Source organism: Pristis pectinata, chromosome 15 (assembly GCF_009764475.1).
Source record: "Pristis pectinata isolate sPriPec2 chromosome 15, sPriPec2.1.pri, whole genome shotgun sequence".
Taxonomy (NCBI): Eukaryota; Metazoa; Chordata; class Chondrichthyes; order Rhinopristiformes; family Pristidae; genus Pristis; species Pristis pectinata.
Window position 1 is genome coordinate 47,929,825 of NC_067419.1, and position 130,088 is coordinate 48,059,912.

Consider the following 130,088-nt stretch of genomic DNA (forward strand, 5'->3'; position numbering starts at 1 on the left):
TTATCCTTCAGTATATGTCACTAAAGATCACCTGGTCATTTTGAAAGTGCTGTTTGTGAAATCTTCCTCTGCACAAAATGGTCACCATATTCCCCAGAGTAAGAAAAGACTTCACTAGTCCCGAAGCTCTTTGGGGAGATTCAAGCTGTTGTAGGAACATGAAGCATTTTTCTTTAGGGCTGCAAGACTTCACAGAGTCAGTTTTTTGGAGACACAAGAGACGGCAGACGCTGGAATCTGGAACAACAAACAATCTGCTGAAGGAACTCAGTGGGTCAAGCAGCATCTGTGGAGGGAGAGGAATTATCTATGTTTCAAGTTGGAAGTCCTGATGCAGGGTTTCTACCTGAAACGTTGACAATTCCTTACCTCCCACAGATGCTGTTCAACCCGCTGAGTTCCTCCAACAAATCGTCAGTCTTTTGGATCTGTCCTCCCAAGTGTGAAACTGGGGTGCTGACAGAGCACCAGGATCCTGTGATTACTTGTAATTCTACAGTGATTGCTTTATAACAGAGTGGCTTGCTGGGCGTTAAACGGTCACATGTAGGACAGACTGGTTAGTGGTAGTAAATTCCCCACAAGAAAGCTCACCAGCACCTCTGCTTCCTGAGGAAGCTAAAGAAATTTGGCATGTCCCCTTTGACCCGCACCAACGTATCAATAGAAAACATCCTATCTGGATGCATCACAAACGTTGGATGAAGTGAAACCTCCTGTCGCTATTTGAACTTCAGTCCCCAATTCACAGCCACATGGTCAATGCTTAACTGCATCTCTGACACTGCAGTGCTCCCTCAGTACTGCACCAGAGTGACAGCCAAGAACTTTGTACTCAATTCAGAGGTGCAGCTAGTGGAGTCACTGTCTCACAGCTCCAGTGGCCCGGGTTCGATCCTGACCTCCGGTGCTGTCTGTGTGCAGTTTGCATGTTCTCCCTGTGACCGCGTGGGTGCCCCCGGAATGCTTCGGTTTCATCCCGCATCCCAAGGCAAACAGGTTGGGAGGTTAATTGGTCCTAGTGTGTAGGTGAAGGTAGAGTCCGGGGGGGGGGGGGGAGGGGGCAGGTTAATGGGAATGTGGGGGGAATAATGCTTGATGATCCCAATCCCGTCCACTGCGCCACAGCTGGCAACATTAATCATTATTGACTCTGTTACATCTGAAGACTACCATGCCAATTGCCATTTTGATTATTTAACACTTTTTTGCTCAAGATTTTATTATCTGTGTATATGGATGCTGATTGGCTCACGGACTTCCAGGTGCACCCAACTTCTCTCAATGCTTATATCTAAACCCTCTGAGTCTGAAGCCTCTCATCTATCTACAATGTTTCAGAATCTGGGCACCATCAACAAAGTCAGCATTTATTGCTCATCCCTAATTAGATAAGATAAGATATCTTTATTAGTCACATGTACATCGAAACACACAGTGAAATGCATCTTTTTTGTGTAGTGATTTGGGGGGCAGCCCGCAAGTGTCGCTACGCTTCCGGTGCCAACATAACATGCCCAAAACTTCCTAACCCGTACATCTTTGGAACGTAGGAGGAAACCGAGCACCCAGAGGAAACCCACGCAGACACGGGGAGAACGTACAAACTCCTTACAGACAGCGGCTGGGATTGAACCCAGGTCGCTGGCACTGTAAAGCGTTATGCTAACCACTACACTACCGAGCCTGTTGGAGCAGCCTAGGTGAATAACTGCAGTGCATTTGTAGATCAGAATCAAAATCAGGTTTATTATCACTGTCTTATATGATGTGAAATTTGTTGTTTTGCGGCAGCAATACAGTGCAAAGACATAAAAATTACTATAAATTACAAAACTAAATAGTGCCGGAGAAAAGGAATAATGAGGTGGTGTTCATGGGTTCCTGAAACCTGATGGCGGAGGGGAAAAATCTGTTCCTGAATCGTTGAGTGTGGGTCTTCAGGCTCCTGTACCACCTCCTCGATGGTATAATGAGAAGAGGGCATGTCCCGGATGGTGATGGTACTGCAGCAACTGTTACCTAATCTTCAATAGCTCCGTAATTTTAGATTTCCACTCACACTGTTTGCAATACCCCTATCTCTCTGCAACAGCAAATATACATAAGTGCACATGTAGACAAATTGTGATAAAGGTGGTGATGACTCAATTATAACCATGTGACTGATTTAGCCCTGCACATTATGCTTTTGTCAGTGAGTCAAGGGATTCCTGCCAACATCACAGAAACTTAGCAAAGTTGCTGTTTGTACAGGTAATCTGCTTCATACTTTGTGCCAACTGTAAATTGTTACATCTAAAGTTGTTTTAATTACAAATTTATGCCAGTATGTCTGGGAGAGAGTAGTAAGTTTTCCAAAACTTTTCACACTGAGAAACTTTTTGTTCGGCGTGGAGTGTAAGTTCTACTGAGAGATCTGATGTGTTCAAACTGTGGTGAAAGCACATTGTCTTGTACTGGGGTGACTTGAATTGTTTCGGTTTCCTTTTAATAATAAATCTGCTGAGGTTTGTGACAAAGAGAAATCGACTTATGTTTAAAGTAAAATAACTACATAAAACCCAATAATTTTAAAAACTTGTTTGCTGTTTCACAGGGACACACCCAAGAACTTTCTGGAACCATGAAATAAATTACTCATATGACCTCTTTGACTGCAGCAAATGTATTTAATTAGGGAGGCTGCAGATTTCATTACGTTTCAAACATGTCAAAAAAATTGTTATTGTTAAAATGAAACACACAATCACATCAGACCCCATGAATTGGCAATAGTCCTTCAATTTTCTTGCCAGTGGACTGTTACTTCTTTTTACAGCTGCACCATAGAAAGCATCCTATCCGAATGCATCACAGCTCGGTATGGCAACTGCTCTGACCAAGACTGATAGAAAATGAGGATTTGTGAACACAGCCCCAGTCCATCACGGAAACCAGCCTCCCTTCCATTGACTCTTGTCTACACTTCCTGCTGCCTCGGTAAAGCAGCCAACATAATCAAGGACCCCCCCCCCCCCCGCCCCTCCACCCTGGACATTCTCTATCCTCCCTCCTTCTATTGGGCAGATTGTACGAAAGCTTCAAAGCACATGCCACCAGGCTTATGGACAACTTCTATCACACTGCTATAAGGCTCTTGAATGGACCCCTTATACGATAAGGATGGACTCTTGATCTCTCAATACACCTTGTCGTGGCCCTTGCATTTTACTTGTCTCGCTGCACTGCACTTTCCCTGTAACTGTAACACTATGTTCTGCATTCTGCTTTTGCATTTCCCTTTGTACTACCTTGATATACTTGATGTATGGAATGATCTGTCTGGATGGCACGCAAACAAAATCTTTTCATTGTACCTCAGTACATGTGACAATAATGTACCAATTACTTCCTGGTCTATGCACCTCACCCATGGGATGTGTTTCTATTTATTTATTTAGTCTGTATGGGCCCCATCTCAGACACTACCCACCTGCCCATCCCCTCAGACACCTCCTGTCCCATCTGTGGATGAGCCACAAGTTGCACCTTGGCCTCATCAATCACTTCATTTGTAACAGAGCCAGAGAGATAGCGAGTCATCCCTGGTTCTGAAGCAGGATGTTGAAGCTTGCAGTATATGGAGTTGGGGATATTATATGATGGTAGATTGGGAATTGGTTAACAGACGGAGTACAAAACTGGGAATAAACAGCAACTTGTCCCAATGCAGGGTCACAACCTAAACATTGACCATCCCTTTGCCTCCACAGATGCTCCCTGACACGCCGAGTTTCTCCAGATTCCAGCATCTGCAGTCTCAGTGTCAAGTTCAAATTCATTTTCATAGCCATATATACGCAGGGTGTAAATGCCATGTAAATTAACTTTTTGCAGTAGCAGTACACTACAAGCATGACATACATAAGTTAACATAAATCTCAATAAACATAAATTATAAGTAATTTATACGACAAAAATAAGCAAAATATAACATAAAGTCTTCTGGAACTTGTCAGGTTGTCAGATTGTGACTAGTGGGATCGGAATCAGATTTATTATCACTGACGTATGTCGTGAAGTTTCCTGTTTTGCGGCAGCAGTACAGTGCAAGACATAAAGACATAAAAATTACTGTAAGATACAAAAATAAATAAACAAAAGAGGAATAACGAGGGAGTGTTCATGGGTTCATGGACTGTTCAGAAATCTGATGGCAGAGGGGAAGAAGCTGTTCCTGAATCACAGAGTGTGGGTCTTCAGGCTCCTGTACCTCCTCCCCGATGGTAGTAACGAGAAGAGGGCACGTCCCAGATGGTGAGGGTCCTTAGTGATGGATGCCGCCTTCTTGAGGCACTTCCTCTTGAAGATGTCCTCGATGGTGGGGAGGGTTGTGCCTGTGATAGATCTGGCTGAGTCTACAACCCTCTGCAGCCTCTTGCGATCCTGCGCATTGGAGCCTCCATACCAGGCGGTGATGTAACCAGTCAGAATGCTCTCCACCATACATCTGTAGAAATTTGCAAGAGTCTTTGGTGACTGATCCAAGATCAGTGCATGGACCCTCACTATTCACAATCTATATTAACAATTTGGTATTGGTTTATTATTGTCACTTATACCGAGGTAGAGTGAAGAACTTGTCTTGTATACCATTCATACAGATCAATTCATTACACAGTGCATTGAGGTAGTACAGGGTAAAAACAATAACAGAATACAGAGTAAAGTGTCACAGCTACAGAGGAAGTGCTGTGCAAGCAGACAACAAAGTAGGTTGTGAGGTCAAGAGTCCATCTTATCATTTAAGGGAACCATTCAATAGTCTTATAACAGTGGGATAGAAGCTGTCCTTGAGCCTGGTGGCACGTGCCCTCAGGCTCCTGTATCTTCTGCCTGATGGGAGGGGGGAGAAGAGAGAATGTTCCAGGTGGGTGGGGTCTTTGATTATGCTGGCTGCTTTACCAAGGCAGCGAGAAGTATAGACAAGAGTCCATGGAGGGGAGGCTGGTTTCCGTGATGTGCTGGACTGTGTCCACAACCCTCTGCAGTTTCTTGTGGTCCTGGGCAGAGCAGTTGCCGTACCAAGCCGTGATGCATCCAGATATGATGCTTTCTATGGTGCATCAATAAAAGTTGGTGAGTGTCAAAGGGGACATGCCAAATTTCTTTAGCCTCCTGAGGAAGTAGGGGAGCTAGTGAGCTTTCTTGGCCGTGGTATCTACGTGGTTGGACCAAGATAGGCTATTGGTGATGTTCACTCCTAGGAACTTGAAGGTCTCAACCCTCTTGATCTCAGCACCATTGATGTAGAGAGGTACATGTGCACCGCCCCCTTTCCTGAAGTCAATGACCAGCTCTTTTGTTTTGCTGACATTGAGGGAAAGGTTGTTGTCATGACACCATGTCACTAAGCTCTCTATCTCCTTCCTGTACTCTGACTCATTGTTATTTGAGATACAGCCCACTACAGTGGCATCATCTGCAAAATTGTAGAAGGAGTTAGAGAAGAATCTGGCCATGCAGTCATGAGTATATAGGGAGTAGAGTAGAGGGCTGAGGATGCAGCCTTGTGGAGCACCAGTGTTGAGAATAACAGTGCCAGAGGTATTGCTGCCTATCCTCACTGATTGCGGTCTGTTGGTCAGGAAGTCAAGGATCCAGTTACAGAGGGAGGTGTTGAGTCCCGGGTCTCGGAGTGTGGTGATGAATCTGTTCGAAACTATAGTATTGAAGGCAGAGCTGTAGTCAATAAACAATCGTCTAACATAGGTGCCTTTACCATCCAAATGCTCCAGAAATGAGTGTAGGGCCAGGGAGATGGCATCCACTGTAGACCTGTTTCGGCGGTAGGCGAATTGCAGTGGATCAAGGTTTTCCAAGAGGCTGGAGTTAATGCATGCCGTGACCAGTCTCATGAAGCACTTCATGATGGTGGATGTCAGGGCCACCGGTTGGTAGGCATGTTACCTTGTTTTTCTTAGGTACCGGGATGATAGTGGTCTTCTTAAAACAGGATGGGAACTCAGATTGAAGCAGGGAGAGGTTAAATATGTCTGCAAATACCTCCACCAGCTGATCAGCACAAGATCTGTGGACAAGGCCAGGTGCTTTCCACGGATTCACTCTCCAGAGACTGATCTTACGTCCTCGATGGTGACCATGGGTTCAGGTTCATTGGAGGCTGTCAGGGTGGGTGGTGATAAACCAATCCCCTTCTGTTCAAAACGTGCATAGAATGCATTAAGCTCATTGGGAAGGGATGTGCTGTTGTCGGCGATGCTGCCCAACTTTGTTTTGTGGCCCATAATAGCGTGTAACCCCTGCCACAACTGACGGCTGGTCACATCTGAGCACCACGAGTTATTGATTAAGAAGTAGATCCCTCCGCCTCTAACTTTGCCTGAGGACACTGTACGGTCCATTCAATGGATTGAGAAGCCCTCAAGTTGAATGGCAGAGCCAGGTGAGGCAGGTGTAAGCCACATTTCAGTGAGACATAGTACACAGCAGTCCCTCAGTTCTCTTTGGTAGGTCAATCTCGCCTTAGTTCATCAACTTTGTTCTCAATGGCCTGGACATTAGCTGGTAGTATGCTGGGGAAGGGGGTTCTGTACCCACACTGTTTCAGCCTCACCTGCAGCCCAGCCCTCTTACCCGGCTCCCGAGGTGAGCGGCTGCGACTCGTCGGTCCTGGAGTGGAACCACCTGCTTAAGGACAGACCTGGAAGACCTGGAGCAGATCTGCCTGGACTGGAAGGTAAGTGACTGCTTGAGAACAGACCTGGAAGACCTGGGATGGATTCAACTGACCTGTGAGATAAATTGTTGTTCCCTTTGAGGTCTGAAGGTCCTGAAGAGGAGTGGTCTGTCCCAGCAGGTAAGTGGGGGCATCTAGGGGGCCTCAGCATCGGGACTTGGCCCCGGGTGCTCCATCGGGTCGGGCTTCCGATCCGGAGGGGCCCTAGTGTCCGGCCCCGGCATCAGGCATCCCCACGGGTCGGACCAAAAATAATCGCCAGGGATTATTTGGGACGTCTTCTGGAGTTAAGGGATAGGAGGAGCAGCTAGTTAATTCAAACAAGAACCACTGCTGGAAGGTCATCAACTCGGTAAAGGACGCCCTTTGGTTGGCCTGAAACTTGTTGGTCTTCCAGCACAGTGAGATGTGCGTAAGGGCATAATGCCGACTAACACTGAGATGCACTGGAACTCGGTGCAGACAATGCTAAGTCTCTGTGGGGAAGGACCACAGTATAGGCTTCTCCCACTACTGTACATGGAGAGGGAGAGTTGGGTGGGGAAGCCCCTTGAATAATGAAAAGGATGTATCATCCCTGGGGGCTACATAAATGGCATGGTGCTATGTTTGTTTGTTTTTCCTTAAAAAAAAGTTTACACTACTGAATGTAATGACCATGAATGTAAATGTTTTTGGGATTGTTTCTCCCTTTATATATAATTTTTATTATCAATAAAGTCTATTTTTGAAATATAAAAGAACAATTTAATTTTCACCAATACCTTAAGGCCATTGAAACCAGTAACTGGATGTGGGACATTCTGATTCTGTACCATTGTAACTACGCAGGGAAGACAATAAATGAATGCTCATGTTAATCAGCCCTCATTGTAACCCTCATGATGAGATCGGGGAAGGCATTAAGTGGTCATCTTCTGTATTAACACATTGTTAAAGACAGATCCCTGCCACTTAATACACACTTCAGGACATGTCTATTTTGTCACTTAATGTCCTGGCTGTTGTGTATCCAGGGGGTCATCCTTCAACACTGTAACAAAAGAGGTATATTTTGGGTGTCCAGTGTTTTGTGCTCAGAACCCCTTGGACCAGCAACCAATATTGCAATGTTCCCAGGGGTTCTGTCACTTGGGATGTGCTCCCATTGTAAATATGTAATTCTGCAAAGTTACCTGTCTATATTCAAAATATTAAAATTAAGTAGGTAATTATAGCCATTGTAACTGTAGTTAATTGTTTGTTATCCTTGTGTTTAAAAAGTAGAAAGCATCACTGTATTGTTGATTGCTAAATTGGTTTATTATTGTCGCATGTACCAAGCTACAGTGAAAAACTTGTCTTGCACACTGTCCATACAGATCAATTCATTACAACATTACATTGAGGTAGTACAAGAGAAAACAATAACAGAATGCAGAATAAAGTGTTACAATTACAGAGCAAGTGCAGTGCAGGCAGACAATAAGGTGAAATGTTATAAAGAGGTAAATTGTGAGGTCAAGAGTCCATCTTATCGTACTAGGCCATCGTTGAATAGTCAGGAGAGGAGTCAGGAATGTCAGGAGAGAAGAAATAGCTTCCACAGACCAGCTTGTGTTGAATAAAGACCTTTTGCATCTATCAGCTTCAGCCTCTGGTGGCTTGCTCACAGTCACAACAGTAACATTTGCTCATTTGTCGATTGGGAACGTGAGTAGTGATGAAGATGCAAAGAAGCCTCAAGGCGAATCAAACAAAGTAAGTCAGCGGGCAACGACATGGCAAATGGTGTCCAAGGCAAAAAATTATGGTATTATCTATTTCGGTAGAAAACAGAAAGACTTCACCTATTTTAACCGGTGAGAGATTGTGATGCTCAAAGAGTTGTGGGTGTCCTTTAACACTGAAAGCCAACTGTATTACCTACTTAACTTTAACAGTGTGAATGTGGACAGGTAATTTTGCAGAATTACATATCTACAGTGGGAGTATAGAACCTCTTTGAGTTGTACTGTGCTGCTGCTGCTGCAAAAAGTGAATTTTCATGGCATTTAAACCCTGTGTATATATGTCTATGACAATAAACTTGAACTTGAACTTGAACCAACATCAGGTGTAGCAGGCAGTGAGGAAGGCAAATGGTTTCTTGGTCTTTATTGCAAGAGGGTTTGACTACAAGAGTAAAGACATTTTCCTTCAATCACATGGCTTCATGGTGAGACCACAACTAGAGTATTGTGTACCATTTTAATCTGATTATCTAAAGATGTACATGTAGGTCTCATTACATCCTTATCCTCAAAACAAATTTAATTGTTTAATTGAAACAAGCATACAATCAGATTAAGCTGTATAGAAGGACATAGTGTTGGACGGAAACAGGCCCTTCAGCCCAACTGGTCCATGCCAACCAAGGTTCCCTTCTAAGCCAGTCCCATTTGCCCATGTTTGGCCCATATCTCTCTAAATCTTTCCTATCCATGTACCTGCCCAAGTACCTTTTGAATGTTGTTAATGTACCTGCCTCAACCACTTCCTCTGGCAATCCTTCAACTGTTTTACCAGTTGACTCTCCCTGCCTGTTCAATGTCTTGTCTCTCCTGGCCTAGCCTTCCTATCCCCTTCCCCACCAGGTTTCATCTGCCCATCCCCCACCTCACCTGGATGGCCTATCACCTGCTGCCCCTGTCTCACCCTTCTCTTCTTTATACCAGCTATCTTTCCTCTACACTTCCAGTCCTGACAGAGGGTCATGACCCAAAATGTTGACCATCCCTCTGCCTTCACAGATGCTGCATTACCAACTGAGTTCCTCCAGTAGTTTGTTTTTTGCTCCAGATTCCAGCATCCGCAGCCTCTTGTCTTCTACTTATCCTATCTAAACCAATAACGGTCTTGTACGTCTTTATCTAATCTACTATCAGTTCTGTCCAAGGAGAGCAATACAGGTTACTCCAGTCTAAGCTTTCAGCTGCAATCTGCGTGGAATGATTCATGAAATCTTTCCTGCACCCGTTCTACAACCTCAGCGTCAGCAAGACCAAGGATCTGATTGTGGACTTCAGGAAGGGAAAGTCGGGAGATCACGCCCCAGTCCTCATTGAGGGGTCAGCGGTGGAAAGGGTGAGCAGCTTCAAGTTCCTGGGCGTCAACATCTCCGAGGATCAATCCTGGGCCCAACACATTGATGCAATATGAAGAAGGCATGCCAGCGGCTCTACTTCATTAGGAGTTTGAGGAGATTTGGAATGTCACCAAAGACCTGAAAATTTCTATAGATGTATGGTGGAGAGCATTCTGACTGGTTGCAACACAGCCTGCTATGGAGGCTCCAATGTACAGGATCGCAAGAGGCTGCAGAGGGTTGTAGACTCAGTCAGCTCCATCACGGGCAGAATGCTCCCAACCATCAGGGCCACCTTCAAGAAGCAGTGCCTCAAGACCCTCACCATCTGGGACATGCCCTCTTCTTGTCACTACCATCGGAGGAAAGGAAGCTTCTTCCCCTCTATGGAACACTACCTCATTATTCCTTTATTTGCGCTATTTATTTTGTAATTATTAGTAATTTGATGTCTTTGTACTGCTGCCACAAAACAACAAATTTCACGGCATATAAATCAGTGATATTAAACCAGATTCTGAACATCCCACCACAATCCAGTAGTGTCAGTGTTAATGAAACTGGCTTTCGATTTAATAAAGTGAAATTAAATTCAGCAGGCGCCAGAATGGTTTAGAATTTATGAACTGACATCATTCAGCAACCTCTGGGTAACTTATGAACTTCGTGGTAAGTTCAGTAAACTTTAACCCAGCCTAACAGCGCAACGCAACTTGCCCATAAGCTCCGCCCATCTGTCCTCTCACGCCATTGCCACACCCAAGATGGCGGCTCTAATCGCACCACTGCTGATAGAGAACAATGGCTACGCGGAACCGTGCAAAACTGCGCATGCGCACAGGGTGGTAGCGGCGAGGGTGTGCGAAAGACACATGCGCGAGTTTGGGACCGGCCGTGGCCTGTGACGTAGCGCGTGGATGGGGTAGCTATTGGGGGGCTGGTCACGTGCGGCGCGGCGCGGCGGTGGCGGCTCGAGCCGGGCGGCGGGCGGCGCCGTTTGAATGCGGCGCGCGGGCGGCGGTTGGCGGGAGCGGACGGTCAGCGGGAGCGGACGGTCAGCGCGTCGGCGAAAGCCGGGCCCCCGGCAGAGCGGGCCGGAGGTGGAGGGAGGGAACCTGAGGGGAGGGGGAGGGAACCGGAGGGGAGGAGGGAGGAGGGAACCGGAGGGGGGAGGGAGGAGGGAGGAGGAGGGAACCGGAGGAGGGAACCGGAGGGGAGGAGGGAGGAGGGAGGAGGGAGGAGGGGGGAAGGGAACCGGAGGGGAGGGGGAGGGAAGGGAACCGGAGGGGAGGGGGGGGGGAGGGAACCGGAGGGGAGGAGGGAGGGGAGGGGAGGGAACCGGAGGGGAGGAGGGAGGGAACCGGAGGGGAGGAGGGAGGGAGGGAGGGAGGGAGGGAACCGGAGGGGAGGAGGGGGGAGGGAACCGGAGGGGGGAGGAGGAGGAGGAGGGAACCGGAGGGGAGGAGGAGGAGGGAACCGGAGGGGGGGAGGAGGAGGAGGAGGAGGGAACCGGAGGGGGGGAGGAGGAGGAGGAGGAGGGGGAGGGAACCTGAGGGGGGGGAGGAGGAGGGGGGAGGGAACCTGAGGGGGGGGAGGAGGGAACCTGAGGGGAGGGGGAGGAGGGGGAACCGGAGGGGGAGGGAACCTGTGGGAGGGAACCAGATCGGGAGAGAACCTGATGGGAGGAGGGGGGAAGGAACCGGAGGAGGAGGAGGGAACTTGAGGGGAGGGGAAGGGGGTGGGAACCTGAGGGAAGGGGAGGGAAGAAGAGGGGAGGACGGGACCAGAGGGATGAGGGGAAGAAATTGGTTTATTATTATCACATATACCGAGCTACAGTGAAAAACTTGTCTTGCACACCGATCGTACAGGTCAATTCATTACACGGTACATTGAGGTAGTACAGAGTAAGACAATAACAGAATGCAGAATAAAGTGTCACAGAGAAAGTGCAGCGCAGAGAATAAGGTGCAAGGTCATAATGAGGTAGATTGTGAGGTCAAGAATCCATCTTATCGTACTAGGGGACCGTTCAATAGTCTTGTAACAGTGGGATAGAAGCTGTCCTTGAGCCTGGTAGTACGTGCTTTCAGGATCCCGCCCAATGGGAGGGGGGAGAAGAGAGAATGTCCGGGGTGGGTGGGGTCTTTGATTATGTTGGCTGCTTTACTGAGGCAGCGGGAAGAGGGAGGGGACCGGAGGGGAGGGATGTGGGGGACCAGAGTGGGAGGGAGGGAATGGGGTAAGAGAGGAGGGATGAGGGGTGGGAACCTGAACAGAGGACAGGGAATCTGTGATGGGGAGGGGATGAGGGAACCTGAGGAGGGATGAGGGGAGACGAGTGGAGAGAACCTGAGCAAGGGAACTCGGGGGGTGGGGGGGTGGTGGGAATGAGTGGACCTGGGGAGTGTGGTCAAGAGGGTTAGGAGATGTAGGACTGGGAACAGTGTGGAGGGAGGGTAAGGGAAAGGAATGAGGGACGGACAGAGGTGTGTGAGGAGTGGTGTAGATTCATACAGCACAGAAACATTCCATCTGACCAAGTACTCATCGGTACTAATTTTTGCTTACCAGCCCTTAGTCTGTAGCTTACTGTGCCTTGGTGATTCAGTGCTTGTCCACATACTACTTAAATGCTGTGAAATTCTCTGCCTCCACCACCCTCAGGTAGTGTGTTCCAGATTCCAACCACCCTTTGGGTGAAAGCATTTCTCTTCATGTCCCCTCTGAACTACCTACCCTTTGCCTTGAAACAACTCTCTCTGGCCATGGACACCTTGATTATGGGGAAGAGTTTCCTTCTATCTACCCAGCTTACGCTCCTTGTAATTTTGTATACTTCAGTAAGGCTCTTCTTCCCCTCTCCCCTGCCCCCCCTTCAGGAAGATCAAATCCAGCCTCTCCGGTTTCTTCATAATTGAAACACTCCATCCCAGGTAACACCCTGGTGAATCTCTGCACCCTCTCCAGTGCAATCATGTCCTTGCTGTAGTGTGGTGACCAAAATTGTTCACAATACTCCAGCTGTAGCCTACCCAATGTTCTGTATAGTTGTACCATAACTTCCCTGTTCTGATATTATGCCCTAGCTAATAAAGTCAAGTATCCCATGTGGCTTCTTCCTTGCATTGCCACCTTTCGGGATCGTTGGACTTGTACACTGTAGTCCCTCTGTTGCTTGGTATTCACTTGGGCTCGACTATGGGGAAGGACAGGAGGAATAGGAGAGGTTATGGGGAGGGTCGAGGTAGGTATGGGGAGAATTCCAGTGAGAGAGAACAGAAGACGGTCGGGTGGGGGGGGGGGTAGGCGAACAGGGTGGAGATTAGTTTGGCTGGTGGGGGAGGGAAAATTGGGATTCACCTTGCAGCTTCAGTTTGAGGTTTTATTTGGAAGGATGTCTTTGGTCTGAAGACCTGATTCTGGTTCTGCTGGGACCCTTGCTGAGGTTGATTAGGCTGCTTAATTACTTATTGAAATATTAGTATAAAATAGAGTTAAGAAGATTGGCACAGCAATCGGGATGAGTTCCAAAAAAAATATTCTCATGCTGCATGAAAACATGATCTGACTGAAAGAAATTTCAGGGCTGTGAAGAAAATGGTCAGGAATGGGACTGAGTGGATTGGTTTTCTGGAGAGCTGACGAAGGGCTGGGATTCTGTGCTGTGATGATTCTATGTTTCTCTGTCCTTGGGTCCATTTGCATAACTTTTTGCCGTTTTCAAATAGTAAGGGAGGCTGAAAGAATGCCGTAATGATGAAATTGATATTGGAAATGCTTTCATTTTGCAGCAATTTTGTTCTCTGATGTTTTACTACTGTTGAATGAACTGCCCAAAACGTTAATTTATCATCTCCATCAAATGTCATTTGCATCTTATTTAAAAAGTTAAATTAACTGCATAAGAGTTTGGACCATCAAGAATCGTGAAGGGACTTGCTCCCCAGGCACTTTTTTCGTTCATTCAGCATTTGATTAAATTAAAACTTGAAACACTGCTGGGTGTTGGATCGTACCTTCCCTGGGAGCTTGCTTTCCAAAGACTGAAACTTGATCAAACTGTCTATTTAGGTTTTGTGTCTGAACAAACCAAAATCACCATTGATCAGGGTTAATGTTTTAACTTAATACTGGTGCATTAACTGCCTTCTAGAAGTACTCAAGGTTTTTCCTTTGTGTGCTTGATAGTTATGTGCTCTGGAGGTTCAAGGTATTCAGGGTTTAAACCAAGATTCTGAAATGTTTGCATGATCTCAAATTGTGAATCATGTAACAGAGGTAGCAGTATTAAGATCAGACTTGCCCTGAACTCCAGGTCTACTAGAGTTAAATAGGTCAAAACAATAAATAACTGTTGGAATAGCCAAGCTGTGTGAGCTTGTGAAGCAAGACTGTGTAAACTGTTCTTGTCCTCCATGTGAAGCAATAGAGATATTTGGTCATGAGAGTACAAAACTCCACCCATGTAGTGACTGGTAAAACTAAACTGGAAGTCTGATTAAGGGTCCCTGTATGCATCACTTTGCAATTCAACCATATTTTGTGATGTGGTTTGTCCATTCTGGTAAAGTTGCAGTATAAATCTAAAACTGGGCCTTCAGTTTCTAAGAGAGTAGTAATATGAGATTTCTTTCACAACAGTCTTTCCCTGTGTCAGTTTAACTCTACACAATGTCAGAATGCAGTGTCAAAACTATAACAAGTGCTCTTGTGTTTGAGTTAACTGCATAGGGTACATACAGTGACAAAAGTTATTTTAATATACATAATATATTTCATATCTTTAGACGTTTTAGTGTGTTTGACATCCCTTAAGTTTGGTAATTGTAGTTATTGTCAGCAATCTTTCATACAGCAAGTTCCCATTTTTAAAAAAAAGACCAGATGACCTGAATTTTTGTGATATTAATTGCAGAATAGATATTGGTCAGCATATTGGAGATAATTCTTCTATTCTTTGAAGTAGAGCCTTGAGAATCTTTACATTCACGTAAGTGGAAAGTCTAGGTTTAATGCTTTATCCTAAGATGACAACTCTGACAGTGTACTACTTCATCACTACTGCACTGCAGACTTGGTGTTGAAGTCTCTGGAGAGGGGTATCCAAGTCAGAAGACAGCTCTGGAGTGACACATGGTTGACATCTACAGTTTCCAAATGATTGAAACTTTAGAGCTGGACTGACAGTTTTGCATACTTAAAGAGAGGGCATAAATTATAATGTTGATAATCTATAGTTGTTGATTAAACCAAACTTGGATTTTCATTAAAAGAGCTTGCAAAATTGAAATTAAGAGTTTCTTTTTTTTGGGGTGGCATTCAGAAATTTCATCATTACTTTTACACATTTATTGTACCCTCTGTTTTGATTCCCTTGCAGGTTCATGGGAATAACAGTATGTTCCCTCCAAGTGACTTGCACATATATCTTCATTCCTTCACTGTCACCCAGTGACATTTTGAAAGATTGAAAGGTTTTGTGCTCAGAGATACCTGGGTGTCCCAATGCAAGAGTCACTGAAAATTAATAAGATGGTTCAACAGCATTTAGGAAGGCAAATGGTTGTGCAGCCTTTATTGCAAAAGGATTTGACTTCCTAGAATAGAAATATCTTGCTCCGATTGTATAGAGCCCTGGTGAGATTGCGTCTGGACTTCCTACCTTAGGAACAATATACGTAGAGAGAATGAAGCAAAGGGTCACTAGATTGATTCCCAGGACAGGGATTTTTCACAGGATAGGTAAAGGTTAGCTAGGATAGGGCTGTAGCCTCCTGAATTTAGAAAGATGAGAAATGTACAGAATTAAGGAGTTTGACAGGGTAGATGTTTCTTTTGGCTGAGGAGTACAGAATCATGGTCACAATCTCAAAGTAAGTGGTTGGGCCATTCAGCACAAAGATATTACTTCACACAGCATAATGAATCTTTGGGAATACACTAGACGAGAAAAGTAGAAACTGAGTTGCTGTAATATTCAAGACAAATCAACAAATTTTTAAGATACTAAGGGATTTATGGTTTATGGGATTAGTGCAGAAAAGTGGCACTGAGGTAAAAGATCAAACTTGATCTCAGAGCATGAAGCAGGCCTGAGTGGTCAAATGACCTACTCCTGCTCTTATGTTATTTGGGGCAAAATCCTGGAATTCTCCATTAGCACTGTACATGGACAGCAGCAGTTCATGAAGGTAGCTCAGCAGCCTTTTTCAAAGAAACTTGGGGATGAACAGTAAATACTGGCACCCTCAGTGGAGTCCACAACTCATAAATAATAATATCGATCTTTTTCTTGGGATTTAATATGCAGCTTTCTTAATAAAGAAGAAATGGGAGTTTTTCATCTGTTACATTGCAAATGATAAATGAAGGCATGCACTGGCTTGGGAGATATCTTTGGATGTGTGGTTGTCAATCAGACTTAGAACAAAAGGACACAAGAAAGTAGGAATAGGCCACTTGGCCCCTCAGGCCTGCCCAACCAATCAATATGATCATGGCTGACTGCAGGCCTCAACTCCTCTTCTGTGCCATTCCCCCTTAACCCTCAATTCCTTGGTAGAGTCATAGAGTAATATAGCACAAAAACACCGCCTTTAGCCTGACTCATTCATGCCAACCAAACTGCCCACCTAAGCTAGTCCCATTTGCCTGTGTTTGGCCCACATCCCTCTAAACCTTTCCTATCCATGTACTTATCCAAATTGGATAATCAGAATCAGATTTATTATCACTGACTTGCGTGTCGCAAAATGTGTTGGTTTGCAGCAGCAGTACAGTGCAAAGATATAAAACTACTATAAATTACAAAGTTAAATAGTGGAAAGCATCTCCTCACTGACAATCAACACAGGCTCACCTCAAGAACATGTGCTTAGCCTACTGCTCTACTCTCTCTCTATACTCATGACTGTGGGGCTAGGCACAGCTGAAATGCCATCTATAAACTTGCTGATGACACCACTGTTGTTGGCAGAATTTCTACAAAATCTTTATAGATGTACGAGCACTCTGGTTGCATCACCGCCTGCTATGGAGGCTCTAATACGCAGGATCGAAAGAGGCTGCAGAGGGCTGTAGACTCAGCCAGCTCTATCATGGACACAACCCTCTCTGCCATTGAGGACATCTTCAAGAGGTGGTGTCTCAAGAAGGTGGCATCCATCATTAAGGACCCTCACAACCTGGGGCATACCCTCTTCATGTTACTACCATCGGGGAGGAGGTACAGGAGCCTGAAGACCCACACTCTTATGTTTCAGCAACAGCTTACCCTCTGCCATCAGATTTCTGAACGGTCCATGAACACTACCTCATTATTCCTCTTTTGCACAATTTATTTTTGTAACTTACGGTAATTTTTATGTCTGTCTTGCACTGTACTGCTGCTAAAACACATTTCATGATATATGTCAGTGATAACCTGATTCTGAAAAAAAAAGGAATAATGAGGTAGTGTTCATGAACAATTCAGAAATCTGATGGCAGAGGGGAAGAAGCTGTTCCTGAATCGTTGAGTCTTCAGGCTCCTGTACCTCCTTCCCGATGGTAGTAACAAGAAGAGGGCACGTCCTGGATGGTGAGAGTCCTTAGTGATGGATGCTGGCTTCTTGAGGTACCGCCTTTCGATGGTGGGGAGGGTTATGTCTGTGATGAAACTGGCTCAGTCTACAACCCTCTGCAGGCTCTTGTGATCCTGTGCGTTGGAACCTCCATACCAGGCTGTGATGCAACCAGTCAGAATGCTCTCCTCTGTACATCTGAAGAAATTTGTAGGAGTCTTTGGTGACATACCAAGTCTCCTCAAACTCCTAATGAAGCAGAGCCGCTGGCGTGCCTTCTTCATAATTGCATCAATGTGTTGGGCCCAGGATAGATCCTCTGAGATGTTGATGCCCAGGAACTTGAAGCTATTCACTCGTTCCACCACTGACCCTCAATGAGAACTTGTGTGTGTTCTCCTGACTTCCCCTTGAAGTCCACAATCAATTCCTTGGTCTTGCTGATGTTGAGTGCGAGGTAATTGTTGTGACACCACTCAACCAGCCCACCTTTCTCACTCCTGTATGCCTCCTCGTCTATATTTATCTACTCTCAAATATTTATCTATCTCCACCTTAAATATATCTAATGATCTGGCCTCCACCACCCTCTGGGGCAGAGAATTCAAAGATTCAAAGATTTGAGAGAAGTAATTTCACCGTACCTCAGTTTTAAATGACCAGCCCCTTATTTTGTAATTGTGCTCCCTTGTTCATGACTCTCCCAATAGTGAAAACATATAGACTTATGCTATATTGTAGAGGGTGTGTCATCATTGTGTTGTAACTGTATAAAATCTTTTGGTGTGGTTAGCATCTTGAAGCATTTTATTTTCATTCTGCAGTAAGCAGCCTCTGCTCTCCCTGCATTTCCGACTGTTGGACTTCTGGTTATTTGTAATAAGGAGTATGCTGGATTGGTCATGGTCCTCAATTCAATGCTGAAGTTGGTTCAGAGGCAGACTTACACCTGCCTGTCACACCGATATGGCCTTTACCTTTGCTTTGGAGGATTAGTGCTCATGATTGTGTCTGCCTTTCAGTTTGGAGAGGTGAGTAACTTAATGTAATAAACCTAAACTGCTGTGTGGGAGATTGGCTATTCTGAAGGTGCTACATAGATAACTGGTTATATCACGAGTTGAAAGATGATGTGCATTGCGCCAATCTGCTCACTCTTTCATATCCACCCTTGTTTATTATAACATTATGATAAGCAAGAGTAAATATTAGTGAGAAAATCAATTGTATGAAGAAAATTCATACCCAAATAACAAATTTGACCGTTTTTTGTGGTACATTTTCGTTGCTGTATTTCTACCTGAATAATTCATTAATCTTACAATCATAAACATAATGCAGTAATACAGTGCAGAGCATGGATGTTAAAATATTTATATGTTTCTCATGTAGCCCCAGGCAAAATGCTGTACTTGATTATTGTGAATGTAAAGGGATCTGGGTTAGATTTGAAGTAATACCAGAAAATATTTGAAATATGCCCCTGGTCAGTCAGCATCAGTGGAGCACTTATCAGAGGCGCAGTGTTCGACACTAACTTCAAAGTGAGAAAACCACACTAGTGATCTGGAGACATGAGACTGCAGACACTGGAATCTGGAGCAAATCAACTGCTGGAGGAACTCAGTGGGTCAAGCAGTATCTGTGGGGGGAGGGCGGGTGGGGAAGGAATTATCAATGTTTCGGGTTGAGACCCTGCAGCAGGACTGAGAGTGTAGAGGGAAGATAGCCAATATAAAGAGGAGAGGGGTAAGGGTGAGACAGGGCTGGTAGGTGATCGGTGGATTGGGGATGTGTGAGGGATGATGGGCAGAAGGAGCGGGGAGGGGAAATAGGCAGTTGGGTGATGGTGGAAGCAGACGGGCAAAAAAGGGCAGTTGGAGCTTGGGAGGGGAGGGTGAAGCTGGAGACGGTGGTGATAAATGGGGACACAAAGGCTATTGGTGCTGGAATCTGATAAGGAAGGTGATAATGGGAACCATTGGGGGAGTGATAAAGGGCAGAAGGAACCAAATGGGGGAGGGGATCCTGTGGGTGAAGTTAGGTAGTAGCTGGATGAAACCATGAGAGGGAGGGGGACAAAAATGGGTGATGGGCGGCTGGAGGGGGGTGTATGGGAAGGGAACAAAAATGGCTCAGAAGGCAAGAGAGAGGGAACCCTGGAGGTAAGGATTACCTGAAATTAGAAAAACACCGTTCACACCATGGGGTTGCAGATATCCCTTTCAACGCCTTTGCTGCTCCTGATGTGGCCTCTTCTGCATCGGCAAGATTAAGCACCGACTAGGCAAAATTCAAACTGCTTCACAAATAGTTCCAACAAAGACTTTGTGTTCTCTATACACTGATAACCAAATTGACCAATTACAAGTCAAGAAATATTTAATTAGTTTCCCTAAGTGCCAAGTAAAGTTGAGTTTTGGTACTGTAAGACTATTATTGAGATGGTATTGAACTGCACTGGGAAGTCTAATAAATGAACAATTTTAATTTATTTTTGAATGCAATTCCTTTTTCTCTAGGTGGTCTTGGAATGGAGTCGGGATCAATATCATGTCATGTTTGATTCATATCGTGACAATGTAGCTGGAAAGTCATTTCAAAATAGGTAAAAAAAGAAATCACCCTCCTTGAGTACAGATGGCTCGTGTGGGGCTGACCCTAATGTAGCAAAACTCTGATAATCCTATACCCTTGAGACTTTGGTGCCAGATTTGCCGATTTTCTGGTCCACTAGATAGTATTCCTATTAATATCTCACACACTTTTAATTCACTTTTTTTCTATGTTTCATAGTGGTATAATAAACTTACTAGTGAACCCAGTGTGTTTAAAAGGAGCATTTTAAATGGAGCCCAGGTTAGTTTAAAGCAAAGGTGGGAAACAGTGAGTCAGATGCAGAACCATTGGGAATACTGAACAATGGGACAACAGATTATCAGAAATTTATTGTACCATCTGCTTGAGTACTGACAATTGTGAACATGTTCCATATCTCTTGTTCATTTTAACCAATGGGTTTGTCAAGAGTTTGGTTACTTGTTTGGACACTTGAGGTAACTTGTCAGTTTATTCTTCTGCTACTAAAAAATGTACTCTTTCAGAAATCATGTTGTCCAGGTAAGAACTCAACATATTGTGGGATGTACAGAAGAGAGAACATGAACACGCGTTAATGGAATATGAATCGAACCTTTAAAATAAATGCTTGCACTTGTGTAAGAAACATTCTGCTGGAGCAACAGCGGGTTGAGCAGCATCTATGGGTGGGGCAGGGGAGAGGTTAAAGGAATTGTCGATGTTTCAGATCGAGACCCTGTATCAGGACTGAGAGCGGAGAGGAAAGACAGCCAGCATAAAGAGGAGGGGGGGATGGGTTTCACTTGGTCCAGTAGGTGAGAAGAGGACCAAGGAGGGGTGAAGGATGATGGGCAGATGGAGCCAGGTGGGAGACGGGAGGAACAAGAAACTGCAGATCCTGCAATCTGGAGCAACAGTCAATCTGCTGGAGGAACTCAGGTCGAACAGCATCGGTGTGATGGGATGGGTGGGGGGAAGTGGGGAGGAATCGTTGATCCTGCATCAGGACTGAGAGGGGAGACAGCCAGTATAAAGAGGAGAGGGGGTGTAAGTGAGACAGGAGCCTGAGGTGATTGGTGGACTGAGGAGGGGTGAAGGATGATGGGCTGGTTGAGCAAGGTAGGGGAGGGGTAGGAGACAGAGGCAGGTGGATGAATGGTGGAAGCTCATGTAGTTGCACATACATAGTATCTTGCATACCTCCAAACCTCCCAAACTGGTTTGCACTCAGTCCTCATTATCCACTGATTTGTTATCCACCAATTAGCATACAAGCAAAGGTCCCATCTCGTATAGAGATATATTTGTTTGAAAAAAATTTGTATATTCATTGAGGAGCTCCATTTGTTTGTATGAATATGGTGATCAGTTTCCAGACTTGTATCAAGACCACTTGCGGTTTTTCTCTACATAACTGTACAATGTGATTTCGAAACCAATCCTGCTTGTAAGTTTCAGTGGAAGTTGTTTGTTAGCCATCATCATTTCCTTTTAGGTGTTTAAGCATTTTAATGTGTTTATTAATGTGTGTTGATCCTATTGGAAAATCTTAGGGTGTAGCGGCTGCTACCGTGATGTGAAAGCAAGACGCTAGTCGGTGGGCTGCAGAACAAAAACTGATTTATTTTCCTGCCTTGCACGGGCCTTTTAAGAGGAACGGTTCCCGCCCACTGAAAACAGAAATGACGTATGTGCTACGTCATCAAACTTTTCCCGCGCACGGGTTCTCCCTGTTGCTCGGGGAAGACGAAGGCCCAATGCCATCTTGGGCTCGCCACTCTGACGACGCGTGACTCAACTGCCGAGCCGGTTCGCTCGCTCGGACGGTGAGTCGCTACACAACACCCCGCCCCCCAGAACCGGCGATACGGTCCCCAAGGTTCGCGGGCTGTGCCAGCCGTTGCTTAGGAGGTCGGCCTCTGCGTCGCAGTGTTGAGACCTTGACCGGTTGTTGTAGATCTAAATAGGCTGGTTTGAGGCGGTCCGTCGTGAAGACCTCTTCCTTGCCCCCAATGTCCAAAATAAAGGTGGACTCATTATTCCTGATGACCCAGAATGGCCCCTCATATGGTCGTTGCAACGGTGCCCGGGGTGTGCCCCTGCGAACGAAAATGAACTTACAGTCTCGTAGTTCCTTGGGCTCACAGGATGGGGCTTGACCATGCCACGAAGTGGGAATCAGTGCCAAGCTGCCGAGCCTCTCGCGCAGCCTTTCCAGGACTGCCGTGGGTTGGCCCCGAAGGGCGGGTATGAAATCCCCTGGGACGACCAGGGGCGCACTGTACACGAGTTCAGCTGATGAAGCGTGGAGATCTTCCTTGGGGGCAGTGCGTATGCCGAGCAGGACCCAAGGCAGTTCGTCGACCCAGTTAGGACCTTTCAGGCAGTCCATCAGGGCTGATTTTAGATGGCGGTGGAAACGTTCCACCAACCCGTTTGATTGAGGGTGGTAGGCCGTGGTGGTGTGCAGCTGCATCCCTAGCATGTTCGTTAATGCAGACCAGAGGCTGGAGGTAAACTGGGTGCCCCTGTCTGAAGTGATGTGGGCCGGAACACCAAAACATGAGATCCAAGTTGTGAGCAGCGCCTGGGCACGGGAATCAGTCATGACGTCGGATAGAGTGGTTGCCTCTGGCCACCTCGTGAATAGTTCCATGATGGTAAGGAGGTACTGGGCTCCTCGTGAAACTGGCAGAGGACCAATGAGGTTGACGTGGATGTGGTGGAACCTTCTACGGGTAGGCTCGAACTGCTGTGGCGGGGCCTTGGTATGTCGTTGGATTTTTGATGTCTGGCAGTGCGGACAAGTCCTGGCCCACTCACTGACCTGTTTGCGCAGGCCATGCCAGACGAACTTGCTGGTGACCAGTCGAACAGTTGATCTGATGGACGGGTGCGCCAACCCGTGTACTGAGTCGAAAACGCGTTTCTGCCAGGCTGCAGGAACTACAGGGCGGGGTTGACCTGTTGCGATGTTGCAAAGGAGGATCTGCTGACCTGGACCGACTAAGAAATCTTGGAGCTTCAGGCCCGAGACTGTGGTTCTGTAGCTGGGCAGCTCGTCGTCAGCTTGCTGTGTGTCAGCCAGGGCCGTGTAGTCAACACCCAGGGACAGGCTGTGGATGGTCGGTCTGGAAAACGCGTCAGCAATGACATTGTCCTTTCTGGAGACATGTTGGATATCCGTTGTGAATTCGGAAATGTAGGACAAATGTCACTGCTGATGAGCTGATCAGGGATCAGAGAGACCTTGGAGAAGGCGAAGGACAAAGGCTTATGGTCAGTGAAAGCGGTGAAAGGCCTGCCTTCTAAAAAGTACCGGAAATGCCGGGCCGCCAGGTACAGCGCTAGAAGTTCCCGATCGAAAGCACTGTATTTCAGTTTGGGTGGTCTAAGGTGCCTGCTGAAAAATGCCAAGGGTTGCCAACGGCCTTCGATTAGTTGTTCCAGTACTTCACCAACTGCGGTGTTGGATGCGTCCACCGTGAGGGCGGTTGGGACGTCTGTCCTAGGGTGTACCAGCATTGTGGCGTCCTTGGCCTTAATGAAGGCAGCCACAGCCTCGTCGTTCCAGGCGATGTCCTTGCCCTTGCCAGACATCAGTGAGAACAAAGGGTGCATGATACGGGCTGCTGCAGGGATGAACCGATGGTAAAAGTTGACCATCCCCAGGAATTCCTGCAGGCCTTTGACCGTATTGGGACGGGCAAAATGGCTGATAGCATCTACCTTGGCGGGTAGAGGGTGTTGCTCCACTGGTGACTCTGCCGCCGAGGATAATCGATAGAGTCAAGTCCGAATTGGCACTTGGCCGGGTTGATAGTGAGGCTGAAATCATGGAGAGGGAGTACAGTTGGCGGATGTGGGAAAGGTGTTCTTGGTGGTCACGGCTGGCGATTAGTATTGTCATCTAAGTAAGTGAACACGAAGTCCAGGTCTCGGCCTACTGCGTCCATCAGCCGCTGGAAAGTCTGCGTAGTGTTCTTAAGGCCAAACAGCATTTGAAGGAATTCAAAGAGGCCGAATGGAGTGATAAGCGCAGTTTTGGGAACATTGTCAGGGTGGACTGGGATTTGGTGGTATCCCGGACAAGGTCCACCTTGGAGAAAATGTGGGCCTCGTGTAGGTTTGCCGCGAAGTCCTGGATGTGAGATTTGGGGTAGCGGTCCTGGGTGGTGGTGCCATTCAGCCTGCGGTAGTCACTGCAGGGCCTCCACCCGCCGGTGGCTTTGGGGACCATGTGTGGGGGGTGGGGGGGGAGGCCCAGGGGCTGTCTGACCTGCGAACGATCCCCAGCTCCTCCATGCGGCGGAACTCTTCCTTTGCCAGGCAGAGCTTGTCTGGAGGTAGCCGTCGTGCTCGGGCATGAAGGGGTGGCCCTGTGGTAATGATGTGGTGCTGCACCCTGTGTTTGGGCATCGAATTTGTAAACTGAGGTGCCAAAACCGATGGGAACTCAGCTAGGAGCTTGGTGAACTCGTTGTCAGACAGGGAAACGGAGTCCAGGCATGGGGCTGGTAGTCTGGCTTCTCCCAGGGGGTAGGTTTGGAAAGTTCTGGAGTGCACTGGCCACTTCCCTCACAGGTTGACTAACAGGCTGTGGGCCCGAAGGAAATTGGCTCCCAGGAGTGGCTGGGTGACGTCGGCAAGGGTAAAGTTCCAGGTAAAACGGCTGTCGCCGAATTGTAATTGAAGTGTACCGGTACCGAAAGTCCATATGGTTGTGCCGTTTGCGACATTGAGTACAGGACCTTGTTGCCCGTTAAGAGTGTCGCGGCTGGTCAGGGGCAAAATACTGACCTCTGCTCCAGTATCGACAAGGAAACGACGCCCGGACTGCTTGTCCCAAACAAATAGGAGGCTGTATTGGCGGCCAGCCGTCGTAGCCATCAGCGGTGGTTGGCCCTGGCATTTCCCTGAAACTTGCAGGGTGGGCGGCATCGACGGGCCTCCGTGCCCCACGTCCGATGGTAGAAACACAGCTGGTCGCCAGTGTCATCATCTGTGTTTCTGGGGTGTGGTCGCTCAGTTGCTGGGACTGGTTTAGGTAGGCGTTGGGCTCGCGGCCTGGCAATTTGGCCGACGGACGACCCGCTCTCGCATTTGGCCTTCCACAGGATATCTGCCTGGCCAGCTACCTCACGTGGGTTGCTGAAATCACCGTCGGCCAACAGCAGGTGAATATCATCGGGTAGTTGTTCGAGGAAGGCCTGTTCAAACATTAGGCAAGGCTTGTGTCCCTCAGCCAAGGCCAGCATCTCGTTCATTAGGGCCGATGAGGATCTCTCCCAGGCCGTCGAGATGAAGCAGGCGGGCGGCGAGCTCGTGACGGGAGAGGCCGAAGGTCTGAATAAGAAGGTCTTTGAAAGCTGGGTGCTTATCCTGCTCCGAAGGAGACTGGGATGAAGTCTCCAACCTGGGCAGCTGTACTCATGGTCCAGAGAGCTGACCACATGGTAGTACTTTGTGAGTCGGAGGTGATCTGCCGAAGGTGGAATTGTGCTTAGCCTGGTTGAACCAGACGCTGGGCTGAAAGTGTCCAAAAGGTGGGCAGACTTGAGTGCCACTGCATTGGCTGCTGTGTTGTCCGTCCATTGTGCGGGTCCAAAATCTGTTTGGACCGTTGGGGTCACCAATGTAGCGGCTGCTACCGCGATGTGAAAGCAAGACGCTAGTTGTGGGCTGCAGAACAAAACTGATTTATTTCCTGTCTTGCATGGACCTTCTAAGAGGAACGGTTCCCCCCACCGAAAATGGAAATGACTTATTCGCTACGTCATCAACTTTTTCCCGCGCGTGGGTTCTCCCCGTCACTCGGGGAAGACGAAGGCCAATGCCATCTTGGGCTTCACTGCTCTGACGATGCCCGACCCGACCGCCGAGCTGGTTCACTTGCTCGGACGGTGAGTTGCTACAGGGTATATTTATGTTTATTTGAAGGTTAGGTTGGATACAAAAGAGAAGGCCTTGTAATATTGTGTATTTTGTTATCTGTGGGAGGTCCATTCTCTTGTCCGTCACGGATAACAAGGACTTAGTATAGAGCCAATTAAGTAATTTTGAAGTGCAGGCAGTACTTTAAGAAAAACAACCGTCTATTAGTATGTGGAATCTCCATGAAAAAGCAAATGTGGTTATAACATCACTAAAATAGATTGTGGTCATTTGAAGGATAAATATTGACCAGGATTTCTGGGAGATCCACTTGCTCTACACAAAATGCCATTGGCTCTTCTAATGGAGAAGGAAAACGGGGCCTATATTTCGTTATATTGAAGGACAACACCTTTGACTGTGGAAGACTTTTTAAGTGCTATGTTAAAGTGCCAGTTTAAAGTTTGTTCTCTGCCTCTGGGTGGGACTCAACCTTTCAGCCTCAAGCTAAGGTTGGTTTGCTACTACTGAGCCATGATTGGCACCTATTTCAATTTGTGGTAGCTTGACTCTGCATCAATATTTCCAAAGTAAATGGTAGGCTTGAGGTTATATGAGTGGGTGGTACTAAAAATATATTTCACACAAGTGCATTGAGGGTGTGGTTAAGAAACATGGAGCCTTGCTCAACAGAACATAGAACATACAGCACAGTACAGGGCCCTTTGGCCACGACGTTGTGCCGACATTTTATCCTGCTCTAAGATCTATCTAACCCTTCTCTCCCACATAGCCCCCCATTTCCCTATATTCATGTGTATCATGAATGTTAACATTTGGCATAATATCTGGTTTAGTAAGGAATAACTATTAATCCAAATTGTGAAATAATGCTTCAAATAGGGCATTGGGGTTATTAATGCTGAGCTTAGCAAAGTCAGTTTTACTGTATGTGTAGCGACTTTACAGCTGCTTTAGGGAGAGGAAGGCTTGAGGTTGTACTGCAAGCCAAGACCTCTGAACTTCTGTAAACCCGCACTAACTGAAATATCATGCTTAAAACGGTTGACATGGCACTGCCTTTTAATCAGTTGAAGAGATGGAAATCAATTGAATGGGAGGCAATTGTTTAAAGTTTATTACAGTGTCTACAATAAATGTAATATGCATGTCTGTATATACTATACATTGAACAAATCTTTAATATTAATATATTTGTTCTTCTCCTGTAAGTTGTGGTTAATTTGAATATCGCACATATAAATGTAGATGGTGGATTGGAATAGGAATTAACAGTTTACTATTATTTATTACCACTTTATATGTTAGGTTATGTCTACCTATGCCAATTGATGTGGTATATACTTGGGTGAATGGTACAGATCCAGGTTTACTAAGGAACTACAAGAATTAAGGGAGCAGATGAAGAAAGACCAGCATAAACTAAGGTGTATTTTTCCTTCAACTTTTTAAACATTCCTTTTGACATTGGCTTGCAATTTTTATTACTCACTGTTCTCACTGTCCATGTTTCTGCATAGATCTGGGATTGTATGGCAGTCCAGTGGTGATCTAAATTTAATAGTTCCTACTTTTGTTTATCCATTACACCATTTCTTTCTTTTAGGGAAAGTCTTGGGAAATGCCACAGAGGCCACTAAGAAAGGTAACTTGCATGTGAAACTGATTTACTTTACAATTACCTTTTTAAAAAGTTGAATTTTGTTGTCTTTGCTTAAGCATTATTTTAGATAATACAGTAAGTAACTGACTTGTATGACACTTGCTGTTTCCTAGTTTTGACAGATCTTGATGTTGGCCAAAAAATTAATAGGATGTTGGAGATGGGTATCATAGCTATTTCTGTCCTGTGACACATTGATCTACAAATAAGCAAACATTTTCTGATAAGCTACTAAATTGCATGGAAGCATTTTTTTATACCTTGTTGTGAATATTTTTTCCACAATAGGACTAAGCAGTAAAATCATTTGTAAATTGTTATATATTATAAAATGTTTTCCTTATTTTCAAACTACAAGAATGATGTGAAGTGATTTATTTTGCCCTTTTCAATCTTGCCATTTTCCAAATGGTTAGTTCAGCAGATATCAGGAATGAGGAGCAGTTGTGTGACTAGCTGCTTCCGCCCTTCAAAATGACCTGAACATGACCTAAAGGCAATTGGTTTCGGACAGTCAGGCTTTACTCCTAGTTTAGCTGAAAGCTAGAAAAATTTGGATTTTCTGGTTTGATTGAAAAATTTAAACTGTGGGTATTTTTAAGGTACTTCATATAAATCAGTGAATATGTGTTTGAAGTGGGGATTTCTCTCTTGGAGTGGAGAATGCTGTAGTTTAATAAAGAATATCTTGACTTGGAGCTTTGTGATTTTCCAAGTTATTTGAAAGGGAAGCAATGTGAGTCTCATTGTTAATTGGAGAATGGGTTGGATAGAAGTTGTCTGCTCCAAAACTGATCATGGCTACAAACATTTTTATTATGACTGAAGAGACTAAGCAGTGAGTCTAGTAAATGTTATCTAATACTGCCCAGATGCTTTTATAGTTAACAACTGTTAATAAATGTAGATTTGTGTATTACAGTGAGAAGCAACCAGAATGCTTGTTATCGCAGTGTGTAAAGGGGCCCATGATCGTTTTGGATCCAAGTTTACCAGCAAACGTACAGTCAAGGAACTGCCTTCACTCTTCCCTCACTTTCGTGCTGCAAAACATCTCTTCAAATACCAAAGCTGAAAACCCCATCATCCAATATTACTGTAATTATGTTTGATAATCAAAAAGAAGGTAAATATAAAGTGACTTTAAACTATATATTTGCTACAGTAGAAAGTTGATTAAAATTGATAGCATGTTCATTTAATAAAAAATTATAAATCATAGAGAAAATAGATGTAAAGTTAAATGTTAGAGATATTGGACAGTGTGTGTGGGAGAAGTTTTTTCCAGGTTCTAAATTGTAGAATGCACTGTGGTTGCAGCAGAGGAGCATTTGAATGAGATGGTATTTTTGCCTGTTGCATTAGATCTCATGGAACTGTTCAAAGGAGAGTTCTGCTGGAGATTGGTCATTTGGTTTATTGCTTATGTGGGATCTTGCTTTGAATGATTATCTACATAGACTAAATTTCTACACAATTTATGTGAATTGTTTTTTTTGTTTACACAGTATTTAGTTGCTGTTTTCTAAATTAATCTGTGAAACTCGTATTAGGTAATCAAGCTCCTCATTTAGGACATCTACTGCAGCCAGTCCAGTTTATAATTCATGTAGTTTGTCTATATACAGAATGGAATGCTTGTATTATCATGAAGTTGAATAAAACTTGATGCAGTTCAAATGTATTATCAGTAAATCTGCTGCAGTATAATTTTATTTTCTTTCAGTGGATGATGCACTTTCAACAATACAACCCAAAATGATAAACGATTGGCATGGAGAGGCTATCTGGTATGTGTTTATCTTCCCTGTGTATTGCTTAGAACAATCAGACATTGTCATTTCATATATTTAAATAGGTTAATGCTAAAATAGTGAGTTCCAGCTTCACCAAGTGCCTATATATAGTGCTTGCTTATAAATTTAAGTCTGTGCTCTCTTGTGTGATGGAACAATAGCCAACCACCTACAATAAGTTTGGGATGAGTCCATTGACCAATGCCAACTCTGCTCCTTTGCTGGGGTTCATGCAGCATCCAGTGGTGGAGCATTAGACTGAGGAATCTGCCTCTTCACTTCTGGTGTAGGACTCTAATCCCCATTCGCTTGAGTAGGGGGTTTGCTGAAAATTAGGAACAGAGGTTTTTTTACATTTTACTTTAATTTTATTGTGTATCTATTTTAAACTTCTAACTTTTAAAATATTTTAAGCACTTAAAAGAATGTCTCTGATTCTCAAAAACATTTAAATATTGTTTCAAAGCCTTTACATTTTTGACAGGAGAAGTGTGTACATTAATCTCTTGCTATAAAATAGTTGAATTTCTGCCCACTACTGTTTTACTTAGTTGTGTATTTTGGTCAGCTGAAAGTTTCTGTTTCAGCTGATATCCTAGTGCAGTATGCTCTCAGCCATCCGGCATCCATGGGACAACAAACAACTTGCTGGAGGAAACGGCATCTGTGAGAACAAAGGAGTGCTGATGCAGGGGTTTCGACCTAAAACATCGACATTTCTTACTGTTCTACTCCCTGCCTTGCCTCTTGTCTAAGGCTGTCATTGTATTCTAGGAGCACGGGTCTCAGCAGTGTGCCATCTGAAACCACTAGTGTTTTGTTATTGCCTCTCCACCCAGTTTTTCTCAGGGTGGAGAGATAGGTCATTCAGCCCGGGTAAGTGTAAGCAGATGAGACCCAAATTGGTGAGTCCAGGCAAACGATTAGGTGATAGATGAATACAGAAAAATATCCAAAAGCGAGCCTATTTTGTTTTTACTTGGCTCAGTAGTCTTGGGAAGAATGGTGTTCATTTTGATGTATGGTTCTAATCTTTTTGAAATTTTACTAAATATTGGTCAACTGATTGCATTGAAACTAAATATGATGTTAATGAGTTGTGATTGAGATCCTATTATCTTTTGCAACAGTCAATATACTGGAGGAACTCAGCAGGTTGAGCAGCATCTGTGGGAGGAAAGAATTGTGGAAGTTGACTGACAATTCCTTCCCTCCCATAGACGCTGCCTGACCTGCTGAGTTCCTCCAGCACTTTATGTGTGTGCTCCAGATTCCAGCATCTGCAGAATCTCTTGTGTCTAAGTTTGCAATATAGTATTTGTGCTAGTATTTCCAACTTTCAGTTCCATTGGCGTGTACGTTAATCTCTTGCTATTGTTACGGACTCAGTGAAAGTCCCTTTAAGATAGAGAGTGTGTGTATGTGTGTGTGGGGCGTGCTTACGTCAATAGAAGATAAAGGACGTAATGACGTTGTTGAAGAAGTTAGAAGAAGAAGAAGGAGAGAGAGAGAGAAGGGAGAGAGACACCAGCCTGCTTGTTTTCTCTATCGATGGATGAGAAACAATAACTGTGTTTGCCACTGAAATCCATGTATGGAAGTTGGAAGTAATCCGGTGGAGTTCACTTTGTTGCTGACCTGTAGAAGGAAACAGGTATTTGTGTGTGGACGACCACGGTTCGGATGCTTTCGGGGTGAGGAAGTCACTACCGAGTAAACACTGAAGTGTCGTTTGGGTTCCATCGTGGAACATTTGGATTTCGTATGTACTCTCTCTATGTTTTTCTACATCTACATCTTATCTTCAGACAACGGTGGTTGTTGAAGAAGCCCTTGCTCATGTTTCACCTTATGGCTTGCGGAACTGAACTTTAAGAACCATTCCGGAACTGGGAGTTTTGGACTTTGTCACACACACACACGAAGAGTTTAGTTTTGGGGTTAACGTTCGAGGTTTAACATTTTTGAATTCTAACATACTAACATTTTTACTTTTATTTTACGTATTATCATAAGTAGTGATTAATAAAATAGTTTTTAACACTGAATCATGCTCAGTGTGTTTCTTTTGTTGCTGGTTCGTGACACTATAAAATAGCTGAATTTCTGCCCACTACTGTTTTATTTAGTGGTTGTATTTTGCTTAGCTGAAAGTTTCTGCTTCAGCTGAAATCCTAGCGCAGTATGCTGTCAGCCATCTGGCATCCATGGGACAACAAACAATTTTCTGGTAGGAACTCAGATGGTCGAACAGCATCTGTGGGATGTGGGAACAAAGGAGTCCTGATGCAGGGTTCTGACCTGAAACATCGACAATTCCTCTGGCCCCTCCCACGCCCCCCCCCCCCCACCCCCCCCCCCCCCCCCCCCCCCCCCCCCCCCCCCCCCCCCCCCCCCCCCCCCCCCCCCCCCCCCCCCCCCCCCCCCCCCCCCCCACTGCCTGGACAGATGCTGCTCGACCCGCGAGTTCCTCCAGCAGATGTTCCTCCAGTATCTACAGTCTCTTGTATCTCGGCATCCATGGAAATGGGCTGCTGGTTGCATGAAAATTGCTGTACATCACACTCTAGTATTCTACGCATAAGTCTTTAAATAAATTGCCAACCTTATGTCATCTCCCTACCCTTTTAAATACAATGTTTACACTGCTTTATTTATTTTTTATTTTCAGGCTAAATCTTATTAATGTAAAATACAGCAAAAATAAACTCAAAAGAATGGCTGAATTCATCACATGAAGTGTTAAATCTTCAAAGAGTATGTTACTGCAAATCAGCCTATAACTGCACTGCTCTTATGTATATACTGTACATAACCTGGAACAAAAAGTTTAAATAATGTTACACTTAATGTATTTGGGTGTATTAATGCTGAACTTGGCTCATCAGTTTCACTGTATCTGCAACTACTTGAGAGAGACGAAAGTTTGAGGGAAGTTTTTTACACTTATTTTGCATAACACAAAATAAAATTCACTGAGCTTATTGTTCATTATAAACAAATTTTGCTGGTTGCATGAGAATTCCAGATGCATGATTACCAGATGGTGTTTTACGTAACTGTAGAGGATTAACAGGAAGTAACTTGTTTGTTTAGACCACAGATAAAGAATCTCCTGGATCCGTCCTAATGCAGAATCTTGCTTTTTTGAGTGATTTTTCCAGCATCCTACAAAGAGGAGGAACAAATTCGAGCCAAACTGCCGCCATTTATTACTGGCAAAATGAAACAGGTAAGATCTTGTCCTTGCAACTGTTTTTAATTTTAAGGAAACTGGCATTTATAAACAAGATATATATGTTATTTCATTGACTACAATCAGAAATCAAACTGCTGCTAGCTCAGTAATTTCATGAGAACATAAGAAATAGAAGCAGGAGTCGGCCACCTGGCCCTCAAGTCACTCCAATAAGTTCATGACTGATCTGGTTTTGGCCACAATTCTACAATTCCTGCCTGTTTCTCATAATGCTCCATTTCTGTCTGTTCCAAACTTAGTTGATCTCAGCTTTGAATGTATTTAGTGATTCAACCTCCACAGCTCTCTCTGGTAGAAAAAGATTCACAACCCTCTTTGTAAAGAAATTCCTTCTTGTTTTCATTGGTGATTCTTGCTCTGTAAACTCTTTCTCTTGGGCTCAACTTCCCCCATGAAGCATCTACCCTGTCAGACTCGCTCAGAATCTCGTGCGTTTCAATAAGATCATCCGTCCTTCTAAACTACAATGAGTAGCCCAACACGTTCAACCTTGCCTCGTAAGGCAACCCCTTCATCTCAGGAATCAACCCATCAAACCTCCTCTGAATGGCCTCTGAATCAAGTATATAGCTCTCATTTAAATAAGAAGATCAAAACTGTACTCAAGTGCTCCAAGTGTCGTATTACCAACCACCCTGCCACAGTTATAACAAGACTTCTCTACTATTATACTCCATTCGCCTTGTAATAAATGATAGTGCTCCCATTGCCTTTCCCAATTATTTGCAGCACTTGCATGCTAACTTTGTGTTTCATGGATACCAAATCTAGCTGTTTAACAGCATTCTGTAGTCCCTCTCCATTTAAACAATATTTTACTTTTTATATTCTTCGCACAGAAGTGGATAATCTTTCATTTCTTCATATTATACTTTGTCATATTCTTGCCCATTGACTTAAACTTTTTTTTTTACAAACTCTTGTATTCTCTTCACAACTTGTTTTCAACCTGTCCCAGTGCCATCAACAATTTAGCTGCAAAACACTCACTCCTTCAGCTAGGTCATTAATATAGATTGCAGGTAGTTGGAGTCCTGTGACAACCCACCAAACTGCCAGCCTGAAAATGGCCTCATATTCATTGCAACTTTTTTTCTGTTAGTTGCCAGTACTCTATTTGTGATGGTAGTTCTTGTGCAGTAGCCTTTTACCTGTAGCTTATTGAATGCCTTTTTGGAAATCCAAATACACTACATTTATTGGTTCTTTTTTTATCCACCCTGTTCTCTTTTATCCTTAAAGAACTCCAGTAAATTTGTCAAATATTAATTTCCTTTCCATAAGGCCATATTAATCCTAGTTAATAGCATGATGTCTTATAACTATTTCCTTCATACATTCCATCATTTTCCAATAAGATGTCAGGCTAACTGGCCTATAGTTACCAGTTTTTCTACCTCCTTTTTTCAATGGTTGTGGTTTTCTATTCTGCTTGACTTTTTGAAAACCAAGGGAATTTTGAAGTGAACAACCAATGTACCAATTCTGGTTAAGTATAGTTACAAATAAGACTTAATATATTTAATATATTATTATATATTAACGTAATATAATTATATTTATGTATATAATGTATAATTATATGTATAATTATAATGTATAATGGAAAGATATGAATGATACACAGGAGGAGGACATTTAGTATAAAATGGCATCAAGATCGGCACAACATTATGGGCTGAATGCCCTATCCAGTGCTGTAATGTTCTGTGTTCTGGTTTCAGCAAACAATGACTTCTGCATTGTTGTATAAGATGAAGCTGATATGTATTATAATGTTCACTCAAGGAAAGTTGGTTCTGTTTTGGCAAACCAGTATGCATCTGGGTGAAGTTTAGCATACCTACAGCTAGTAGTAGCTAGATACTGAGCTATGAGTTTATATTGGTATTCTGTTGATATACCAAATGCTTATTTGTTCAAATAATTAAAACCTAGTTAAAGTGACTAGAATTTGTTCCTACTTGGCAGTGGACCAGGTTGACTGTTTTAATGCTTGCTTTCACCAACCCTGAACTCCACTAACCGTACAATTACTACATCTTCTCAGTTGCTAAAGGACTTCCAAATTTATTCCCTTTCCCTGAATTCCTTGCTGATACCCTCAAATTATGTTTTAGGGACCTGCCAACAATATAAAGTCATTTGTGACATTGTGTCAAAGTTAGTCTATCCTTGACTGGATTCATCATATTGTCCTCTTGACCTCCTCCACCATTGCCAGCTGAGTGGAACCGGACCAGTTAGCTAGAAAATCACTTGCATAAGCTTCCCTTTCCATGCCTATGTTCTCCAAGGACAATCTGTGGTCCTCTTACTTAACTACATGTCGCCCCTTGGCAACATCATTAGAAAACACATCGTTATTTCCCACATGGATGCTGACAGTAGCTAGTCCCTTCCCTCCAGTTATCTTTCTTGTCTCTACAGTACTTCACCAGTACTCCTTGTTTTGGAGATGATTGATTAATTTCAGCCACTAGATGGTACTCTTTACATTTTCAAATGATCTAAAGTAGTAGTTGTGCTTGGGTGTAATATTGTGATATGTGGGATTTACTGTTGTGGAATTTAACCTTGGTCACAAGTTAATTTTGGGAAAAATAGTTTATTAAGTGTGTGTAGCAGTGCAAATTGGGATTTAACTTGGTCATTAATTTATAAAATAATCAGCAATGAGGTTCAAAATTGGATAAATCTTTCCTGCACAGAACTTGGCATGTGCAAATGGTGCAACAGTTTACATGTAACATAGAATGTAGAACAATACAGCACAAAAACAGGCCTTCAGCCCATGATGTCTGCGCCGAACATGATGCCAATCCAACTAATTAATCTGCATGCAAGAATGACTACTACTTTCCTACATTAAATTATGAAGGTATGAGGGATAAATTGGCTGTGGTAGAAATTAAAAGTAGTATTAAATCTAATGGAGACACAAGAAATTCTGCAGATGCTGGAATCTGGAGCAAATACCCAAAAAGTGCTGGAGGAACTCAGCAGGTCAGGCAGCATCCATGGAGGGAAATGAAGGGTCTAGGTCTGAAACGTCAACTGTTTATTTCCCTCCATGGATGCTGCCTGACCTGCTGAATTCCTCCAGCACTTCTGGGGTATTGCATTAAATCTAATGATATGGTTTATAAAGTTGCCAGAATAAGCAGATTGGGGATATTTTAAAATTCAACAAAATATGATCAAGAAATTGATAAAGGGAAAATACACTAATGAGAGTAAACTAATAAGATACAAACCAACCAGTAAGAGCTTCTATACTGTAGGTTGGTATTTTTAAAAAAAAGGCTAATGAGGGCAAATTTGGGGGGGGGAGGACAGGAGACTTTGTAAAGGGGAATAAGGAAATGGAAGAGGAATTAAACCAATGTTTTGTCAGTTTTACAACAACATGTAAGAAGAGGAGGAGGCGAATCAGCCTCTCAACGTCTACTCCACCATTCAAAAAATCATGGATGATCCAATATTTGCCTCAACACCACTTTCCCACTCTGTCTGCATACTCATGACTTTCTTGTAACTGAAAGGTCTGTCCCTCTCCACCATGAATGTATTCAATGACTGCCTCCACAACTCCATGGAGATAGAACATTCCAGTGATTCACACCCCCACCGAGATGAAATTCCTCCTCATCTCCATCTAAAATGCGTGACTCCTTATTCTGAATCTATCCCCACCTATCCAGATAGCCATACTAAGAAAATATTCTCTCAGTATCCACCCTATCAGTCCTCTCCAGAATCTCGTATGTTTGAATAGATACAGTATATGGAATTAATAAGGCACTTGTGTAAGTAAATGAGTAATATTGCTGTTATTATACAAAAGGTATAGTGGACATATCATAATAATGGATGCCTTTACTTCATGCCTCCCACCTTTCTTCTTGTACCTTGTGTCCATCTCCCCATCAACCTCTCACAACAGCAGTCCTGTCTCTGAATCTCCTCACCTAGGGTTTCCATATGCAGCAAAACTCTGATAAATAGGTTAGAAATGTGCACAGAGTTGGCAGATTGGATATAATATGAGGTTATATGCTTTAGAAGGAAGAATGAAACAGCAAATTATTATTTAAACTGAGACTATAAAATGTTGTAGTACAAGCAGATTTAGGGATCAGTGGCAAGAAGCACAAAAATTAGTATTGCAGGTTCAGCAGATAATTAAGACGTCTAATGGACTATTGGCCTTCATTGCAAGGGGGTGTGGTATGAAACAGGAAAATTTTGATGTGTTATTGGTGCAGGTAAGACCACACCTAGTGTATTGTGTACAAAGTTGGAGGCAGCACGATAGGTTGATTCCTGGGTTGAAAGGTTTTATGAATGATGGAAGGAGTATGGAAATGAGAAGTGATCTTATTGATAAATGTAAGATTCTGAGGGGAAGTGGCAGGTTAAATGTGCTGAGAGGATATTTTCCTTAGTGGAGGTATCCAAGAACTAGGGGTCATTCATTTCAGATGGAAATGAGGTGTTCAAACTCTGGGGGATGTGAATCTTTATAATTCTCTACCCCGGAAAGCTGTGGAGGTGGCCATTGAATATATTTGAGGCAGAGACTGATAGACATTTAAACAACAAAGGAGCCGAGGGTGAAGGGGGAGTGGGGAAGTGGTGCAGAGGCCAAGGTGGGATCAGCCACAATCTGATTGAATGGTGGAGCAGGCTTGAGGAGCCAAATATCCCACTGCTCCTGATTCTTTGTTCTTATGAGAGATCACTGGGGGAATAGAATGGAGAATAAAAATGACAGGCCTGTCCCATGTACAAATATAAATGAAAAAATCGCTTCCCTCCTTGTATATAGTGAAAAGGCTTTGTTTGAAGCTGAGCTATTTGCTATGGAATATCTAGCCTTTGTACGTACTGTTCATTTGCTTCTGCACTGCCATGTAGCCAGTGTTTTTGTGACTGGTCCAGTTAAATTTTATGGTCAATGCTATATGTCATCCTACCCACCCTCTCTTGCCTCCTACCTCAACACTGCCTTTCCTTAACATGATCTGATTTTGTCGGGTTTAGTGAAAGTGATGCATTACATGCCAAGCAGATTTTGGTCTCTCTTGTCGGTGAAGGTCATTGCCTGGCATTTGTGCAGGGACAAGTGTTATTGCCACTTTCTAGCTCACTGCCTGTGTTACTACCTGCAGTTATGGACGACTTCATGATTTGAGGAGTTGGTGTAATCGTCAGTAAGCATTCCCACTTCACATCTTATTGGGAAGGAACTATGCTGATGAAACATTTGAAGATGATTGAGCAAACGAGACTGCACAGAGAAACTCCTGTGGCATGTTCTTTTACAGACAATTTTCAGCAGGATCTTGGAGGTCAACAAATGTTATGGTTTTTTTTGGATGAAGCAGTGTAAAAGATTGTCCTGCTCTGAAACTGGATGTCACAACAGGCTCTTTCAACAAGAATATGGTGTCTTTAGCTGGACCCTTGCAACCACTTTGCTGATCATCTTTGAGCAGAGGTGTCCTTGTAGCTGTTGTTGGCTTTGTCCTCTTTATTTTTGTACAAAATAATTATCTTTTCCTCTGTCATATACAGAAGTGGCTCTTTTCCCAACAGGCACAGAGAAGTGCATGGGATGTCACTCCTCTGCCTTTGTCATCCTCCTCCTCTACTACCACCATGTGAAATGAGGACCGTTATGGTAGCTTTCTGCATTGGCATCTTCTGCATTCTAGAGTATGCATCCATCTAACCTGGAATTGGTTTATTATTGTCACGTACCAAAGTGCAGTGAAAACTTGTCCTGTATACTGTTCATACAGATCAATTCATTACACAGTGCAATCGAGGTAGTACAAGGTAAAACTAACAATGCAGAATAAAGTGTAACAGCTACAGAGAAAGTGCCGTGCAGGTAGACAAAGGCACAAGGCCATAACGAGGTAGATTGTGAGGTCAAGAGTCCACTTTACTAGGGAACCATTTAGCAGTCTTGTACCAGTGGGATAGAAGCTGTCCTTGAGCCTTGGTAGTACATGCTTTCAGGCTTTTGTATCTTCTGCCCAATGGGAGGGAGGAGAAGAGAGAATGTCTGGGATGGGTGGGGTCTTTGATTGTTGGCTGCTTTACTGAGTCAGTGAGAAGTATAAACAGAATCAATGGAGGGGAGGCTGGTTTTCGTGATGCACTGGGCTGCGTCCACAACTCTGCAATTTCTTGCAGTCTCAGGCAGAGCAGTTGCCACACCAAGCGGTGATGCATCTGGATAGGATGCTTTCTATGGTGTATCGATTTAAAAATTGGTGAGGGTCAATGGGACATGCCAAATTTCTTTAACCTCCTGAGCAAGTAGAGGTGCTGGTGAGCTTTCTGGCTGTGGCATCTATGTGGTTGGACCAGGACAGTCTATTCATGATGTACACTCCTAGGAACTTGAAGCTCTCAACCCCCTCATCCTCAGCACCGTTGATGTAGACAGGAGCGTGTGCACCGCCCCCCTTCCTGAAGTCAATGATCAGCTCTTTTGTTTTGCTGACATTGAGGGAAAGGCTGTTGTCATGACACCATGTCATTAAGCTCTCTATCTCCTTCTTGTACTTCCGATTCATCATTATTGAGATATGGCCCACCTTCAGTGGTATCATCTGCAAACTTGTAGATGGAATTAGAGCAAAATCTGGCCACATGGTCATGAGTATATAGGGAGTGGAGTAGGGGGCTGAGGGACACAGCCTTGTGGGTAACCGGTTATGAGAATAATTGTGGCGGAGGTGTTGCTGTCTATCCTTACTGATTGCAGTCTGTTGGTCAAGAAGTCAAGGATCCAGTTGCAAAGGGAGGTGTTGAGTCCCAGGTCCCAGAGTTTGGTGATGAGTTTGCTTGGAATTATAGTATTGAAGGTGGATTGGCCTGCCTCATGAGAGTGGACTAGATGGCTGGTTTCTTAGTGTTTTAGGATGCACTCTGACCATATAAGCTAGGTAACTTAGAATAGACCACGTAAATGGAATTGACTCACTTATAAAACAAAAACGACCCTGAAAAATGCCTGGTTGATTGTAATAAAATGATCATTAGATTGTTTCAGTGTAGGAAATCTGGGTGTGAATCTCATTTTCAGCTGAAACTGGTTATGCAGAGCAAGCAAGAGAGGTAGTGGCTCAGTAGCCTAACACTGATGAAGCAATTTTCCTGTTTTGTTGTTTGATGGCGTAGATCCTAACATTAAAATCTGATCTTAAATTAATTTGGATACTAAATTAGTTTGGCAATTCTCAGAAATAAAAGGTACACCAGTAAAGAATGCATGCTATTTTTGCTCACTGGTATTTGTAGATAATAGCCCGTTGATTTGTTTTATCAGCATCTTCCACTTTTGTTTCTCATTTCCACCAGGTTAAAGTACAATCATTCCACACAGTGCTTTTCAATTCTCCGCAGAAAAATATAATGAGGCAGTGGCTTGAGTCTTCCATTGCACTGCACCATGCAATATGCAGGGAATGGAGGGATATGGATCATATGCAGCAGAAGATGTTTAATTAATTTGGCATGATGCTTGGCACTGACATCTTGGCTGAAGGGCCTATTCCTGTGCTGTATTCTATGTTCCACGTAAGGCAAGCACTGCAGTGCAATATTTTGTAGCATCTCCATTACAACTAGTTTCAGTTGAGCAGTAACACATTTGACTTTGTAATAGTTATTTAATTCTAATGTAAAAGGGTGACGCAGAGGGTAATTGGAAATTGTTTGATTCACTGCTCAGGATTTTAGAAATTAGACACGGGATCTGTATATTCTCCTAAATGGTTCTGTTTATTTTAACAACATAGTTGAATGACATATTGGAAATTCAAATCAGGGCTTGGCAGAATATCAGTCAGGCAATGCTGGGGTCATCTTTCAATTGTCCTGGCTATTCTTGACCTCTTTCCTCGAAAAGCCTCAACAGACATGGTAGATCTTTAGGTCTTAGCTAAAGGAATATTTTTAGACTATCATGTAAAAGTCATATGAAAGTAGGATGGCAATAAATTACTCTGCTTGTGGCTTACCACTGAACTTGAGCTTGATGCAGTGAATGTTTCCAAACTCGTTTAAGTAGGTTTCTATTTACATTGCTTAGTTTTGTGAATAATTGCTGAATTTTTCATTGTGCTGTTCTTCCATGTGTAATGCAAGTTTTGCTTAAGTGATATCTCATCTGTAATAATGCAAGGCTGATTGTAAACCGTCAGGCTGGTTTATTTTACCTGGTATATAAATGCCCTTACTAAGGTGAATTATACCATATAAACATAAAGTGACTGCTGTTCTGTGGACAGAACTCACTGAAGCTAGTTCAATGTCTCCAGTGATAAGCTGCACGGATATTTTTGTTGACCTTCATTTAGTCACACTTGTGCCTGTACTTGTCCCTCCAGGGAAAAACACTGTTGACTCCAACCTTCACCTTTGTTGAGGATTGGTCTATCAAACTTTGTAGCAATATCATTATATCTTGACTGTAAACCTATTCCATTTTAATAGTATGAAGTACCTAAAAACCAAGCATTAATGTGACACGAAAGCTTAAAACAGGATGCAAAAGTAAACAGCTTACGCCGTTGCTAATGGCCAGGTCATCAGAATTTCTTCCCTGAGAATACCCTATTCTAAATGGCTTGTGCACCTCAGGCACTTAAAGATTTTTTAAATGGACTCTGACCCTTTGTACAATACTGTAAAAATAAAACAAGTTGTCTTGGACTGAAGAACAATTTTTCTGGCAATTATGTACTTCAAATTCAGGGCTCTTATAATGGAGGGAATTGCGGCAGGAGATTTGCATCGGAAAAGTATCATTTCTAATGATGCAGGACTGATTCATTACTGCACTAGATTGATGATCTCAGTTATGAGTATTTTTCATCAAGTGATATCTGATTGACGATAGGATAGGTTATCCACCTATCTCCAAGTGGATAGGTAAATATTTTATTTATAATGCAAGCCCTTTACTTAAGGAAAGAATGTAGGCTGCTGATTTGGAAAGTTTTTTCTTACTAGAGTTCCAAAATTAATAGCTTAACCCTAAGAAAATTCCGACAGAAGGTGTAATATGGTGAAGAACACATTGACCACATCACATGACCGTCGGCACTGGTGACGTAAAGAAGAACCTTTGGTAACGGTTCAGCATCTAGTCTTGATCATGAACCTACCACATTACTGTAAAATTCGACTTATTTTTGTCATAGAATCACACAGTAATACAGCATGGAAACGGGCCCTTTGGCCCAACTGGTCCATGCTGACCACAGCATCCTCCCTGCTAGTCCCAGTTGCCCGCGTTCAGCGCATGACCCTCCAAGCCCCTTCACATTCCTATCCAAATGCCTCTAATGTTGCAATTTGTACCCACCTTGACAACTACCTCTGGTAGCTCATTCCAAGCACTCACTACCCTCTGTGTAAAAAAAAAAGTTACCTCTCAAGTCTCTCTTAAATCTCTCCCCTCTTACTTTGTATCTGTGCCCTCTAGTTATGGACTCCCCAGCCCCTGCGGTAAAGACTATGGACCGTTCGCCTTATCCATACCCCTCATGGTTTTATAAACTTCTAGGTGGTCACCCCTCATTCTTCCAAGCTCCAAGGAATAAAGATCCAGTGTGGCCAACCTCTCCCTATAACTCCGGCCTTCTAGTCCAAGTAGCATTCTCATAAATCTCTTCTGCACCCTTTCTAGCTTGAATAATGTCTTTCTTATAACAGGGTGACCAAAACTGTACACAATACTCCAAATGTGGCCTCACTGCAACATAATGACCCTACTCCTAAACTCAGTGTCCTGACTAATGAAGGCACTTGTGGAATAGAGGGACCTGGGAGTACAGCACCCGTCAGTGCCCTGCCATTCACTGTGTAGGTCCTACCCTGGTGTGAATGTCCAAGATGCATCATCTCACACTTATCTAAGTTGAAATCCATTTGCCATTCCTCAGCCCATCTCCCTAACTGATCAAGATCTCTTTGCAATTCATTGTAACCTGCTTCACTATCAACAAGACCCCCTAATTTAGTATCATCAGCAAACTTGCTAATTGCGTCATATACATTCATATCCAAATAATTTACATAATGAATAACAGAGGTCCCAACACTGACCCCTGGGGCATCCCACTAGTCACAGGCCTCCAGTGGGAGAATCAACTTTCAACCGTATCCCTCTGCTTCCTATCATTGAACCAATTCTGAATCCACCTCGCTAGCTCCCCACGAATCCCATGCAATCTAACCTTCCCGATCAGCTTGCCTGGTGGGACCTAGTCTTACTAAAGTCCATATAGACAATATCCACTGCCCTACCTTCATCTATCCCCTTAGTTACCTCTTCAAAAGATTCATCAGACATGATCTCCCACTCGCAAAACCATGCTCACTATTCCTGATCAGGCCTTGACTATCCAAGTGATGGCAGATCTTGTCCCTCAGAATTCCCTCCAGTAATTTCCCTACAACTGAAGTCATGTTCACTGGCCTGTCCTTGCTACCCTTCTTGAACAATGGAACAACATTAGCCACCCTTCAGTCTTCTGGAACTTTGCCAGTGGCTAACAATGAAGCAAATATGTCTACAAGGGCCTCTTTTTTTCTTCCCTGGCCTCCCGTAAGGTCCAAGGGTGCACTTGGTCAGGCCCTGGGGATTTGCCCACCTTAATGCACTTCAAATCTGCAAATACCTCCTTCCTCGTAATAAGCACATGATCCAAGACGTCACTACTTATTACCCTCATTTCTTGGGATCCATGATATTCTCCTTAGTAAACACCAAAGAGAAATAGACATTAAAAATCTCTGCCATCTCCTGTGGCTCCACACATAGGCGGTCCTGATGGTCTTTAAGAGGACTTAGTCTCTCCCTAGTCACACTTTCACTGTTAATATAACTGAATAACCTCTTGGAATTTAATCCTGCCTGCCAAATCCATCTCATACCCTCATTTTGCCCTCCTGATTTCCCTCTTAAGCTTGGTCTTAAACTTTCTATATTCATCGAGGGATTTATTCATACCCAGCTGTCTAACCGTGATGTATGCTTCCTTTTTCCTGACCAGAGCCTTGATCTCTGTCAGCCAGCATTCCCTGAATTTGGTATGTCTACCCTTCACCCTAACAGGAACATGCTGCCCCTGGACTCTTGATATGACCCTTTTAAAAGCCTCCCACCTGCCAACTGTTCCTTTGCTTTTAAATAGAGTCACCCAGTGGACCCCAGCTAGATCCTGCCTAATGCCCTCAAAGTTGACCCTGCTCCAGTTCAGGAGTTTAATCTTGTGGACCTATTCTATCTTTTTCCATAACTATTTTAAAACTAATAGAATTCTGGTCACTGGACCCAAAGTGCTCCCTAACTGCCACTTCAGTTACTTGGCCCACCTCGTTCCCTAAGAGGATGTCCAGTATTGCTCCTTCTCGAGTAGGTTTCCTCTATATGTTGCATGAGGAAACTGTCTTGGATGAACCTCACAAATTCTGCCCCATCCAGGCCCTTTGCAATCTGGGTGACCCAGTTGATACCTGAAAAATTGAAACCTCCCACTAGCACTACCCTACTATTCTCAAAACTATGTGCAATTTCTCAACACATCTGCTCCTCAAGTTCCCATTGACTACTTGGGGGGGGGGGGGTTCTATAGTGTAGCCCTACCAAGGTGACCATTCCCTTCTTATTTCTAGGTTCTACCCAAGTAGCCTCGTTAGATGATCCGTCAAGAATATCCTCTCTAAGCACTGCTGTTATGTTCTCCCTTATCAAAAAGGCAACACCCCTTCCACTCTTACCTGTTCCTCTGTCATGCCTAAAGCATCGATATCTCGGAACATTGAGTGCCTTTCCCTCGGCCACGCTTCTTTTATGGCCACAGTATCCCAGTCCCTAGAGGCAATTCATGCCCTCAGTTTGTCCGCCTTACCTGTTAAACTACGTGCATTGACTAGATGCAATTTAAAGTAGTGCTCCTATTTGCCCTTTTACTGTAAACATAGCTATCCTGATTGCTAGGCTTACAGTCTACACTCTTTGGTTGCTTCACTTACCCCTCTCTTCTCACTGACTTAGCTCTCTGGAGTCCCACCCCCCTGCCAATCTAATTTAAACCCTCCCTGGTGGCAAAAGCAAATTTCCCCGCTAAGACATTGGTCTCCTCTGGTTCAAGTGCAACCTGTCCCTCTTGTACAGGTCACCTGTACCCCAGAAGAGATCCCAATGATCCAAGAACCTTAATCCCTGTCCCTGACCAGCTCTTCAGCCATGCATTCATCTGGCCTATCTTTCTATTGCTGGACTCACTAGCATGTGGAGTAATCGGAGATCATTACCCTCGAGGTCCTGCATTTTAATTTCTTATCTAACTCCCTATACTCATTCTGCAGGGCCTCATCCCTTGTTCTGCCTATGTAATTTGTACTGATGTGTACAACGACCTCTGGTTGTTCGCTCTCCCCCCTCGAAAATTTTCTGCAGCTGCTCAGAGACATCCTTGACCCTGGCACTCGGGAGGCAACACACCATCCTGGCATCTCTTCTGCGGCCACAGAATCTCATGTCTGTCCCCCTCACTATGATTCCTATCACTATCACCCTTTCCCTCCGTGCCTCAAGAGCCAGCCACAGTGCCAGAGACCTGACTACTGCTGCTAGCCCCTGAAAGAACATCCCTCTAAACAGTATCCAAAGAGATGTACCTGTTAGTGAGGGGAATGGCCACAGGGTAACCCTGCACTGACTGCCTGCTGCCCTTGCTTCTCCTGGTGGTCACTCATCTATTTGAAGTCTGTACCTTGGGTTTGACCACCTCACTGAAACATTCATCTGAGAAGCCCTCAGCCTCTCGGATGATCCTGAGTACATCCAACTGCGCCTTCAGTTCCTTGATCTGGTCTGTCAGGAACTGCAGCTGGGTGCACTTCCCACAGATGTAGTCATTAGGGAGACCGTGAGGTTCACTGACTCTCCACGTCTTGCAGGAGGAGCATTCCACTGCCCTAACCACCATCATGCCTATACTTCGGGGAAGAAATTTGCTGTCCTTACTAGGTCCGGCCTGTATATGATGCAAAATCAGCAGCAATATTTTGGTGAAGGGTCATCAACCTGAAACATTTCCACAGATGCTGCCTGACCTGCTGTTTTCCTAGCATTTTATGTTTTTGTTTTGCGTTTCCAGCACCTGCAGTTTTTTTTATTCAGCAGCAGTTTGTTGACTCTTAGCTGCCCTCTGAAATGGCCCAGTCAGTTGTGTAGTTATAGCTGCATTAAAGTAGAAAAGCAATAAAAGTGGATTGCTAACCCAGTTCCAGTAGGCATCAAATTGAGAATTCGCTTCCAGCCAGTTAATCTTGCAAAATCCTCCTCTCGACATTCCCACAGAATCATACCTTGCAGATAATGTGCCAGACTCCTTCACCATAATCCCTGGTACACTCTGCTTACTGGCAGGGCAGACCCACCTTAGGGGTGGCACTTGTGATATAACAGCAGGCTGGTAAAGATGGAAGTAATCGACTCTAATCCTCAGGAGGTCTTATAGTATCGGGTCAAACATGGATAAGGCAACTACCTCCTTATCTATTTTCCCTCAGCTGATAAATCAGTGCTCTTCCACATTGAACAACACCTGGAAGAATTTCTGAAATCAATGAGGGTGCAGAATGTATTCTGGCTGGGGTCTTCAATGTCCAAGACCAAGATGTAGCTTGGTAGTGCCACTACTGTAATATTAGTCAAGTCCAAAGTACATAACTGCCAGACTGGGTCTGCAGCAAATAGAGAGTGATTGCAAACCTACTTGACCTCCTTGCCAGCCCACCAATGGCAGATGGATTCACAATGGGGATACCATTGTATCGTGTGGCACTTCAATCATGGTAAATGGGATGACGTCAGAACAAATGTTGCCACTGAAAATTGAGCATCCATGAATGTTGTGGACCCTATCAACAGCAGCAGAATTGCATGTCACCACTATCTATAACATTTCCAATTTGATTCTTTCTCTCTAGCTGATGTTATATTCTGAAGCTGGTGTTGCGCTATTGTTACTCAAAGATCCTAGAGATTTTGTGGAATTAACCAAGCAGCCCAAGAATAACATGACTATAGAAGGAAAAGAGATAACAATCAACCCAGTCTATATATTGTGGGACCTCAGCACCATCAGCCAGGTAGGTCCTTCGAGTGCTTACAGGATAGCAATTGTACATGTGGGCTTTTAAATTGTACTTTGTGTTAAGATTTTTTTAAAGTATTTTAATACATCAAATTATCTAATATTATAGCGGTTTTACAGTTTTCTGTCTGCGACCTATGTTTTATATCGTGAAACAGAAGTTTCATACTGTATATTTCATTTGAAAGATTTCTTTCCCCTAAGCGCCACAATAATGTGGGGAACCAAACAAAAGTAAAGTGCTGTAGATCTAAAATAAAAGTAAACAATGGGAACCATCAACTAGTCAGGCAGTATTTATGCAGAATGTGCACAAGGCATTCTATACATTCATCAAGAGCAGGAGGATAACTAGGGAGAGGGTAGGACCACTCAAGGGTAAAGGAACATATGCTTGGAGGCGGACTATATGGGCAATGTCCTAAATGAATATTTTATGTTGGTATTCATCAAGGAGAAGGATATGGAGGATAGTGAGATCAGTGTGGAGCATACTAATATGTGTGGGCATTTTGAGATAGAGGTGGTGTTGGGCCTCTTGAAGAACTTTAAGGTGGATAGGTCCCCAGGGTCTGATGGTATATACCCCAGGTTATTGAGAGAGGCAAATGATGAGATTGCTGGGGCCTTGACCAAGATCTTTGTGTCCTGTCTAGTCACTGGTGAGTAGCTAGTGTTGTACCTTTGTTCAAAAAGGGAAATGGGGATAATCCTGGAAATTATAGACCAGTGAATCTCATGTCAGTGCTAGGGAGGCTATTGGAGAGGATTCTTAGAGAAAGGATTCATGAAAACTTGGAAAAGCATGAACTAATTAGGGACAGTCAGCATGGCTTTTTTTCGGGTAAATCATGTCTTACTTGATTGAGTTTTTCGAGGAGGTGACAAAGGTAGTCAATGAAGGTAGAGCAGCAGATGTTGTCTATGTGGATTTTAGTAAGGCATTCGACAAGGTCCCTCATGGTAGGCTCATCCAGAAGATTAAGATGCATGTGATCCACAGTGACTTTGCTGTTTGGATTTAGAATTGGCTTGCCTATAGAAAATAGAGAGTAGTGGTTGATGGATCTTATTCTGGCTGGAGGTCCGTGACTAGTTCCACAGGGATCTGTACTGGAACCTCTGCTGTTTATAAATGACTTGGATGAAAATGTGAAAGATTTGTGGCATTGTGGATAGTGTAGAAGATACAGCAGGATAAGATCATTTGCAGATATGGGCACAGAAATGGCAAATGGAGTTTAATCCAGGCAAGTGTGAGATGTTGCTCTTTGTGAAATCAAATGTAGAGGGAAAGTACACAGCTAATGGCAGGACCTTTAACAGCGTTGATATACAGAGGGATCTTGGGATCCAAGTCCATAGCTTCCTGAAAATGGCCACATAAGTTGATGGGGTGGTTCAAGAGTCAGCAAGTTATGTTGCAGCTTTATAAAACTTTGGTTAGGCAGCATTTAGAGTATTGCATTCAATTCTGTTTGCCCCATTGTAGAAATGATGTGGAGGTTTTGGAGAGGGTGCAGAAGAGGTTTACCAGGATGCTGCCTGGATCAAAGGGTATGAGCTATAAGGAGAGGTTGGGCAATCTTGGGTTGTTTTCTCTGGAGCGGTGGAGGCTGAGAGGAGACCTGATATAAGTTTATAAAATTGTGAGAGGCACAGGTGGAGTAGACAGCTAGTACCTTTTTCCCAGGGTGAAAATGTCTAATACTAGAGGAGGTGAGATGGGGCAAGTTCAAAGGATATTTGTGGGGCAAGTTTTTTATATACAGAGTGTTGGGTACCTGGAATGCACTGCCAGGGGTGGTGGTGGAAGCAGATACAATTGGGACATTTGAGAGGCTCTTAGATAGGCACATGAATATGCAGAGAATGGAGGGATATGGACCATATGCAGGCAGAAGGGATTAGGTGTCATTAGTTTAATTAGTTCAGTACAACATTATGGGCTGAAGGGCCTGTTCCTATGCTGTACTGTTCTAAATATTAGATTAAGCAGTTAAAAGTTGTGTAATAAAAATTAAAAATACTGCAGTTGCTGGAAATTTGAACTCGAAACAAAAAATGCTGGTCAGACCACAAATGTGGAAAGAGAAATGGAGATAAAAGTATAAATACCTCAAATTATAAATATAAGAGTTATGCACTGTTGTAACAAAACTATTAAATGATATGTTAAGATTATAGTACATATTGCATGTAAGTGTTAAAATTATAGTACTTTTGGATTCGATATGGAGATCATTTATGATTTTTACTGCAATGATTTTTTACAAGCAGTTGATAACTATAACACAGAAAGTCCATTCATCACCAGCTTCACTCTTCTCCACAAGTCCAAGCAGGATGATGATATTTCAGCCAGTCGATTTGAAGACAACGAGGAATTACGATACTCTTTGCGTTCTGTGGAGAGATATGCACCTTGGATACGGCATGTCTTTATCGTAACTAATGGCCAAATTCCTTCTTGGTTGAACTTGGACAATCCTCGTGTTACAATAGTAACACACCAGGCAAGTACTTTTACTTATCAGCAGAGATGCAGGAGTAATATCAGCAATAAAGCTGTAATTCTGTCGGTGAAGAGAAATAACAAACAAAGAGGAAAAAATAAATGCATCAAAATCAATAGCAAATAAATTACTGCAGTTTGTTTCTTCTTTGTGCTTGCTGAAGAGCATGCAAGGATATACAAAATTGAAAATAACAATTAGATCTCCATTGTTGGCTAAAGTATTTAATATTGCTCATACTCCTGAATCAAATTTGATTTCATTCACTTAACTTGACTTTGCCGACGTCATTCCCTTTCTCAGTTTATTCGTGTATCATTACAATCTCTGTATAGTTAAATTACCCACTCATTTTTGCTCCTGCTGCTGTGCACTGTTTCATTGAATGTGGAATGCTTCCGTTTGGGTTGTATTATACCTGTTCGTAATCCTTTTCTAATCTCTACTTTGCATTTGTCAGTTTAATACATCAGCCTATCAAGGACCTTTAGTATTTGTTCAGATTATTAAACTGGCATTCAATGTTTCAGTACTGGTTTGCTGTGAAACAGCTTTCCAGGAATCAGATTTGGAACAGTAATACATTTTGTTTACATCAGATTGCCTTTCATAATTTGACCTTCCTCCCTTAGGAAATTTTCAAGAATCTCAGCCATTTGCCAACATTTAGCTCCCCAGCTATTGAAACGCACCTACATCGCATTCCAGGCCTTTCTCAGAAATTCATCTATTTAAATGATGATGTAATGTTTGGAGAGGAAGTATGGCCTGATGACTTTTACTCTCATTCAAATGGACAAAAGGTAAGCCATGTTTTAAACTTAGTATATGATATACTACTTGGACAAAATTATATGGATCTCTCATTTGGATTTTAATATGACCTATGCAGTGTAATTCTGTTCTCTCAGTTGCGCTAAGATAAATTCTAGTAACAATGTGAAATCATACACTTGAAGAGAGCTAAATAGATCTCCAAGGTGACTAATTTGTTAATTTATACCAAAGATTCAAACAAATCAAATTTTGCAATACATTCATCTTGCTGGTTAATGTTATAGAAACCAACCAACATCTTTTATTAGGTTTATCTAACCTGGCCAGTTCCAAATTGTGCTGATGGATGTCCTGGGTCTTGGATTAAAGATGGCTACTGTGATAAGGCTTGCAATAATTCAGCTTGTGATTGGGATGGAGGCGATTGTCTTGGTAGGTTAAGCCACTTTGTTTCATTCTCTTTAAGAATCATAAAAGTGATGGTATAGGTGGGCCCATTCAGTCCATTGTTCGAGGTGTAAAGTATTCAGACTGACCCCATTTTCCATCTCCTACTCCAGCTTTGTGGGTTACATTATTTGATGCAAGCATCTGCTTAATTTCTAAATGTGATTGAGGTTTCTGCCTGCAGTGCCCTTTCAGAGGATGAGTTCCACATCCTCGTCATCCTCTCGGTGATGGAAGAAAAAAAATGATCTTCCAACTTGCTTCTAGTTAATGACATCCCTAATAGAAATAGGTTCTTCCTATCTTCTCTGTCTAAACCCCATATAATTTTGTGCACCTAAATTCAATCCCCCTTTCAGTCTTTTCCATCCCAAAGAACATTCCATGTGTTTTAAATTCTCCACCCATGGCAATATCTTCATAGATCTCTTTATCCTCTATGGTACAGTCATGTTCTACCAGTAAAACATGATCAGAATTGTAAAATATAATCTTTCTTTGGCCTAATTAGTGTTTTGTGCAGTTGTAGCATGGTCTCCTGACTCTTCTAATCTACTGCTAATAGTGTCGCCTTGGCCACTTTGCCTACCTTTTCAGTTACCCACAAATGTCTATTATAGGTTTCTATGACTCCAAAGAATATGGGATTGCAGGTGTTGCTGCTCAGTAGATTATAACTATCCTCTCTTCCCCACTTCCCCAGCTCTGATGCTTTACTGTGTTAAAGGTGCTAAATCAATATAGCTTGTTGAATCTCTCCATGTCTTTTTTCTTCTCTCTATAAATTCCACCAGTCATACCTCACAGTGTTTGTGCTTAGAAACAGCTCCTTTCCCTCCGCCATCAGATTTCTGAACAATCCATGAACACTACCTCGTTATTCCTCTTTTGCACTATTTTATTGTTTGGTAACTTATAGTAATTTTTATATCTTGCACTGTACTGCTGCTGCAAAACAACAAATTTCATGAAATATATCAGTGTTAATAAACCTGATTCTGATTTAATCTCCTTCTGGGGCCTTACCTTTTGATGAAATCCCTCATTAACCTGTCCATGTCTTTGCTGCTTCCTCATCTAAGATTTTAAAAAAAACCTTTCTTTGATGTATTAAATTGGTATCAAATTTTATTGAAACACTTTGGGACATTTTGCAGTCTTTAAAAACACTATTAATGCAAGTTGTTGAAGAGATTATTTAGTATGTTTGCTATTATAATTACAGGAAACACTGCAAGTAATCGTGGTGGTGGTGCTGGAGGAATGGCAAATGGGCAGGCCTGGCAGTTTGGTGGTGGTCTTCCTGGACTAACGTATTGCAACCAAGGTTGTGCCAACTCTTGGCTGGCTGATAAATTTTGTGATCAAGCTTGTAACGTCTTGTCGTGTGGGTTCGACGCTGGTGATTGTGGGCAGGGTAAGTTGAACTTGACTCTTAAATATGTTGAAATATGAAACTAGATTTATTTAGTGGCATCTGATTGCTTTTGTTAATTACTCATAATTAACCTTCTATTTATATCAAACCTAACCTTAAAGTGGCCTGTGGAACATACTGGTTTGGCTATGGAGCAAAATCACATTTCAGTACTTGGGCAGTAAGTGAGAGATGGGTTAAAATGTGGGAAATGTGGTTATTGATTTTGATAGGAAGGACACTTTTTAAGTAGTGACAGATTTGTAAATGAAAATCAAAAAACTGTTGGTACTGGAAGTCAAATAAAAGTGCTAGAAACTCTCAGCAGGTCATGTACCATCTATGGAAATAGAAACAGTTTCAGGTTGAAGACCCTTTGTCAGAACAATTATAAATATATAATATCTAAATACATGGATGTAAATAGGAGGGTGTGCACTACCGCACTTCCTGAAGTCAATGACCAGCTCTTTTGTTTTGCTGACATTGAGGGAAAGGTTGTTGTCATGACACCATTCCACTAAGTGCTCTATCTCCTTCCTGTACTCCGACTCATTGTTATTTGAGATACGGCCCACTACGATGGTATCATCTGCAAACTTGTAGATGGAGTTACAGCAGAATCTGACCACATGGTCATGAGTGTATAGGGAGTAGAGTAGGGGGCTGAGGGCGCAGCCTTCTGGGTCACCAGTGTTGAGAATAATCGTGGCAGAGGTGTTGCTGTCTCTCTTTACTGATTGCAGTCTGTTGGTCAGAAAGGCAAGGATCCAGTTGCAAAGGGCGGTGTTGAGTCCCAGGTCTAGGAGTTTGGAGATGAGTTTATTTGGAATTATGGTATTGAAGGCAAAGCTGTAGTCAATAAATAGTAGTCGGACGTAGGTGTATTTATTAACCAGATGCTCCAGAGATATGTGTAGGGCCAGGGAGATGGCGTCCACCGTAGACCTGTTATGGCGGTAGGTGAATTGCAGTGGGTCAAGGTTGCCTGGGAGGCAGGAGTTGATGTGTGCCGTGGCCAGCATCTCAAAGCGCTTCATGATGGTTGATGTCAGAGCCACCGGTTGGTAGTCATTAAGGCATGTTACCTTGCTTTTCTTTGGTATGAGGATGATAGTGGTCTTAAAACAGGTGGGAACTTAGGATTGTAGGGAGAGGTTAGAAATGTCTGCCAACTGATCTACACAGGATCTACGGACACAGCCACTGTCTCTGTCTGGGCCAGATGCTTTCTGCGGGTTCATTCTCCAGAAGACTGATCTTACGTCCTCAGTGCTGACCATGGGCTCAGGTCCATTGGAGGCTGTCAGGGTGGGTGGTGACAATCCACTCCCCTTCTGTTCAAAACGAGCATAGAATGTGTAAGGCTTTTCAGGAAGAGATGTGCTGTTGTCGGCGATGTTGCCCAACTTCATTTTGTAGCCTGTTATAGCATGTAAGCTCTGCCACAACTGATGGCTGGTCTGGGACTCAATTTTGGACTGGTACTGTCTCTTAACATCCCTGATAGCTTTACGGAGGTCGTATCTCGATTTCTTGTAAAGGTCAGGGTCACCCGATTGGAAAGCCACAGACCTGGACTTCAATAGGGAGTGGATCTCTCAGTTCATCCATGGTTCAGTTCATCCACGGTGAGGCAGAGAAGGAATGGCAGGGTGAAGGAGCCGTGGGTGACGAGAGAGGTTGAATGACTAGTTAGGGAGAAGAAGGTAGCATATATAAGGTATAAGCAGCAAAGTTCAGACAGGGCCTGTGAGGAATATAGAGTAGCGAGGAAGGAACTTAAGAAAGGGCTGAGGAGAGCTAGAAGGGGACATGAAAAGGCATTGGCTAGTAAGGTTAAGGAAAATCCCAAGGCCTTTTTCACCTACGTGAAGGCTAGGAGGATGGCTAGGGTAAAGGTAGGTCCGATTAAAGACAAAGGTGGGAGAATGTGCCTGGAGGCAGCGGAAGTGGGAGAAGTTCTCAATGAATACTTCTCTTCGGTATTCACCAAGGGAGAGGGGTCTTGAGGACGTGGAAGGGAGTGCTGGTAAGGGTAATGTTCTCGAGGTTGTAGATATCAAGAGAGAGGATGTGTTGAAGTTGTTAAATAATATCAAGACAGATAAATCTCTGGGTCCTGATGGGATTTTCCCCAGGCTGCTTTGAGAGGCGAGGGAGGAGATTGCTGAACCGCTGGTAAGGATCTTTGAGTCCTCGTTGTCCACGGGGATGGTGCCGGAGGATTGGAGGGTGGCAAATGTTGTCCCCTTGTTCAAAATAGGTAGTAGGGATAGTCCAGGGAATTACAGACCGGTGAGCCTTATGTCTGTGGTGGGTAAGCTGTTAGAAAGGATTCTAAGGGATAGGATCTATGAACACCTGGAGAATAATGGACTGATTAGGGACAGCCAGCATGGCTTTGTGAAGGGAAGATCTTGCCTCACAAGCCTGATAGAGTTCTTTGAGGAGGTGACGAGGAAGATTGATGAGGGTAGTGCGGTGGATGTGGTCTATATGGATTTTAGTAAGGCGTTTGATAAGGTACCTCATGGTAGGCTTCTTCAGAAGGTCAGAGGCCAAGGGATCCAGGGAAGCTTGGCTGTGTGGATTAGGAATTGGCTTGCCTGTAGAAAGCAGAGGGTTGTGGTGGAAGGAGTGCCCTCGGATTGGAGGGCAGTGACTAGTGGTGTTTCACAGGGATCGGTTCTGGGACCTCTACTTTTTGTGATATTTATAGATGACTTAGATGAGGGGGTGGAAGGCTGGGTTAGTAAGTTTGCGGATGACACTAAGATCGGCGGTGTTGTGGATAGTGTGGAGGGCTGTCGGAACTTACAGAGGGATATTGATAGGATGCAGAGCTGGGCTGACAAGTGGCAGATGGAGTTCAATCCGGAGAAGTGTGAGGTGGTACACTTTGGAAGGACAAACTCCAGGGTAGAGTACAGGGTAAATGGCAAGGTACTTGGCAGTGTAGAGGAGCAGAGGGATCTGGGGGTTCATATTCACGGTTCACTGAAAGTTGCCTCACAGGTGGATAGAGCAGTTAAGAAGGCCTATGGGATGTTAGCTTTCATAAATCGTGGGATTGAGTTTAAGAGCCGCGAAGTGATGATGCAGCTTTACAAAACTCTAGTTAGACCACACTTAGAGTACTGTGTTCAGTTTTGGTCGCCACATTATAGGAAGGATGTGGAGGCATTGGAGAGGGTGCAGAGGAGATTTACCAGGATGCTGCCTGGATTAGAGCGTATGGAATATGAGGAGAGGCTTAAGGTGCTAGGGCTTTATTCACTGGAAAGGAGGAGGATGAGGGGAGACATGATAGAGGTATATAAAATATTGAGAGGAATTGATAGAGTAGACAGCCAGCACCTCCTTCCCAGGGCACCAATGCTCAAGACGAGAGGTCATGGCTTTAAGGTTATGGGTGGGAGGTTCAGGGAAGATGTCAGGGGGAGGTTTTTCACCCAGAGAGTGGTTGGTGCATGGAATGCACTACCTGGGGTGGTGGTGGAGGCAGATACATTGGACAGGTTCAAGAGTTTGTTGGATAGGCACATGGAGGAATGTGAGATAGAGGGATATGCGGGAGGAAAGGTTTAGATAGTGTGAGGGTGGTTTGATGGATGGCACAACATGGTGGGCCGAAGGGACTGTTTTGTGCTGTATGGTTCTATGGTTTCTGGTTTGGGAACACCCGGATTGACCTCTTTGGTACACAGTCCTCTACGCACATGCTGATAAAGTCTGTGATGGTGGTGACATATTCATTTAGGCTGGCTGCTGAGTGTTTGAATATGAACCAGTCTACTGACTCAAAGCAGTCACGTAGAAGCTCATCTGTTTCCTCAGACCAGCACTGTACTACTTTCTGTACTGGATATTCGCATTTCAGTTTCTGTTTGTATGCAGGGAGAAGGAACTGGTGGTTGAGTTACCAAAGTGTGGGCAGGGGATGGACCGTTAGGCGCCCTTGGTGGTTGTGTAGCAATTGTCAAGGATGTTTGGGCCCCTGGTGGGCCAGGAGATGTGCTGGTAGTACTTTGGTAGCACACTCTTGAAGTTGGCCTGGTTGAGGTCTCCGACTATGATGAACAGGGCCTCAGGGTATCCTGTTTCAAGGCTGTTAATCATGGAGTATAGTCCATTGAGTGCAGGCTTTGTGTCCGCTCGTGGTGGGTTGTAGACTGCCATCAGGATAGCCGATGTGAACTCCTGTGGGCAGCACTTCACCGTTGGGTATTCCAAGAATATATGCCTCTCATAATTTTATAAACTTCTATTTGGTCTCCTCTCAGCCTCCGACACTCCAGAGAAAACAACCCAAGTTTGTCCAACCTCTCCTTGCAGCTAATACCCTCTAATCCAGGCAGCATCCTGACATACCTTTTCTTCCGTTTCAACCTCCCTTTGGAGCCTGTTCCATAAATTCACGTTTCCTCACCATAATAATAATTTGCAAGCTAGTTTTGAATTTAAACACTTCAAGTGCAGTTTGTGACTTGGGTTGCACTGTACAAAGCAAAGTAAAGCAGGTTTGCGTGGTCTATTATCTGATACCCTTAGAATCGTATCACATAGCTATTTTGCGTAATTTATCCTTTCAATCACTTTGGATTTATTTCAAGGGTTGCAAGATTGCTTTTGTATTAGTTATCTGTTCATGTTATCGCCAAGATTTTGTGGAAGTGTTTTATATCTGATTCTGTTTATATTTTGCTTTCAATTGATTTTAATTTTGCAGAAATGAGAGGACAAATTTAATAGTTAGAAATCTTTGCTTCTTAAGGCGTTTTGTGTTGACTTGGTTTATTCAACAATTTTTCACAGAACACTTTGATCAGATGTATGGCGTGATTCTTCATCCCAACCTGACCCATTATGTGCTTCCAAAAGGTGAGGCGTTGCCTTACTTCAAATTTGAGGAGTTTGCTAACAAGATCACAGAGGCATCATTTGTAGATAATGCAATTATTCGGCATGCTTCTGTGGCTAACAAGTGGCAGACCATTCACTTGATCATGCACAGAGGAATGAATGCAACCACCATCCATCTTAATTTGACTTTCCTGGATAAAAATGACAAGGATTTTAAAATGCACCTTACTGTAGATGTTGACACCAGGGAAAGTCAGAAATCAAACCAAACTGCCACCTTAAAGGAAGAAAAGGCAATAAATCTCACTGCAGCCCCACTGGAAATAGAAGTACCATTCAAAGACATTGCTGAAGAATTGCTTTTCCCCAAAATTCAGGAAAGGACTCTGGATGACTTGAATATCAGCTTTCTGCTTGATCTTCGGTTTATTAATGTATCGCTTCTGCCCATTACTGTTCAAAATGAGATGAAAGAATTAGATTCAAAATTAAAAGATGGTGATATCACACTTAAAGGGTACAATCGTACAAAGTTGCTTATTTTAGAACCTTTTAGAAAACTTGCCCACTCAAAACAAAATGAAAATGAACATATGTCTCAGCACACAGGAAAGATTACTTTGGTAAGGGATCAGGACTTATTGGAAAGAAGATTTGCTGTTCCAGGCTATATGGGGAAGAATGAAAATGCTAAGAATCATTTGACGAAAGAGCATGTTGAGAATGACCAACCTGGAAGAAATGAACAAGCTGACAATCCAGTAACTCTAAATACTTCAATTGCAATGAAAATGAGTGCCATGTTAAAAAACCCAGCCAAAGATATCCCAGGGTTCCAAAAAGTTGATGTCAAATCCATCACTTCACAGAAAATTCTTAATATTCTTATACCAAATGACAACAGCAAGCTAAAACAGGATCAGAGTGCAAGAGAAATTGAAGCAAAGTTCAAGCAACAAGAGCAAAGGGATGAAGTGATGAGACGAGTCAATACTGTGTCTCGAGAAGCTGACTCTAAAAATATCAGTGCGGGACATGCCAGCAGAAAACTGCACTATTATGTTGAAAATTATGTTGGCTTTTTACCTTGGGAAAAACGAGGGTATTTCCAAGAACTGGTGGAAGTAAGTAATTAATAATGTACTTTTCACTTGGTTGGCTTAGTTACAGAAAATTATCGAAAAGGGGTCATTGTAATGACTAACTCTAGTCAATTTGTATTATAGTCAAAGTGCTTTTATAAATATGTAGAAAGGAAAAGATTGGCTAAAAATGTGGGTGCCTTGGAATTGAGACTGGGGAAATTATACTAGAAACAGCAGAGAAATTAATATTTTGCTTCTATTTTCATGGAAGGAAACCTCCTGGAAATAGTGGAGAGCTACAAGTCTGGTGAATAAGGAGCTCAAGGAAATGAGCTCTATTATTGAATATAGTATTGGAGATCCAAATAGTAATGGGATCCAAAGGTGTTAAATCCCCAGGATTTATTAGCATTCCAGGATTATGAAGGAGGTAGCCAAGGAGACAGTGGATCTACTGATTGTCATCTTCTAAAATTCCATAAAGTCTAGAATGGTTCCAACTGATTACTCAGAAAGGGAGGGAGGGAAAGAGAAAACTGCGAACTATAAACCAGTTAGCATGATGTCAGTTGCAATGAAAATGCTAGTCTATTATTAAAGAAATGGTAGTGGAGCATTTGGCAAATGATAGGATTAGCAAAGTCAACATGGCTCTATAAAAGGGAGATTATTGACAAACCTGTTGAGATTGTTCTTGAGCTTATACCTAGCAAAATAGGTAATGGAGAACCAATTAATGTGGTGTATTTGGACTTCCAGAAGGTCTTTGATAAGATGCTGCATCAGAGATTATTAAAATTGCGGCAAACAGATGCAGGTGTCGTATACTGACATGAATTGAGAAATGGCAAATGGGTGAAGAAATAGAGACTTGGAATAAAGGTGTACTTTTCAAGTTGGGGGACTATGAAAAGTGAGGTGCTGTAGGGATCTGTGCTGGAATCCCAGCTGTTCATAATGTATTTCAAAGGTTTCTGAGAGGATCAAGTGTAATAGTTCCATGATTTTGGATGATTAAAAGTTGGATGGTAGCATGTTTTCTGAGGATCGTATAGACATCCAAAGAGTATAGACAGGTTAAGTGAAGAGGCAAGAGAAAAATATGAGGTCATCCACTTTATCAAAAATAGAAAAGCACATTTTTTTTTAATGGTAAGAGTTTGAAAGATGTTGATGTTCAGAGGGCCATGGAAATTTAGTATGCATATACAGTAGGCATTTAGAAAGACAAGCAGTATGTTGGTCTTTATTGCAAGAGGATTTGAGTACAAGAGTAGAGACTTCACAGTAAAATTATATAGAGCCCTGCTGAAAGTACATCTGGAATATTGTGTACTGGTAGGATATAAATGAAGATGAATAAACTGCAAATGATGAAAATCTGTAATAAAAAGTCTCCCAGGGTAGGGAGTCTAAAACTAGAAGGCATAAGTTTAAGATGATTTAAGATTTAAGATTTAAAAAGGATCTGAGAGGCATCTTTTTCACACAGAGGGTGGTGGGTATATGGACCAAGCTGCCAGAGGAAGTGGTAAAGGTGGGCACCATCATAAACTTTAAAAGGCATTTGGACAGGTACATGGATAGGAAATGTTTAGAGGGATATGGGCCAAACATAAGCAAATGGGACTGGTTCAAGTAGACAGCTTGGTCGGCATGGATGGGTTGGCCCAGGGGTCTAATCTGCGCTGTATGTCTCTATGACTTTAAAATAATTTAGAAACTCTCAGCAATCCAGGCAGGGTATATGGAAAGAGAAACAAAATTAACATTTCAAGTTGAAGATCCTCCAGAACTGGAAAAGAGAGAGAACTAACCTGTTCCTTTAAGAGGGATCAAAAACTAGGGGCATAGATTCAAAATACTTGGTACATGGTTTAAAGGGAAAATGACAAGGCTTTTTTTCCCCCGCACTCATAGTCTGAAAGAGATCTGTAGCTTACTACTTAATAAGGCGGTAAAGGCAGAAAATGGTCACGTTGAAGTGGAATTTGCATGTGTATTTGAGCCTTACCCAGCAGAGCTATGGATAGTGGTGGAAGAGGGAATTAGACTAGGTGGCTCTTTTTAAGTCAACACAGACATAATGGGCCAAATGACCTTATGTTGTAAGTTTTCTGTCATTCTGAGATGCTGGATAGATCAAAACTCAGCTGTTGAGTGTTCAGGACTAGTAACGGGTTTAAAAATCACTTCAAGCAAATTATGTTGTCAAACACAAATTCACTGCATTTGCTTGTTTGTCTGCCTCTTCCTCAGTATACCCGACTGGTTATATAAAATGAGGGATATATGGGCACAATGAGAACTTAACTGGAAATCTGGCAATGTGCTTTGTTGTCCACGTTGGATTGGAAACTAACCCACGGCAATGGTGTTGATTAGTTTCTCCATTTATAATTCAGTCTTTTAAAAATGTATGTTATCAGTTCATATCTGAAAATACCTAAGCATCCAAATATTTAACCTAAAATCTCATGAGCAATAACATGTTTTATTTTAGGAGAAGGAAAAACTGGAGAAGGCACATGCATATCACACTGACGGTAAACAAATGCGAAGAAAACTCCAGGACACGTTTGCAGACTCACTACGCTATGTTAATAAACTTCTCAATACCAAATTTGGATTTGCTTCTCGTAAAGTTCCTGCTCACATGCCTCATATGATAGACCGCATTATCATGAGTGACCTTCAAGATCTGTGAGATGTTGTCAATTTTATTTTTCAAGCTTTGATTTTTTAAATATTTCTAATGTTAATTTGAGAAGGTGCATGACACAAAAAATGCATGATTTAAATATTTTCTTTAAATTTAATTGGCCTTACTGGAAGAAATATGGTTTTAAACATGCCATGTAATACACCAGTCTAAAATGCTGGTAAATATAACAGGTTATTACCCCCTGGTCACCCTCTGTGCACTCCCTGTAACCACACTAACCTTTTGTGGCCCAGGGATCTAATCAAGTTCCAGACCCTGCTGCCACAGCTGTTTTCTGAAGTGAAGCAGTCTGAGAGGTGATTTGTCCTTGGGCAATGGAGCCAGAGGCCATGCCTAGACTGGCCTAATTACCTTTTGACAACTTTCAAGGTCTTTTCGACTGTTTTTAAATGTCTCTGGTAATTGAAGATATTTAAAGAATAGAAATACAATTAAATTTCAAAATATAAAAAAAATTGTTAACTGATGGAGATTTTAAAAAATCTATCATTATTTAAAATAAAATAGCAGACTACTTTTATTTGTTTATCTTTTCCATCTGGGTCTGTGACCACATTCAAATCAAGGGAGGCATGCTGTTGGCATAAAGCTGAGTGGCCAGATACAAATGTATCTAGTTTCTCAGCTTAGGACAAACGACCACTACCCGGAACTTGGAGACGAATGGAGCAGAGGGATTAGGGCACTTGCTTTTGCATTGCAATACAATGGCATGCAAGTTAGGACCATGGGTACATATTGACCTGCAAAAAGGACCTCATCACCTCTTCTGAACTGCCAGCAAAAGATAGCTAGGTTTGTGTCTATTACCTTAAATTTAAAAAATTAAAATACTGACCTAAGGCAGATCTAATAGAGTGAGTAATTGGTCATACAAACCTAGAAAGTTTCAGATTTAATTTTGGGTTTAAGCTAAATTTACAGCGAAGTTGGGTACTTTGGCAGGAAGGGCAAACAAAAACACCACCCCATCCCCTGAGATCCGTGTTCTTCAGCACTTCCTAAATTACCATACTTTTTTCTTCCCAGCCAACATCAGACTAATGTCTCCCACTCCTCCTGACTTGCTGTCCAAAGACTTTGCATATTTAAAGAAGGCTTCCCACTTGGAAGGCCTCAATTTGTCATTCTGCTTGCCTGTGACTATAGCCATACTTAAAGCCTGCAATTAAATAAGGCAGGAAAGCTGCTCTTTGGGAACACTTTGAACAGTAGAATTGGACTTAGCCATATGATATTTTTGGCTGTGGGCATAGTTGAAAGGTTTTGTATGTAGAATGGCTATTTAGGGCGGTGTTTGGCGACAACAAAGGGTGCAGGAATCCCAAGGATCAAGGAACCACTTAATTGGGAGAGGAGATATGGGAAACCTGGAAAAAATAGATGACAGCTTTGGTAATAATTATTGAAATGTAATGTTTTGATTTGCTTGGAACCCAGCATTATTTAATTAACTTAAATTGTTTTATTTTTGTACAGTTTTCCAGAGGCATTTGACAAGACTTCTGACCATAAAGTTCGTCATTCTGAGGACATGCAGTTTGCATTTTCATATTTTTACTATGTAATGAGTGCACTACAGCCATTAAACCTATCTGATGTTTTTGATGAAGTTGACACAGATCGATCAGGAATTCTCTCTGATCGAGAAATCAGGACGTTAGCAACTAGGATTCATGAGCTCCCCCTGAGCTTGCAGGTAAAATTTTTACCCACTGCTTGGGTTCCTGATTCATGTGGTTGTTAGTGGCTCGCAAATTTTGTATGCTGGAGCAGATCTTCTGTTGATACCAAGATCACTGATGCTTAGACTACACTATTTCTGCCAGTGAGGGTCTCAGCAGACCAGAGAGTGCAGTAATGGGGTTCTGTGATCACACATGGCCAGCTGCCTTTCCTGATTGACCTTGGCATTCACCACCATTCAAAAGACCTTGGATCTATTTTTTAAAAATCTAATAAAAATGCATTAAAAATTCCATTTAAAATGAATCTACCTACATCTGACTTAAAAGTAATAAAAAGATCTGCTTGCCTTTCTCGCAGAGGCCACTTGTCCCATTATCCTTGTGTGTGCTCAATGGGAACATTTCCCAGCCCGAACACAGCAATCTGCAGGAGTCTGTGATGCCCCTTTTGACTTCCACTGGCATGTTTCTGGTGGTTGGTACTTAATCATGGTGGAAGGCTGCAGTTCAGCCTACACTTGGGAATCCAAAACATCTGAGTGAATCTGCTGGCTTTTAAATGGAAGGTCGAGGGCATTGCATTTTATTAATAAGAACGTTTGTATTGCAGTTCTATATAAGATTTCTTTATTAGTCATAAATAGATCGAAACACATAGTGAACTGCATCTTTTGCGCAGAATGCCACGCTTCCAGCGCCAACATAGCACGCCCACAACTTCCTAACCCTTATGTCTGGAATGTGGGAGGAAACTGGAACACCCACGCAGACACAGGGAGAACGTACAAACTTCTTACAGACAGTGGTGGGAATTGAACCTGGGTTGCTCGTGCTGTAATAGCGTTATGCTAACTGCTACACTACTGTGCCTGCCATACCTAGTTAATCGTTTTACCAAAACGGGTTTGAGGATAGATGTCTCTTGTGAACATTCTTTTGATTAATGCTGCTTTTTATTTATAGGATTTAACCAGTCTAGAACAAATGCTGATCAATTGCTCAAAGATGCTTCCCACAAATGAAACTCAAATTGACAGAGTTCCTCCCACCCAGGAGGCATATTATGATCCAAACTTGGTAAGAATTGCAAGTAAACTAATCCATCCCACTTCACTTGATCTATGATAATAATAAACCTTAATCCTTGTAAATTAAATACTTTCATTACTGAAGTAACATTTTTGTGATTCACCCAACTATAGCAAATGGGATGAATATTTATTTAATTAATTCTATTGTTAGCATGCAAAATAATTAGAAATCACACAAGTATGATCCAGAGGAATTAAGTCATATTTTCACCTTGTCCATTTTCTGTTGGAAGTAAAGTACACCCTTGCATTACGGAAGGGTTGTTCCCAGAAAACTGTCTGTATTGTGATTTTGTGCAATGTGAAGCTTTGACAAAATTTAACAAAATTTCTTTCTTTTGCATTGTGTGTTTATTTTTTTCCTCATAAATTCTGTAAGAGAGAATTTTTATTCTGTGTATCAAACTTTTTGGTAGTGATTTGTGAATCCTGTAAGGGCAAATTTCCTGTCGTAATGCAGGGGTACACTTGGCTTTTGCTCATTGGTCCTCATCATTTGGTGAAGGTCACTCTGCTGTACTGATGCCATTATATAGTTAATCTCCAGCTGTGCCTTAAAGTGGTGATGGTTTAGTGCAAGTTGCAGTGTTTCGTTTCCTGAATGCTGAGGAATTTGAGTTGTCCAGTTGTATGTTGAATTGCATACAGAACAGTAAGACTAAAGGAAAATTAAAAATATAACAATTCAATGAATCTGAAATGTAAATTTCTATTGTTCCATGTACATTTTAAGTACTTATTTTTACTGAGATTATCAAAAAAAACAAATTCAGTCAAAATTAATGTCAAGGCAAATGATTAGATATTGGAAGGTATGACCTAAACCTTGGCATGATGGATGAATTTCAGGAAGGGTATTAAATAGGTAAAAGGGAACTTTGGGAAACAATTCCAAAACATACATTTAGTTTGAGCAATGAGATAGAATCTCTTTCATGTTTGGTTTGCTTGCTGTGATATTAATGTGGTAAATGCTGTTCTTTCCTTTATAAGTAATATTTGAATTTCTTTAAAAATCTTGTTTTCTCTAGCCTCCAGTGACTAAAGGACTTGTGATCAACTGCAAACCCGTTACTGATCGTATTCGCAAGGCTTACAAGGACAAAAATAAATACAAGTATTTACAAAGCTATAAAGGCAGTTGTATAGTTTTCCTCTTTTTTTAGATAATCAAACCCAAATTGTGTATTTCCAATTATACTTATTTGCAATAATTAGTGTTTGTAGACATGTAACAATAATTCTTTTATTTTTATCTTTTGACATGGATATTTCCAAAAGGAATAAAAATTTATTTTTCCATTTTGAGCAATGTGTCAACATCAGGCATACCCAGGATTGGAGAGAAAAAGAGAGACCACTATTTTAATGTGAACCTTTCTGCTCTGCCCAGGAGCATTCCTCACTACTCCAACCTTCAATAAGCTAATGTGAGCTTTTTAACCAGTTGTAATTTGGAGCATGCTCCCACTTTTGTCAATTTGTGCTGAAATGGCCAATTTAATGCACATACTGGAAGCAAGATCAGTGCCAGTAATCTTAATTTTATGTTGGATCATTCTGGCTAGCACAGATGGGATTTTGTCCCACTGAAGTAGACTGGCCGCTCACTTTGTTTAATATTTCTGCCTGATGATAAGCTGTAATACAAGAATTTTGTGAGGGAAGTTGTACAGAGCTTCATCATACAGTTTTAGCATTTAATAGCCTATAATGTGCTTTGTTCTGCATCTATTTTCTGTTATCAATTGCAAAAATGAAATAGGTAAGGAGCACATTAAGCATTTTGAGGAAGTGTTTCTGGATTAATTTCCCCTTTTATTTGTACACAGGTTTGAAATCATGGGAGAAGAAGAGATTGCTTTTAAAATGATTCGCACTAATGTTTCTCATGTTGTTGGCCAGTTGGATGACATCAGAAGAAACCCTAGGTACATATATGAGAATAACCATGGCAATATTTTCTCTTTGTGACGTTTCGATAAATTGCTTTGAATTGTGTAACATCCAAGGGCACACTGTATGGCCTTTGTACACGCGATAGGTTGACAACAATAGTGTTTGGAAAATGGTACAAGAATGGGATCAAGGAGATGGCTTTTCCTAACCCTGACAAACCTCATCTATTCAAATCACGTTAAGTTTATTGTCATATGCACCAGGGTTAACTTTATAAAACAAGCATATGTTTGAATGGACTGGGTAAAGTTCCAAATTCATTCTTGCATATTGAGATGTTTAAGAAGATCTTAGCCACCAAAGCTGACTGTGATCACTAACAAAACTGACTAAAAGAAACTCCCAAGGTCGCACTGAAATTATGCAATGCTAGATTTTTGGAACGGTTCAAAAAAGTTGTGCAGCAACTTATTTGTTGATGTGCAATATAATCAAAGAAATATTATATGTTAAAAAATGTAGGGAATGTTTTATGAATATTCAAAGGACATTTGGTAAGCCACTGCATAGGAAACTTTGATAAAATTGAGAGTGGTGTGAGAAGGTTTGTGGAGACTAGTTGGATAAGACAGACAACAGTATAGGTTAAGAAATTTTGTTGTGTGTTAAAGATTCAGATTTTGACCACTAGATGTCACATTGGGGCCAGTAATCCTTTCAGCTTGTAAATAATGCAGACTGTTACAGTGGCTGCAGTGTGTTTTCTTACTTTAGAAAGATTTGTCAAGGGAAAATTACAGAAGAGATAGATGAGTGCTAAGGAGAGCTTGAGTAATGAAAAAAGAAAGTAAGAAGTTGATAATCGGAATGCTAGTTGCTTAAGGATAGAAATATTAAGATAAGTTGGCAACTGAAATTCATTTTTCCCATTATTGGTAATCTGTTTGCATAAATTTTAAATAATCCCAAAAGACTGAAGAGATGGCAAAATACTCTTTGCATAATGAATTGTTTGGACCAGAAACAGATATAAAAGCAGAATCCATAATAACTTTTAAAAAGAAAGTGAATATATGTTTAAAAATGTGTAAAGGTTATGGGAGTAAGGACTTGCAATGGTGGACTGTTCTACAGAGATCATGAAAACCAAGCCCAATGTGCATTTTTTTTGTCTTTAACATGGAATTCCAACATTCAACAAAACCTATATAGGAAGCTTAATAACCTTTGAAGCAGAAAATTTTTAACTATGTAGCATAAACCGGCACGGTAGCATAGTGGTTAGCGTGATGCTATTACAGTGCCAGCGATCGGGGTTCGATTCCCGTCGCTGTCTGTAAGAAGTTTTTACGGTCTCCCCGTGTCTGCGTGGGTTTCCTCTAGGTGCTCCGGTTTCCTCCCACATTCCAAAGACATATGGGTAGGTTAATTTGGGTTTAAAATGGGCGGCGCAGACTTGTTGGGCCGGAAGGGCCTGTTACCATGCTGTAAATAAAATTTTTTAAAAATTTAAATTTAATAAATCCTCTGGGGAGGAAAAAATCTCAGAGGAAGCATCTAAGCTACGTAGACAAAATGAACACCGTGTAAAGAATGTGCATTAGAGTCAAGTATTGTGTTGTGGTAGCAGCATGTGTTAAAATATTTTGAATCTTTCTCATAGATTTCAGAAATATACTTACAATAAAGAACCCTGAATAACGCTCAGTGTAGTTTTCAAATATTTAATGACCCAACATTCAACCATTGTTTTAAATATGCTTCAGGAAATTTATTTGTTTAAATGATAACATTGACCACAATCACAAAGATGGAGCCACAGTGAAGGCAGTGCTTCGAGATTTCTACGAGTCCTTATTCCCAGTAGCGTCTCAGTTTGAACTGCCAAGGGAGTACCGCAACCGATTTCTCCATATGCACGAGCTTCGGGAATGGTAAGTGGTCCTTAATTAAAGGCGGTACTCTGTTTCGAGCCCACTTTTTATTTAGAGTACCTTCCCATTTTATGGGAAATATTTTGTTCAGAATTTTCATTTCATGCTTCATACTTAAATTTTATTTCTTTCATCGTAACTGTTAGTTTAGGTTTATCTCCTGATTCACCCATTCTAACGTTACCAAGAAACGATCTGCAGCAGCTCATGGGAAGAGATGTGGACTGCAACTTCATGCCAGCCTGAGAGCTTTGCTGGAGTGGTATAGTCCCAGGAGACAATGCTTTGATAGGCTTTTTAATAACATTATGGTTTGGATTCACCTGTAAGGTTATGGCACTAGCCATTACCCCAGTGGCAAGTGCTTACAAAGACTTGCTGGTGCTCTGGCTGAGATTTTTACATCTTTGCCGTGGAGAAGTGAGGTAGTGGACTGGAGGATGGTAAATGTGGTCTCCCTTTCTAGAAGGGCTGCAGGAAAAGCCTGGCAATTACAGAACTGTGAGCCTAATAGTAGTAGGGAAGTTATTTGAAAAAAACTTCTGAGGGACAGGATTAATGATTACTTAGAAAGGCAGGGATTAATCAGAGATGGCCAGCATGGCTTTGTCAAGGGCACATCTTGGCTAACCAATCTCACTAAATTTTCGGAGGAGGAAACAAAGTGTATTGATGAGGACAGTACTTTAGATATGTTTACATGGACTTTGAGAAGGTCCCACATGGGAGACTGGTCCAAAAGGTTCAGGGCAAATGGATCCAAAATTGGTTTGACAATAGGAGACAAGAGTTGATGGTAGAGGGTTGTTTTTGTGATTGGATGGCTGTGACTAGTGGTGTTCCACAGAGATTGGTGCTAGACCTCTTATTGTTGGTAATATGCAAGAATGATATGGATGTAGGTGGTATGATCAGTAAATCCACAGATTATACTAAGACTGGTGTTGTTATTGACAGTGTGGAGGGTAGTTTTAGGCTGTAGGGTGATAATGACGTGTTGGTGAAATGGGCTGAGAAATGGTAGATGGAATTTAATCCAGACAAATGTGAGGCGATGCATTTTGGGAGCACTAATGATGCTAGGACATGCACCATGGATGGTAGGGTCTTGGGGTGTATTGAGGAATAGGAACTTTAGAGTATATCCATAGAACCTTGAAGGTGGAAACACTGGTAGACAACGTGGTTAGGAAGGCACATGGGATACTGGCCTTCATTAGTCAGGGCATTGAATACAGAAGTAGGGAGGTTGTGTCCTAACTTTACAGAATCTTGGTTGGACCTCAGTTGGAGTACTGTGTACAATTCTGGTCACCAAGGTATAGGAAGGATGTGATTGAGCTGGAGAGGATGCAGTGGAGATTTATCACGATGTTGCTAGGGATGGAGCATTTTAGTTATGAGGAGAGACTGGAGAGGATAAGACTGTTTTCCCTGAAGCGGAGGAGGTTAAGGGGGGACCGGATTGAGGTATATAACAAGAGTATGGAGGGTAGACTACAGGAATCTTTTACCCTTATTAGAAATGAATAAAATGGGGTAAAGGGGAAGAGATTTACAGGGGATCTGGGGGGAACCTTTTTCATCCAGAGAGTGGTGAGTACCTTTTAGCAGAGCCCTCTGCTAAGCAAAAAAAAGTAGTGTGGCTCGTGAAATATTGAGAGAAATAAAGGACTGCAGATGCTGGAATCTAGATGAAGAAGGGTCATGGCTTGAAACATTGACTGCCTGCTTTTCTCCACGGATGCTGCCTGGCCTGCTGAGTTCCTCCAGCATCATAGTGTTTTTCATCAAATAATGAGATTGACAAATCCTCAGTGAAGATGAAACTAAAATCAGTTAAGGGTAAAGCCAGGACTATAAATTAGATTTCAAAGATGTACAGAGAATAAAATGAAGATTGTGAAAGACTGATCGAATTGATAGAGAAATAACAGAATTAAAAATAATTTAAGATTCCAAGACAAGTCTCTTTTGAAAGAATGACATTTTTTGATTGTAAATTTTCAGATCTGGAGAAGTTGTTTAATAATAATTATCACTTTGCCATTAAAACTCCACTTTCATTGAATACAGCAGTCCTAACATTTCTGGGTGGGTATTGTGTGAGTAAATACTTCATTTTCAGGCTCTCTCATGCCCTACAGTGTTAAGTTGGAATATCACCGTAGTTGATATTCCAACTTAACACAGTAAGGTAATTTGGACTGTACATTTAGATTTCCTGCTCTAACTACATATCTACATACTATGGAAGTTGCCCAATATGCTCCAAAATAATGGTGACAGTGAAACCCTGATATTTGGCCCTTCTGGTGTGATTGTTTCATATTGTCTGAAGACCAACCCTATTTTATCCTTAAACTACTTTTGTCTCAGTGCTGATATTAAGAAAAAGTGTGGAATGTTGGAAAAATGAACAAAACAGATCTAATTCCTTTGTCATGTTACAGTTGTACAAAATGTTGGTTAGGCCACACTTGGAACATTGCATGCATTTCTGATTGACACACCATAGGAGGGATGTGATTAAGCTAGAGAGGATGCAGAAATAATTCACAAGGATGTTTGCTTGATTGAAGGTCTTGAGTTACAAGGAGACATTGGATAGGCTGGGCCTGTTTTCCCTGGAGCGAAGGAAGCTGAGAGGTGACATGATAAAGGTGTATAAAATTATGAGAGGCATAGCCAGGTAGATAGCCAGTTTCCCATGGTAGGGGTGTCTTAAAACTAGAGGGCATAGGTTAAAGGTAAGAGCGAGGAGGTTTAAAGGAGATCTGAGAGGTAAATTTTTTCCACACAAAGTAATTGGTATCTGGAATAGCAGGAGCAGTAACATCATTTAAGGGGCATCTGGGCAGGTACTTGAATGAGCAGTGCACAGAGGGATATAGAATTAATGCAGGCAAGTGGGATTAGTGTAGCTGGGTATGATGGTCAGTATAGACCTGGTGGGCCGAAGGGCCTTTTTCTGTGCTGTACTGCTCTATGACTCTAATTTTCTTTTGCAGTAGAATGGTACATGCAATCCTTAACTTAGAACAAAACCTATTCCCCATCTCAAAATTTGCACCTCAAATTGTATACTTGAGGATGTATTTGAAAATTATATTAAATCCTAATAAAAGTGAGATCTTTTTTAATAAATTGGCCAGATAGTCCTAAAAAACAATCTTGCATCAGCTCATAAAATTGTAGACAATCCTCAGCTAAATGTGCAGAAATGATTTGAACAGAACCTTTAGGCTCTATTTTATAGCCATGAAGATGGTGAATGGTGCATCATACCTGCTTCATTTCTCTTCAGGGGCAGTACACTTTCTCCTGTACTGTGTTCCTCATATCTGTTTACTTTTTAAAATCATTATAAATTGTACCTCCTCTAGTATACTATTTTACTTCCCTTTATTTTCCCTTATACAAAATAAAAAAAAAACATGCTGGTCCTCACTTGACCAGTGGTAATTACAGTTTAGCCCAGAGGGGAATGAGCCACCATGTGTCGCCAAGAATAGCTTTTGGCTTATTTACACTTGCTGTTAATAAGTCTGATTACAGACTATTACACACCTATTTATATACAGCAGAGTAATGTTACAGTAATTTTGATTCTAAAATATGTTACGTTTTATTAATATACAAAAGGGAATGATTTATCCGAGTCAAAACGTTCCAATGTTTTAATTTGCCAGGAAGTTTATAATTCCAATTGTCAACACTTCAAAATAGATGCAGCCATTTATTAGGTCTTTAACCTCTGTCAAAGAAATGGGCATACACGTTTCAAATAGGAGCAGATGAAGATTCAGGGCATGGTGTAGACCATGTTTGAATGCCATGTTTCAAACTCCATCTAGAAAAGCATTTCCCAGCAAAGAATGGAGATTAAGACAACATTGAAATAACAGATGGAATTTAATCCTGATAAGTGTAAGGTCTTGCATTTTGGGAAGACCAGGGAGGTAGTTTAAGTGGTTAAAAAGGCATGTGGGAGAACTGGGCATCATTAGCCAGGGCTTGGAATGTGAGAGCAGGGAAGTTAAAATACTACTTTATAAAACGTTTGGTTAGGCTACAGCTGGTTGTTCTCTGTTCAATTTTGGTTACCACACTATAGGGCTAGACCATTGAGAACAAAGTTGATGAACTAAGACAAGACTGACCTACCAAAGAGAATTGACGGACTGCTGTGTGCTATGTCTCACTGAAATGTGGCTTACACCTGCTTCACCTGACTGCCATACGACCTGAGGGCTTCTCAATCCACCGAATGGACCGTACAGCATCCTCGGGCAAAGTTAGAGGTGGAGGGGTCTGCTTCTTCATCAATAACTCATGGTGCTCGGATGTGACGATCCTGGCAAGCTCCTGCTCACCCAGCCTGGAATATCTAATGGTGAGCCGTTAGAATATCTATGGTGGGCCGAAGGGACTGTCTTGTGCTCTATTGTTCTGTGGAAGTGTCGACCATGCTACCTGCCATGGGAGTTCACTTCAGCTATTCTGATGGCAGTCTACATCCCACCCCAGACAGACATGAAGCCTGCACTCAATGAGCTATACTCTGTGGTCAACAACCTTGAGACAGGATACCCTGAGGCCTTCTTCATTATTGCAGGTGACTTCAACCAGGCCAACCTCAAGAGTGTGCTACCAAAGTACTACCAGCTTGCCTCCTGTCCCACCAGGGTTCCTAACACCCTTGACCACTGCTATACAACCATCAAAGATGCCTTCCGAGCCACCCCTCACCCTCACTTTGGTAAATCAGACCACCAGGCTGTGCTCCTTCTCCCTGCATACAAACAGAAAGTGAAACGGGAGGATCCAGTACAGAAAGTCATGCAGTGCTGGTCTGAGGAAATAGATGAGCTTCTACATGACTGCTTTGTGTCAGTGAACTGGTCCATGTTCAAAACCTCAGCTGCCAGCCTTGATGAGTACGTCACCACCATCACAGACTTCATTAGCAGGTGTGCTGAGTACCAAAGAGGACAATCGAGGTGTTCCCAAACCAGAAACCATGGATGAACTGGAAGATCCACTCCTTACTGAAGTTGAGGACTGCTGCATTCCAATTAGGTGACCCTGACCTTTACAAGAAATCAAGATACGACCTCCATAAAGCTATCAAAAATACCAAGAGACAATATCGGTTCAAAATAAGAGTCCCAGACCAGCCTACAGTTATGGCAGGGCTTACATGCTATAACGGGCTAAACAACGAAGTTGGGCAGCGTAGTCAACAACAGCTCATCCCTTCCTGACGAGCTTAATGCATTCTATGCATGTTTTGAACAGAAGGGGAGTGGTTTGTCACCACCCACCCTGACAGCCTCCAGTGCAACTGAACCTGTGGTCACCATTGAGGACGTAAGATCAGTCTTCTGGAGAGTGAACCCAAGGAAAGCATCTGGCCCAGATGGTGTCCCTGGCTCTGTGCTCAAATATTGTGCTGATCGGCTGGTGGGGGTATTTGCAGACACATTTAACCTCTCCCTGCTTCAATATGAGTTTCTCACTTGTTTTAAGAAGATCACTATCATCCCAGTACCTAGGTAAAACAAGGTAACATGCCTTAAACACTACCAACCAGAGGCTCTGACATCCACCATCATGAAGTGCTTCTAGAGACTGGTCATGGCACGCATTAACTCCAGCCTCTTGAAAAACCTCGACCCACTGCAATTCGCCTACCGCTGAAGCGGGTCTACAGTGGACGCCATCTCCCTGGCCCTACACTGAGCATCTGGACAGTAAAGATACCTACATTAGACGATTGTTTATTGACTATAGCTCTGCCTTCAATGCTATAATTCCAAGCAAACTCATCACCACACTCCGAGACCTGGGACTCAACACCTCCCTCTGCAACTGGATCCTTGACTTTCTGGCCAACAGACCGCAATCAGTGAGGATAGGCAGCAACACCTCCAGCATGATCGTTCTCGACACTGGTGCCCCACAAGGCTTCATCCTCAGCTCTCTACTCTACTCCCTATATACTCATAACTGTGTGGCCAGATTCTGCTCTAACTTCAGCTACAAGTTTGCAGATGATACCACCATAGTAGGCCGTATCTCAAATAACAATGTTATTGTACTCTAAGAAGGAGATAGAGAGCTTAGTGACGTGGTGTCATGACAACAACCTTTCCCTCAATGTCAACAAAAGAGCTGGTCATTGACTTCAGGAAAGGGGGCGGTGCACGTGCACCTGTCTACTTCAATGGTGCTGAGGTCAAGAGGGTTGAGAGCCTCAAGTTCCTCAGAGTGAACATCACCAATAGCCTGTCCTGGTCCAACCACATAGACGCCACGGCCAAGAAAGCTCACCAGCTCCTCTATTTCCTCAGGAGACTAAAGAAGTTTGGCATGTCCCCTTTGACACTCATCAAGTTTTATCGATGCACCATAGAAAGCATCCTATCTGGATGCATCACGGCTTGGTATGGCAACTGCTCTGCCTGGGACCGCAAGAAACTGCAGACAGTTGTGGACACAGCCTTGCACATCACAGAAACAAGCCTCCCCTCCATGGACTCTTGGCTATACCTCTTGCTGCCTTGGTGAAGCAGCCAGCATAATCAAAGACCCCACCCACCCAAGTCATTCTTTCTTCTCTCCTATCAGGCAGAAGATACAGAAGCCTGAGGGCACGTACCACCTGGCTCAAGGACAGCTTCTATCCCATGCTGATAAGACTATTGAATGGTTCCCTCATATGATGAGATAGACTCTTGACCTTACAATCCACCTTGTTATGACTTTGCACCTTATTGTCTACCTGCAATGCACTTCCTCTGTAGCTGTGACACTTTACTCTGTATTCTGTTATTGTTTTTACCCTGTACTACCTCAATGCACTGTAATTAATTGATCTGTATGAACGGTATGCAAGACAAGTTTTTCACCGTACCGCAGTACAACTCAGTACAACAAAATAAGCTGATACCAATAGGAAGGACAAAATTGCACTGGAGATGGTGCAGAGGAGGTTCACCAGGATGTTGCCTGGGATGGATGGAATGTTTCAGTTATGAGTTGAAGGCCATGGACCAGGTGCTGGTAAGTGGGATTAGTATAGATGGGTACACAGTGGGCCAGGTGGCATGTTTCTGTGCTGTGTGACTGACTCTTTAAACATTATGCTTTCTAATTGAGACATGATAACCTTCCCGAATGTATTTTCTCTCCTGACTTCAATCAGAATCAGGTGCTTGTTGAATGAACAATTTTCACTTAAAATCAACCAAACTGTAGTTCACTGGCAGTTTATTTATAACATTCCAATGCAGAATGTTGTAAGTCTCTCTTAATCAGCATTACATTAGGGACTTGCATATGCTTGGGTGAATTTCAAACGGGCAGAACTAAATGTAATTGTAAATTAGAAACATAAGGAATAAATTTTGTAACTGGAGCTAAATTGCCTTTGTAGGAACACTGATTTTAAAACCCAAAACCAGTGAAAATCTAAATTGACCAAAGGCTCCAGGATGGCCAATGTTATACTTGGGCTCTCCCAATACTTGAGGCCAATTTGTTGGGTTTTGCTGATTTGACAAAGGAAGCTTCATAGAGCATTTAGCTGTGCTCTCGGTAACCTGAAAACATAAGACTTAAGCACTGAATGTTGACTTGTGCAAAGAAGATGCAGTTTGTAAGTTACTGCAGTCTGAGGAATTGTCAAAATCTTGCACAGTTCAGATGTGGCGTAAAGTTTAGTGAAGACCCAAAGTTAGATCAGGAAGTAAGCTGTGATCATTAAAAAGTTAAGTGATTGAGCAAGATGATAGCAGATGTAAGCAGAGGGGGGAATTGGGGTTATTCACCTTGGTAAGAATAACATTTTAAATAATAATCCTTTTAAAAAAATCAGCTGAGTAATTTTGATGATTTGAGTTCCTTTTTGGACTTTTTTGCTATGGCTCAAAACATTACAGTGGATGAAATCATAGAATTAACAAAAATAAGAACGTAAAAAATATAAATATAGGTCCAAATGGCACCCCCCCCTTGTGGACAGACCTGGATGTGGCTAAAAGTAGGGACAAAGTTTATCAGATGCTTCCCAGCAGCAATGGCAAACATTTTCAAGAATCAATCGGCTGTAAAGCCTACTATTTGTATTTAAAATAGTTAACTAAATGTGATTGAATATCTTCCTTACAGGAGAGCTTACAGAGACAAGTTGAAGTTCTGGACACATTGTGTGCTCGTCACGCTAATTATTTTCACAGTTTCTTCTTTCTTTGCTGAACAGGTGCGTAAATCTTGAATGTTCATAGATAATTTTTAATTGAAAATAATGGTGTACCTTTACTGTAGGTGTGGGGACTGTTTCCAGTGGAGAAGAGACAGTTTATTAGATGCTTTTGATAATTACAAAAGAAGATAGTGTTGTTTGGGAGTCTGTGAGAAAGTTTGGGGCAATGGGGGAAGTGTGTGAGGATTGGTTTTGGATTGTTTAAGCAAAGATATGAAACAAATAATATGAACTTTAATCTCTTGTTATTCAGTCTTCTATGATGTTGCTACTAACTATGTACCTGGAAAAAAAAAGGATTATAGGAAAATTTACATTCCATTGCTATGTAGAGAATTCAACTTTACAAATGCCATGTAGTTATTAAATTCCTTCATCCACTGACATATTTTTTTACTTTCGCTCCAGTCATCAGCAGTTGTGGAATTCTTCAGTTTAATTTAGCCCTTTTTTAATCTCTTTTTCTTAAATTGAGCAGAGTTGCATTAGTGCATCTCTAATTAATACTAATCTGCCGAACCCAGCTCAGGAAAGTCATCTTCCTTTTTTCAATCTTTTTGTTAATTTTCAAATTAGTACAAAATATATATATAACATTAGTAATTATACATCTGGTGCAGAGAGATCAGGAGAGCAATCATAACAGTTAAGATATATAATCACAAGGAGTAAAAAAAAAGTAATCTAGACCTCCCATTCTCTTATTAAGTGAACAAATACAAAAGGAAAGATTGAAAAGAAATGAAATTTAATTATATGAAAGAAGAACCCCCAAATCAAAAAAATATTGATAATAAACCAAAAAACACCAAAAACTTCAAAACAAAACTGGACTGATATTTCTTTAATTAAAAGGAAAAAAACATTATTATGACGTCAGCTCCGCTCCTCTGTATTTAAGGGTTCGGAAAGTCATCTTGTGCACTACTTCTAGTAAAGTCCACTCACTGGTCAGTGTAGGCTTTCATCATCTCGTGTAAGTTGGCTCTGGCAGCACAGTCAGGAAACTCCATCTCCGACGCCATGCCCCGGGGAAGCCGCAGCCGAGCGAGCCGCCCTGCTCTTTCTCGAGCCCCTCTCTCCACTAACCCTCCTCCAGCTGCTGTTGCACCTACACCTGTCCAGCCCTGGCAGCCCGGCCTGATGGCACAGATGGCATCCACAGCAGCAGGAGTGGCAGTCGGCTCGGTGGTGGACTATTTGATGAGGAGTGCACTGACCGGGGCCTTGTGGTGGAAGTGGCTCAGAGCCAGCCCGGGCAGATATCACCTACCAGGAGCCCTCGATGGCAGCCTCTCCAGCCCAACCTCAAGCCCAGGACAACAGACCCTGCCAGTTTGAAATGAGACAGTGTCTGGAGTGTGCCCAGAACCAGCATGATCTAACACTCTGCGACGGTTTCAATGAAGTGCTGAAGCAATGTCGGTCTGTGCATGGTATATACTGAAGTGCAAGTTCCATGTTGAAAGCCTGCAGCAAGTGAAGAGAAAAGATGGTGAAGATTCCTGTTATGCCCCATTTAATTTTAGTGATGGGGTCGCAGAGACCTCACCAATGTATGGTTATCAGATGTGAATAAAATGTCCTGTTTGGAAAAACAACTCCATCACTGAATTGTCTCTGAACACTGACACCAAGCCTTGACAAGTGGAAACAGAGGGCTCCTGGTTTTGTTGACTGTAAAAGCATAGTGTAACTTAAGTTTCTAAATGGAAATGTTTGCAAACTATTAAAATTCAAGTAAATATGTTTTAAAAAATTAAAGCAATTAACAAAATACTTAAATTAAACTACATCAAACAATACCACATTTGCCTCTTACAGCTCTGCAATCCTTGTTGATTTCAATGGAACTCAGAATCTGAGTGAGACTGGACCCCACCACTGAGCTCAGGAGTCCTGGACCTGCTGGCATTAGCCAATAAAATCCAACTCAAAAAATTGTCTGCATTTTCTGCAGATCCCATTGCAGCTGTAGATGGTGCTGTGGTTGGCAAATTGGAAGAAGCTGTGCTGTTCTGAATCTCCCTCTGTCACCAACTAATACACATCATCATCTTGTTCATAATGCAGAAGTATAAAGCACCACAATTAAACATTCCAAATCAAATCTATGAAGGGTGTATCTCATTGTGTACAAACTCCTCTCTTCTGAATGTGGCTTTATGTGTCCTCTTGTTCTTATACAGATAACGTAGATGCTTTGCATGCAAGCAGTTATACTGTGAAATAGCACTCAAAAAGAATTCATTGTTTTTTTTCAGTTAATTGCACTAAAGCGAAAAATTTTCCCAAGAAGACGAGTGTACATGAATATTGCTCCTGATCGAAGCAGTGTGTAGGGAAAATGACAAACTTCTACTTCAGTTCTTAATATGGAACTCAGATATTTCTCCAGCAAGAAGGAGAAAATGTTTAGCTGTAATAATCACAGGATGAATTAAATTCCATGAGGCAAAGGCGTCTCCGAATGAACCAAAGGAATGGAACTGGGTAACTATTACCCAGGAAAGTACCAGACCAGGGCTCAGGAATGCATAACTCCAGAAACTGAGCATTTTTTTTACAAAATGGCAGTGATTGAATCACGTTTGGCTTTCTCACAGTGGCATTTAAATCTGCTACAAAATTATTGAAAGCATAAAACTAAATCACAAGAGCTTAATACAAGGATGCAAAATCGATATCACAAAGGAACTTGGTGGATTTGTCTCCAAATGAGTCATTGAAGTGCCGTTCTGTGTAAGATGCACCAATGTACCTTGAAGAAGTGATTTTGTACTGTTCTGGGCTGAAACTTCATGTTTGAACTACTGCACTATTTAAAAAAAAACATGGATCTCTCTTCTCACTGAAACATATTGTAAAATAAGATGATCATAGTGTCGCTTTGAGGGACTGCAAAGAACCTGTATTATTGATTCTGCTGTAGGGTCTTGTCTGGTGTTTGAACTTTGCATCAAATGTAGTTACATCTGATATAACGCTGCACCTCTGGGTACATCAGAATTGATTTATAAAGTGGCTATCTGGTACTGCTCCCTGTATCCATGTAAAGTACATTAGTTGATGTATTTTAACATGCTACCCAAAAGCATACATGTTTAAATCTAGCCGCATTTTTCATTTCAATCATTGGTACTCCACACATTGCAGCTCTATACCTAAGTGCCTGTCTTGGTTAAAGCAGGTCACAGTGGCGTTAGAAATTTATTTATTTTGGAGGAGTTGTTGCAACTGCATGAATAGGGTGGAAGTAAATTTTATTGTATTTGTATGTTTAAAGTGATCCATTTTTTGAAGGAAACCCATTTTTCTATTTTAGCAGAGATTGATGTATTATCTTTATTGAAATGTAAGTGTGTAATTGTTAACCTTTCTGGTCATGGTCATTGATTTGAAAATAAAATTTTGGCAGCAAGATATTGACTACTGTTTAAATTTTAAATACAAATACCTGTCTTTCGCCACTGTGTCAGCTTACTCATACACCAGAAATAGCTTCCTTCGTCTTTAATCAGACCTTGGCAAATCGCCATAGTTCATCTTAGTTAATACTTGAAACAGACACGCATCAAAATTATAGCTGTTTAAAAACAGTAAAAGATCCCTAGGCTGTTCAGCATGCTGCTTTACATTAGTCATGATTTTATTTTTAACAATGATGTCTTCATGGACTCGAGATGAAATTGTGGAAACATCTGACAGTTGTTGGTGCTCCTCATGTTGATTCTTTCACTTGATATGCTTTGAACCAATCCCAACACATTGAGCCTTGTCTACTTGATCACATTAATATCGCCCATATTTGTACAGACCAGAACTCAGCGGGGCTGTTCATACAACTAGCTTGATGTATTTTTCTCCTTTTGTGGCTGCTGTGCTTTGCTGGTGATTTTTTTATATTGGTAAACTTTATTAAATCAAAAGATGCTATGGCGATGAGTAACCTGTGATGTGAGCTTATTTTTGGTAACGATTATTGCAGCAAATGGATATTCTAGCAATAAAGCTTACACTTATAATTAAAACTAAACAGTTAATGTAACACCTGTGCCCTGTAAAGGTAACAGGTGTGTGGACCTGCTGTAAAGTGAAAATGTGAGCTATGCTGATGCAAAATTAGAAGTTATCTGTTCCGTGACTCAGAACACACACTTGAGGGTTGACTTCACACACTATGGTCACTCAAGTCTTGATACTAGTGACTAAATGTACCAGTGGTGGATCAAGTAAGAGTATATTCTGACAAAAACATTTAGCAAAATTTAAATTTTAAATTCCTTGTTTGCAGATGTCTCTGTGGTGTGTCCCCTCCACATCTCTGCAACTTCCTCCATTCCTACAACCCTCAGACCTCTGACTTCTTCCACTTCTCGATTTTTGTCTGAACCTGATCTTAATCTCCCCACCATTTGTCTAGAATTCTTTCAGCTGCTTTGGCCCTTATGCTTGGGATTCACTTCTCCAAACCCCCCCTCTATCTTTCTAAACTCTGAATGAGCTTTAAAATCTTAGACACATACCCTCCACTAACACAGTGAGGATATTACAATTTTTAAAGCATTTTCAATGCACTAGAAATCTCATATTTTGATGGCATCTGCTGCCATGCAGGTAATAGCTGTTTGAGTGTAAGGCATTAATGCAAAATTGTCTGCCCATCCTGCCAATGGATTTGGAGGGCTTTGTGGCCACTGACTGCTTGGTGCTTTGAAGTGCCTACTGTTGTCCAAAGTGTATGTTAGGACAGGTGATTTACAGTGGCCAATTAGCCTACCAGCCTGCTTCTGAGATATGGGTGAGAACTGGAGCAGCCAGGGTAAATCCACATGGTTACAGAGAGAGCGTGCAAGCACCAAGGTCAGGATTGAACCCATATCTCTGGAGCTGTGAAACAGCAGCACTAACTACTACATAACTATTGTGAGACAGAGTGAAATATAGGAAAAAAATTGATTTGACAAGCGGGCTTACCCATCCTGGATGTCTAGAACGAGGAGAGGAGAGGTACAGGCAGTGTGCACAAGAGCTGTCTCATTATGTAGATCCTGACCTTCAATTTGCAGTCTCAAAAGATTTTCACAAAAGGTCATTCACTGTAACCCTTTCGCCTGGAGTGCTGGTAACTGTGATGTTTTCCCTCTCTGAATCTGTTCTTTCATTCCGATATTTCCCTCCACCTACAATAGGCTTTGTGTTGAGTCTGAATGAAGCCAGACGGAGAACAATTGGCTTTTGTTGGTTTGCAACACCACACCAAGTGATGAATCCAGGACATTTCTCCATTTAGATCAGCAGGTGCACCCCTAACTATTGGAAACCCCGTTCCAACAATCAGCTGAGAAGGTACAAAACAAGTGCAAGAAAGGATGGGTGGAACATATTGGCTTAATGCTGTTCAGTCTCTCTGGCCTCCACATACACCAGGTGTCCCCGTGTGTGACGCTGCACAATGCAGTTAATGCAAATCCACTCCCCACCACACAACGGCTCAAATGGGCAGATTCACGGCGAGGGTCAGAGCTTGTGCAGTCAGGGGACGAGGAGGATTGAAGGGGAGCAATACACAGTCTGCTGGAGGAACTCAGTGGGTCGGGCAGCGGGAAATCGGGGGAAAGGAATTGTCGACGTTTCGGGTCAAGACCCTGCACCAAGGGTGGAGAGTGAGGTAAAGAAGGGGAGGGGGGGGAAACTGGTGAGAAAGGTGTCCAAGGCGATTGGTGGACTGATGAGGGGTGTAGGACGATGGGCAGGTAGTGTTGGGGAGGGGAGCGGGGGGGAGGAATTAGGAGACAGTGGCAGGTGGGTGATAGATGGAGGTGGGTGAACATTTCTTGTCAGTAATTACTGTGGAGGTGGTCATGGAAGCTGGTGAGTTCAGGGAAGAGAACAATGATGTCCTGAAACATATCAATATTATGGAGGAGGGGGTGAAAATTGGTTTATTATTGTCACATGTACTGAGGTACAGTGAAAAACACCATCAATGCAGATCATTTCAACAGTGCCTTGGGGTAGTTAGATAAATCCCCTAGGCCTGACCGAGTGTATCCTAGGACATTGCGGAAAGCCAGGGAAGAAACTGCTGGGGCCCTGGCAGAGATCTTTGTATCTTCCTCAGCTGGAGGTGAGGCTGATGCTGTACCTTTATTTAAGAAGGGCTGCAAGGACAATCCAGGGACTACAGGCTGGTGAGCCCAACATCAGTGGTGGGAAAGTTACTGGAGGGGCTTCTGAGAGACAGGATCTACCTGCATTTGGAAAGGCACAGAATGGTTCAGGATGGTCAGCATGGCTTGTGTGGGGGGGGGGGGGGGGGGGGCAATTGGGTATCATTAACTTGGTTGAATTTTTTGAAGAGGTGAGGATTGATGAGGGCAGGGCGGTAGATGTTGTCTGCGTGGACTTTAACAAGGCCTTTGACAAGGTCCCATATGGTAGGCTGGTCGAGAAGGTTAGATCCCATGGGATCCAGGGTGAGCTAGCCGAATTGGCTTGGTGGTAGGAGTCAGAGGGTTTTAGTGGAGGGTTGTTTTTCAGATTGGAGGCTTGTGACCACTAGTGTGCTGCAGGGATTGGTGGTGTTTGTCAGAGAAACTGCCGATGCTGGAATCTAGATGAAAAACACGATGATGCTGGAGACACTCAGCAGGCCAGGCAGCATCCGTGGAGAAAAGCAGGCGGTCAACGTTTCAGGTCAGGACCCTTCTTCAGGACTGAAAATAGGAAAGAAGCCCAATATATAGGGGAGAAAAGCAGAGCAGTGATAGGTGGACAACAGAGGGGAGGTGGGGTGGGCACAGATGCAGGTAAGATAGGTGGGTGTGGGGGAGGAGGGGAGAGCAGATCCACCGGGGGATGGGGCAAAGGTAAGGAGAGAGAGGAAAAAAAAGGCTAGGGAAGGGGAGAAGCACGATGGTGGCTTAGGGGGGTGGGTGGGGGCGGGGAAGTGGTGTGGTTTGGGTGGTGGGTGGGGATTACCTAAAGTGGGAGAATTCAATATTCATGCCGTCAGGCTGCAAGGTTCCAAGACGGAAAATGAGGTGCTGTTCCTCCAATTTGCACTTGGAATTCTCCTGGCAGTGGAGGAGGCCGAGGACTGACATACCTGTGATAGTGTGGGAGGGGGAGTTGAAGTGACCGGCAATGGGGAGATGCAGATCGCGGTTACGGACAGAGCGCAGGTGTTCTGCGAAACGGTCACCTAGTCTGCGTTTGGTCTCACCAGAGTAGAGGAGGCCACCTCCACTGCCAGGAGAATTCCTCTCTCCCTCTTTGACCCATCCCCCGATGGCTCTGCTCTCCCCTCCTCCCCCACACCTGCCCATCAGTGTTTGTCATGCAGTTGGCATGGTTAATGACACCAAAACTGATGGTGTGAAGGGTAGTGAAGGAGGTGAGGGGATATAAGAATTTTCCCTGTGATTTGGAACACACCATCTATAAAGATTGTATGTGCAGAGTGAACAGTGACTTCCAAAACAGAACCGTATAAGTACTTGAAAAGGAACTTCTGTAGCGCGACATGGGAAGAGAGGAGAGAATAACTGGATGGATCTATCAAAGGGCAGCCACACCGGGCCCAAGGCCACCTCAGGACACGGTTCTACCAGAACCGGGTGAAGACCTTGCAGTGGAGTCCAGCGTACAAATGTCGAGAAGCCTGAAATTGTGGAGGAAAGGTAGTAAATGGCTTAGGCTGGAGGACAATGAATTTTTATTTAGTGTTCCTGGAGGTACTGGCCAACACTGACAATTTTGCATTAATGTCGGCACAACATTGTGGGCTGAAGGGCCTGTACTGTGCTGTGCTGTAATGTTCTATGTTCTAATTCTGATCACAAGTAATTCTGTGCATGTAATGAACAGATCATGATTAAAATGCTAAATGGAAGAAGCTAGTGACTGGTCATAGAGAGATACAGCAGTGACAGGCCCTTCATCCCACTGAGTCCGTGCTGACCAGCAACTATCCTTTTAAATAATTGACATTAACGCTATTTGTTATATTTGCCGCACACTCCCATCAACTCCCCCCAGAGTCCACCACTCACCTACATACTGCAGACAATTTACAGCGGCCAATTAACCCACCAGCCTGCACGCCCGTTGGGACGTGGGAGGAAACTGGAGTGCCCGGGGGAAACCCACGCGGTCACAGGGAGAACGTGCAAACTCCACACAGACAGCGCCAGAGGTCAGGATCAAACCTGGGTCTCTGGCGCTGTGAGGCAGTGACTCTACCCGTTGCACCACCGTGCTGGACAGAACAAAAGATGCATCCTTTTGTAGTAGGGCCTCCGTGGAATTCGAAAGGAGATGGCTACTGTACGGAGCAGGGAAAGGGGACGCAGTAAGATTTATTTACTGTTTACTAATCAGGTCAGGGGATGTGGGTATCCCTGGCACCTAACTGCCCCTGAACCTCAAGTCCCTGGGCCAGTGGTCCATTGAGAGCCAACCAATGGCTTTGGATCCAGAGACCATCAGGGTCAGACCAGGTCAGGACGGCAGATTTCCCTGCCCAAAGGATGTTAGTGAATCAAATGGGTTTCGAGAACAATCCAACTTCACGTCACTGTTACTGACAGCAGCAACTTATTCTGGATTTATTTGGTGAACTCATTAGCTGTCAAGGAGTGGATTTGAAGTCCAGGCCTCCAGAAAAAGTCCATGACTTAACCCCCTGTTGTTATCAGCTAAATGAACACAAATGAACACAGATCATACAAAGTACACTTTAAACTTAACTTCAACATTTGAATGTACTTTTTAAAAATAAAAAGTCCAATTGTAATTTCCCAACCCATCACAGATTGTCATGGTCTTGTAAAGATCAGCATACTGCTCAGATTTTCTTTTGGAAAAAAGTTTGTACAAAATTAAATGTTCACCGCTCCAAACTGTTCTCCCCTTCATGTGACACAGCAACATGAGGCGGCGAAGGTGCGTCAGTCTCTTCAGCCCTTGAGCTGGAATATATACCCATGCAACAAACTATAGTTAATGTATTAAAGTTACTGGCGTTACCACCAGAACTGTACAACTACTTCAGTTGCAACTTGACAACAAATGCAAAAGAGCTCATGCAAACCATTCTAAGAGTTAGCACCCACGTTGACAGGAATGGTTTAGATAACAAGTGCACAGAGGCAACAAATTAAAGAACATATCTTTTATCTAAATCCGTCAGATAAAAGCCCCAGGCAGAGACAGTGTTAGAATTACAAGATAAAATGCAAACCCAGTAATCAAAGATTAGAAAGAATGTGGCTATAGGTTAACTACTTAACTGACAATCATGCTGAAAGTAACAGATTAAAAAAGATATTTAACAACTGCTGATACATAGTATTTGTGTATGTTGAGGCATAACAATCTGATGGATTTTTATTCCAGTGGGTCACTTTTAAAGAATAAAGGAATAGGAAGCCATCCAGCCACTCATTCTTGTTCCGCTATTCAATAAGATCACGGCTGTGAACTATTTTTACAAACCTGCTATTTCCTCATCGCCCTTTATGACCTCAATATTTCTGTTCTGTTTGGCAGGAAGTAAAATTACATCAGTCTCCATGGTTGGAATTGTTTCCAAATCGGCCCACAGATTTGCATCCCCCCGCACCTTTGAAACCCCCAGATCTATTCTGGTTACTTGATCACCCTCCCTTCAGCTGTCAGGGACCCAAGCTCTCAAAACCTTTCTCTCTCTCTGAGAAAACATTGAACCACATTGTAGGGCAGGCAAGTGTTAATCTTTGTTTGGTAACACTCCTGTAAAGGCCCCTTATAAATAGAAAAGGAATCAGGCAACCTGAACTCTGGAGCAACACACAAATGCTGGAGGAACTCAGTGGGTCAGACAGCATCTATGGAGGGAAATAAACAGTCGATGTTTTGGGCTGAGATCCGGACAGGTCTTGGATGCTGCCTGACCTGTGGAGTTCCTCCAGCACTTTGTGTGTTGCTCTACATTCCCAGCATCTGCAGTCCCTCTTGTCTCCAACCTGAACTCTGGATATGTCTCATCAGTCCTTTACTGTTAATAAAAATCCTACAGTAACCTTGGCCTCCATTTTAACAGGCCACAGGGAACACAATGGATATGTCAAATACTACAGGCATTTAAGGTGGGGGAAAGAGTTGAGGAAATGTGAGAGGCAAGTTTTTTTTTATATAAATGGGTGCCTGGAATGGGCTGCCAGGGGTGGTGGTGAAAGTAGATACGATAGAGGCGTTTAAGAGGCTCTTAGATACATGGATATGCAGGATATGGAGGGATATGGATCATGTGCAGGCAGAAGGGATTTAGTTTAATTTGGCATTGTGTTTGACACAGATATTGTGGGCTGAAGGGCCTGTTCCCAAGCTGCCCTGTTCTATGTACAAGAGATGCCAAGGATGGAGATTGCCTGTGGAAGGTGAATGTGTGTCACAGCACCAGGAATGTGAGGGAGCAGTCTTGGATGGTAAGAGGGCAGACTGAAGACCAACCTTGATGACATTGACACCACTCCCTGACCCTCACCCCTCTGAGCTCTGGTTGGCTACACACTGCAGCCTGATTTACACATTTAAACCAATCTAACCCCTTCTTGCAGGTTAGGTGGTCATAAAGAGTAGCTCCACATTGGGAAGCAAAAGGTGTTAATCCATTGCCCTACTTTGCCTCTCCAACACTTGCTGCTAGTTAGAGCAGCAGATGAGCTGCAGTGACAGATGATGCAGGGACCTCCTGGCACAGATCCCCTGCTCCCACACCGCAGCCCAGCAGGCTGGTCAGAAAACTGCAGGAACACAGAAATAAAAAACAAGAGAAATGCTCCAAGTCCTCAGCATGTCAGGCAGCATCTGCAGGGGGAGAAGCAGAGCTGATGTTTCAAATTGTTAACCTTTCATCCAACCCAGATCTCCTCCCACTTCCCCTCACCCTCCCAGCTCTGATGAAAGGTCACCAACCTGAAACATTAACCCTTTTCCTCTCCCCGCAGATGCTGCCTGACCTGCTGTGCTTCCAGCTTCATTCTTAGATCAAGAGAAATGGTTTCCTCAGGCGAGGGTTTACCAGAGCAAGGGGAGCAGATCTTCACACAAGAAGCTCGTCACACAAAAGGAAAGTGGAAATCTGATACCTTCCCATCTGTCTATGAACGGCAGTGGAGATTGAGAACTGAGTTTACATTTCTAAACTGAATTTGTCAATACTTGTTGAGTAGGGCTTATTAATTCCATTCACCCAGCCTATTTTAAGAACAGAACAAACTTGAAGGGCTGAATGGCCTCTTTTCCTTTAATTAAAACATTTTGCTATGCTAGAAGGCTTTGTATAAAATACTTGATGAAAATGTGTATTGTCAGTTAGCACAGTCCGAAGTTAACAAGACAACAGCATTTATATATGTTTGACTTTTAGTTTAATTGAAAAGATGGAAAGAGAATACAAGATTTGGCATTCATTGAACCAGTTATATACTTCCCACCCAGAAAGCACAAAATTGCAGCATATAAATATCACATCCTGAGGAAGTCCACTTTATAAAATTCAATTATACATTGAGCAACACTACATCCGATTAATTTACTGGACTGCTATCTCATAACTCCACTATGTAGCCTGCACTAAGCAACAATGTAAACCAGCAACCTAAGCTATCTTAACTAATACTCAGAAGAGACGGCATCTTGATCCCACTTAAACTTGATTTAATACTAATCACTTACATGATTTACTTGTTTGTTTCGGTAGTTTAAAACAAAAATTCACAGGATGTGGGCATCATTAGCATTTAATCCCTAATCCCTTCGATAAAGTGTTGGTAGCCTTCAACCACTGCACTGTGTGAAGGTGCTCCCACTGTGCAGTCACACAGGATTTTGATTTAATGCCCACAAAGGAATGGTTAGTCTACACTTCTGACCCTCACGTTACATGGAACTGGTCATGTCTAAAACATTGAAGCCTGTGACTGTCCAACTTCAAACTTTCTACTTAGATCAGAAAATAATCAGCAGCTACCCAGCTCCCCTGCCCTTCCACTATATTTGATTGATTAACAATCAGAATAGGTTGTTGGAGCTTTAATCAGGTAGCAGTCTGCAACATGTTTAACACGTTCCTGCAAGTACCAGAGATGGGGTTAAAACTATCACAGATGTGTAAAAAGGTTTCTACAGGGAGAAACTGGTTTAATACTTATAACTGACATGGAGTTTCTGCCACATTGCAATCATTTCTCTAAAGCTGTCATACAGAACAAAATTAAAATAGTGCATGAGAGGTACACAGCAGAGGGTTACACTGACTCAAAGAAATTTGCCCATTAGGAGGAAATTTACTTTCAAACCAGTGTTAGCCTTCAACTGGTTATGGGTATAAACACAATCTTTCCTTGAGAAGGACAGGTCAGCTGACCTTCTCGTTTCACCCCTGTGTCTCTATCATTCTATAAAAGGAAGCTAACTAGTTTGACAGTAAGTTGTTGGTGGATAAAATGGCTACCTTGATTCTACTGGTTCAGAGCTCAACCCGGGAAGGAATCCGATTTGATTAATTTCCTCGCTTCCCCATGCAAGCCCGAAAAGTTCACTGGGCCTCGAGTTTTAGTGTGGAGTTGGTTGGTGTTTGCTCAGCTCACCACTCACGGGGAGTTCTGCCCTCAAATTGCCTTCAGATTTACTGTGCTTGTGTACTGTGATGCACTGAACACTCACAGGAAGGATCACGGCATTCGCAGGGGCTGAAATTTGTCCTCGGAATCTTTTGTTAAACTGCAATCGGCTTTCAAAGATTAAATTTAGGAAGCATAGTTGCTAATTTCTTATATTTAATGGAAGAGCCCCCACAGAACCCTGCAGTGGAGCCTTGTGTATAAACTTGAGTGTTAAAGTGCAACCATTGCTGAGCTGTGTTAAAGATCTGCTGTAAGAGGTAAGATTTTGCACACACTCCTTTGGCACTGATGGGTGGGCGGGGAGGTACAACAGATGCTTCTCATTCATCAAAATATTGAAATAATTTAAGTCATAATTACATAAGCCAAAACTAATAAGGACATGTTGGTTTAGTGCATGATCAGGGTTTGGTTTCACTCATTGTACTGCCTCTCCAAGCGTTCCTCCCCTTGTTGGGCAAACTGTCACTCATGGTGGCTCTGAACCTGATCCGGAGCTTGCTGTGGGATTCGGAAGATCTCGATGTGGAGGTGCGAGGCAATCTGAACGCAGACAGCTGTGCAGTAAGTCAGCAGGTCACATAGGGACAGCATCTGAAAAGTATCGGAACAGGCACTCATTTTTTTTTCATCCCTTGAACAAATCTGCATTCACTCCCGATTCTTCCCTTCTCCGGGGAAAACGGGGCACAATTCGTGACATCACGGAGTCTGAGATAGTAACTTTGGCGACACAAGGGACGGCAGACGCTGGAATCTGGAGTAACAAACGGGCTGCTGGAGGAACTCAGTGGGTCGAGCAGCATCTGCGGAGGGAGGTGCAGGTGACCAGGCACAGGCTGGGCGACCGCTTTGCCGAGCATCTGCGCACTGTCCGCCGTGGCCATCTGGAGCTCCCGGTTGCCAGCCATTTTAATTCCCCTCCCCATTCCCACACCAACCTGTCGGTCCTCGGCTCCTCCACTGCCAGGGTGGGGCTAAACACAAACTAGAGAAACAGCACCTTGTATTCCCCCTGGGGATACAAGCAGACTAGATGAGCCGAATGGCCTACTTCTGCTCCTTTTGTCTTGTGATCTTGACACTCTACACCCTGACAGCATGAACGTTGAATTCCCCAACTTCAGGTAACCTGCTCCCTTCTGTCCCTCTCTCTCTCCTCCTGATCTCCCGTTCGTTCTCCCCTCACCTTCACCCCACTCCTTCCATCACCTTGTTTCTTCCCTCCTACCCTCCGGCCACCCCCAACGCAACCCCTCCCACTGGGTCCCTTCCCCCCTTCGTCGATTCCAGGCTCCACCTTCCTCCTCCTATCAGATTCCATCAGCTTCAGCCCTGGGTCACCTCCACCGATCCCCTCCCAGCCATTCCAATTCTCCCCTCCTCCATCTGCTTGTCACAGCCCCCCCCCCCAATCACCTGGATCCACCTATCACCTGCCAGCTCTTGCTCCACCCTCCCCCCTCACTTTCTACTGACCATCTCCCCTCTTCCAGTCCAGATGAAGGATCTTGATCTGAAACGTCGCCTGTCCATTCCCCTCCACAGACGCTGCCCGACCCGCTGAGTTCCTCCAGCATTTTGTTTATAGTAACGTCCTCTCCTGGAACTCGGTTAAAGGTCAAATGATTTGAGCTGTAAAACTGAGAGACAGATTGCAAAGACTGAGCATGGTCCCCCGTGATTGTAGACAATTAACATGTGAGCTAATTGAGGCAGTTGGTGGGGTGGGACAAGGGAAGTCATTTCCTCTGGAGTTCCAGGGGCAGAAACCTAAATTAGAATCAGACTGTTGTGGGGCAATAACAATGAGTACACCCTCGCACGAAGGGGATCTGGAACTCTTTACCCATCCCCTTCTCCAGTTAAACTACTATTGAGGATGGGGTTGGTTGGAAACTTTAGCACTGAGGCTGATGGGTTCTTACTGGGTGAGAGGCAGACAAACGTACAGACCAGCTGTGGTGTGAGGGAATGGTACCTTCTCCCATTTCTAAACAGTCCAACAGACGAGGAATGAGAGAGAACAGTTACTCAACTGGCAAGGTATTTTGGAATATCAAAGGAAGGCAGAAGAGCAGCTACAAAAGGCAAATCAGGAAAGGTGGAGGCAAAAAATGGTTCAAGTTACATCACAGTCTGAGCACAAACTACAAGCAATGAACACGACAGGAGATAGAATGGGTTCAGCTTTACAAGTTAGCATTTAACTTATAACCTTGCCATGACCAATTCAGAACATAAGTGACAATGCTTTGCATATCGAACAAATCCTAATGCTAACCAAAACAGATGGAGATGAGATACATACCATTGCTATCCACAGTACAATATATTCATTAAGAAAGCTATCAAAGTATTGATTGAAGAACAACAGCCCGGGCCCGATGAATGCCGTGTCTTGTAGTTTCATCTTGCTTCTTGTCATATGTGCCACCTACACAACCAACAGGGAAACGTCGTTACAAAGAACTGAAAGACCAGTGTGCAGTTTACTGACTGTCACACAAGACTGTTAGAAAATTACTTTTATCACCACACAGCCTCAGAGAATGATCCAACTCCAAATCCCCCTGCTCTTCTCCTGACAGCCCTTCAATTCTCCACACCTTCATGGGCTTTCCCACTGAGATATCGGTCACACTGCACCTGAACCCCAGGCTGATTATTCTATCCCCCAACACTACTTCAAATCTCCTGCTTTAAGAAACCACCTCCATAAGGGGGTACTTTTGGGTTGGCTGCTGTGACTAGTGGTGTTCCTCAGAGGTCAGTGTTGGGTCCGCTACTTTTCACATTATAGGTTAATGCTCTGGATGACAGAATTGAGGGCTTTGTGGCCAGGTTTGCGGATGATACAAAGATAGGTGGAGGGGCAGGTAGTGTTGAAGAAGCAGGGACTTGGGCAGGTTGGGAGAATGGGCAAAGAAGTGGCAGATGGAACACAATGCAGGGAAGTGTACGGTCATGCACTTTGGTAGAAGGAATAAAGGAGTGAATTCAGAAATCAGAGGTGCAAAGGGACTTGGGAGTCCTAGTGCAGGAGTCCCTGAAGGGTAACTTGCAGGTTGAGTCAGTAGTAAGGAAGGAAAATGCAATGTCAGCATTCATTTCAAGAAGACTAGAGTATAAAAGCAAGGATGTAATGCTGAGGCTTTATAAGGTGTTGGTCAGACAACATTTGGAGTATTGAGAGCAGTTTTGGGCCCCGTTTCTAAGGATGGATGTGCTGGCGTTGGAGAGGGTCGGAGGAGGTTTACAAGAATGATCCTGGGAATGAAAGGGTTAAGGTACGAGGAGCGTTTGATGATTCTGGGCCTGTACTCGCCAGAGTTTAGAAGGATGAGGGGGGATCTCATTGAAACCTACTGGATACTGAAAGGCCTGGACAGAGTGGACGTGGAGAGGATGTTTCCATCAGTGGGAGAGTCAAGGCCCAGAAGGCACAGCCTCAGAATAGAAGGACGTCCCTTTAGAACGGAGATGAGGAGGAATTTCTTCAGCCAGAGGGTGGTGAATCTGTGGAATTCATTGCCACAGACAGCTGTGGAGGCCAAGTCATTGGGTGTATTTAAAGCAGAGGTTGATAGATTCTTGATTGGTAAGTGTGTCAAAGGTTATGGAGAGGAGGCAGGAGAATGGGGTTGAGCGGGAAAAATAAATCAGCCATGATGGAATGGTGGAGCAGACTCGATGGGCCAAATGGCCTAATTCTGCTCCCATGTCTTATATTCTACAATCCTCAACTCCTTAACAGATACTGACCGAGCTCCTTTTCCAACGGCACCAATTCACTGACAAACTCTCTCTCACGGGAGCCTGTTCTATTATTTTTAAAAGCTTAAAACTAAGCAGAATGTGACAGATGTCACCTTGCTGCGGATGCAGCAGGTGTGAACGAACTCCAGTCTGATGCACAAACAAGAAACAAAAACAAACCCGATGCTCTGGTAGGAGACCCCTGGGTGGAACAATTCCCTGGGAAGTTCTGCCTATGAAACATGGATTGGTATCTGGTCCACGTTCCTCTGACAGAGTACCAGCATCAATTAGGGCCCATACAAGAGGCCAGTAACTGTCTCTGAAAGAGCCATCCATAGCCACAACACTGGCCTCACCAACCCATTCTGTTCTTTATCCATGGCTCTGCAAACTTCTACTAGTCACAGAAACAGGCCCTTTGGCCCAACCAGTCCATGCCGACCAAGATCCTATCTAAGTGAGTGCTGTTTGCCTGCATTTGGCTCATATCCCTCTAAACCTTTCCTATCCATGGACCTGTCCAAGTGCCTCTTAAATGTTAATGTACCTGCCTCAAACACTTCCTCTGGCAGCTCGTTCCATATACTGACTACCCTCTGGGTGAAAAAGTTGCCCCTCAGGTTCCTTTTAACTCTCTCCCCTCTCAACTATGCCCTCTAGTTCTTGATTCCCCAACCCTGGGAAAAAGACTGTTCATTCACCCAATCTACGCTCCTCATGATTTATACACCTCTGTAAGATCACCCCTCATTCTCCTACACTCCAATGACTAATGTCCTAGCCTATTCAACCTCTCTCTATAACCCAGTCCCTTGAGTCTGGCAACATCCTCATAAATCTTTTTTGCACTCTTCCCAACTTAATGGCATCTTTCCCATGGCAGGGCGACCAAAACGGAACACAATATTCCAAGTGCAGCCTCACCAATGTCTTGCACAACTTCAACATAACATCCCAACTCCTGTGTTCTTCTGGTACCTTTCTGAGAGCTACTGTTGAATTTACTTACACTGCCTTTTTGGGCAGTGCATTTCAGATGATTTCTGTATTAAAAAAAAATTGTGGTTTCCCCTCTGGTTTTTGTCAATGGCTTTAAATCTGTGGAAAGTGCCAAATGGTCCTATAGTTCAGATATGCAGACCTGGGCATACTAGAGTGTCTGGGATTGAAGATTAGGGCTGCACCTTCTCCTGTGAAGGAGCGAGTCCTCAACGGTCTCTCAGCGTTGAGAAGTAAAACCCGATAATAACAGGTGAACTATTGTCATACGTTTGAAATTAACGTACCACTAACTTGTTTGTGACTTTCGAAGCCACACATCCAAACATTAAGACATAGAGACAAGGGTGCTCCTCAAACAAATGTGTAGTGGATTTCTTGTAGATCATTACCGCCAGTATTATAACAAGCCCAATGTGCAAGGCTGGTGATAGAACACTGGTGCCCTGGAAAAATAAGGAACATGGCAATCAACATCAGGAGCCACAGACCATTAGCCACATGGAAAATCTGCCATAATTTGTTACATCTTCCTACCGCGATTGTGGAGCCATTTTTGCCTGTCCCACCAGTAAAGATGACCCGGAAGTAATTGGTACACGAGTAGATTGCTCCCAATATTATCCCAAACACTGGGACAATTTTCATTCTCATTCCTAATACTGGAATCTTTATGGGAAAGAATGAGAAGAGCTGTAACAATGCAGGCGAGGACATTGAGTGCACCATAAAACATCCAACACTTTCTTTCAGTAACTGAGGTATTAAAGTGTAGAAGCCTATACACCATCTCTTTTGATTCTGAAATTCATTCACTCAGTATGATTAGAACACAAGTTTAGAAAGTGCATTACCTTCCTTTAGTCATCCCAAGTAAAGTTTTATGGGGGATGTCCAGATGCAGCAGAATATAACAAAACAAAGTAAGCAACACAAAGTTTGTGTCAACACCACTCTGGAATGTACATGTAAATGAAACACTGTCAAGGCGAGCACACTGCATCTCATTACGTGCAACTCAGTACTGGCAAAATGTCACAAAGAAATCTCTGCCAAAGCTTAAACACAATAATCCTCAACTTCAGTTAAGGAACAGTGTTGGTGCAGAACTTTCCAAACTAAAATAACCTGCAAACACTGCTGGAGAAGAGACAAACAAAATCAATTACAATCAAGATTGGAACTATCCAGGAAGGAATTTACTGAAAAAGCCCCCAGAATGAGATGGAAAAGGAGGCAGCTCATACTCAGCAACAGCACAGCTCTGTTGGGAAGGGCAAGTCTCAATGCTGTCAAGCTTCAATATGTAAGTGAACCCCCCCTGGTGGCAAGGATCACCTCTAATTGAGCAGGTAAGAACAACACCATCAGCGCTGTGACTGGGGATAGCTGGTTAAACAAAGACAGTGACCAACGTTAACGGAACCAACCCCACGATCAGAAACACTCAGACTTGTACACATAGCAGCTACCTGAGCTACGGAATAAGAAAGAAACGGCACTCGTAACTCCTATTCCAATGATCTGCAGCCTTTGGAATATTTACAAAATGGATTTTAATGGATGGTTAATAATACAGACACTGAGATGTGGGCCAGATCAGTGTCTAGGTGGGGAGCAGATCTGGGAAACGTAGATGGAAAGAATGGATATTTATGAGGCATACAAATGTCTCTGAAAGTTCACCAGGCCACTTCAATCACAGCGATCAACTTAACAGGGCTGTCAACTGTGTATAATTTGTGCTTAATTTGTTTTTCTTGTGAATGCTGCTTATCTGATGCTATGTGCCCATGATGCTGCTGCAAGCAAGTTTTTCATTGCACCTGTGCACACATGGACTTGCGCAGATGACAATAAGCTCGACTTTGACAGCTGTAGCACTCAGGGCATAGTGAGATCCAACAAACAGCAATGAAGTAAACAATCACCTGAAGGCGTTGGCCGCAGGAAGAACGTTTGCTCACGTATCTCTTTTCTAGAGCACACTTCGGCATCAGTAACGCAATTTTCTAGGCCAACAGGGAAGTCTAGTTCCCTGGAAAGAGCCAAGTAAACACTAATATTAGCAATAACGAGAGGTTAGACAAACACAGATTGTTTTTTTTGGAGCATCGGAGGCTGAGGGACAATCCAATAGAAGTATATGACAAGCATAGACAGGGTAGACGGTCCGAGTTTTCTCCCCCGAGGGGCATAGGCTTAAGGTGGGTGGGGGGAATATAGAGGAGATTTATGTGAGACACAGAGAGCAGTTGGTGCTTGGAATGCACTGCAAGAGGAAGTGGTGGAAGCAGATACAAAAGCAGCATTTAAGAAGCATTTAGACAGACACATGAACAGGCAGGGAATGGAGGGAGACAGACCATGAGCAGACACATGGAGCTAGTTTAAAATGGCATCACAGTCGGCACAGACACGATGGGTCAAAGGGCCTGTTGCTGAACTCTGTTGTGTCGTATCACCCAACGGGAAGACTGCTCACTATAACTGGAGGTAGTTCTTAAACAAGCTGCATTGTGCTCAGCAGTTTAGCCAAAACAGGACATCAACACAGCACATTTGCAAATGCTGAATATTAATAATCCACCCAATCTAGCCCTAAAGAGTACCTTCTGAATAAAGTAATTAGCTGTGCAAAATTATATGTACTTCATGCAAATGATATACATAGGGATGATTAAAAGTTCTTTTCAAAGAAGCCAAAAATAAACTTGCTTTTGCAACAAGCTACTAATTCCAATGAGCCCTCTGAACATTAAGCAGGAGGGAGCACAAGCCTGCTGTCTTGGACCAGTGGACTGGAGCCAGAAAGCCTGGGCCTATTTGGATTCAGTCAATGTAGGCATTGCCACTACGCGGTCAAACTGCACAAGAACTGGACTGAACATATACATTCATGATTTGGAAGAGGGGACTGAGTGCAGCGTATCTCAGTTTGCTGATGACACTAGATTGAGTGGAAAAGCAAATTGTGCAGAGGATGCGGAGAGTCTGCGGAGAGATATAGATAGGTTAAGTGAGTGGGCAAGGGTCTGGCAGATGGAGTACAATGTTGGTAAATGTGAGGTCATCCACTTTGGAAGGAAAAAAGGTCAGATTATTATTTAAATGGTGAAAGATTGCAGCATGCTGTTGTGCAGAGGGACTTGGGAGTGCTTGTGCATGAATCACAAAAGGTTGGTTTGCAGGTGTAACAGGTTATCAAGGCGGCAAATAGAATGTTGGCCTTCATTGTTAGAGGGACTGAATTTAAGAGCAGGGAGCTGCAACTGTACAGGGTACTGGTGAGGCCACACCTGGAGTACTGCGTGCAGTTCTGGTCTCCTGACTTGAGGAAAGATATACTGGCTTTGGAGGCAGTGCAGAGGAGGTTCACCAGGTTGATTCCAGAGATGAAGGGGTTAGCTTATGAGGAGAGATCGAGTCGCCTGGGACTATAAGCACTGGAATTCAGAAGAAGGAGAGGGGATCTTATAGAAACATAAAATTATGAAAGGGATAGAGGCAGGGAAGTTGTTTCCACTGGTAGGTGAGACTAGAACTAGGGGAAATAACCTCAAGATTCAGGGAGTAGATTTAGGACAGAGTTGAGGAGGAACTGCTTTTCCCAGAGAGTAGTGAATCTGTAGAAGTTTCTGTCCAGGGAAGCAGTAGAGGCTACCTCATTAAAAATATTTAAGACAGTTAGGTTTTTGCATAGTAGGGGAATTAAGGGTTACGGGAAAAAGGCAGGTAGGTGGATCTGAGTCCACGGCCAGATCAGCCGTGATCTTATTGAATGGCGGAGCAGGCTTGATGGACCAGATGGCCTCCTCCTGCTCATGTCACGAGAGACTGCAGATGCTGGGGTCTGGAGCAACACACAAACTACTGGAGGAACTCAGTGGGTCGAGCAGCATCTGTGTGGGGGGGGGTGGTAGGGTGGGGAAGGATTGTTGACATTTTGGGTCGAAGCGCTGCATCAGGATGAAGGGACGCAGATATGAGGAGAGCTACTCATCACTGCTTGCCCCATTGAGAGTTTGCAACCTGTCAGGTGAAACAGGATGTGCAACTCCCTGATAATGGAGTATCAACTCAAAGGAGGCTACTCAAACAGTGTAGGCTGGAGGGGCAGCTTGAAGAGATAACCAGAGGATGATGCTATCACAGTCTCGGCCAGGACACAAAGGTATCCAGCAGCTGGGTGTGATCAGAAGAGATGTGCTCAGAGGCATTACCCCAAGAACCCCTTGGTCCCCTCTCCTAACCAGGTGTGACGGACTCACAAGTCTCACAGACCTCTGCAGCCTCAGCGATCCACAGGGACAGGCAGCTCCCGAGGGGAATACACAGCTCAGACGACAGGAATGCAAAACACATACTGTGTCAAGGATTGAGGAAACTGGACTCGATTAGGCTTGGACTAACATAGCAAAACTATAATTACAATCTCAAGTACATTTTGGTGTTAAACAGGCTTTGGGGGCTGCACTCTTGATTCAGTCAGAGGTCAAGGCCTATAGTTACCTGTGTAGATTAGGAGCAGCTCACAGAGGCTTTTATTCACTAACAATAAGGCTGATCCTCAATCACAGATCTCCACTCACTGAACAGAAAGGAGTGGGACTATTGAACATCCATCGCATGGAAGCAGTGGGCCATATGTCTGCACTTTTAAGATGTTGTACATAGTTTAAGTTCAGATTGGTGATGTATTATTGTGGTTAGTTAGAAGTGTACTTTGTTACTCTACTTCATTAGGAGTTTGAGGAGATTCAGTATGTCACCAAAGACTCTTGCAAATTTCTACAGATGTGCAGTGGAGAGCATTCTGACTGGTTGCATCACCGCCTGGTATGGAGGCTCCAATGCACAGGATCGCAAGAGGCTACCAAGGGTTGTAGACTCAGCCAGCTCCATCACAGGCACAACCCATCGAGGACATCCTCAAGAGGTGGTGCCTCTAGAAGGCAGCATCCATCAGTAAGGACTCACCATTAGGGACATGCCCTCTTCTCGTTACTACCATCAGGGAGGAGGCACGGGAGCCTGAAGACCCACACTCAACATGTCAGGAACAGCTTCTTCCCCTCTGCCATCAGATTTCTGAACAGTCCATGAACACTACCTCATTATTCCTTTGTATTACACTATTTTGGTAATTTATAGTAATTTTATATCTTGCACTGTACTGCTACTGCAAAACAACACATTTCACACCATATGTCAGTGATAATAAATCTGATTCTGAAGTGCAATTCACAGGTTCAAGTCCCACTGTAGAACTTGTCGAAATTTCAAGTTTGTACCACAGTTGTGCCACATCGGATACGTCACCCTCAGACAAAGCAAAGAACTGGCTGCTCATCTGCAGGCAAGATGCCAGCACGAAATGTGAAGAGATGAGATTTACTTCTCAACCAGCATCCCCAAAAACAAACTGATCTCATTGCAATTTGCTGGGCTCTTTGACAAACTGGATGACACATCCCTACACTGCAGCATTCATTATCCCTCCAAGTGAATTCATTGGTCCAGGGCTGTGAGGTAAATACAAGTCCCTTTCTCTCCAGACTAGTTTCACACCATACCCGAGTCACGAAATCAGACTGTCATCATCAATTTATAGAACAGCTCACCTCATTGTCCCAAAGTGTTGCTCCTCCAATGGCAGACAAGAAAAAGATGAGCATTATGCAGATTTGAACTTCAGTTACATCAATTCTAATCGGACAGAGAGACCAGTGGTTAATCAAGAATGAACTCAAGTAAAACGCAGTACGAGAAAAAGATTTCAACTCAGCTGGGGGGAGTGTAGCTACAATGAAATGTTTTGTTCTAATTGTGTTCTTTCTTGTAAAAATTGTGTAGAATTTATGTTTAATCTATGTTTTCCTTGTGAATGCTGCTTACCTGATGCTGTGTGCCTGTGATGCTGCTGCAGGTAAGTTTTTCATTGCGCCTGTGCACCCGGGTACTTGTGCAGATGACAATAAACTTGACTTTGATGTCGGTGCGGAAAGGTGGCAAGAAGATAGACAATGACCACGGGAGTGTGAAAAGTAAAGTACTTGCAAAACTCAAAGGGGTATGTTACCCTAGGCAAATCGTTCTTTACTTCATTGTTTCCTTAACAGACTAGTTACTAGAAGGCAAGGGTTTAATAAGAACTGGAGGGAAGCTGGGAAAAGCCTTTCACCCAGATGTCAGTGAGGTGTCTGGAACTCACTGACTGGGAGTGTGTTGGAGGCAGAAATCTCATGGCACTTAAAAAGGAACTGGATCCGCACCAGAGTGTACAGGCCATCAAGCTGTGAGGCTGGCAATTGGATTAGGATGAATAGCATGATGGGCTGAATGGCCTTCAATCATGCAAATGGCAGTCAGTTAATACACTGATAATCAGCAAAAGGCAACAGCTGATTCTGGGATGGGGGAGGTCACCAAACACAATCTTCCTGATGAACAAAAATCAGGGAATCTCAGGTATGCGTCTGTGACCCTTTCCCATGCCATCTCCTGTTTCATGCTACAGGAAGGATTCTCTTTGATTTTAACTTGTTTCTGTAGAAACAGACCTTTCAGCCATCACATACAGTAAACCTGCTTAATGCCCACAACAGTCACTTTAGTAATGCGCCTTCTATGCATTAGTACAGCCCAGGTTGATGGAATGCTCAGGCGTGGTGGTGGTACCAGGGCATACTTGGTATTGCACTGGTACAACAACACTTGGACAACTGATGATACCACTTCAAATCCCACTACAGCACAACGCTCAAGTTCCAAATTAAAAGTCACTCTCTGCAGTATCAGGTATTTGTGTTTTAGTCGTTTACATTCTTGGTCACAGCCCTCCCTCCTCCCTACACCTTCCACCACAAGCAACCTAACAGAAGTTTATAAAATTATGAGGGGCATAGACAGGGTAGACAGTCATAGTCTCCACCTCCCCCCCCCCCCCCCCCCCCCCCCCCAGGGTGGAAATGTCAAATACTAGAGGGCATAGCTTTATGGTGAGAGGGGGAAAGTTTAAAGAAGATTCATGAGAAGTTCTTCTTTAAAAAAAAAACGCAGACAGTGGTGGGTGCCTGGAACAGGCTGCCAGGAGAGGTGGTGAAAGCAGATACAACAGCAACGTTTAAGAGTCATTTGGACAGGTACATGAACAGGCAGGGAATGGAGGGATATAGACCAAGTGCAGGCAGGTGGGATTAGTTTAAATTGGCCTTGTAGTTGGCACACACATTGTGGGCTGAAGGGCCTCTTCCTGTGCTGTACTGTGTTCTAATCCTCATATGCAGACTCTGCTTTCAGGTTTGGAAGGGGTGTTGTATAAAACAACCAAACTTACTTTGCAAATCGTAGGGACCCTGAGACGTAGGTTTGCCAGTGAGCACAGTAGAAAAGGAACAGCCCGACAAAGCAGCAGAAAAACATCAGGTCAGAATCTGTTCCCAAGCGAACGGCCAGGCAGCTGCCCAAGCCAACCACAACTAGAAACAAAAATAATGGGAGGAATAAAGTTATAATGTAATGGTACATTAAAGCAGTTGCACCCAACTTATTTAACGATTGCTGAGAACATCACCTGGAGGGTCATCAGAAATAAATGCCTCGTCAGTTCTGATCTGCTTTCTCCTGCAGGCAGTAGTGGGATGTACTTGTCAACACTTCAACAGATGGATTGTGTTAGCAAAATGCTAACAAGTATTTAAAGCACAAAAGAATTCTACAGGACCCAAGGAGCAATGATGTACAGAGGGATCTCAGGGTGCAAATATACAGCTCTCTGAAAGTGACAACACAAGGGTGGTCAAGAAGTGGTACTGAAGACCAGATCATTGGTCAAGTCAAGCTGCAGTTAGATAGGACTTTGGTTGGGCTGTATTTGGAGTATTGTGTGCAGTTCTGGTTGCTACACTGCAGGAAGGAAGTGGAGGTTTTGGAGAGGGTGCAGTAGATCTTCACCAGGATGTCGCCTGGATTGGAGTGTATTAGCAAAAAGGAGAGGTTGGACAAATGGATTGTTTTCTTTAGAGGCTGAGGGGTGACATTATATAAGTACATAAAATTATGAGAGGCATAGATAGGGTAAATAGGAGGAAACTTTTCTCCATGGCAGAAGTGTCTAAGATGGTATAGGTTTAGGGTAACAGGGTTAGAGGGGATCCGAGGAAGATATTTTTTCACTTAAAGTGTGGTTGAAATCTGGAATACACTGGCTGAGGTGGTGGGGAAGGAAGGTACAGTTACACCATTGTCTAGATGGGCCCTTGAATCGATAAGGCATAGCAGGCTATGGACCAAGCGTTGTAAATGGGATTAGTATACCTGAGTACGATAGTTGGCACAGACATGGGGCTGGCGACAAATGGTCTATTTTTGTGCTGTGTGACTATGAGTTCACTGTTGGAAACAATAATGACTTTATGTTCATGGCCACTACCTTTTTCCTTAACTCTCCCTCAAGAAGCAAAAACCTTCCCAAATTTGCCTTATTAATCCTTTCACAAGCCTAAAGACTAGCAGATTAACCCCACCCCCATGCCTTGTGCTCTTCTAAAAGCTCTGGCATGTTCAACCTCTTCTTCCAGGATCACTCAAGTAGACCTTGGCACTCTCTCCAAAGTTTCCATATACTTCTATCTATAGAGCACTTCGAATACTCCAAGTTCTGATACAAGTTTGAAACAGAGACCCGGTGAGTTTAAGGACAACATAGGAAGATGGGCCGACTGGTGCTGAGCAAATCTCCATCATCGCCCTGACACTTTCCTCAGTATTTCTCACCTCGATACTGGGTCTCACCTCCAAAAAATCTTCCTAATGGAAAGAAGTTAATCTATAGAGGATGTGGGAAAATTGCCCAGACTACACTGCTCCCACTCCAGAACCAAGGTCACCCTAGCCTCAGTGACTGAGCTGCAGATTGCAGGTGATGCCTGCATACATGCCAGTTCAGAGGCTGAGCTCCAAGTCATTGCCAACTCATTCACTGAAGTATGTGAAAGAGCAGACCTTGCTCGTAATGAAACAAAGGTCCTCTTAACCAACCTCCCTCTGACAATAAAGGTCTACGAAGAGACCCTGGAAAATGTGGACCACTTCCATACCTCAGCAGCCCCCCCTCATCAAAGGCAGATATCAATGATGAAATTCAGCATTGCCTTCAGGGCACCAGCACTGCCTTTGGCTGTCAGACGAAGTGTCTGAAAATCAGGACCTCAAACCCTGCACAAAGCTCATGGTCTACCAGACAGCAGGGATCCCTGCCCTCCTGTATGCTTCTGAGACATGGACTACCTACAGCAGAAAACACTGGAGAAAGATCACCAATATTCACTCTACGAGGTCCTCCAAACACACTGGCAAAAGCAGCAAACCAATACCAAACTCCTCCCTCATTCCAACATTCCCAGCACTGGAGCCCAAGTGCACTCAGTGGGTTCTAATGGACAGGTCACCATACACATGGGTGATACCAGATTCCTGAAACAGACACTCTATTCCGAGCTCCATCAAGGGAACAGATTACCAGGTGGACAGTGCAAACAATTTAAGGATGTTCTCAAAGACTGCCTGAATAGGGATAACATCCCCACCAACTTGTGCAAGTCCTGGCTCATGACCACTTAACATGGAGAAGGAGCAGTTGGAACCTCACATCCATTTGTTGGGAGCCCAGTGCAAGCAACAGAAGGAATGCATCATTAGCCTGTCAAGTCCCACCGTGGCAGAATATGTGGATTGCGCGGTGGTCTTGTCAACTACCTCAGAACCCAAAGAGCCAGAGAGGAACCAAGTCACCTTCAACACCGACGGTCTTCGTTAGGTGAAGGCAATACAGGTTTAGCATAAACTGCTCTGCCTTTTAATTTGATCCTTTTAGAAACAATTCAGTGCTTGGTTTGCATTCTTGGTTCTAACCTGCATCACTACTGGCAGTCATTGTGTACCGCATCACAGAACCCCTGTTCTTTCAGTCCACATACCTGTAGAAAAGGAATCACAACCATGGTCAAACAGCTCCCCAAGTGGAGAGCTGCTGTTGGTCCTTCTAGCCTGCTTTCCATCAATGGCATCCAAAGACTGGTAAATGAATAATCCCACGCCACACAACACGTACACGTAAGCTGGTGCCTGCAAGGATGGAGAATAACAGGTCATAGGATGAATGGTCAGCATTAACTTAAACTGTCAAGAGACTACTTAGTACCAGGCTTAGTATTAGCCATGATCTATTGGTATTGGTTTATCATTGTCACTTGTACCGAGGTACAGTGAAAAACTTGTCTTGCATACCGATTGTACAGGTCAATTCATTACACAGTGCAGTTACATTGAGTTAGTACAGAGTGCATTGATGTAGTACAGGTAAAAACAATAACAGTAGAGTAGTGTCACAGCTACAGAGAAAGTGTCACAGAACTGCTAACCAGGGCTGAAGGTGGATCTGATATATCTCTACGGGGCAACTGTGTTTCTGTGTGTAGGCATTCCAGCCTGAGCCATAAAATTGATGGAGCAAGGCCCATTTCAGAGATCTGACTACAGATGCAGGCTGACGCTTCAGTACTGAGTGAGTCAAGCAAGGAAACAGGCCCTTTGGTCCAACACATCCATATCGACAGTAGATAAGGTGGACGGTAACAGTCTTTTCCCCAGGGTAGGGGAGTGCAAAACCAGGGGGCATAGGTTTAGGGTGAAAGGGGAAAGATTGACAAGTGACCCAAAGGGCAACCTTTTCACACAGAGGGTGGTGAGTGTATGGAACGAGCTGCCAGAGGAAGTGGGTGAGGCAGGTACAACAGTATCATTTAAGAAGCACTTGGATAGGTACATGGAGGGGTGGGGCTTGAAGGGATATGGGCCGAATGTAGGAAATTGGGACTAGCCGGGTGGGCACCATGGTCGGCATGGACTGGTTGGGCCAAAGGGCCTGTATCCATGCCGTACTGCTCCATGACTCTATGGCCAAGATGTCTATCCCAGCTAGTCCCATTGCGCTGACAGAGGGTCCCCACCTTCCCAATGGGATGTTAAAACAAGGGCCCATCCATTCCCTCAGGCATATGGAAATGGTTTTATGGTATTGGAATCAGCCCAACTTGTCCATGCCAGCCAAGATCCCCATCTAAGTTAATCCTATTTGCCTTTGTTTGGCCCCTCAACCTTTCCTATCCATGTACCTATCCAAGTGTATTTTATTGTACCTGCCTCAACCACTTGGTGAAAAAGTTGCCCCTCAGGTTCCTATTAAATCTTTCCCCTCTCACCTTAAACCTATGCCCTCTAGTTTTTGATTCCCCCAACCTTGGGAAAAAAGACCGGTGCATTAGTTGAAGAACACAGGAGTTACTCTGCAGTGCACCTCAATCAACATAACTAAAGGAATAGTTTACCTGGTCGTTTAATGAAAATCAAAATAACTGCAGATGTGTGAAATCTGAAATAAAAATAAAACAATGCTGGAAACACTCAGCATGTCAGATAGCGCCTGTGGAGAGAGAACAAATTAATGTCCCAGGAGACACCGTCAGAACTTTCCCAGTTCAAAAGAGAACTTAAGGCAAAAGTGGAGGGGGTTCCATGTGAACAATAGTTGAACATGGATCAGTTGGTTCTAATGGGCGCTAGGGTTATGTACAGCCTATTGCAGATTTTATTTATATTCTTACATGTGTAATATATTTCTGGCATCTCCGTGCCCTCTGTGATAGGACTCCGAAGAGCCTGAAATATGAACTTTGCTTCCCCTTATCTTAAACCAAGAACTCTAAAAACATATCAGGCAGTGCACAGTCTACAAATGCACAAGCCCTACAAAGTAGGATACACAAGATTGTACAAGCCAAGGTCCTGGTTTTCACAATCTTTTCCATGTGAACTCGTTATCTACCACTGAGCAGCATGTACAGAAGGGTAGGGAGGTTTATGGAAGAAATTCCTGGCACAAGGTCGAGCAGCCAGCATAATCAAAGACCCCACCCACCCCGGACATTCTCTCTTCTCCCCTCTCCAATCAGGCAAAAGATACAAAAGCCTGAAAGCACGTACCACCAGGCTCAAGGACAGCTTCTATCCCGCTGTTATAAGACTATTGAACGGTTCCCTAGTATGATAAGATGGACTCTTGACCTCACAATCTACGATAAGATGGACTCTTTTGATCTCACAATCTATGATAAGATGGACTCTTGACTTCACAATCTACCTTATGACCCCTTGCACCTTTTGTCTGCCTGCACTACACTTTCTGCAACTGTAACCCTTTATTCTGCATTCTGTTATTGTTTTACCTTGTACCCCCTCAATGCATTGTGTAATGAATTGATCTGTATGAACAGTGTGCGGGACATTTTTCACTGTACCTCAGTACCTGTGACAATAATAAACCTATTCCAATTCCAAATGTGAATGCACAAAGCCAGAACTGTATGAAGACAGATCTGGAAGTGCTGTAGAGTTGGAGGAGATTGCAAAAGGCAGGAAAGGACAGGGTGACAGAGGGATACAAGCTGAAGAGGACAGAAGCTGATGGAGCTCAGGACACATGGTGAACACAACATGGTGCGAGCTAGGATACGGCTTTGGATCAGCTCTAGTTCACAGAGGACGGCATCCAGCCGGCTGAGCACTGAGCCCGAGGGCATTAAAGGCGTGCATGAGAGTCATATGAAAAAAATCTGATAAATAAAACTTTAAACTACAGCTATAGTGTTTCTGCACAAGGACAGACTACACACTGCTGGCTAAATCATCATACATGACTTACTTCCCATATAAAAGGCAACAATTCATTAAAGTTTCCGTATCTCAACACCACACCCTAAACTACTCTTTAATCACACTCCACAACACAATTTTGGTTTCAGTTCCCTACTGAGGAAACCAGCATTCTGCTGCTCATGTACAGTACAAACTGGGTTAAATTCCTTCCCAAACCAATTTGTATTTCTCAGAAGCTAACATGCTTTTCTTTAAAATTCTATCAAAGTTTGAGGGGCAGATAGTTGTGACACGTGCAAACAAGTAGGTGAACTGACCTAGATGAGAACCAATGCTTCCTTTTACTCAGAGGGGTTACTGTAACATTTATGCCTCCACTGGACCCATCTTTTGTTTGCCTGCTCATCCCATCACCTTTTGCTTTTTAACACTGGAGACAGTCCAAAGGAGATTCCCTAGCTAATTCCTGGGATGAGAGGGAAGTCCTACCAAGAGTTTGGGCCTGTATTCCTTGCAGTGAGGGCTGATGTCATCCAAACATACAAGATCCTAAGGGGACGTCAGGCTAGATGTTGCAACACACAAAGCACTGAAGGAACTTAGCAGGTTAGGCAGCATCTATGGAGAGAAGTGGACAGTTGGTGTTTCGAGTTGAGACCCTTTACCTGGACAATGTTGAGATATTTTCACAAACAAGGGGACATAACTACTTAACTACAAGCTGGTCATCTTAAAGCGAAGCATGTTGGAATTTCTTCTTGCAGAGAGAGGTGAATCTCTGGAATTCTCTGCCCAGTGGGTAGTGGAGGCTAGAAGTCTTTAAGGTGAATTAGTTGATAGATCGAGGAATTGAGGATTATGGGGAACTGGCACAGAAGAGAGGTCGAGGCTGGCATATATCAGCCACGATCTTATTGAATGGTGGGGTCTTTTGACCTGATTGATATGTTTAAATTTATGAGGGGCATAGATAAGGTGGATAATAAGTCTTTTCCCCAGGGTAGGGGAGTCCAAAACTAGGGGGCATAGGTTTAGGGTGAGAGGGGAAAGACTTAAGTGACCTGAGGAGCAACTTTTTCACACAGAGGGTGGTGAGTGTATGGAACGAGCTGCCAGAGGAAGTGGGTGAGGCAGGTACAACAGTATCATTTAAGCAATGTGGCCTCCTCTACCTTGGAGAAACTGAATGCAGATCAGATGATTGCTTTGTGGAGCACCAGCTCTCAGTCCACAGGAGTGACCCTGAGCTTCCAGCTGCCTGCCACTTTGATTAACCATCCCACTCTGATCATTCTGTCAATAACCCCCTGCATGGTTACAACGAGGCTGAACCCAAGCTTGAGAAACAACATCTCATATTCTCTCTGGGCACTTTGCTACTTGTAGGACTCAGTATCAAATTCTCCCATTTTAGATAATTCACTATGTATTAGAACTGGTGTTTCCGATTATCATCTTCTTGGGGTTTTTTTGTATTGTTTAGCCTGTTGGGAAACGTCCTACAGCCTATTAGCAACACTTTATACAAAGAAACAATCTGATTTTAACTGAGACATTAGGTAATCCTGTTCTACCTTACCAGAGATACTGCCTTTGTTACGCCCATTCCAAAGGCATGTGGTTTAGTGGGTTAATTGGCCACTGTAAGTTGACTGATGAGAAGGCAAGCACGTCAAACATCTTCACCACTTTGCCTACCGGTGACTCCGCTTGGAGGGAACTATGTACCCCGACGTCTCTCTATTCTACACTCTCCAGGGCCCTATCATTTATTTGGCAAGTTAAACCAGGACTTGCACAAGTGTAATACAATGCACTTGTATCTTTGGCCCACTTTCTCAGTTGGTTTAGATTCCATTGTAATCTGCCTCTTCATTGTCCACTACACCACCAATTTTGGCATCATTCACAAACTTATTAACCATGCAATCTACATTCTCATCCAAATCATTAATATAGATGACAAACAACAGCTGACCCAGCACCAAGCCCTGCAGCACACCACTGGTCACAGGCCTCCAATCTGAAAATCAACCCTCCACTACCACCCACGGATCCCTTCCACCAAGCTAATCTTGTATCTAATTGGCTAGCTCACCCTGGATCCCGTGTGATCTAATCTCCTGAACCAGCCTACCATGTGTGACCTTTCGAAGCCCTTGCTGAAGTTCTCTTCACCTTTTCAAAAAACTCAGTCTAAGTTGTGAGACTTGATTTCCCACACACACCATGCTGACCATTCCTAATCAGTCTTTGCCCACTGAACTGCCTCTTTGCATGTTTATCATTCCCTCTTCAGCTTCACTGGATTTCTACTTTCACGTTGTGAATAAAGGTAAGATTATCTAGAATTACTTACAAAATGCATGTTACAGCAGCACTGAAAATAGCAAATAGCAGATTATTATTGGGTAGGAATGCACTGTGGTTACTGAAATTTAATGCAAAACAAATAAAAGTGAGAAGACCAGCATGTTTGCTGATGACTGTATCCCAGATGGCTATGGAGGGTCAGTCACTGCGTTCATTCAAAAACACAGGATTTCTGGATATTAAACAGCTCAGTGGATGTGGTGGTAGGTTTTGAAAATCAACCCAAAGATAACATGGTAGATTTGGTCAACAGGTAGACAGGGCAGTGAAGAAGGCTGTTGACACGCTGGCCTTCATCAGTCAGGGCACTGAGTATAGAAATTGGGAGGTTACGTTGCTATTGTACAAGATGTTGGTGAAGCCACACTTGGAGTATTGTGTCCATATTTTGTCACCCTGTTATAGGAAGGATGTGATTAAACTGGAAAGAGTACAAAACAAAATTACAAGGATGTTGCCAGGACTCGAGGGACTGGGTTATAGGGAGAGGTTGGACAGGCTGGGTCTTTACTCCTTGGAGTGTAGGAGACTGATGGGTGATCTCATCGCAGTATATGAAGTCAAAAGGGGCATAGATAGGGTGAGTGGTCTTTTTTTCAGGGTTGGGAATCGAAAATTAGAGGGCATAGGTTTAAGGTTAGAGGTGAAAGGTTTAATATCAACCTGAGCAGCAACTTTTGTTTTACACAGTTGCTGGTAGATATATGGAACCAGCTGCCAGAGGAAGTGGGTGAGGCAGTACTTTAGGTACACTTAAGTATGTGGACAGGTATATGGATGACAAGAGTTTACAGGGATATGGGCCAAGTGCTGGGAAATGGGATTCACTTGAATATACATTTTGGTCAGCATGGACACGTATGGGCCAAAGGGCCTTTTTCTATGCTGTACAACTCTATGACTACAACTTGCTGGGCAAGTTTGAGTGGACTGAAATGCCACTTGCTCCAAGGGGTGTGGCTCAAATTGAGGTGACTTATAATCTTGATGAATAGAGGGACAGACTCAAAGGGCCAGATGGCCTACGCCTGCTCCCATTTCTTATGTTCTTACACGATAAACATTAATTGCTATACGCACTAGACTTCTCACTTTTAATTGGTTTGCATCAAATTTCAGCAGCGACAGTGCATTCCTACCGATTATAATCTGAACACAGCCATTTGCTATTTCCAGCATTGCTGTAGCAGGCACCTCTGTAAGTAATTCGAGATAGATACTTTATCCTATTTTCATGTACAATATGAAGACAGGATTCCAATGAACATGGACAGGGAATGACAGATATGCAAAGAGTAACTGCAATGGGTAATGGATCCTTCAATGGTTTCTGCTTTCCTGAATTTACTGCTTTAGAACCCAATAAATCTAAAATGGGAACCAGTTCCAAATCTCTCACCATCAGCATGCCCACAGATGATAGGTTGGAATTTATAGATAAGGACTGATGGTGAGATATTAAATTGGCTGAGGGGAGAGAGGAGCTGGATTCATTCTCCTTAAACAGACCTAAGAGCTATTCAAAACCATTGAAGGTTTTGATGTTAGAGAGAATGGGAGAAATTCCTTATAATGCCAGAATTGTTGAATACTCTAGCTGCAAGGTGAGAACCCACAGACCGGATATGGGAGAAGAGAAAACATCTTTCAAACAGTGAATTGTGTTCTGGAATGAACTGCCTAAATGGATGTTATATAGTTAACCATTTCTACACCTTAAACCAAACATCTGGTTCTTGGCTTGGTGCTGCAACATCAGACTTCACTGCTGTTTTTTTTAAACTTTGCTTTTACCTGGGTTTGCATACTGCAAGTAAATCTTCACCAATTCAAAATCAATGCATGCCAGGACATTATGTGCAGAAGCAAGCTACATATGTGGCCTCTAATATCTTCTGCCTTTCTAAGAACTGAAAAATCTCTATACCATCTTCCACAACCAAACCTCAGTAGTAACAGGAAATACTCTGAAGTATGATCTGCACTGTAATGTGGGAGATGTGGCCACTGATCATTGCACAATAGGCACCCAGAACAGCAAAGTGGTAATGAGGTATTTAGACAGAAATATGAACAGGCAGCGAACAGAAAGATATGGACCACATGCAGGCAGATGGGATTAGTTTAATTTGGAATTACGGTCAGCACAATAGTATCACTTAGGAAGCACTGGGATAAGTACCTGGAGGGGGCGAGGCTTAGAGGGATATTGGCCAAATGCAGGAAATTGGGACTAGCTGGGTGGGCACTGTGGTCGGCATGGACTGATTGGTCCGTTCCTGTGCTGTACTGTTCTATGTGTAATTGGGTAAGTGGGTTTTCGGTGTGGCAGACAAGCCTGACAGGAAACTGAGATAGGAAGTGAGTGGTAGATTTATGGTAGATGGTGGTGATTTTTAAATCGTATTTGTTCGTGGAATGTGTGTGTCTCTAGAAACGCCAGCACTTATTGTCCATCCCCAATTCCCCCACACTGAAGAGATAGCTAAGTCAATCACATTAGTGGGTCCGGAGATACACATAGAGCAGACCGGGAGAGGACAACAGATTTCCTTCCCTGAAGAAAATCAATGAATTAGATGGGTTATTACAAGAATCTATTACTGAGACTCGCTTTATTTTAAATTCCAGATTTAATTACTTGAATTCAAATTAGCCATTTCCATAGTAGGATTTGAACAAGTCTCAGATACCCTTTAAACCTCCTCCCCTTTCACCTCAAATCTCCGGGTGAAGGGTAGATCGTTTCACACACAGTAGTTGGTCATGTGGAATGAGCTGCCAGAGGAGATGGTGGAGGCAGGAACAGTAACAACATTTAAGAGGCATCTTGACGCGTACTTGAATGAACAGATCAGAGGGGATGTGGAATTAATGCTGGCAAGTGGGATTACTATAGATAGGCATGATGGTCAGCATAGAAACAGTAAACTGAAGGGCCTGCTTCTATTCTGTACAACTGTTATGACTCTAATAGTCCAGAGCTCTGGTTGCTAGCTAAGTAACTTAACCCTTAGAAAATAACGAAATAATTATGCAAAATCAATATGAATTAGTGAAAGAGAAATCAAGTTTGATAAGACTCCTGGAGTTCTCCGAGGACATAGCTAGCAGAATAGATGAAAGGGAATTGGTAGGCGTGGTGAATTTGGATTTTCAAGTGGATTTCAGTAAGGTCCCACAGAAGGGGTTGGTGATCAAGGATATACTTTATGGAACTGGGGGTAAAATTGCGATTTTATTTGCAGACAGAAAACAAAGACGTGGCTCGAGAATTGGTTGTTGTATAGAAAGGAAAGAGTGGGAATAAACAGACCTCACAGAGATACTGCACAGAAACAGACCCTTTGTCCCATCAACCACCCATTTACAGTAATCCTACAGTAATTATTTTTTATTCTCCCCACAGATTCTGCCACTCACCCACACACTAGGGGCAATTTACAGAGGCCAATTAATCTACCGATCCACACTCACGCGGTCACAGGGAGAATGTGCAAACTCCACGACACAATTTCTCCGTTTGGCAGACTGTGACCAGTGGGTTACCACGGGATTTGTGGCTTGCACTGAGCAATTTGGCTGGAGGACCAAATGCAACGTTACCGTGTTCATTGATGACACAAAACTTGGTGGATATGCAAGTAGTGGATAGGGTTCACGTGAGCTTATCCACTTCAGCAGAATAAACAGGAATGCCAAGTACTTTTTTAAAGTGGGAAATATTAATGTTCAGAAGGTACTTGGAATCCTTGTACACAAGTAACAAATACAACAGGGTATTACGAAGGCAAATGGTATGTTGGCCTTTATTGTAAAAGAGTAACAACATCTCACTACAATTACACAGGGTTTTGATCAGACTGCAGCTAGGGTACTATGTATAATTTTGATCTCCTCACCTCAAAGAGAATACATTTCCATAGAGGGGGTGTGGCAAATATTTACCACACAAAAGTAAATAGAAAGGCAGGTGATAAGAGATTGATCAGGTTAGGCCTCTTAAATTGAGAAGAATGAGAAGTGATCACATTGAAGTGTTCAAAGTTCTTAGAGGACTCAGAAAGGTGGGTGCAGGAAGGATGTCTCCCCTGGCTAAACTCAAAATAAGTGATTGGTTATTTAGAAATGAGAGGAGGAGAAATTTTTTCCATTAAGAGAGTGTTCAGTCTTTGGAATTCTTGACTGGGGAGATTATTGGAGTCATTGAGGCTGAGATCAATGAATTTCTGGATATTAAAGGAATCAGGGACATGGGGATTGGACAGGGAACTAGTGTTTGCGAGAGGAGGATCAGTCATGATCTTTTTGAATGGAAGAGCCAAGTACTTTGCACTACACAGAACAATGGCCACATTCCCTCACCAACCAAGAGCAGGGTTGGGGGAGATACTGGATTAATGTCTCAATGAAACCCAAGAGCACCCAACCAGCTCTGGTCTGACTTAGCTACTCAACAATCTTGCTCACTGACAGGAGGTTTCACCTGAAGGTCAACGCACAAAAGAAAAGCCAAATCAAAAGCCGATCAGATCTAAGCAGTGTGCATAAGCAACACCAGTTAAGACCGACTTACTTGCATATACTATGCCTGCTGGCCATCTCACTCTCTAGTTTCCCCACCTCCATCCAAACACAAAGGACAACTGATTGTACAGGTTAAAGGGATCTGTTTATCTCCCTGCATTGAGCAAACTCAAAAGTGCTCATTCACTCGTCTGTTTCAGGTCAATTATTACCACAAAACACAAATTCAGGTCTGGTTACCAAACCTCCGCCCTGTTCACAGAAAGGTGGATGACTGATTTGTAAAAAAAACTCCTGCCCTGCAGTAAATCCACTGCCAGGTACACAGAAAGAAACAAGTCCTCCAACTGTTGTGTACACTAATGGAAAAATATCTTAAACCTGCCATTTATTTGCACTTTCTAGACACAAACACATGGCTTTGCATTCAAAACCTGCATTAGCACAGAGGTAGAGAGTTAGCCCAGGGATTTTCAGATATGAATCAGCTTCCCTCAGCTGGAATACTGGAGACGGTCATCTCAGAATCAAACTGCTGCCCCTCTCCTATATAGTAACCTCACCTTGTTCTTACCCACAAGATCAAACCTCCCCCATGGCCTACTGAAGTCCTCCCCTTCGACTTGCCTGATTTTGTGCTCTTAAGTTCTATGAACTAGCATTCCCCATAGAATGGTACATGATGCATGGTCAGTGTCTTCTCTGATTGTGAGCAGAATTGCGGGCTATTTGCTCGCACTTGTACCTGGGAGGTTTTGACACCTTCAAATGCACTCCACACATTAAAAGCAAATTCCCCAAAGGACAAATGACGCTACTGTTAAATCGGGGATAAACAGTAGATTTTTGTCAACTAGAAGTACTAGGAATAAGGTGGAAAGGAAGGTGTGTGTTAGTTCACAGTTCAGTCAGTGGTAGAGAATAGCAGAACAGGTTTGATGGACCGAATAGCTTCATCCTGTTCTCCCGCAGAGCTCAAAAAAAAATCCACAGAGGAAAATATAATCACCTCTGTTAGATATTTCTTACTGTGCAATGAGCTAACTGCATCTCCATAATGAAAGGTAACATTTGCACCCCTAAAACAAGAAAAAATCCTAGGTCAGCAATGGCCATTGGTCCTGCTCTTGCTTCCAAGTCAGAATCACACTTGTCCGGAAAATCCACCCCGGCACTCCAGTGCCTTACTGTAGGTGTACTACACAACCTGAATAAAATCTTAAGCTCTCATAGGTGATGCAAAAGATTGTGCTTCTCTTCAAAATAATGAGTTTTTCTGTATCTTAGACCAATATTATGCCTCAACCAACAGAATTATCTGCTCATTATCACATTGCTGGCTGTGGGAGCTTGCTGTGCACAAACTGGCTACAACAGTGACTACACTTCATTGGAGTATTTCTTTGGTGGTACAGCACCTGGTATACCCCAAACTTACGAAAGGCAGTGGATAAATGCTAGTTTTTCCCTCTAGGCCACTTCACTGAAAACCTTCGACCTGCTAAAGTAATAAAGCTCCAACTCTCCCACTGTTCTGGCCTAGTATTACACCATCTCTCTCACTGTGCACCTTGCCTGGAAGGGAGGATTGAGAATTGTCACAGAATGTTGCACACCAACTGTAATATGTTATGGACTCAGTGAAAGTCCCTTTAAGATAGAGAGTGTGTGTGTATGTGTGTGTGGGGCGTGCTTACGTCAATAGAAGATAAAGGACATAATGACGTTGTTGAAGAAGTTAGAAGGAGAGAGAGAGAGAGAAGGGAGAGAGACACCAGCCTGCTTGTTTTCTCTATCGATGGATGAGAAACAATAACTGTGTCTGCCACTGAAATCCATGTATGGAAGTTGGAAGTAATCCAGTGGAGTTCACTTTGTTGCTGACCTGTAGAAGGAAACAGGTATATTTGTGTGTGGACGACCACGATTCGGATGCTTTTCGGGGTGAGGAAGTCACTACCGAGTAAACACTGAAGTGTCGCTGGGGTTTCATCGTGGAACATTTGGATTTCATATTTACTCTCTCTATGTTTCTCTACATCTAATCTTCAGACAACGGTGGTTGTTGAAGAAGCCCTTGCTCATGCTTCACCTTATGGCTTGCGGAACTGAACTTTAAGAACCATTCCGGAACTGGGAGTTTTGGACTTTGTCACATACACACACACGACGAGTTTAGTTTTGGGGTTAATGTTTGAGGTTTAACATTTTTGAATTCTAACATACTAACATTTTTACTTTTATTTTACGTATTATCATAAGTAGTGATTAATAAAATAGTTTTTAAACACTGAATCATGCTCAGTGTGTTTCTTTTGTTGCTGGTTCGTGACAAATAGCTTTAAGTTACAGTGCTGTGAACACTGCAAAAGCACCCCAAGGTGCTTTACAGGATCATTATCAAACAACATCTGGCACATAAGGACATAATCAAGGAAATGTGTATATAAAATAATAAGAAAAAGGAAGCCATTTGGCTTATCAGGAATGTGTTGGTTGAACAAAATAGAGGTACCCAGACTAATGCCACCTTCCCGCACTGGGTCCAAAGCTCTGCAGGCCATAGCAACAAAATCTGTTGGGAGGAACTTAGCAGATCGAGCAGCATCTGTGGGAGAAGGAAAGGAAATGCCGACATTTCAGATCAAACCCTGCATCAGGCCCCAAGTCCTGATGCAGTTTTGACCCAAAATGTCGACAATTCCTTTCCTCCCACAGATGCTGCTCGACCTGCAGAGTTCTTCCAGCAGATCACTTGTTGCTCCAGGTTCCAGCATCTGCAGTCTCTTGTGTCTGCAAGTCACCAGCTCTTTTATGTGAAGTGGTTTCTGCCTCTAACCAGGCTGCGGGTTCCAGAACCTATCATTCTCTGGGTGGAGCAAATTCGCATCTGATTCTTCTCCCAGCTACGTTCAATGCTTGTCTGGTATTTGACTTCTCTGAGGTAAAGAGAGTTAAAAATAAACGACCTATCTAGACACCACATTATTTTATACACCTCAATTAAGTCTTCCTCAATTTCCTCTGTTCCAAAGAAAACCCCAGACTATTCAATCTTGTCTGGTAGCAAATATTTTACAACAACCTCCTTAACCATTTCCAGTTCTGACAAAATGTCAACTCTGTTCCTTTTTCCACAGTTACAGCTTGACCCACAGAGTGCTTCCAGCAGGCATGGTAGTGTAGCGGTTAGCGTAACGCTTTACAGCGCCAGCAACCCCGGTTTAAATCCGGCCGCTGTCCGTAAGGAGTTTGTACGTTCTCCCCGTGTCTGCGTGTGTTTCCTCCGTGTGCTCCGGTTTCCTCCCACATTCCAAAGGCATACGGGTTAGGAAGTTGTGGGCGTGCTATGTTGGCGCAGGAATCGTGGTGACACTTGCAGGCAGCCCCCAGAACACTCTACGCAAAAGATGTATTTCACTGTGTTTCGATGTACATGTGACTAATAAAGATACCTTATCTTATCTTTTCTGTTTTTATTTCAGATTTCCAGCATCTGTGGTTTTTTGATTTCCAATGACTGAATGGAAAAGCAAAGCCGAATGGCCAACTAATCTCCTGTTTTCCTTTCCCAAGCAATCATGTAATGCAGTGGCAAGAACTGTAAGTAGTACTCAAGCCGTGGTTTAACTAGCATTCACAACTATTCTGTTTTATAGCAATGATCAAAGCTTTCTTCGGAAAGAGATTAAAAAAAAACCTTAAAGTGTAAAGGATAGATACAGAGCGGGGAAATCCCAGAGCTTGGATTCCAGGCAGCCAAAAACATAGCTCAGTGGTGGAGCAATTAAAATGGGAACAATCAAAAGAGCAGAATTGGGGGCATGCAGAGAAATGTCGGTGGTAGGGTTGGAAATTATTAGAGATGGAGGAGCTGGGGCAAAGATATGGAGAAATGTGAAGGGAAAAGGGAGACTTTAATTTTGTGGTGTGCACACACACACACACGTGTCCATAGAACGATAGAACACTACAGCACAGAAAACAGGTCATTCAGCCCTTCTAGTCTGTGCCGAAACTTTATTCCGCTAGTCCCATTGACCCACACCCAGTCCATAACCCTCCAGACCTCTCCCATCCATGTATCTATCCAATTTATTCTTAAAACTTGAGCCCCACATTTACCACGTCAGATGGTAGCCCGTTCCACACTCCCACCACTCTTTGAGTGAAGAAGTTCCCCCTAAACCTTTCCTCTTTCACCCTAAAGCCATGTCCTCTCATAGTTATCTCTCCTAATCTAAGTGGAAAGAGCCTACTCGCATTTACTGTCTCTACTCCTCATAATTTTGTAAACCTCTATCAAATCTCCCCTCATTCTTCTACGCTCCAAGGAATAAAGCCCTAATCTGTTCAATCTTTCCCTGTAACTCAACTCCTGAGGACCCAGCAACATTCTAGTAAATCTCTGCACTCTTTCAATCATTGGGTCCAGGACCCAATGCAGGTCAGTAGGACAGGAGCAGTGAGTGAAAGGAATTTGGACCGACCTCGAGTGCAAAGTTATTGATGACCAGATAAGAAGGGTAGATCAGCAGAAATGCGATGGAACTACTGAGTCCAGAGGCAAGAAAGGCACAAAGGTTTCAGCGTTGATGCAGGGGCAGAGTCAGACATGTTAGAGGGTTGGAAACAGACTGATTTATTGGGTGTGTGGAAATCAGGACTGAGTTCAACTCAGGATTAAACATCGCCCTAGATTATGAATAGTCTAATTGCCATGGGGAGGGGTTGAGTTAATGATTAGGGAGACTTAAGTTTATGACATGTCACAAGAATGATGGTTTCAGTTTTCCCTGCATTTACTTGGAGGAAACTTCTGCTCGTCTAGAAATGGATGTCAGGCAAAATCTGGAGATACTGGAAGTCTTAGGAGAAGTGGTGGTGGGAGAACCAGGTGTTGTCAGTGTACAAGCAAAGCCAACGTGAGCAGAGAGCTGACCAATAGATGGGTTCAGGTCAGGTATCGGACAGACTGCAGGCTAGCTGAGACCCACAAATGCTGCAAGCTCTGGGAGGGCCAGAGGTCCAGGAGCTGGATGCCAGGGGATGGACATCAATAATGCCTCACTCTCTGCGGTTCTCAACCCAGCACTGAAACACCACCATCACCTCCTTTCCCCACACACACAGACAACTAAACCTCCCCCACCTTATCACTCCCACCCACAAGGCCCAGTCATTCCCCACTCCCCCCCAACCCAGGGTCCAATCAATTGCCCAATCCAAACCTTGCGTGCTAGTCACCCCACAGCCTCACGTTCTCATGTCACCCAATACCGAGACACCCTGGTCACCCACCCTCGCTTTCCTCTGGGACCCAGTCACCTCCCTACCCCCAAGAGAGTCCAGTCACCCCCAACCACAAGGGAACCGGTCACTAAACACCTTGAAGGACCTGGTCACCCACCCTCTCCTTCCTCTGAAAGTCAGTATCCCCCCTCAGCCACGCATGGGACCCAGTCACCCCCCCCCCCCCGCCACCTGTGGGACCCAGTCACCACCCCCCAGCCACCCGTGGGACCCACTCACCCCCCCCCACAGCCACCCGTGGGACCCACTCACCCCCCCCCCCACAGCCACCCGTGGGACCCACTCACCCGCCCCCCCAGTCACCCGTGGGACCCACTCACCCGCCCCCTCCAGCCACCCGTGGGACCCACCCCACCCCGCCCACCCCAGCCCAGCCACCCGCCCCCTCCAAACACCCATGGGACCCAGTTTCCCCCCCCACCCACCCCTGGGACCCACTCACCCGCCCCCTCCAGCCACCCGTGGGACCCACTCACCCGCCCCCTCCAGCCACCCGTGGGACCCACTCACCCGCCCCCTCCAGCCACCCGTGGGACCCACTCACCCGCCCCCTCCCGCCACCCGTGGGACCCACTCACCCGCCCCCTCCAGCCACCCGTGGGACCCACTCACCCGCCCCCTCCAGCCACCCGTGGGACCCACACCCCCGCCCCCTCCAGCCACCCGTGGGACCCACACCCCCCCCACCCCAGCCACCCGTGGGACCCCCCCCCCCCACCCCAGCCACCCGTGGGACCCACCCCCCACCCCAGCCACCCGTGGGACCCACCCCCCCCCCACCCCAGCCACCCGTGGGACCCACTCACCCCCCCACCCCAGCCACCCGTGGGACACACCCCCCCACCCCAGCCACCCATGGGACACACCCTCCCACCCCAGCCACCCGCCCCCTCCAAACACCCATGGGACCCAGTTTCCCCCCCCACCCATGGGACCCAGTCACCGCCACCCGCCCCCCCCCCCCCCCCCCCCCCGAGCCCAGCCACAGCTCCCAGCCCTGTCAGCTCCGTCCCCCGGCCCGGCCCGGCCCGGCCCGGCCCTACCTGCTCGGTGCCCCCGGGGCAGTAGTAGACCAGCAGCAGGGTGCTGAGCAGGTTGGTGGCGAGGCCGAGCAGGGTGATGGCGTTGGGCGCCAGCCAGGTGGGCACCAGCCCCAGCAGCCAGCCCCAGAAGAGCTGCAGCGGCGGGTCGAGCAGCGTGCGGCCCGCCGCGCGGTACCGGTGCTCCTCCAGCCGCTTCAGCTGCGCCTCGCTCAGCGGCCGCAGGAAACCCGCGCCCATCGCCGGCCTGCGAGCGAACCCCAGCCCCAGGCCACGGCCCGACGCTGGGCGAGGCCCACGTGACTGACTGACGGGGGGGGCGGGGTCTCCGTGACGGACGGCCCGGGACGGAATCTGGACCAATAGGGCGTGGTCCTGCAGTAGTGGGCGGGGCCGTTGGCAAAGGGCGTGGCCCACGTGACCGACGGTCAGGGGGCGGGGGCACACGGCGGGGGAGGGCGCGGCCTCGGTGACGGACGGCCAGGGACGGAGTTTGGACCAATAGGGCGGGGTCCTGCCATAGTGGGCGGGGCCATCGTCAAAGGGAGGGCCCACGTGACTAACAACTGAACGGCGGGGCCTGGCCGGAGCAAAGGGCGGGACGCACGTGACCTCCAGGGAGGGGAGGGACATGCGGCCATAGGTGGGGTCCGTGTGACTGACAGCCAGTGAGCGGGGCTGCACCAATGGGCGTGGCCCGTGTGACTGACGTCGAGGTGGGCGGGGCCTGGTACAAGGGACGGAAAGGGGTGGGGGGGTCCCTTGTTTGAGTGACAGCGAGAAGGCGGGGTCTAATGAGTAGGGAAAGCTTGGGATTGGCTTGAGAGGGAGAGGGTGGGGTCAGTGCCATAGAAAGGGCGGGGCTTGAAGTGATGGACAGAGAGGGCGGGGCCTCCCAATGGACAGGGAGGAGACACTTGTCCATGGGATCCCACCAAGGACCAGCAGGACATGATGTCCCGCACCGTCACCGACATCACCTCGGGGGATCTCCCCTCCCACGGTTACCAACATGTGGTCCCACAAATAACTAAATGTAACTGCACTGTGTAATGAATTGACCTGTACCTCGGTACAAGTGACAATAATAAGCCAACACCAATACCTGCTTCTATCTCCTCCCCAAGATCCACACGATGGACTGCCCCGGCAGACCTACTGTCTCCACATGCTCTTGCCCCATGGAGCTCGTATCCTCGTACCGGGACACTATCCTGTCCCCCCGATCCAATCCCTTCCCACCTACGTCCGTGACACATCACACGCTCTCCAGCTCTTCCATAGCTTTAAGTTCTCCGGCACGCACAACCTCATCTTCACCACGGCCATCCAGTCCCTGTATACCTCCATTCCCCATCATGATGGCCTCACTGCCCTCCGCTTCTTTCTTGACCAGAGACAGAACCAGTTCCCTTCCACTAACACTCTCCTCCGCCTGGCTGAACGTCCTCACTGTAAACAACTTCACCTTTGATTCCTCTCACTTTCTACAGACCAAAGGCTAGCTATGGGCACTCTCATGGGCCCCAGCTATGCCTGCCTCTTCATTGGCTACCTTGAACAGTCTCTGTTCCAAGCCTACGCCAGCCCCATTCCTCAACTCTTTCTCCGCTATCTCGACGATTGCATCGGTGCCACCTCTTGTACCCACGCGGAACTCGACAGTTTCATAAATTTCCCCACAAATTTTCACCCTGCTCTTCAATTCACTTGGACTGTCTCTGACACCTCTCTCTCCTTCCTCGATCTTTCCATCTCCATCTCAAGGGATTCCTTATCCACTGACATCTTCTACAAACCCACTGACGCCCACAGCTACCTCGATTACAGCTCCCCCCACCTTGTCTCTTGCAAGGACGTGATCCCTTTTTCTCAATTTCTCCGCATCTGTTCCCTCGCACCCATATCTCTGCCATTTCCCGCACCTCTGCTCTCACCCCCACCCCTCCCAGATCCAACAGGGATAGGGTCCCCCTTGTACTCACATTTCATCCCACCAGCCTACGTATCCAACACATCATTCTCCGCCACATCCACCATCCCCAATGGGGCTCCGCTACCAAGCATATCTTCCCCTCCCCATCCCTTTCTGCCCTTCACAGGGACTGCTCTCTCTGCAAATCCCTAGTGCACTCCTCCCCCACCCCCCCATCCATCCTGCTTCCACCCTGGGAACTTTCCACTGCCCCCGCCATAGGTGCAACACCTGCCCCTACACCACCTCCATCACCTCCATCCAGGGACTCAAACATCCTTTCAGGTGAGACAGAGATTCACCTGCACCTCCCTTAATATCCTCTACTGCATTCGGTGCTCCAGGTGTGGCCTCCTCTACATTGGTGAGACCAAACGCAGACTAGGTGACCGTTTCGCAGAACACCTGCGCTCTGTCCGTAACCGCGATCTGCATCTCCCCGTTGCCAGTCACTTCAACTCCCCCTCCCACACTATCCCAGATATGTCGGTCCTCAGCCTCCTCCACTGCCGGGAGAATTCCAAGTGCAAACTGGAGGAACAGCACCTCATTTTCTGTCTTGGAACCTTGCAGCCTAACGGCATGATTTCTCCCACTTTAGGTAATCCCCAAACCCCTTCCCCTCCCCCCCACCACACCCCCCTCAACCGCGCCTCTTCTTTTCTTCCCTTTCCTAGCCTATCTTTTTTTTCTAACTCCTTTTTGTTTCTCTCCTTACCTTTGACCCATCCCCCGGTGGATCTGCTCTCCCCTCCTCCCCCACACCTGCCCATCACTATCTCTTACCTGCATCTACCTATCACCACCCTGTGCCCACCCCACCTCCCCTCTTTTGTCCACCTATCACTGCTCTGCTTTTCCCTCCTATATATTGGGCTTCCCCTTTTCCTATCTTCAGTCCTGAAGAAGGGTCCTGACCCGAAACGTTGCCTGCCTGCTTTTCTCCACGGATGCTGCCTGGCCTGCTGAGTTCCTCCAGCATCATCGTATTTTTCATCAGGTAAGAGGTGGGGCTTGGGATCTGGAGGGGTGGTCCCTAGAGTCGGCAGTGTTTGAAGTGATGGATATGGAAAGGTTTGCAGGGCGGGGCCTGGGGCAGTGGGTATGGTCTGCGTGGAGAGGCAGGGCCCGGGACAGGGGCAGGGCTAGGAGAACAATGTTATCAATGGCCCAACGATTGTGGGTTGAGAAGACGGAAGTGTTGTAGCAAATGCAGGGCCACCTCTCCCCGCCAGAAGGGCACTCCTTAAAACTAAATAATTGCTCAATAAAGCTCTGCCTGTCCCATTGCGAAATGTGTGGAATAAACAGGACCCAACCCTCACCTCTTTGTCTGGCAGATCAATAGCCTTATCGGTGTTATTTCCTGCTCTCCAGTGTTTGCTGCTGATTCCCACTCTGCATTCATAGAGTCATAGAGGTCCCCATTGGATCCCCTCCAAATCTCTTACCCTTTACCCTAAATTTTATGCCCTCTAATTTTATCTAACTCTGTTGTCTATCCGATCTTATACCGCTCATAATTTCAAATACCTCATTCGTGTCCCTCCTCTGAACCTCCTCTACTTCAGGGAGAACAGACCCAGTCTCTCTTCATAACTAAACTGCTCCACCCAGATAGCAACCTGCTGAGTCTCCTATGCACCCTCTCCAGTGCTATCACATACTTCCCTTTATGATCAGTTCTGCATGTGGTACTCTAGGTGAAGTCTACCCAATGTTTTATAAAGTTGGACCATAACCTCCCTGCTCTTGTGTTCAATGCCCCAACTAATGAAGATCATGTTATCTACCTGGAGGTCAATGACCAGTGGTGTTCTGCAGGGATCTGTTCTGGGATCCCTGCTCTTTGTGATTTTTATAAATGACTTTGATGAGGATGTGGAAGGGTGGGTTTGCTGATGATACAAAGGTTGGTGGTGTTGTGGATAGTGTAGAAGGTTGCTCTAGATTACAACAGGATATTGATAGTGTGCAGACCTGGGCTGAGAAGTAGCAGTTGAAGTTCAACCCGGAGAAGTGTGAAGTGATACACTTTGGGAAATTGAATTTAAAGGCAGAATACAAAGTTAATGGCAGAACTCTTAGCAATGTGGAGGAACAGAGGGATTTTGGGGTCCACGTCCATAGATCCCTCAAGGTTGTCACGCAGGTCGATAGGGTTGTTAAGAAGGTGTGTGGTGTGTTGGCCTTCATTAGTTGGGGTATTGAGTTCAAGAGCTGCGAGGTGATGTTGCAGCTCTATAGAACTCTGGTCAGACCACACTTAGAGTATTGTGTTCAGTTCTGGTCGCCTCATTATAGGAAGGATATGGAAGCTTTAGAGAAGGTGCAGAGGAGATTTACCAGGATACTGCCTGGATTGGAGAGCATGTCTTATGAGGACAGGTTGAGCGAGCTAGGGCTTTTCTCTTTGGTGAGAAGGATGATGAGACGTGACTTGATAGAGGTGTACAAGATGATAAGAGGCATAGATCGAGTGGACAGTCAGAGACTTTTTCCCAGTGCGACAATGGCTAACACGAGGGGACATAATCTTAAGGTGATTGGAGGAAGATATAAGGGGGATGTCAGGGGTAAGTTTTTTACACGGAGAATGGTGGGTGCGTGGAACGCACTGCTGGCAGAGGTTATGGGGGCAGATACATTAGGGACATTTAAGAGACTCTTAGACACATGAATGATAGAGAAATAGGAGGCTATGTGGGAGAGAAGGGTTAGATAGATCTTAGAGCAGGATAAAATGTCGGCACAACATTGTGGGCTGAAGGGCCTGTACTGTGCTGTAATGTTCTATCTTCTACGTTCTACCTGCACTGCCACCTTCAAGAATCTTTGGACCTGCACACCAAGGTTCCTCTGTTCCTCAATACTTACCAGGACTTCCATTCTTGATACAGTATATGTCCTGGCCTCATTAGTGCTCCAAAATGTATTATCAGCATTAAACTCCATCTGCCATTTCTTCACCCATTTCACCAACACATTGATATCACCCTTCTACCTAAGACTACCCTTCACATGGTCAACCCTACCACCAATCTTTGTGTCATCTGCCTCTTCTCACTCCCACTCTCCCTCTCCACCAGAATACAAGAAGATAGGAGCAGGAGTAGTCCACCAGGTCCCTTAAACCTGCCTACAAGGATAGAGTTCCAGTTATCCTTGCCTTCCATCCTCCAACATATCTAACACAAAGCCATCGCTACCTAATTGCAGGAGACGCTACACCTGCCCTTTTACCCCTTCCCTTCCTGTAGTTCAGGACCCCAAACATTTCCTCCAGGTAGAACAGCCATTCATTTGTACCTCTTCTAGAGTTTAGCACATTGCCTTGTGTGACAACTATATGGTCTCCTCTGTGTTAGAAAAATCAAACACAGATTGTGTGACCGCTGCGGGGCACCTCCACTTGGTCCACAACGGTGATCCGAGTTTCCATTGCCTGCCACTTTAATTATCCATCTCATTCCCACACTCTGTATTGGCTTTGGCACTTATGTTGTTCACTCTAAACCCTGATCACTACAGGATAGCAATACTATATCCACTTTGATCACTTTGCACTAAAATGGACCTTTTTTTAGTTCTAATTGTGTCCTTTCTTGTAAACATTGTGTATAATTCATATTTTACTTGTGAATGTTGCTTATCTGATGCTCTGTGCCTGTGATGCTGCTGCAAGTAAGTTTTTCATTGCACCTGTGCACACATGGACTTGTGCAGATGTCAATGAACTTGACTTTGACTCTTTCCTTGTGTTCACCCAGGAATAGACTTTTGTTCTGTCTCCCACTGTATCCCCATCATTTTCTGTTTTTATTTCAGATTTCCACACACTTCACACTTGACACGTTTCTGAACAGTGTGAATAAACTGATTTTACACCTATGTCCCAAAGCACCAATGAAGTGCCTCTTAAATGACATCAATGTTAAAATGAAGGAAAGATCCCATGTGGGTGGCACAGTAGTGTACCAGTTAGCATAACGCTATTACAGCGTCAGTGACTCGGGTTCAGTTCCGCCACTGTCTGTAAAGAGTTTGTACGTTCTCCCCGTGTCTGCGTGGGTTTCCTCCGGGTGCTCTGGTTTCCTCCCACATTCCAAAGATGTACGGGTTAGGAAGTTGTGGGCATGCTATGTTGGCGCCAGAAGCGTGGCGACACTTGCGGGCTGCCCCCAGAACACTCTACGCAAAAGATGCATTTCACTGTGTGTTTTGATGTACGTGACTAATAATTAAATATTAATATTAAAAAAAGTTAACTGGAACACAGCAAACTCCCAGTAATAAAGATTTGATTTATATGTAACTCACTTGATTTAAATCTAACTCACTTGATTTAACCAAAGTATCACCGACAGTGCAGCAACCCCTTGGTGCTGCACTCAAAGCTCAGTCTCAAGTCTCTCGAGTGGGAGTTTAAGCAAAGACCTTCAGACTTAGAGGTGAGAGAGCGCTTTCCACTAGACCACAGAGTGATGAGACAACACGCAAACTCAGATCTTCTTCCTTCATCCACAACGGCAATTTGAATGTGCAGGAACGTAAGAAGCTGCAGAGAGTAGTGGACTCTGCCCAATACATCACGGGCACATCCCTCCCCACCATCGGGAGTATCTACAGGAGACGCTGCGTCAAGAAGGCAACATCCATCATCAAAGATCCCCACCATCCGGGCCGTGCCACCTTCTCACAGCTCCCATCGGGCAGGAGGTACAGAAGCCTGAAATCCCACACCACCAGGTTCAGGAACACCTACTTCCCTTCAACCATTCGGTTCTTGAACCAACCTGCACAACCCTAATCACTACCTCAGTATAGCAACACCGGGACCACTTTGCACTACAATGGACTTTGTTTTTGTTCTAATTGTGTTCTTTCTTCTATATTTTATGTTTAATTCATGATTTTAGAGTCATTGAGTCATACAGCACAGAAACAGTGCCTTTGGCCCAACTGGTCCATGCCGACCAAGATGCCCCATCCAAGCTGGTCCCATTTGCCAGCATTTGGCCCATAACCTTTTAGAGTATCCAATCCATGTACCTGTCCAACTGTCTTTTAAAAGTTGTTTTTAATTTTCTTGTGAATATTATGTCTCAAATGCTATGTGTCCGTGATGCTGCTGCAAATCAGTTTTTCATTGCACCTGTGCACACACGGACTTGTGCAGATGACAATAAGCTCGACTTTGACTTTGACCCCACTCAAAGGAGATGAAATGAAAGAAGACTGAAATAATATCAGAATATTGGGGAAATAAACCATGGCCTTTGCTGTAATAAAAACAAAATGCAGGAAAGATTCAACAAGTCAGTCATCATCTGTGGAGAGAGGACAGAGTTAATGTTTTAGACCAATGACTTTCTGAGTTTGGAAAATTTGGAAAATTTTATAAACTTGAAATTTTATAAAATTTTATAAAATTCATAAACTTGCAGAGAAGGGGAGGGTAGAGAGAACAAAGAGACTGGACTCAGAATCATACAGCATGGAAGCAGGCAGGAGGTACAGAAGCCTGAAGTCCCCACACCACCAGGTTCAGGAACAGCTACTTCAACCATTCGGTTCTTGAACCAACCGACACAACCCTAATCACTACCTCAGTACAGCAACACTATGACCACTTTGCACTTCAATAGGCTTTGGTTTTCTTTGTTTTAATTGTGTTCTTTCTTGTATAATTTTTGTTTAATTTATATCTTTCTTGTGAATGTTGTGTCTTTAATGCTCTGTGCCCCTCATCCTATCAGGTCTGCACTGATCAAGCACCTGTTTACACTAATCTGACACTAATCCCATTTCTCCCCACATTGTGTGACAGGGTGGAGGTCAAGAGGAGACAGATAAACATTGGTGTTGACAAGGAGAGGGTGCTAAAGACTTCTTGATAGCGGAGGTATAACGGAGGACGGAAGGGAGAAAAAAAATAACTTGCTGGAACTGAAATGAAAGTCAATGCCTGATTGGGAAACACACAAAGTAGAGGAACGGCACCTTGTATTCCCCCTGGGTAGTCAACAACCCAATGGCCTGAACATTGAATTCTCCACTTTCAGGTCACCTGCTCCCCCCTCTGTTCCTTCTCTCTCCTCCTGATCTACCCAGTTCCTCCTACACCCACCCCAGCCCCCCATCACCCTGTCTCTTTCCCCTCCTCCACCCACATGATGCACTGGACTGTGTCCACAACTCTCTGCAGTTTCTTGTGGCCAAGGGCAGAGCAGTTGTCGTACCAAGCTGTGATGCATCCAGATAGGATGCTTTCTATGGTGCATCGATAAAAATTGTTAAGTGTCGACGGGGACATGCCACATTTCTTTAGCCTCCTGAGGAAGTGGAGGCACTGGTGAGCGTTCTTGGCTGTTCCCATGAGAAGCAAAGGAAGACAAACAAATCCAGAGTTTGGTAGATAACGAGAAAGATACAGAGGAGGAAAAGAAGCAGAAGGCTGCAGATCGCAAGTGTTGAGTTGTAAACATCAGTGATGACTGGGCTGAACACAGGATAATCAGAGGGGAAGTGAAAGCTAGGTAAGAGGCAAAGATAATGCAAGAGAAAAGATTAGCTGGCAGCATAAATGGAAATCTAGTAATACTTTGTTGGATTATAAATAACAGAAGATAGCACAAGGAGGAGTGGGGTCCATTCAGGACAAAAATGGGGCATTAATGCTGAGGGCAATATTAGGTACTAAATGAGAACTTTGCATCTGTCTTCACCAGGAAAGAGGGTGTTTCCACTGTAATAGTGAAGGAGATAATTGAGATTTTAACTAGATACGTTAAAGTTTGATAGCACTGATAAATTAGAAAGTTAAATGGGTAAGCCTCTGGGATCAGATGGGATGCATCCTGGGATTCTGAAGGAGGTATGGGAAGATATCGTGGGGGCACTGACCATAATCTTTCAGTGTTGTTTGGATCGAGTGGTGGTGTCAGGGGACTGAAGACTGGCGAATGTTACTCCCTTGTTCAACAACAAGCATAACAATAAGCCCAGCAACTACAGGTCAGTCAGTTTAACCCCAGTGGTAGGAAGATATTTAGAAAAATTGATTTGGGCGGGTTAGAAAGCACCAGGAGGAAGACAGTGTAATTAATGCAAGCCAGCATGCATGCTGAGGGAATATCATGTTTAACCAATTTAATAGAATCACTTGATGAGGTAACAGATAGAGCTGATGAGGGTAATGCAGTGGATGTGGTGTACATGGACTTTCAGAAGGTTTTGGATGAACTGTCGCACAACAGGCTGTCAGTAAAGTTGAAGTGCACAGCACGGACAAAGTTGCTGAAGTAACAGGGAACAGAGTGTTGTGGTGAGCGTTTTTTAGGAAGATGAATTGTGCCATTCAGTTTCCTGTTTCATCTAATTTGCTAATTTAGACACTGGTGTGCAAGCTACAATTTCAACATTTGCGGATGACGCAGAACTTGGCAGTATTGACCTGCAAGGAGGACGGTGTTTGCAGCTGGATATAAGCGGGCTGGTGGAGTACACAGACAAACGGTGCATGAACTTAATGCGTTGAAGCGTGAGCTGGTGCATTTCAGTGGGAAGACTGAGAGGCGATGTAAGCTAAAGGATGCAGAAGTGTGGAAATCAACAGGCTGGAGGCTGGGTCAGGGTACAACTCCTCCAAAAGTTTAATGACCCACACAATCATTTTCAAGGCTTAAAGTTCACCCCCATGTCTCTATAGGTTGAAGGCTGGTATGTTACAAACACGTGGGCACATACGTGCTCACGCACACCTGCACACACATGCTCACACACACCATTACACCTTAACAGAAAGGGTGGTATCTATGTGGAATCAGCTGCCAGAAGAAGTGGGTGAGGCAGGTACAATAACAACTTTTAGAAGACAGTTGGACAGGTACATGGATAGGAAAGGTTTAGAAGGTTATGGGCCAAACACTGGCAAATGGGACTAGCTTGGATGGGGCATCTTGGTCAGCATGGACCAGTTGGGCCGTTTCCATGCTGTATGACTCTATGAATCTATGATATGCACACACACGGGTGCACATGCACACACACACGCAGGTGCATGCACACACACGCACGTACACACACACGTATGCACACATACATACACACACATGCAGGTACACGCACACACACGTATGCACTTGCACGCGCGCACGCGCACCCACACACACACACACACACACACACACACACACACACACACACACACACACACACACACACACACAATGGGCAGTTTCAGGCAAAAATCTTTGCTTAAAATCCTTGACTCAATCAGGATGGCCACACCTTCCAGTGGTCCATGGATGGTTTTGTTCAATGGACGGATGTGATGTTCTCAAACCATCTCACAGTGTGGTCACTGCTGCTACAAGGGGTTCTCTAGAAAGTTAGCGTGACGCTATTACAGCGCCAGTGATCGGGGTTCGATTCCCGTCGCTGTCTGTAAGGAGTTTGTATGTTCTCCCCGTGTCTGCGTGGGTTTCCTCTGGGTGCTCCAGTTTCCTCCCACATTCTAAAGACGCACGGGTAGGTTAATATGGGCTTAAAATGGGCGGCGCGGATTCATTGGGCCAGAGGGCCTGTTACCATGCTATAAATAAAATTTAAAAAATTTAAAAAAAAGTTAGATGAGAGAATGGAACATTCATTGGATAAGGTCACAGGATCTCACGTCCTGATTTCTTGACTGGTGTTCCCAGCCGGCTGCTCTGCACTGGGAGTTTCTGAACTGAAGTGATTATGTCTCCTGTGGGTTTTAATGTGTTGATACTACAACATTGAAAAAAAAGCCAGTGAGTTACAGCAATAATCAATGCAGAAAAAATTACAGGAAGTGCTACATTTTAAGGTATTTATTTATCATTTTCAAAGCCAGTGTTCATGCAATAAAGATATTACAGCACTTTACAACAGTTTAAACAAGGTACTCATCAACTTGTTAATCATCATCAACAGGAAGGCCAACAGTAGATTTGATAGAGATACTTAAAATTGTGAGGGGTTTACAAAACATGAATAAAGAGAAACAATTTCCATTGGCTTTTAGTTGGGGATATATTTCAAAAACCGCAGATGAGGTCATGGTAGGAAAGTAGTTTGTGAATTTAAGCTGAGCAAGTGAATGTGAACATCACATGGTGGTTCACTTAAATAGCACAGAACTTCAGTGGGATCTGTGCACAGC

General features: G+C 43.9%; 3 protein-coding genes across 3 annotated transcripts; 2 read left to right on the plus strand and 1 right to left on the minus strand.

The window, feature by feature from the left end:
- The first annotated feature begins 10,762 nt into the window (after positions 1-10,762).
- Positions 10,763-78,939, plus strand: gnptab (N-acetylglucosamine-1-phosphate transferase subunits alpha and beta). The gene is given in 27 exon segments (XM_052030758.1): positions 10,763-10,885; positions 18,238-18,444; positions 19,936-20,021; positions 27,197-27,249; positions 27,252-27,317; positions 27,495-27,532; positions 28,472-28,550; positions 28,553-28,609; positions 28,612-28,677; positions 29,278-29,298; positions 29,301-29,341; positions 32,444-32,503; positions 32,505-32,579; positions 46,638-46,799; positions 49,141-49,320; positions 49,953-50,123; positions 50,406-50,529; positions 51,770-51,961; positions 56,780-57,951; positions 60,416-60,615; positions 62,117-62,336; positions 63,289-63,402; positions 64,448-64,533; positions 65,249-65,347; positions 67,082-67,249; positions 75,425-75,515; positions 77,783-78,939. Coding segments are annotated over 26 exon segments (3,828 nt in total). The 5' UTR covers positions 10,763-10,885; positions 18,238-18,315; the 3' UTR covers positions 77,861-78,939.
- On the plus strand, positions 76,542-76,975 carry LOC127578596 (coiled-coil-helix-coiled-coil-helix domain-containing protein 2-like). The gene is given in 2 exon segments (XM_052030757.1): positions 76,542-76,748; positions 76,750-76,975. Coding segments are annotated over 2 exon segments (423 nt in total). The 3' UTR covers positions 76,966-76,975.
- Positions 78,940-86,912: 7,973 nt separating the features above from the next.
- On the minus strand, positions 86,913-119,222 carry chpt1 (choline phosphotransferase 1). Its single transcript, XM_052030756.1, has 8 exons — positions 118,927-119,222; positions 102,934-103,081; positions 100,293-100,434; positions 98,578-98,662; positions 93,491-93,622; positions 93,241-93,399; positions 90,504-90,629; positions 86,913-88,786 (listed from the first exon to the last, which is right to left on the minus strand). The coding sequence occupies exons 1-8, from the start codon at positions 119,161-119,163 to the stop codon at positions 88,658-88,660; spliced, it is 1,158 nt and encodes a 385-aa protein (XP_051886716.1). The 5' UTR covers positions 119,164-119,222; the 3' UTR covers positions 86,913-88,657.
- Positions 119,223-130,088: the final 10,866 nt, after the last annotated feature.

Coding starts and splice junctions, on each gene's coding strand:
- chpt1 (XM_052030756.1), bottom strand. CDS start 119,163: ATGGGCGCGGGTTTCCTGCGGCCGCTGAGCGAGGCGCAGCTGAAGCGG. Junction 100,435..102,933: donor TTGTGATTCCTTTTCTACAG/GTATGTGGACTG, acceptor TTTTGTTTCTAG/TTGTGGTTGGCTTGGGCAGC. Junction 98,663..100,292: donor GGGTCCCTACGATTTGCAAA/GTAAGTTTGGTT, acceptor CTGTCCGATTAG/AATTGATGTAACTGAAGTTC.